The following is a 114,422-nucleotide window of genomic DNA, read 5'->3' on the forward strand; positions in this document are numbered from 1 at the left end:
TATTCATCTCGCCTTCATTCACAGTCACCAAACTACCATTATGTGTATTTGGATCATTTTCAAAATTGATATTGTTTGTATTTAAACATATGTCTCCCTCTTCGTAATTTATATTATTATGTCCAACATTGACCACTACGAGGTCCGCCTTCACATTACTGTCATCTTGTAATACAAGCTCTCCGGATACTTCCAAAGGAACTTCTTCTGTAACCAAAGTAACTTCCTTATTCTCATATTCATTGTCAACATTCGATTCTGTTGTTTCTTTTATAGCAATGTCATTAGTTCCATTTTCTGCATAAATTAAATTATTATCCATCACGAAAGGTAATTGTTGGACAATTACAATCTTTTTCTGTTTTACTTTTTTCTCTTTATCATGGCTTCTGAGATGTTTCGCCAAATAACTTTTCTTTTTGAATTTCTCGTTACAAATAGCGCATTCGTAGGGTTTTTCACCTGCAAAACAAATTATTTGATATACTTACGTGGATTTCATTTAAATATACTTTTTATATGAAAACTTCATTAAAGATCACGAAGATAATGCATATTTTAAAATTATTCACCCGTATGTATGAGATAGTGGTCACGTAGTCGTGCAGCATTGATAAACTTCTTGGGACAAACGAAGCAAGCGAAAGGCCGTTCGCCGGTGTGCTGGCGCATGTGTGTGCGAATATCTGTCCTAGCAAACCTAAAATAAATAATAAGTAATTACATGAAGTAATGGCCTAACGAGATGGCCCAGTAGTAAGAACGCGTGAATCTTAACCGATGATCGTGGGTTCAAACCCGGGCAAGCACCACTGAATTTTCATGTGCTTAATTTGTAATTATAATTCATGTCATGTTTGACGGTGAAGGAAAACATCGTGAGGAAACCTGCATGTGTCTAATTTCACGGAAAATCCGGCAACATGTGTGTTCCACCAACCCGCATTGGAGCAGCGTGGTGGAATAAGGTCCAAACCTTCTCCTCAAAAAGGGAGGAGGCCTTAGCCTGTACTGTACTGTACATGAAGTAGCAGTAATTAAACTCTTTTTATATAATATTTGAACAGTTACAGCTTTTTAATTTTAAAGCTGCCATTGAAATAAACGTGTATTTTGTTACCTTTTTCCGCAAATATGGCAACTGTAGGGTTTCTCCCCGGTGTGCGTGCGACGGTGGCAAGTCAATGAGGAGCCAGAAGTAAACTTCCGCCCGCAAACGTCACACGTGTACGGTCTTTCACCTATAAAAAAAATAACTAAATAAAACATAATAATTTTTTTTCAGATTGTTAATATACAAAGTTTACAAAACAATTATACATTCAAAAACACCATAAAGGTTATGGCACGCCATAAAATATAAATTGCATATATTAAACACTATACCCGTATGAGTGCGCATGTGTAGCTTGAGGTTGGAGCTCTGTATGAATGTCTTGCCGCAAATCGAGCAGATGTAAGGCTTCTCCCCCGTATGGGTGCGGTGGTGTGTGTTTCGTGTCGACTCGTGACGGAATCTGAGCGTTTAATCATTGCTATTATCGACAAGTTTAAATTTCGTCGTAAATATTTAAAATATGATAATATGTTCGATTTCTAATTCTGTTCGTAAAAAAACTCGCCAAGAAATTATTTTGACTTCTTTTTTTATGAAATAGGTAGGCGGACTGTCGAATGGGCAACCTAATGATGGTAACCACTTGGTGACCGCCCATAGACATTGGCGATGTAAGAAATATCAAACATTCCTTACATCACCAATGCGCCATCAACCTTGGGAACTAAGATGTTATGTCCCTTGTGCCTGTAGTTACACTGGCTCACTCTCCCTTCGAACCAGAAAACTACAATACTGAATATTACCATTATTATTATTAGTAGCAGTACCTACCTAAGACAGGCTCGCACAAAGCTCTACCAAGTAAAAACCGCAAAGTGGCCACGGCACTCACCGCTTGTCGCAGTAGTCGCACGCGAAGCGCTTGAGGTCGGAGTGCACGAGGCGGTGCGAGGCCAGCAGGCGGCGCGAGGGGAAGGCCTTCCCGCACTCGCACGCGCACGGCCGCACGCCCGTGTGGCGCGCCGAGTGCGCCGCCAGCTGGCTGCTGTCGCAGAACCTGCGCGAGCGCCGCCGCACTATTACCCGCACCCGTCTATGACGACATCCTTGGGAATGCTTTGCTGGTGGGTTGGTTTTCCGCCACCATACGGTTGGTTGAGTCGCATAAAAGCTCGAAATTTACGGTAATCGGCTCTAACGACACCTGTGGTTGCTCTTCTACTCAGTCAGAACCACACGGTACGACAGCGTTATATGTTTTGCATAATTGCCCATAAAGTTGAGAGCCTATGCATGCCAACATTTACTTATGTTTTTTCCCGCCCGGTGACGCTGTCGAGGCCATTTGGGCCAACGGCAACAAATCAATTAAAAAAAAAATTTGCATTTACTTATGCTGGAGTTTCTTTTGCTCCAAATTAAATTAATGAAATCAAAAAATAGCTCATGCTTGGTCACAGATTCGATTTATGCCACAATGTCGTTAAATTTACCGAATGTAATAAAAAAGAGAGAACCTTTTGTCGCATATATCGCAACGATACTTCTTCTCGACCTTCTCCCCGGTGTGCACGCGCGCGTGGCGACGCAGAGCGCACAGCTCCGAGAACGTTTTGTCGCAGGTCTCGCACGGGTACCGCTTCGTCTCCATGTGACGCCGGATGTGACGTCTGAATCTGTTACGTTCTGAAATGTTCATTGATTATGATATATTACTACAAACGACGAAGATACACAAGTGTGTGTGCTAAGACATGTGCACTCTAATAGTATGATGAGATTACAATGCGATAAAATCGGAAACAGTTCAGTTCGACGGCTTTGTTTGCTTTCCTATTCACGGAGTGTAAAACACGGACAATTTTCAATATTCGGCCTGCCACTGAGAACTCAACAATTGATCTAGTTATAAGATCTACGATCTACTTTATTATAATTGAAAATAGGTAGGCAAGCTAACTAATGAGCCATTTGACAGCACAATAGGGAAAAACATAATTTATATTCACAACTTCTTTATTGAAAATTGAAATTAAAATTTTTAATTATTATTAGTTAATATATTTAAAAGTATATGCTACCTGTAAAGTCCTTAAAACATTTATTGCATGTCCAGTGGTTACCCTTTACATGCAATGCCGAATGTATGTGGAGATCTTCTTGAGAATTAAAGGAATCTTTGCACTGTCCACAAGCAAATGGTGTAATTGTTTTGCTGCTATGACACTGCTGAATGTGTGTTCTCAATGTCTTTGATTTTAGGAAATTCTAAAAAAAAAACAATTTAATTATTAGAAAAAGTAAATTTTAATGCTGTTTTTGAAAACCGTTATTGAAGTTATTTACTTTGATAGTTTTGATTGATTTTGTGGAAAATACTTTTCCACAAATTCTTATTTGAAAATTTAATCAGTTTACTCAAAATTTAACATATACATATTTTTCTCACTGCACTAACAAAATGCTTTATTAGGAAAGATAAAACTTTTATTTATATATATTATTTAATTCAGACTATTGTAGATTACCTTAAAACATTTGTTGCAATTAAATCGTTTCTTTTTTGCTGTAAAGCTTTTTTGATTGACATTTTTTTTTCTATCTGAAATGTACATATTATTTTTTTAGGCCTTTTTATCTTCAAATTAAGTCAATATGTTTCATACAAAATTACTAAAATAACAAACCTGCTAATTCAAGTCTTTCCTCACTTCTGAAAAAAAAGTGTAAATAATTAAAAGTAAAAAAAATTAAAATTAAAATAACTCTTTGTTCATGTTTAATTTGATTTCGGTACCTTCTATCACCTTCATTGTTGTCAGCATCATTATCATAAAATATGTCATCCTCCAAATATTCAATTTCTAAAAAGATTTATTACAGAATTTTGAAATCTGAAGCATCCCTCATTAGCATGATGTATTTTAAAATGTTTACAAAATAAAATATTACTTTGAATCTTAACTATAAATTACCTGTAGTAAGAGTTATAAATAATCAGTGTTCAACAGATAAAAAACACTAAGACATATTACCTATAAAATATGCTGTTAAACTACTAATTAAATAGATTCTTGCCATTTTTAAAATCATTCATAATTAAAAATGTAACCTTCATGGTCCTCATTTATTTCTTTTTTCACATCCTCCTCCTCTTCTTTAAAAAAAGTTTCTTCTTTTATAATTCTAATTTCATTATGTTGCATATGGTTTATTTGTCTAACATCATTAAACATTGCCAGTGTTTTCTGATCCACCTTATCTGAAGGGCTGCAATTGCAAATGATTTTGTATTTGTCTAAATTTAATATAATTATGATTTTGAAAAGAATCTAAGCTTACCCAGTATCGTAGCTACTTATGTTACTATTACATTTTTCTTTTAATAAGGACCTTAAAATGTTATTTGTCTTGTTGCATTTTAACTTGAAGTTATAGCAATGTAAGATATCACCTTGACATGAAGCACATATTTGTAATGGAAGGCTTTCGTCAGAAGAAACCTGAAATTGTGAAGGTTTAATGTAAATGTAAGTAAATGGTGTACAATAAAAAAAATAGTTGTCAATTTAGTAAGAAATTGGATTTGGCATTTTTCAGTAAATAAATAAAATATACATAATTGTTTTACTTCCAAAAATCTACTAAAAGTAAAGAAAAACTTACTTTTATGGAAGAAATAGAAGTGAATATATCAGCTAACAAATCACATCCAACTGTAGACATCAGTGAAATCATATTATTTTCAGCCATTAGGCATATTCGACAAACATATTTCATATCTATAGATAACTCAGGGTTTGTTTTAAATTCATTTTGACACCTATTTTTAGCTGCGATTGTTTTAGTCTGTTCTATATGTTTATTATTTACTATTGCAGTTAGCGGTATTTCATTTTCTAAGTCATTAGTATTTTCATTGGTTTTCTTCTCCATAATGTTCTTTTCAAAAAATTTTGACTCTCTTAAAATTAAAATAGACTTAAGTCATAAGCCATAACTTATTTATTTAGATATTCATATTGCAATTTGTAAAGGCATTGCAAAAAACTGTAATTATCACACTAACAAAATATGTACAATTTACGATTGTTTTGTACAATATCTATCAAAGCTTAATTAATACGCTTAAACAATATTATAAGCAAAATTAATACACTTTATGATCACGAAACAAAATATTATTTGCTATCTAACTAAAAACAATTTAATAAATTCAGAACATTAATTGAATTCCAAAACACAATTGAATTTTTAGATATATCATAATATTACCTATTTTATAATACATTATTTTATACTTACTACTAAATTGTCAATTTGACATACTTGTCACTTGGATGTTTTTTTCTAATTTCTTTTTTTTCTTCAAAATAGCAAAGACTATGCTTCATACAGCAAAGTCATCACTATAATTATAAAGTACATTATTTATGAATGTCTCGCATATTGGAGGATGTTAAGAGTACCTGTGATGAAGTACATATCAGTGATGGAAATTGATATTAGTAGTTATAATATTTTTAACAAATCAAAAATAAAATTACAGAATCCTGTTTGGTACAAGTATCTACCGTTTCTTACAAAGATAATTTTATATTAATAAACTAATATTTAACATCTCAATAGCTAATACCATAGACTTATTATTACTTCAATAATTATTTAGATGGGCTAATGTGTAAAGAAATGAAAAAAATAAATGAACGATAACGTTAGTTCAATTAATTTATCGCAGATAAATTAATTACTTTAAATACATTATGATAAAATACCTACTGAAATAAAATCAAAAACAACAAATAAAATCATGACTACTGCTTCAAACTCATTATTTCACTGATAGAGCTAGCAATGTAGCTAGATAACTGTAGGCGCCAACCTATAAAAATATTTATAATACAACATACTGTATATGAATAATCGACAATGTTTATATACTATATGAGTGATAATAAACTGATTAGGCTTAAAGAATTTATTCCCAAAAAGACAAAGTCTCATGAGAACAACATAATAACATACAGTGAAACATAGAATGTTGTCGGCTGACGATATTATCAGATGAGAAGGCAGATGATATGTTAATTTTAAATATTATATCAAATTTAATCCATCCCCGTATCCGCGTTACTGTTACATACATTATTTTTGATATATTTAATTTTTATTTAAAAGTATAAAAAATCTAATTGCCAACACGCCATTTTAGCAGGTCTATGTCTTTTTCTCCCTTACGTAGATGATAGCAGAGGATAGGCACATCGTCCGTTCGGGCGACAAACTGGTGGTAGAGCTTAATGCAAGCTCGGCTGGGTAGGTACCACCCACTCATCAGATATTCTACCGCAAAACAACAGTACTAAGTATTGTTGTGTTCCGGCACAAGGGACATAACATCTTAGTTCCCAACGTCGGTGTCGCATTGGCGATGTAAGCGATGGTTAGCACTTCGTATGGGGGCGATTGAGAGTCCGCTGCTTCAAACGAGATATAAAAATTTCGGCTTTCTGGGAATTACTCCAGTACTCGCACAATTGTAAAGGCACCGTGGTGAACAACTAGCTTAGCCAAGAGGCCGACATGCCACAGCCCAGGCCCGGTAAAAAACAATATCTATATCGAGATAGACTTTATGATGGGATGCGCTTTGTTGTAAAACTCAACACTTGAAACATAAAAAAATTGCTTCTTTAATTTTTATGCGGTGTAGAATGTTCTCTTAACGTCTATATTTCCCGAATATTATATCTAAGGGAAGAAAAAATAAGTATACAGACAGTAAACATCGAAATATCTTATTTTGTGTTTATAATTCATCTTATACTCAATGTAAAGGAAATATCATGAAAATCTGCATGTGTTGAATGAACGTATGTGTCCACCACATGTGTATCCACCAACCCACATTTGAGGAACTTGGTGGAATAACCTGCAATCAATAAAATAAGGAATACAAAATAAATATGAATAATAAGCAAAGTATCAAATGGTTGCGCTTCGTGACATCTAACAAATACTTTGGTAAGTACGCTACGTAACGCGTCGACGCGCATGATCTCCGTGACCCGCGTTCACACTAGAAACAGCTGATAGTTTTTAGTTATTACTTCTTTTTTTATTTCAACATTCCCTTCATACTTTACCGGCTAAAAACAAAACAACTAACAGTAATAAAACTAAAACTAACAGAATAACAAATATATGTGATCAGCATTCTCCTTATTATGTAAGAACTCTGTATCTTACTTGTGAGATTTTGATGAACAGCATATGTTGATGCGCTATTTTGATACGTATATCCTCTAAATGTTATGATCATGAACTATCATCCGAAAAATTGTATGTTAAGAGGCCGATGGTTCTAAATTCATCATCATATATAAACGTGGCGTCAAACAAAAGGGGTTTGTCCTCTTTCCATTCACACTAGCGTTAATACTTCACTGCCTCGTTGGTCTACTGGCTTGATGTAAGGCCGCAGACCCGAAGGTCTTGGGTTCAAATCCCAAGTCGGGCCAATAAAAAGTTATTGGGTTTTTCTGTCAGAAAATTCTCAATAACAGCCCGGAGTCTGGAAGTTGGAAGTGTGTACACTGCCGTGCCTCGGAAAGCACGTAAAGCCGTTACTGCGCATGAACACTTTCCGGTTGAGTCGGATCGTCCCATCGGATTATGAGAGATAGGGAATAGACAGTGCACCTGTGTTTGCGCACACACTTGGGCACTATAATATCTCCTGCGTAAGAGATATTATAGTGCACAAGTTGGCTAATCTCTCTTGAGATTGGCCGTCGTGGCCGAAATCGGTCTGGAGGACATTATTATTTCTTTGTATATTTTTTAATATCTCCCTTTTAACAGGGGTAACTTACTATCACGCGGGCCATGACCAAGCGTGATAGGTTTTTTAAATATTAAATTGACAATGGTGATGTGAGGAACTTTCGAGTAAGACGTGTGGTGTTCAGTGTGACTGCTTTTTGTATAAGTGCGGGAGTGGAATTGGAATTTGGAGAATATTAAAATTAGTCTTGAGTATTTTTGGGATAACGCCTGTACTGGAGAGTATGATTGGTAAAATTTTCACTGTGTTTATTGACCATTGTTTTTTAATTTCAGTAGCCAATTCTATGTATTTTATTACTTTTTCATTGTGTGTACTAAGTAAGTTGTGTGTGTTACATACTGCAATATCGATTATAAAAACTATTTTGTTGTTTTTGTCTACCACTGTTATATCCGATTTATTATAATGTATGGTTTGGTCGGTGATTATCGTTCTATCCCAGTAAATTTTATAATCATTATTTTCTAGGACTTTACAGGGTTGGTATTTATAGTAAGCTACTTTATTTGTTATGAATTTATATTGATGGGCTAAGTTTTGGTGAACTATTGCTGTCATGCCTGTGCTTATAATCAGTTTGGACTATTGACTTGTAGGCACCGGTTATGTGTTGAATCGTTTCTGAACTACTTTGGCAACGTCTACATAAATCAGTTCGTAAATTCGATGTGCGAATAATATATTTCTGTAATTAGTTTCGGGTGTCTATTACTTGATCTTGTATGACTATCATAAACGTCTCTGTCTCGGTCATTATTATTATTATTAACGTCAGTACATCGGGCATATATTATATCGTTATATACATATTTATGCAATGAATATGATGATTTTACGCTAATTTTAAAGCACAACAGCACATTGAATCAAAAACTAAATATAAGGAAAGATAATACGATTACAGAAATCTTTTTTTATTACTTTTTCTAGTATCCCTGTACATACTTCCAACATGAATAGCGCAATGAGGTTATCTGCTTGCAAAATAATCTCGCATATATAATAATAAATTTGTGGAAGTCAGAAAGTTTATAAAACTTTAGATAATGTTTGCAATAATTAATTCTAGTGCGATCCAATATGTAGCTTTAACGCCTCTACCATAGGAAAAATAGCAACATCTGTGTCGTATACAACAACATTATGTTGATATATTCACAATAACATGACACACACAAGAATTAAAAAGACAAGTTTCCGGTGTCAATAAATCCTTCCTGAGGCAAGGTACTTGTTTCTATAATTAAATTGCTTCAATAAAATTAAATATTTTTTTAAAAACATTAGTATATAAGTCACAACTATTACTCAACACAAGATTATATAGGTGACTAGATGCTCGCCCCGATTTCATATGGGTAAAATAAGGATTTTATCCCGTGCATTTTTAATCAATAAGGTATTAAAATTCGCCAATCGATCGTATCGATATTCGCCCATACTGCAAAGTGCTAGGGACATATAGTAATATATAATATACATAAAGCACCTTCCTGCGTATTTTTTCATGCGTTTATTTATTATTGTTTTCTTAGGTTCCGTCTACGGCTTCTATAACTATGTGAGTGATGGCTCATCGTACATTCGTCCCACATTATGAGACAGACCTTTTGAAAAAGGTGGCCTGTTATTTGTTTTCTTTTTAATATTGGTAAATGGTCACCACTATACTAACACACACACATTGGCACTATATAAACATAAACCATTACTTACCTCGAAAATGCACCACCAATCTTGGGAACTAAATTGTCTCTTGTGCCTGTAGTTACACTGGCTCATTCGTCCTTCAAACCGGTACAACAATACTAATTATTGCTGTTTGACGGTAGAATATGTGATAAACATGGTACATACGAATAGAACATACGAAATTTTTGTGCCACTTACTTCGCCATCGCATCGTTGGCCACCATCATATTATTTTTTCTTGCACGAGAATTTTAATTTTGCCGTAACTCCTAAGATTTTAATAGTTTTATGTTCAAAGTTCGAAAGGGCACCGCGGCCGCTCATTTTTTATATAGCTGCTTAAAGTTTTAAATAATAAAAACATACTATTCAACTACTTTTAGTTTACAAATAATAAAAGGTGTAAATAATAGACTAAAGCGTACTAATGTTAGCTCCCAATATCCGTGGTTCGCTCACACCGAGGCATTTTTCTTACTTTTCGTGTTATTATACCATTCACCATAGTTATATTATATACTTTTAACGAAAGGTCCGATTCGAATAATTTAAAGAGCCTATGTTACTCGCTGATACTTTCTGTAGAAAGAATTTTAAAATCGGCTTAAAAGTTTTTTAAATTATCCATTATATACAAACATACAAAAAAATCCTTTTTTTTCCTCTTTATATTAGGAATATAAAGTCAATTTTTTTTTGTAAAATATATTTAATTAATCAAAGTATGCACCGTTGTTATCTATGCACTTTTGCCATCTCATAGGTAGTTCATTGATCCCTTTACTAAAAAAACCATGGGGGCAAGAATCAATAAACTTTTTGAAGGGGGTTGGATTGCCGCATCGGAGTTGTATATTTTCCTTGTAAGAAGTTGTCCAAATTCCGGAAAAAATGGTAATCTGTTGGAGCAAGGTCCGGGGAGTATGGTGGATGTCGCAGACATTCCAATTGTAGCTCATATAACTTAGTGGTTGTTTGTTGTGCAGTGTGTGGTCTTGCGTTGTCGTGAAGGAGCAGTGGCCTAGAGCGATTGACCAATCTAGGTTTTTTAGCAGTTAGTTCTTGGTTTGCAGTTGCTGATAATAGATATCTGTGTAATCTTATTAATCACATTGTGATTAATAAGATTTTTAATAAATTAATAAGATTTTTAATAAAATAAAATTATTTTCAGTAATAGTAGACAAGACCTACATTATAGAAGATTATTTCAAAACCAGTGATCATGCCTATTCTATAATCCTTCGAGCTGTTTCTGCAGTACTGGTGCCACGATAGAACTCGTACTCGTAAATATACCGATATTTCATGTTTTCCATTGTGAGGTAATAAGCGACGCCAAAGAAAAAAATAATGAAGAAAAAACAAATAAATGACTGTTTTCAAAACTCAAATGTACCAGCTATATTAATTTATAAATTTGAATTTGAAATTCTTAACCAAAGAGGAGATATTTCAGATCAGTGGTCACTATGACAAAACGCTAATTTCATATGTAAGGACCTAATAATATTAGTATATAGAATTGTAAGCTAACCATATATTTAGTAAAAAATATATAAAACTATATTTTAAGTTTTTAATTACGTTTAAATTACCTAGTTACCTAGTAACTACCCCAACTAAATAATTAATTAAATAAACATCTAGGTGATAATAATATTATGTCTACTAAAATAAGAGAAAAACAATCAAACACCATAGAAATCTTAATACTAGGTATATTCTAGTATTTAGTTAATAATTGACCAAATGAAACTCAACAGAAAACTACTACAACATCTAATTATGCACTTACCTTATATGTTGAATGCTTAGTATCTACCTACTAACTTAGTTTAGAAATTATTGAAAAAACCTATAGGAATAAAAAAATTTAAAACATGTATTTAAAAAAATATACGTTGAGATATTGCAATAATATAAAAAATTCAGTTCGCGGAACACAACCGTTTCTTAGAGAGCCGACGACGCGTCTGGGCCGAGCGGTATGCTACCTCGCAATGCGACCGGCTTGACCGGCTTTGCTACCACGCCCTTAACTGTGATATCTCCTAATATTTTCATTGAAATCAAATTATGTAAGGACAATTTTATTAAAAATTAAATACTTGAGATAAATAACATATAAATAAATACGATATGAATTAATACCATGTTTATAAAAACGACTCCTCAAATAATGCTTTATTTTAGAACAATTTTGATAAGATAAAAAACCTTATAGTAAGTCAACCTTAAAAGACATATGCTATCGAGGACTTTTTTTAGAATTTTTTAAGAGATTCAATTCCGCCATACGTTATTGTTGCGTAAATTCAACCGTTTACGCAGCGCACGCAACTGAAACTCTCAAAATGAATAAACGCTTTTGCAACATTTTTCATTGATGCTCCGCTCTTATTGGTCGTAGAGTGATTTTATAAAGCCTCTTCCAATAAATTTTAATTCGACCCAGTAGTTCCTGAGATTAGCGAGATCAACCAAACAAACTTTATAAATTTAGTATAGATAAAAGACGGGAAGTTAGAATCTGTTGACTTTGAAGCAACGTAAGATGTATTTTATGCAAATTTTATTATATTGGATTAACATAACTTATATTTTAAATGTTGGTAAAGATAATTTCTTGTCCGTTCTTCACAGTAGAATATACATTTCAAACCAGTGACAGCTTTACATTTCATATATTACTGCAATTGTTATTTTAACAATTCAAAAGCGCTTATAAAAGTCTACTAGAATAAAATATATTTTGGCTGTTTTTTTTTCAAACAATTAATTTAACAATTTATATAAGTACATAGGCATAGCACTATTGCAGTGTTTTTCTTTTCAATTATGCGATAAAGATTGTGGAGATCAAGAAAGTTCAATCTTTCTTAGTTTCTTACATCGCCGATATCTAAGGGCGGTGGTGACCACTTACCATCAGACGGCTCATTGGCCTATCTATAAGATAAAAAAAATAAATGTTACAAAATAAAAACTAGGTCTATAAATAGTTCATTGGGTAGATAACAACATTTGAATGTTAAATTTTTGTATAACAAAACATAAACTCTTTAACAAAAATACACACATACGGTATTAGTGATGATAAAACTATAAGCGTGATATGTATGCATTTCAATTATATAATTCTAATTTAATAACCTTTGTCTTTCGTATTGAATCAATTATGAACCATATCAAAAGTTACAATATAGGGCATTATATATAGATTTTTCCAATTGTCAGCCTAATAATATATATAGCCTAATAATAACAATAATATGACGTATTTATTACGTAGTTTTCAATTACACAATTTTGCGATTCGTATTTGTGACTATTCGTTTGAACTTGAATTGTCGTTTATCATGTATTCCATGAGAACTTCTTCATCTTTTGGGATAACAAGTCAAACAAATGAGAGCAAGAGCTGGGAATGAGACAATAGAACTGGTGGAGATACCCACTCATCAGATATTCTACCGCAAAACAGAAGTATTTGGTACTGTTGTGTTCCGGTTTGAAGGGTGAGTAAGCCAGTGTAATTACAGACACAAGGGACATAAAATCTTGGTTCCCAAGGTTGGTGGCATTGGCATGCATGTCTATGGACGTTGGTAACCACTTACCAACAGGTGGCCCATATGCTCGTCCGCCTTCGTAATCTATAAAAAAAATACAAACATAGTTACCATAAAGTATATATATAAGCCGTATACGTTTATGTAGGTATACCTGGGATAGCACAATTAATACATATTAATTTTGAAAAGAAAATACATATTTTAAATAAAATACCATTTAATTTATTAAATATAGTAGGTATTTAAAGTAGTATTGAGCCCCTAGAGATAAACATGACCTGCAGCGATAACGAGTGGAAGGGTCTCGAGCGGGCGGGCGCAGGCGATTGCGAGACGGACGGTGACCGGCCGGTGGACTGCTCTGGATAATCGCGCTTCCCATCTAAGAAGCTGAATCTTAGCATTTAACACATACTTCCAACAATATGTTTATTGGTATAACATCTAGTGGAGACAACGTAAATTCACACTACGATTATTTGATTTGAACAACAAATACAAGGTAAGCATTCTTACTTTATTCTTATCAGGGGTCGTTTTCGCCATCTTCCCAACAAGAGTTTATAAATAATAATACAGCTATTGATAGCGAATAATACTGTAAGTTTGCCATACGCCAAGCTTTTGTTTCGACATCGGTACAGCGATATGATACCAGTGGGTACCTTTTTATGATAACCTATTGAAAAAAATAATTCACGTATTTTTTTTAAAAAGTAATCCAATATTTATTCGTACTAAATTAAATTATTTTGTTGCAGATTTCATTCATTTAGGATAATTACTTTTTACCTTTGATAACTTGAAATGGCTCTGGACTTCATAGCTGGATGCATTGGAGGTAATTAACTATTTTATAATCAGCTATTTTAACTTTTAATATACAGATCCGTTATTAAAAAAATTGTTACAATATATGTTTGGTTTAGTCAGAACATTATCATTTATTTACATTATTTCAGGTTGTGCTGGCATAATAGCTGGTCATCCATTAGACACATTAAAGATCCACGTTCAATCAGGTAGAGGTAGCCCACTAGAGTGTGCTAAAGTTCTATTTAAAGGAGGAACACTATCAAATGCTTACCGTGGAGTGGGTGCACCTTTAGGAGGTATAGCAGGAATAAATGCTATAGTTTTCGGAGCATATGGCAATACGAAACGAATGTTGCCAAATCCAGACTCTCTCCTGTCACACGCAATAGCTGGTGGAGCAGCAGGAACGTTACAAAGTTTCGCATGCGCGCCAGTTGAACTTGTCAAAACACGACAACAGCTAGTTACACCTGGACAAGGAATGCCAGCAGGAGCATGGGCTGGCGCGCGCCATATTTTGCGAACTGGAGGATATAGAGCACTTTTTCGAGGCTTATCAATAACGATAGTTCGTGATAGCCTATCATTTGCAATTTACTTCACATCGTACGAAGCCATGACTCGTGGACACCAATCAGCAATGAAAGTTTTTACAGCCGGAGGAATCGCAGGAGTATTATCGTGGGTAATTTTATACCCTGTAGACGTTGTCAAATCCAGAATTCAAGGTGACACAGTAGGAAGATATACAGGAGCATGGGATTGTTTTGTAAAATCGGTGCGAGCAGATGGTTGGCGTTGCATGGGGCGTGGGCTCGGCACTGTTACAATACGTGCCTTTATAAGCAATGGAGCTTGCTTTACAGCCGTAGCGTGGACGGAACGCGCATGGCAAAGAATTTTGTCTGGTGACTCTTCGGCAAAATCTCTAGTTCAAGCGGCTACGCGAAGCGAAGCTGTAAGGTGCGACAGCACAGAGTATCAATATGATATTTAAAACATGCATTTTTTTACAGTCTTGGAAAATGTGATTTAAAAAAAACCAGAAAGTATATGGTAACGCTTCTGATTCCATTGCTAAAAGTCAGTGTATATATTGTAGTGAGTGTACCTTAGTGTAATAGTAAGTCAATTAGTTGCGTAATTTTTAAATGGCACAGACATAATTTACCAGTGATTGTAGAATAATATATTTAATAATTAATGTTGAAAAAAACTATTAATCTCTAAATTAAATAAATGTTATAACACTGTGTGTGGTAATTGTTTAGGCTCGTTTTTTGTTACTTATGTTTCATAAACTTTAAAGTACTTTTTGGCAAAGTTTATAAGTAAGGCCATTAATCATATAATAACGTAAACAACAAAAAGTTAAGTATTTACATTACTTAATACATTTCCGAAAAGGTTTCACTATTATTGTAATTAACAATTATCTATTTAAACGCATTTACTCAATATTAAAGTATTTTTTAATACCGGTAGCAAAATTACTGTTAGGTAAATGTCAAACCAGTAAAAAGTAGTAAATTATCTATAGTTTCATCTTAATCTTTGATTAGTTTAGTACTGACTGCAAGCCATCCGGCATACAGTCAGTACTAGATTATGAGTAGTCTATGTCTGACAACTCTAGTAATGAATACGTATATAGTGATATAAAGATAAACAAGACTAAATACCGATATATGCTAATAATACAACTACAATGACAATATATGTTGAAAAGCTAAGCAGTACCTAACGCTCTAAGAAATATACTATACCTATTGAATATCATAATGTATATTAGAAATTTGACTATAAAAGATTATGTCATTATTTATCTATAACAATATTTAATTATTAAACACTAACATATCAAATGATCTTTGTAATGATGCTCTTGACATTTGCTCACAAGTAGTTACAAGTATGTAGATTAATTAGGAGTGAAATTAGCAAATCAAGTCATTTAATGTGTATTTGGTTTATTTTTGACAAATATAGTTAGAGTAAGTAAGACAAAATAAGAGATAGGTAAAAAGATGTTCGTATATGTCAAATAACATTAAATAAAACAAGAAATTATCAACTTAAAATCGTATACTCGTCCGAAAAATTTAAAACATTTAAAAAAAAATACTCCAAAATACAGAAATGATTCACATTATGAAAAGTCATCATATTAAAATATGCCAAAAGTGCTAAATATGTGTAAATATTTTGTAAATAATAATCTTTAAAATCGTATTAATTCCACATAAATTTGACTTATTGATTTCTAAATAGCTTCATTCCAACGTCTAACTATATAGGTATTTGTTATATCGATACGCTTGGTGTGACCTGTTGAAAAATATAATTATTTAGCATTAATTATAAAAACAAGCATTATTAAATATCATTTTCAATGATTACGTACAGACGCTTAATTTATATTCGAATACACGGAATTGAACTCCTATTATGTTAAATATAGCATATTTAAAATAATTCAGAATTCCAATTTACGGGTAATATTTAATGGCGTATTAATGCCTATCCTGCTCCATGGGCTGAGGTGGTGGCGGCGGTGGTGGAACAGGGACGTTGTTAGCTTGGTTTTCCATCAGACCAAGCTGCTCCAGCATATCATCATTGTCTTCGATCAAATGAACCTTTCAAATAAAATATCTTATTTAATCTCCATCTATCTAATATGATACATTGTTTTTACAATATATTATACTACGCAGGTTTTAATAACTGACTTTGAATAGCAATTATTATCAGTAAAATGTTGGTTTTCATCTGTAAATATTTAGTTTGTTTATCCTCTTATTACTATTATTTTAATGAATTCCACGAGCAGAAAGTAGTAGCAAGATAAAAGATCACGACGAACAATTTGTTATGTTTTGTTCGACCTTTGGAGCAAATTTATCGCTACGCCTTTGTTTAATATTTTGTAAAAACAAATATGATGCGGACAAATTACACATCTTGCTATAATAATATATTTTTTATGTCTGAATGAGTAATAACGAGTAGAAGTTACAGTCTCAATTAGAAGTATTTGCTTCATAGTTGGAAAACGCCCCCTTTATGCATAAGAGTAGGTACAAGTACAAGTACAGTAGGTACAAGTTTTTTTTGTAGTAGTCGTAACGAAAAATACGTACGATAAATTTGTGCCACATTTTTACAAGTAATCATTCATCGTCCAGATGAACCTATATCGTGATTTAGAATAGGGTTATTTTCCTCAAAAGAAAAATATAATCTCTCAGTTTATTCCCATTAAGAAATAATACTCTAAAATGTACAACAGTACAGTAACAGTAACAGCCTGTAAATGTCTCACTGGCTGGGCCAAGGCCTCCTCTCCCTTTTTGAGGAGAAGGTTTTAGAGCTTATTCCACCACGCTGCTCCAATGCGGGTTGGTGGAATACACATGTGGCAGAATTTCGATTAAATTAGACACATGCAGGTTTCCTTACGATGTTTTCCTTCACCGAAAAGCACGAGATGAATTATAAACAGAAATTAAGCACATGAAAATTCAGAGGTGCTTGCCCGGGTTTGAACCCACGTTTATCGGTTAAGATTCACACGTTCTTACCACTGGACCATCTCGACTTTCATTTGCATCGGTGGTTCAGTGGTAGAATGCTCGCCTGCCCTAAAATGTGTTGTTAAGCAATTCTTAAGCCAAAGTGGTATGAGACAACGACTATCCTCTAAACATCAATATATCCATAGTGAATAAACAAGAATTTCTGACGAGAATATTTTTCATTTCGTTTCAAACTTTTAATAGTTTTTTTAAATATTTTTTTATTTACTTAAACAAGGATATGTTATATTGATTATATCAACTTAGCTATTCAATAAAAATAAAATCCTTCCTAACATCAGGTAATGCGGTGCGATGCTGGCCGTGTCGAGCAGTCTCTGACAGCAAGATCTTCTGGCGTTTCTCCTCCATGAGACGCTCGCGATGTTTGTGGATGTAATCATAAACATTTGGAAGTCCCATAATCACACATGCTGATAATGCGGACCGGTAGATATTCATATCAGTTGCTTCGTACCTACCAATTTTTAATATAACATAAATCGAAAAAAGCCACTAGATATAATTATGAAAAGAAGCAAGTTGATGATTGTAAAAAACCTGGCCCATTATACTAATTAATTATTTTTTTTAACCAAAAGTAAACGTAAAGATGTACGTTTTTGATAACTTTGACATTTGGTTCCTTAGGAGTCTCACCATTCATTAGTTCTTTCATCGTAGCACTCGACGTGGTAGATGGTGGTGACTCCATTGAAACCGCCAATAGCGAAAATCATGTCATCAATGACCTCGATGGCAAAGTTGCTTCGTGGGTTGTACATATCAGGAACTGGCGACCATGTGTTCGTGTTAGGGTCGTACACCTCGCCGCTGCACATTCTCGAGATGCCATTGAAACCGCCTATCACGTAAATCTGTTACACGTATACCACTACTATAATAAAATCCCGTAGATCAGTTAATTTTAGTTTAATAAATAAGACAATATTGATTTTTCTGTACAAGATTATTTAGATGATAAAATAGTTTAGGATTAAAATTTATTTAAGTTAATTTATTTTAGTTAAAATATTTACAACAGTAAAGCAGTTTAAAATTTATAGAAAACTAAAACCCAAGTTTTGATGTATGTTATACTTTTGTCAGTCTCACTCTCAACTACTTACTAATTAGTCTAAGATTCACTGTTTCTAACTGACTAAGTAACATACTAAACATAGTTTTAAACCAATATAACTTACCAACCACAAAGAAGTAAGGTAAGTTATATTGTGATACTTTAATGATAATGGTTTTTTTATTGTGCTTAGATACCTTATTGTGGTAAGCTATACAGGAGACGCCAGAGCGGCGCGAGCGCATAGTTGCTAGATTCGTCCATTGATTTGTTTCAGGATCATATACTTCCACACTGTTCATGCACTCTTGGCCATTAAATCCCCCCGTTATATAAATTTTATCTGTAATATTTGTCGTGTTTAAAAGGCGGAGATTTAAATGTTTTTTTGTATTCGAAGATACAAAAAAACATTTAAAGGTCAACATTTGACCAGCCCCGCCTTCGCACGGATGACTTACAAATGAAAAAGAGAAGTGCGATGGTAATCGGTCACCACCACTCATACGCACACTAAGTAGCTTTTTAGGTGGTAGAATATATGATAAGTGGGTGGTACTTACCCAGACGGGCTTGCACAAGGCCTTACCATTATGTTTATACACGCGGCAATTAATTTTTATTTACATATGAAGATATAACCTTTTTTTTGCAAATAACTTGCGCATAATAATGTGATTTAAAGATTTCATAAATAATCACCATGTTTCAAAAGTAACCCTATTGATAACAATAATAAGCAGAAGATATAGTAAAATTGTAATATATTAATGTATATAATATATTAATGTATATATATTCTTCAGTACCGAATACGAGATGAAATAAAAGCACAAATTAAACATATGAATTTCAGTAGCACTTGCTTGGGTTTGAACCCGCACTCTTCGATTATATTCACGCATTCTAACCACTGGGCCATCTCAGTGCAATAATCGCTAATATAATTTCTATAGTCAAATGAATATATTTAATATTTTCAAAACTAAATCGTTGACTTTGTTACTCTCACTATCTAAAGCCGCTGCACTCGCATCTGATCTTTGAGCATTCATAGGCGCTACCAATGACCATTGGTTGGTCCTGTGATTGAACCGTTCTGCTGTATTCTGACGATGGTGACCGTCATAACCACCCATTGCATATATTGTTTCACCCAGCACTGCCACGGACACGTAACAACGACGCGCATTCATAGGTGCTACCTAAAAATAAAATTAACTTTAAATTATAGAAAACAAATAAAAAATGTGGAACCTTATCAGCTGAAGTTAATGTATTTATTTCAGAAAGAAATTTTAAATATAACGTTCTTTTTAAATTTATGTATAATCAATCTCGTTCATATCTTTCTGATTAGCCTAAAGGTCTGCTGGTAGAATATGGCTTCAGAAAAAAAATTCTCCTTTTGTAACGCTATTTTACTTTTAAAGATTTTCTAAATAAATAAATAATTTAATTTTGTTTTTAACCTCTCGCCAGATTTTGGTAACAGCGTCAAAGCAACGACAAGAATTGAAATAATCCATTCCGTCGAATCCGCCTATGACGTAGATACAGTAACCCAAAACAGCAGTGCCGTGGTAAGCACGAGGACCAGCTGGGTCTACTTCTTCTACCTTAAAATATATAAGTGACATGAGATCCAACTTTCCACTAGAGTAGTACAATACGTACTTAAACAAAACTGTCTTCTTAACCTGACTTAATAAAAGAAATACAATAGATAAATAATTAAATAAAGTATTTCAATAATTTCCGTTTTAAATATTAAAATTTTAGTAAAGAATGTATTACACATATATATTTACACATTATTCATTGATTACAAGCCATGCAAAAATATAGTGGTATTAATTAAGTCGATGTAACGTAAACGTGACCTTAATAAAATAGCACTGATTTGATTAAAAATTAGGTAACAAAAGCCCCGCCTACAAAAGAGATTGTCACTTCTGCTTTAAAGAAAAGAAAATGATTTAATATTTTTGTCAATATGAGTAATTTTATTGAATGAAAGGTCGCTCTATCAAATAGTGCATAGCTATTTAATTAAAGACGATCAACCCTAAATTTGCTATAAATGTATTATAGTAAAGAATAATTTAAAGATGGACGATTGTTTTATTTTATTGTAGATTAATTTATAATTGAGTTCTTCTGACCTAAATTCGGCACATACATGTGCTTTCTATGTATTACATCGAGTGATGTAATTGGGACCACATTCATATGTGCCTTAGTCAGATGTAAGATAATCCGCCACAACCACCACGCCATCAATAACCTTAGGACACGAGGTTAGAAGGCCCTTGGGATCTGTAGACTAGTAGAGAATATAAGCTGGCTACTAGAAGAAAAGTTCAATCTACAAGATTATCTTCACCTTAATCCACCGGTCTGCTCGTGTATCATAGGTCTCAATGAAAGCCGTCGGCGACCCACCACTCCATCCACCAATTGCAAACAATACCTGACAATGGTGTATTAGTATTAATTTAATTTAATATAACGAATAAAAAAATAGTTATCTTACACTATAGGAAAGGTAAAAGTAAAATAACCCAAAGTTAGCACGAAACAAAAACTCAAGTAGTTTCGTGAAGTGTATTTCGCGAAGAACTTAAGTATATGCTTCGTGATGCGAAGAACTTGATGGGCGCTTAAATAAGGCTTAAAACCTGTATGAAGTCTTTGTCTTAGCTTGTACAACTCTTTCATAGGTGCTTGCTCAACACTTTTCGAATGAAATCTAAAAATCCTTCCATTTTCTGACAATAGGGAAAAGCAATAGGACAATATTCCGCCATTTATTTATTCAAATATATTTATTAGGTGTTAAGCGTTTCGGCAGCTAATAGAAACATTTTATATTTTCCAAAAATAATGATTAAATATTATTTTAACCTCATGTGGAACTCGTGGTCGCGCAATTTCTGGTGTAGCCACTTCACCGTCGCGCTGAGCAATCATTTCTAAGTCGTAAAGGAACTTAAGAGTTTCAATAATGATGGGGCGCGAGCTTTCGTTTCCTGTTACATATGGATGATCCTTGACATTTTCTAAAAAGAACTGAAATAAATAATTTCCATTACAGTAACAGCCTGTAAATGTCCCACTACTGGGCTAAGGCCTCCTCTCCCTTTTTGAGGAGAAGGTTTGGAGCTTATTCCACCACGCTGCTCCAGTGCGGGTTGGTGGAATACACATGTGGCAGAATTTCGATGAAATTAGACACATGCAGGTTTCCTCACGATGTTTTCCTTCACCGAAAAGCACGAGATGAATTATAAACAGAAATTAAGCACATGTAAATTCAAAGGTGCTTGCCCGGGTTTGAACCCACGTTCATCGGTTAAGATTCACGCGTTCTTACCACTGGGCCATCTCGACTTTTATTTTATTAGTTACATATAAAAGAGTTCGAAATATTTTAAAAAATAACTTCTTACTTGTGTATCCAATAAACCAAGTCTTATGCTGCCCATAAGCTTAACGGTGTGATGCCAACGTATATCACGATTATAGTTGACCCAACGTAAAACAGCTTCCCATACGACCTCCTCGCTCTTAACATTCAATTCATCTTCTAATATGATACTGTTTAGTTCATCAATTGGTAAATGAAGGAACTCATCGCTCTGGGTAGCTACAGTCACAAAGTAACGTAACAAATATCTGCGAGAATCGGCTTCTAATTTATAGCAAAATACCCGTCTGAAATCAAATCATTATTTCCAAAAACTGATATAAAAACATTTTACAATACATAATATATACTAGATATATTTAATTGTAATAATACTTTCGTAACACAAAGTAAGTAATGTAAATGTCCAACTGCATAATGCCTCTTATCCTCTTGAAGAGAAGATTTGAAACTTATTTCACCACGTTTATCCAATGCAGAGTAGTGAATTTACATGTAGCAGGTTTTCATTCGACATATGTAGTTTTACTCATGATCTTGTCCTTCGCCACCAGGCGTGATATGAGTCAACACAAAATAAGCACGTGAAAACTTAGTGCTTGCCTGAGTTTGAACCCGCAACCAACGGTTCAGATCCACGTACTCTAACAACTGGGCCATCTCGGCTTTACATGCTCATGGTTTGGTCATTACATGGTTTTATATGCTCGGTTGAATCATCTGATTTAATAATTAAAAATGATATAAAAGCTGAGCAAGGAGCAAGCAAATTTAATGTAAAATACAAAGCCTATAAAGCATTATACAACGTACATTAAATAAAATCTATAAAATTATCAAACCTGGCAAACATCATGATACCCAGGCAGTTTTTAGGGTTAAGCGAGCCTCTGAGATGATCACAACAAAGCTGAAGTACTCCAAGGAAGGCGAGATAATCTGCTGTCATTAGGAGCTCGTATACGTTGATGTCAGTAACTTCAATACGTCGAAGGTAAGCGTATTCGATTAAAAGAAGAAGAATTTCTGAACCCACGCCCGATATAAGCACATCGCTTTGCTCGCGCGAGTGTAGTGTTGTTGTAAAAAGTGCCCTGTTGGAATTTATATTATTTAAAAATAACGATTTTGTCTTTTTATTGGTAAAGTAAATAATTATGAGAGGTAATTTAATGCTCTCAAGTATTAAAATCACTTTTAATATCTACTGATTTTAGATCAATATATAAATGAGCATTAATAAATCGTTACTTAAGAAATTTTGTGGCAAAAATAAATAAATATATGTAATACAGTATAGTAATTAAAGGAAAATAAGAAAAATCCTAACAAAAAGTATGGACTGCAGGCCGAGAGTATGGCGCGGTGAACTGGAAAAGCGGCACCGTCATCCGCACGCACTATCGCGTCACACAGCAGCCGACACTCGCGCAACCGGTGTAGCGCCTGCATCGCAGCCACCGACATACATCGCCCAGTCTCGCGACCCGCCGTCTTAACATTTACCAATATTGCCAAAAAACACAATACAATGAAAAATATTACACTTTTGCATAAAGCAGCGATTTGTATTTGGGGTATCCCATCTAGGTACCACGTTCTCTCACAAATATTTTTCTAACGAAACAGTTATATGCTAATTATCAATGCTACGTTCCGATGAGCAGAATGAGATAAGTTGTACAATTACATTATAAGTATAAATGAAATAAACAATTTCCAAAACTACATTTATTGGATTAGGTATTTGGTTAATTGGTAAGGACATAAAAATTGTGTTGTCGCACCTCACACCAGTTTCAAGTGATAATTCAGAAATCTTGCAAATTATGCTTAAATCGAACAGTTGGTTTTAGGTAACATTCCCTACTCTAGTACTTACTGTGCTATTCGGGTCGTTTTCCATTTTATTACGACTAACGTAAATTCATCATTAAAATATTGTCGCCCGATAAAAAATCAAAATGTTAAGCGATAGGTGTCACGATACAAACGAGATTTAGCGTAACGAATTTGTAAAATTACCGTAAAAAATAACTAAAAAAACAGCAAATTCAAGTCATTTGATAAAACATTTTAGGTTAGCAAAAAAATGATATATGAATGACAAACATGTCACACCTTTTTCTTCCAGGTGACATTACTGGATAACAATATTTTCATATTAGCGGTTGTCTTGTGGATATCAAAAATATTTCTCATAATAAATGATTGTAAAGGCTTTACTATCCATAGCTAATAAGTTTGTTGTGATATTCAAACTTCTTGATTTCGTTTTTTTATTAAGTTTTAATCACGTGTCACTTACAAATAAAATAGTATATTGTACATTTTTTGTGTAGAATATAATCGTTTACATGTTATAGCCCATTAATTACTTTGATATTTTAATTGAGAAACAGTTTCGTTTATTAAAACCTGTAGTATTTTATAAACAATTTAGAGAAAATAATATTATTATAAAAATGAAAAAAAAAAAACACGTAATTGCTTAACTCACACTTATTTATTTTATATAACAAAATTAATTACAATGTAAATATATAACTTGAAAGGAATTTTTAAAAACACATTCATTAATGTTTTAACTATATTAGCACAGCAGGCATATATATATGTATATATATATATGCCTGCCTGTTTTGGAGAATTCGTTATATGTATTCCTATTTTCCCCTCAAGCTAATGCTTGTATGCATTGCATGCTTGTAATAGTAACGGATATCACAATATCCCAATGGTTTGGGATCGTCGTCCGGCGTCTTATATATTGCTAGGTGGCCCGTTTACTATTGAAGCTATTGAAGCTTTAAGATATTTTTTGTTGCTTGATGGTAAGTGGTCACCACCGGCCATTGCGCCGAAAGAAATAATAACCGTTTCTTGCTTCGCCAATGTGCCATCAACCCTCACTCACTTTCTAACCGGAACACAAGAATTATAATACAAGAATTATAATATTAATATATTAAGTATTGCTGTTTGGCGGTAGAATATGTGATGTGGCTTGCCCAAAACCAAGATACTTACTTAAAACTAATGCAGCTCTGTAGAGCTACATTGTTGCATATCTATTCCAATTCACTTCGCGTATTACCTTACTCGGTACGATGTACTATTATTATGGCCATCTTACCGTACTACGTAATATCTTATACAATATTCGTAATAAATATTAACATAAAAAAGAATATAAGGTATAAGGTTAATTAGCTTCACTATTCAGTCGGTCAACTTATATCAATTAAAAAACATTATGTAAGATTTTAATTCAAAGGCCTGATAACTTCTTTTGCTGTGATACCGTCAGCTCGTAGCCTGGACAGAAGTGATTTGTATACCACAGGAGCAAACGGCAGTACGACACCTCTTTGTTGAATTTCCCCTGAAAGTAATATTTATATTTAAAGATATCATATTATATGAATTTCTTTCTTCTTCTAGTTTTTCCTGATTTCAAAATTGACGATAGACGACGATACAAGTATTATTTATTCTACACTTATATTTTTAAAACATATTATATATTTTTAAGTAGAATTCAAACATTTGGATATCAAATCCATCTTATTGAAATCTAATAAGTATATGGTGTATATCGTAGGTAAGATGGTTTAGGGTTTTTTTAACTTTACCGCTTAAAATCGGTTTTAATTCAGATTATTAATGGAACACAAACCACTCAACAAACCTGAGCAGCCGTGTTTGTAGCAAATGGTATCAACCTACCAAAAAAGCATTTCTAAGGAACGGCGTCCTGCAGGCGAGTTCTGTTTGCCAAACCTTTTACTTAAGAAATCACATACTTCACTAACACAAATAAATCTGAATTTAGACCAAGTGAATGATAATGACATAATACATTTGAGCCTGTTAATAGTTTAATTTTCATTTATGTTTTATAGAAATTGTGTCAACAGCGTCGATCGGTAATATAACGGTCACGGAACCTTAGATGCCTATGAAGCAAAGCCTCGATAGATATGATAGTAAAATCTCACCATCGAGCACCATTTTTGCAGCAATGGCGGTTGGCAGACCCACGGTCCGTGCCATAGCAGTGTGCGAGGCGGGGTCTCCGCGCACCGTCATCGTGACCTCACGCCTTTCCTTCCTGCCGTCGCTCCATGTCACACCGATCTCGTGTCGAAGAACTACGAAGTCAGTTTCGTCTTTTTCTAAAAAGAATAGTGAAAGATGAATATCGTCCTCATTATAATGTTATCTTCGATTTAACACCTGAGACCTGACGTTACGTTACGTTCTGGGTGAATCAAGAAACTCGTCATCGCGATAAAATGACATTATAAAAATGAGGTAAAATATTATTTTTTTCTGTCAAATGTGAGAGAAATTCTTAAAGTCCAGAGCAGTACGGAGTCTGGAAATTGACAATGTTCGATTGATTTCCGAGGCCCCGGAATGTAATCCGGGGCCTCGGAAATCACTCGAAGACGTTGACCTTGCACCTGAATTGTATCCAGTCGTGTAGGATTTGTCGTACTTTTGTTTTTTTGAGGATGCAATTGAGTGTTGCGCACACACATGAGCACTACAATATATCATACATAGCTGGCTAGTTTCACTTGAGAATGGCCGCTGTAAGCGAAATCGGTCTAAATACATCATCATTACACATTTCCAATTCCACATTTCCAATTCCTCTTATAGAGATTTTCTTCTTATGATATTTTTAGCACACTTGTGAAGTCATTAAAATAGTAATACCCAACCTTAAAATTAATAAGCTGTATTTTGCTGTAAAAAACTACAAGAGTACGTAGATCTAATGTTACCTAATTGCAACCGCTTTCCTAAGTAATGTGAGACGGTGTCGAGCGGTGTGCCGCGTTTTACGACTGGCTCGTCGTCAAGAAGACCGAGTGACTCCAGCGCCTGTGCACCCGCGCTTCCTATGCGCTCCGACAAGCGCGTTCTAAGATTCCCGTAGAAGATCGACGAGTCCATTAATCCGAGAAGCTCACAAGCAAATTGCCGCTGATGGAATACATGCACAAACATAAGTATCTTTACAAATCCAAAAAAATATAATAATAATATAAATCTCACCCAAGTTATTTGCGGTCCTTCGGGGTGTAATGTTGGATGAGGATTAGGATCAACGAATCCAAAAAGTTGCATGGCTTTCATCGTTTCGGCGAAACCTAAAATGTTTCAAAATTAGTATTTAGCCTTATAACACATTTATTCCTTCTTAGAAATATCGAAACCAGTAATGATTTCTTCAAATTATTTTTTCAGAGAACACAAAGTATAAGCCACTTGAATTTAAATATTTTAATTAAAATAATAATATAAGATTTGAATTTAGCGAAACAATAGAAAATAAATACGTGTCTTCACAAGAATTGTAAATAAATTATATCGAAACAGACCTTTGTATCGAAGTGTTCCTCTAAACATAGTGTGTGCATCTTCAATGCCATACAGTGATGAATATATGGTACTGTCTCTGTTGGGAAAGCCTTCAAATGCGAAGCCAGGTAGGAAATCAAGATCCCGCGCTACTGACATCAACTCGCCCCCACTGAGAACCTCTACAACCTAAAAAACGATAGATAAAGATATAATAACATTACTTGATCTACCAGAGACATAAAATTATGAAAATAATTTATTTTCAAATCTCAATTACTTATCACAGTTTAAAAATTTTTATATTTGAAATTAGCTATTCAACCTTATACAATTTATTATTAATAACCCTTTCAATTGATAGCATATGTTTTTGACAATTTACATATAAAAAATTAATAAAAATTAAGCGAATAACTATAGGTCACCTGTCCTTTGCTGAGGTACTTCGCTCCAGAAATAGTGTTAAGTAAAACACCACGTGGACTCCAAGAGAATTTGTATCTCAATGCGTTATCACTATATTCTGGTGCAGGTAATCCTTAAGAAAAAATTGAAATTGCCATTTAAAAACAATATAATCCATATTATGTAAATAATGTTAATTTTTGCCCATTATATTCTCAAGTTCTTACCTCCACAATATGATACGAATGAATCGACTCTTCCTCCGTGATTCTGCACGTCATGTATGCATTCCAATGCCAGTAAATGGTCGATACCAGGATCTAAACCAACTTCGTTCAATAATGTCACCCCAGCATCTTTAGCACTGTAGAGCATTGTTATTGATAAATTAGCAAATCTAACAATGAAAAAATGAAGACAATATTTCTTATTTCGGTTGACAAAAAAACTAAAAACTTTGAAATTTAAGTTTAGTAGTAGTTTTATCTCATTATTAACATCGTTGATTATTATAGATACACTTTATGTATCTATATTATCTTAACTAGTGAGAAAGAACTAATGAACTAAATTCATAAACATATAACATATACATAATATATATATAGAACATATATTCCCAACCAAAATAAAGCGGTAGAGAAACTCACGCGTCGTGTAGTTCTTGCACCTCGGGACGCACGTAAGAGGCGGTGACGAGGTGCACCCCGGCACGAACACATGCGCGAGCCACCGCGCCGTGCAGGTCGTACGGCAACAATGACACCACCACGCGCGACTGCGACACCAAGGCACTCAGCGCCGCCTCGTCGTTCGCCTCCAGATACTCCGAACGAATTCCATACCGCTCCGCTAATGCGTCCGCTTCCTCCTTAACTTGTGAAGCTGAAATATGGTTTGTTCGTGTGTATGTGTAATGTTGATACATGAGTGCAATGCTCCAACGTTTTTCTTTTGACAAAATACGAATTTGTTAATCTTCCAAAAACCAATCAATAATATTTATGATTTGTCGTAAATTTATAGTAACCAATATAACTAACCAATAGTTACGGCGACATTCTTGTCTCTAGCAAGGTATTCGACTACAGGCGCGGAGACGAGACCGCTGCCCAAAATGACAACTGGAGATTGCTGGTCATTTCCTTCTACCTTGTGTCGTGAACGACTAGAATAAATAGTTTGGTTAAATTATAAGCCCTCAAAATAGTTCAAGAAATAGAGTATTCGTAAAAAATATAGGTACATATACACAAAATTATACACGACATAGGTACATATATATACACATCTTGTTATTTTTATTAAACTAAAACAATTTTCTTATCTGTAATAATTCTCGACACTTACTTATTAGCCATGCGAAGTTCGTTGATGTATTCAAATGAAGGTGTAAGTTTTCCGTTACTTGTAATGATAGCCTAAAATGATAATAAATGTTGAAAGTAGATTAAATATGTAATATTTAATTTATTAAATCATAAAAATTGGCTAAAGTGCCACCAAACTTATGTACTAATAGTAAGATGTCATGTCTCTTCTATCTGCAGTACGGGCTCACTAACCCTTCAAACTGGAACACAACAATATTACTATGTTATGTGCTTATATTACAATATTATGTGCTGATCAGATACCTTATATTATTACGAAAAAGATCTCGCTGCCTCTTTTTTTTCGTTATCGGGGAAAATAATTACATACAACCCGGTTTATATCTGCCAGGTTCGCGGGTATATTTCTAAAGGTTTCACCAGTGCAAAAAGTTGCTATCTTATAAGACTGCAGATTCCACTGCTTGTGTTCCTGATCCGGCCAATAAAAACATTATTGGGTTTTGGGGGTCAAGTTTTCAGCCTCAGAAAACACGAAAAGAGAAAGCCCTTGCCTAAGCTTTGGTTAGGTACAATTTTAGTTAAAAACTTACTCCTTGAACAACAGGAGAGAAATTATGTTCTTCGAGTGGCCGAGATGCGTCAGAACTCATAATGTCCTCAGCGTATGGGTAGAGCAAGTCTCCGAAAAAGTCCGTCGACTCGCGAGGTAGTTGCGTTGGCATGTTGTCAATAGAACAAACTAGCACACCGGGCCCTTTGAAACTGTGAAATATTTGAATATAAAGTATACTCACGTGTTTTTCTCGAGAAGACATGATATCTTATGTAGATTTTACGAGCTTGAATAAATATCAATATTATTTATAGCACGATTCGCTTTATTTAGAATGTTATTTGTTTTATATTACAGCGAATTGTTTATTATGAATGTAATTATTAGAGTCATATCGCAAGAAGTAACAATTCAATATCAATGTTTATAAATACTAACATTTTGCAGCAAATATTCAATAGCACAAAGATAATATATGCCCTATAAAACTAATATTAATCGGACGATCACCTCACTACTTTACCACTTCACTTATAATCTTTTGATATACTTATTATTAAGTAATCTAAAGTATATCAATCAAGATATCAAAATTGCACTTCACATTAACTCGTATTATATACTTGCAAAATTAAGATATAAAAATTATAATGAATTTCTCTCTAACTTCTGGTCAATAATCTGCTACAAATATTTTAATAAATAAGAATCAAAATAAAACATTTTATATTTTTGGAAAGTTGTTTAAATTTAAAACGTTAAAAAAGGGTCACCTCTTTGTGTCCTTGTTTCTGTCGGCATCGTAGAGACAAAATGGTGTGTCAATAGTGGTGCACTCGTTCATAAACTCAATTGATCCACCGGGGTCTGCCGATATGTCGCAGATTGCCAGCATTCTATGATAACAAATGTAAGAAACGTAATGTAAAGAACCAAAGTACCAAATGTAATGTAAAGAAAAATGTAATTATACAATAATATATCAAAAATGGTTTTGTATAATATGTCAAGATTCACAAGGCTCGAGTAGTACCTTAGGTTCTGGTTTATATCGTTTTTCATAATAGGAAAAAGACTAAAATTACCGCTGTAAGGTAATGATGATGATGATGATGTGTTTTGGCTATGGCAACCATTCACAACGCATGTGTGCAGGAGTTATAATGCACAAGTGGGGTGCGCCAACACGCGATCTTTAAATGTTTTGGTTTTGTAATCAATTCGATGAAATCGCAATGCGATGTGACTGAAGTGTGTTTAGGTTCAAGACCAACGGTCTTAATTGCTCTTCGAGACACTGGAACACATTTGTTGTACGAAAGCGTGATTAACTTTTTTATTGGCTTGTGCTGGAATTTGAACCCATTTGCATTATGAGTTAGCTACTTCATTAAAGAATAATTTAAAAACCAAAGTAAGTAACGTAACGTAAAAAACCATTATAATCATTGACCAACAAAAAAAAGGAATATTTTCAATTAAATATACCATACCTGTGTGGTAGAGCTGGTGCGCCGATACTCTTAGGCAGCCATGGTGTGTGTGATGGCATAAGCAGGTGCTTAGCGTCTGGAATCGTCAGTAGCTTAGGGCTGTCGACGGCCCAGTAGATGCAGTTCACCAGTACCGATGTGTAGGGAGCTATCTATACAAATCATATTGAAATCATATTTATACATTAGAAATAAAATAAATTATCTTTGTTTTTTACGAAATATCTGAGTTGTTACGGATATGGAATTTTTAATCTGGATATAAATACGGATATATAAATAATATTTTACCGGTTTTAGATGCATTTACGAATATTCAAATATTTCGAATTATCCGATTATTACAGATATTAGATTACTTAGGAATTTGGCATTACTTGTATTCTATTATTTGGTATTACAATAAAAAGATATAATAGCATTTAAAAATATTAATCTACTCACTTTAAGTAAGTAACAATTTTTTGTATCGTATTCGGTTACGATTTCGGATAGATTTTTATTCAGGATATTCAATAATCTGGGTTGGTTGGTTTGATTGAAAATATATATCATATATGATTTGGTTTAGCCTATTATCGATATTATCCATTTATAAATCTGTTTCTGCAAACACTGATATAATTGTAAAAAAAGTAAAATAAAATCCTGTATATGTCACAATACTGGGTTAAGCTTGTCTCTTGCCTCTTGAGCTGACGATTTTGGGAACTTTTATTTTTTATGTGCGAACCACTCTGTTTCAATTCTGTTGGTATATTATTCTCTACTGTCACATTTTTGACGTGGCAGTTTTATATCTAATGCATGCAGATTTGCTTAAAATATTTTCCTTCACCACCAAAAACGAGATGAGTTTTAAACTCATTTAAATTCCGTGCCTGTCTAGTGAAATTAGATAAAGGACACAGAGTTTTAGAAGAAAAAGTTTTAATAAGAACAGCTCACTTTTTGTGCAAAAACAGATATGTATCGTTCAGGATGTTCTTCGTACTCCTGGGGATCGTAACCTCCTCCATTTTTCCTGACCAGGTGGTGTCGTCTTCGAACCTCACAACCATAGATTTTATTTGGACCTTAAACAAATAAATAATACGCAACACTTAAAATATTAACTAACACTCAGCGTGCGTTACAATGCCATTTTAAATAATTTTGTAAATAAAAATGAATTAACAAAATGTTTAGAGCATTGTATTGGTTTATATACCGGGTATATATATCGGTATATAGGTGTACCTAAATTCAACGATAATTGAAACGATATTAAAGCTATTTAAAACAACATATTTAACTTAACGGTGACCAAACTACCGAATTACTAATTTTACCCATCCATATATATAGTTTTAATAAGGAAAGGTAATAAAAGTAATGTACCACTATTCTAAATCTACACTAGGCCAACGATACAGTCGACAAGGTTTTTCATCAATCTTTATTTTAACTTACTGCCATGCTCCGCCACCTTCCTTAACATTTCAGGTGGGACGTATTCATGTGGCAACTCGTGAAATATTTCTTGACTGCCCTGAAAAACCAAAACCCATTTCTTCTTAAAATAAAATAATAAATATTGCATATAATTTTAGAGAATAATAAATGTTTGAGTAATATTGTTGCAATGTTATGCATATCTATTTTATTCGGGGTTTTTTTTTACTTAGTATTTCAAAAATGGTTACATAAATTAAATCGACTCACGATACCTAATATCCACTTCACGAGTGGGACAGGGTTTTTCTGGCATACTGTGTATTATTTATTAATATTATTAATTCACAATTTAATGCCGTATAAAGTTGTATCAGTTATAACAAAATAATAACTTTATCTGATATGATTTATAATAAAAACATAAAGAACTAAATTGAATAACAATCAATCATCATTACATGACCACGAACTTGGTTATTTCGTTGAATATTTTCTCTTTCATTAAAAACTTTTATCAAAAATATTACAACTTTTTATTGCCTCTACTGGTGACAGGAGGACTGTTTCATTTTTCGCCCAGAAATTCGGAATTGCGATTTTTTTTACACTTAATAAACGCTGGCCGCGTTTGACCGCTGACTTGTCTGATGGTCAGCATCGATATGGTCTAGGATGTAGCACACTTGCCTAAAAGAAACCTGTTTACTCTGCATTTAAAAACACCAACGTTGTACCTATCAGGAAATACAGCAAATGATTCAAAGGGGATATGCTGCTAGCACTCTTGCCACTATTCCACGCGGTCACGATTTGTACAGTAGCTATTTTTAATTTTTAATTGTATTTATTTAAGGCTTTTATTGTTAATATTTCATATATATAGGACGGAAATGTTTTGTATAGTATGAATAATCTTCACCTGAGAGACGTTTCCTGATCCAGTAAAGACGAAAGTAAGCGGTCCAAGTGATTTAGGCATCATCCCGAGTGCGACTTCGTAACCTGCGTCGCGAATGGCCTGACGTGCCATACTTGAGCTACGGTAATTGTGGGCTGGACCTATATGCTAAGCCAAAAAAGAACAGATTATTAAAGAAATGGTGAACAAAGAAAATCTAAAATAAATCGAACATAAGACAGTAATCTACTCTACTATATACGGTTTTTATATGTACCCTACTTCTTAGATATATCTTAAACGATTACGTCCAAATGAAATCAGTAAAGTATTTATTTTTTTACAAGAACATTAGATTGAAGTTCGTCACGCCAATAATTTATAGCGAGTGAAACTGCAAAGCGCATCTACTTATATTGTATCGTAATATTATGTACTAAAATACGTCCCAAAACGCGCTGCATTTTTGGTATAAGTTTTGTTTATATTCGTTTAGTAGTTTTTATGCAACAGAAAAAAGTGTCATTTATTACTAAAAATAGAATGTTTAAAAACATTTATTTATCTAAGTAGTCCATAAATAAAGATGCATTAGATTCTTAGCTATTTCCTACCAGTAAACCTTTAGGTCAAAAAAATAGTTCGTAGCATTTATTTGATTCGTTTCATGATTGCTATTGTATTGTAGTTTAATATGAGCATGTTACAATCAATTAAACTTTATCTATAGATACGTTATCTTCTTACAGAACTAATTCCAAATCCCGATTAATTTACAATTTTATGGCAATATTTCATAAATATAATATATATAAAAAAATGATCGTAAAATGAGTTATTAAATAGAGTAATCATTTATTATTAAAAAAAGACTTAGATATAGTAGTAATTAATAGTTAATCAAATATATTAAAATAGAGATGAAAGTATATTAGTGTATCTTATGACAATGAAGACGAAAACTTTATCGCTATTCTATTTGAAATCCATAGATATGAATTGCTGGGTCTGCAAAAATCAGTTAACGTTTTACAAGTCTATTTCTGGATAAGGTGATAAAGATGAAAATCGGCATGTGTGACTTCGTAGCCCGCGTCGCGAATCGCCTGATGTGCCATACTCGAGGTACGATAGTTGTACATTTAGTATTTAGATAAACACGATTACAGGACTGTTATCGTGGCGCTATTATTGTAATGAACCAAGAAGTGCCGAAAAACAAACTCGCTCTACCCTGATAATATACTTCGATATAGGATAAGCTGAGTGGGGTATAGGCATAGATAACAGTTGGCCCAATTGATTGATTAGCTTTTTATTTTTTAATACTAGCTTTTTTTTATTCGTACCGATCTAAAGTCATGTCGATGAACATACCATGAAAGGTGTGTGATGTCCTAAAGCCAACAATCGCAATCCAAGTCCGTGCAAGATATTAATCATACCGGCCACTCCAGCGTACTTTCCAAATGCTACAACACGATTACCCGCGTCATCCATTAGCTTCTCATAATCTATTAAACGAATATTCTGTAAGTGAAATAACAAAATTACATAAAACTTTAGTAATATTAAATATAATTAAAAACTAATAGATTGTACAAAATGATAGCTTCGCCATTGTGCTATCATAAAAAAATAGTAACAACTTTATTTGAGGAAAAAATTCTCTATTACTTTATAATTCCATCTTCAGCAAACACCAAACTATGTATGATAGTTTGGTGCTGAATCTTATTATTATTTTTTCAATCTCCTGACGCATTCACTATTACTAATTTAAAAAAGTTACCTTGGCCAATATAGCATCCAACATTGGCATATTTGCTTCTTGTGCCTTGATTGTGTGTGAAAAAAAACAGTAAGTTTTATTTGGAATCAAAAGATCGATTGGTGTTTGTTTAACACCAAATATTACACTGGCTTCGCTGATATCCTCTCGTACTATTGCTCCCGCATTTATGTATGACTAAAAACAGACGTCATAAATCACTAATTAATTAATTAGTATATAGTATTGTACCTACAAATCTATAACAAAATAAACATAGCTACATAAATTATTTAATATTTAAATTCTATAAAATTGCTCGTTGGATGAGTATGGAGATCCAATACTAACATAAATATTCTTCAAATAAACCTATTTCTGTGGCAATTTTTTAAATTATGCTCATTAATTAAGGCTCATTAAAATTATGCAATCAATGGTCCGCCCTTTATGGTTGTTATTAGTACAACCACACAATAAAAAATATTGCTTTTCGCTTTAGTAAAAAAATAGACTTCATTTAAATGTATGAACTACTTGTATTTTGACGAGTTACATATTTTTATTACATAATCTCTATTTAAATAGAATTATTTTTTTTTAACCTGAAACGCATCGCATATCTGATCAAACGTCATAATAATAAACTCAATTATTATTTTAATACATAATAATAGTATTGTCATATAATAGACAATGGTGCAAGTAGGTAGTGGTAGCTATCAACGCAGACATAATTTTTTTTTTTTATTTTTTTTTTTTATAGAATAGGTAGGCGGACGAGCATATGGGCCACCTGATGGTAAGTGGTCACCAACGCTCTTAGACATTGGCATTGTAAGAAATGTCAACCATCGCTTACATATCCAATGCGCCACCAACCTTGGGAACTAAGATTTTATGTCCCTTGTGCCTGTAATTACACTGGCTCACTCACCCTTCAAACCGGAACACAACAATATCAAGTATTGCTGTTTTGCGGTAGAATATCTGATGAGTGGGTGGTACCTACCCAGACGAGCTTGCACAAAGCCCTACCACCAGTACACATAAATACTTATTGTGTATATAGTGAGTATTATTTAATAGAACTAGTAATTATTTTTATGTAATATATTTTTCTTTAAAAGTAGTCATTCTATTTTACTGCATAAAAGACGAAAATAGGGGGTTTTGACTTTATTCAAATTTGATTAAATTTTATAGAATTTATATATAAATATAGGTACTTCCGTAGCAAGTACGTTTACCTATACGTTTTGTTTTTTTTTTTTCTTAAAGATTGTCGTAAATTATAAAAAAACCTTGGACCCTTTTTGTTATAATAAGTATTTATGTGTACAATTAATTATAAGCTACCTGCATAGGATACGCTCTGCGATTGGAAGGCTGCACGATAACTTTAACGCCATTTCGGACAAGACGATTGACATTCGACGGTGAGAACGGAGCTCTTCTCTCCCATACTGATTGATCTTCTCTGCGAATTGCGATTATTCTTCGATGCTATAAAAAAAAAAACAATAAGAATTATTTCATTTTTAATTACAAATAATCATTCATAGCTTCATTTTTTTTATATATGCGCCGGGATGGCATATGACTACTCCACCTGATGGTAAGTGGTAGTAGGTCCAAACACGACGACGACCAGTACAGTCGGGAAGAATGTTCTGCACTAGCCGTCCCCGCCTTGCCGGCCCGCAAGATGCCTCTTCACGCCTCGTTTGAAGGAACCCGGGTTGTAAGGGGAGGAAGGAATTCCATTTTTTGGAAGTGCGACAAAGAAAGGAGTTGCCGAATTTCTTTGTGCGCGATGGAATTGATGTCACAGTTAGGCGGTGACATCGAGAACCAGCTTGCGTGGACTTAAGAAGGAAGGGGGAAGCAGGAATTAGAGAGAATAATTCCTCAGAGCACTCGCCGTGATACAGTCGATAGAAAGCGCTCAGTGAAAATATACTAAATATACATGTTAAATATACAGTATGCACCATAAAATAAATTAATTATATGAGAATATTATTTTAAAAAGCTGTTAATATTGATCGAATAACAATCCTTAAATATTGTTTTAGCAGACTTAAGATCGTAGGATGTATTTTGTTAATAAACTTTTATTGTGAAAGAAAATAAAATCTTTTTTAAAAAGATCTTTTCGTTGGATCCCGTTATAGTACCCTATGTCTGACTTTGTGATTTTCTGTACTCCTGAGAACGTTTGCAAAATTTAAGTGGAAAACGAAAGTTTTTACTCTGCCAGATTTTAATTTATTAATAGGAGTATGTAAAGTTGAAAAGTACAAAATTATATATCTCGGAATAAAAAATGACTGCATAAATAACTGAAATTATTCGTTAACCTGCTTAAGTAGTTTGTAAGCGATTAGGCAACGTATACAATAATTTTTTTTTAATAATTTAATTAATATAGAATACACCTAAATAATGTGCAAGAGCATTATAATAAACAAAGATAATTTCTTATTAAATAAACTATTGTTGCCATCGTAATACGTTTTTTTCCTTCAAGTTAGGTATTTATATTATTAAAAGATAATATGTTTGAAATTATTACTGATTAATTTATTTATCGTCTTATCATTTATCAATCGTAAATAATAAAGTATCCACGTTGTACAGAACAGCTCGTTCATATTTAAAAATATATTATTGGATGTATTTTGTCATTATTGCATAGAAATTGCAACTTGCCATGAAAATCTAAATGCTAATTTATATTAATGAATGGCTATATTTTATATTTTTGCAACAACAAGTAAATCATTTATTAAGTAGTATCTAGGTACTTATCTTTCAGTTCATGACCCACTTTTGTAAATCTAACATTAACATTGCAAAATATAAGCGCTCTTCAATATTGGAAATTATTTCTTATATAATAAATTATAAATCACTAAAATACTTGATACATTAAATTTAACGAATTTATTACATACAAATTTAAAAAAAAATACACATTTTTCGCCGTTTCTTTCGCACGTCACACACAGGTATATTACTTATTAATATTTTAAAAATAGGTTCGTATAATATTTTTTTAAATTATGATATTGTTACAGCATATCAACAATCATAAAATATAAAATAAAACTGGTCTTGCGCACTTTTTTTTAAAAAATCCTATAATTTAATTTAGGAAAATAAAGTTCAAAAAGTAAACTATACATACCCTTGCAGTAGAATAATAGGCGAAGTGCTTTAGCACCTGCCATTTTGATCGCAGAGCTGAAGTTTTATAAAACATTATATTTACATATATTTATAATTTTAGATATGAATGGTACTTAATTATAAGAAAATTGATAACAGTAAGAGACGGCCGTTACACTCGTAATGATGTATATGAGTAATCTATTTGTGTTTTATCATCCCGATATCTTCTCATTCCAGCTTTCTGAAAACAATCGTAGTTTCGTTTATCTGTACACGATTAAACAATTATTATTTACTTCGCATATTATTGATAAAAGAAAAATTAGTATTTACTTATATAATTTTTCACATCCACTTCATATAAATACATAGCTACCAAATTACCTATATTTATTTTAAAATTATATATTTACTACTTACTATCGTGACTTTGTATGGCAATTTAAGATAACATTTTTTCATAACAAATATTTTTTAAATAATATAAAATGTGTTGTCAGAAAAATGTTATTACGTTTATTATCCCAACGAAGGATTCTAACCTGAGACCTCATGATCAGCAGCCAATAGTAGGTACAGGCTACCTAATTGACCTACAAGGAAATTACTACTTTTTAGTAACTTGTATTTTTCCCAAAAACTTTCTCTATTGCACAAGGTACAAACAGAAATCAGGAGTTACAAGTTTATTTTTATTTCTGATATTAATAGTACGTATATCAGCTTTTATGGAATATTTTTGTATAATATTCTTCCGTATAAACTATTATTAAAAATATATTGTGAGGCAACCATCGATAATAATTTCATTTCTTTAATTTTATTTAACGTAATATCCTAGATCTATTATTATTAATCGATTACAGCTCTAGATATAATAAGATTATAATCTATAAATGATTCAGAGGAATCTTTTCTAATACATAAAAAATATACTTGAAATTTCTGTGGCATTACCCCATTACAATATTCCATATGACATAAGGCTATGAAAATTACTAAAAAGCCTAGCATTACTTATGACTACAGTCTGTGAGTTGTGCAATTATTTTGATCGCATAAATTGCACTACTTAGCTGCCCTTTACTTTACTTGCCCTGCTTGCGTAACAAATGGGCATGGCACCGAATCGTGGAATCAAGACACCATTTGGTATCAAAAATAACATACATTTTTGTATTTAGAACTAGATTTTACTGGTGGTAAAATGATGTACGGCGGTGATTGTACGGCTTTGTGCAAGGTCTGGGTAGGTACCAGCCACTCATCAGACATTCTACCGCAAAACAGCAATACTGAGTATTGTTGTGTTCCGGTTTGAAGCCAGTGTGTCAACCAGTGTAACGACAGACAAGAGACCGAATATCTTAGCTCCCAAGGTTGGTGGTGTATTCGCGATATAAGAGATGGTTAACATTTCTTACAGTGCCAATATCTATGGTCGAATAGGGCGGGCCACTTACCGTCAGAAAGCCCATTTATCTTAAACTCTTTAAAAAAATAAAAATTAATAATATTTTATCGGAAGCCCTTTGATTCCATAATACTTAAGTTTTTCTAATAGAATATCATGCCTAACACAATCGAAAGTTTTTGATAAGTCACAAAAAACTCCAAATTTCTGTGACCTCTCCCATTCATCATAAACATGCTAATTAATAGATACACATCAATAGTAGAACGGCCCTAGTAAATTCGAACAAAGATCCCAATACAAAGTGATGTGAGCCGTGAGATGTGGCGGCGTTAGGCGGTAAAACAATAACTAATTCAAACTGTAGATGCTAAAAAAAGTAGACTTTATCACGTCATGTATTCGAGGCAGTCATAGAATAATTCGGTTTTTGACATCTCATACTAATGCTTCCTTACAGCATTTGAGCAGTGTGTTGGAATAAACTGCAAAACTTCTCAAACAAGAGCCTTAGCTTAGCAGTAAGACATTAAGTTGCTGTTACTTTCCTTTTTACTTATAGGTATCAATTATTTAACAAAACTTAATTTTTACACGAAGGTAAGGTACATTTTTCGATTTTATTTTTTATTACTTTCATGTTGAAATATATAATGATTTTATAATTTAAATTAAACAAAAAAGTAAATTTATTGCGTTTTTCGGACTGCCAACAACTACAAAAACTACAATAAATGTAAAAAACTACTAGAACCCTGTCAGTGACATTTGACAGATCAATATGACGGTGACAAATAACTCATCCATGTAAAAAAGCTTTAAACCAAGTAATAACACATGAATAGCAACGTTCAACACAATTAGAACGGATATAGCAAGTAATAACCACTGAATATTCAGTTCTTAGTTCATACTTAACCAAAGTTTATAGTTAAGCAGTTTAAAGTCCAGTCGTATCGGTGGTAATGTCGCTACTTGAAAATGAGTTGTTAATTTATTTGTTGTTACAACATTAACTATATTTATGAAATAAAATCTCTCCGACGATAATTGTCAAATCTGTGTGTTTTTCAAATAATTTATATCTTAATATTTGAAATGGCTCGTTTCCTCTCAAAGGACAAATTGGAGGGTTTTGAAAAGTATAAGGTTGGTTTCTTTTTTGTTACTCTTAGTAACCGGACATATATTTTATACTGTTTTTTATTATTTAAATTTATGCGTTTTAATATGAAAAAGATAAGATAAGCTCAAAGTTATTTAAACCGGCACTTTGAACTCCTAACCATTTTTATTAGTTTTTTTTTTAATACTTCTTTTTTCTATATTACAGTATAATTCAATTGATACAAGTGTATTAAGTAATTATGTGATGCATCCGTTTTGGAACTGGTGTGTTCAGGTAAGCAAAAGCATGAAATGTAAGAAATAAAAAAATATTATATACCACTTTTATTACCTTATTACTCCTATAAAGGTTTATTTTGTATAGATATACAACCAAATATTCCTGATATATAACAATAATTTGTATTAATATTATTCAATTATATAATTTAAAGAAATGACAAAAAATATTGCACATTTTTTTAAAACTAGTAATAATATATTTTAATTAATTAATTAATTATATTTGCACTTCAATTCACAAATATATAAAAAATATATTTATATTATATATTATTTATACTTATTTATTTATTGAATTAGTGTTAATATTATATTTTGTGTTATCAGTACCAGATAAATAAAGGCAATATATCAAGGTCTCTCTTGTTCTAAATACTTATTACATATATATTTTACTTTATACAATATTTTGAAATGTGCTTTTACTGGTTTACCTTTTAACACAAAGTATAAATATTATGAGATGTGAAATACTTGAAATGTAAATGAGACCATCATTACATTTAAACTATCTGTTTAATACATTTTATATTTAGAATACTTAGAAGAGATCATATAATTTTATAAATTATTTAACCTTTTATTTTAGTATTAATTTGCAACAGAAATAATAAAAATACTTATCAATTAAAGTCACATTTAAATTCATAGTAGAATAATTGTAGCAGCATGTGAATGTATTTTAATAATAGTTAACATAAACTGAAATGTTGCAGTTTTGCCCGGTGTGGGTGGCACCAAACCTTTTAACATTTTCTGGCTTCCTACTGACAGTCCTTAACTTTTTATTGTTCTCCTATTATGATTATGGATTCCATGCCCTTACAAAGGAGAATGTCACCAATGATCATATACCTAGCTGGGTTTGGGCAGTGTCAGCAGTTAATTTATTTGTGGCTTATACACTTGGTAAGCATTATAATTTTAGTTATTCATATTCTACCTGCATTTATCTCATTTTCATGAGACTATTTTATATATTTATTACATTGCTAAAAGTATGTTATCAATTTTTATAATTGTGTTTTTTTATTTATTATTTATTAATCCTTTATTGCACACAATTTACAAACATATAATAACAAGTAGTACATATAGTATGCAAAGATGGCCTTATAACTTACAATCTCTTCCAGACATCCTCTGTAAAGAGAAATGTTTGTTTTTTTAGCCAGGATCATTAATCAGGCATAGTGTGTGAACAACTTATACTTAAAATTTATTGAAAATATATTTTTTTTATAAACTTTTAGATAATTTATTATAACTATATACAGTGAAAGTTATCTTGATTGATAATAGAAATCTCATGATGGCATTGTACATATATATTATTTTAAAATTATAATGAACTAAAAAATACAGTCTTTCCTATAAAAATAAACTATATTCAAGGCCTTTACAAGCATTTTTTTAAAACAAGCTTAAATTAAATGTAAACCTGCTACTATGATTCAATAGACAAATTCCTCTGAGAACAACTTATGAAGCAACTCAATAGTTACTTCATAAATTGTTATATTTCAACTAAGTTATATTAATATATTCTTAATAATATTGCTTCAAAATAATTTATTTGACTAATAAGTCATTAATCTTTCATTCTTAGTTGCCCTTTCTTATCAACATTATAATGTCTTACATTGATAATTTTAGTTAACAAAACATTGCATCCTCTTCCATATTAGATAACAAGTGTTACTAATACATATTAAACACAAACTAAAATTGTTCTTTGAAAATTACTTGTTTTATTACATGCATAAAAATCTTTAAAGAGTATTGTTTGTTTCTTTGAACTCTTAATAATATTTAATAGTACAAGATGTGATATAATTTGTAATATAATTATAATAAAAATACAATATAAATTAATAGTACATTTTACGATAATATATTTAAAAAAAAAAAATATTAAGTTCATATACTCTTTACTTATTAACTTATGTTTATTAAAAAAAAAAAAATAGTACAGTGCAAACATGCAGACTTGCAATAATATAATCACATACCTTGTATTTAAAAAATTATAATAGGAATGTAAAAATAGTTTCAGAGAACAATAGATACACTTACATATGGTTAAAAAAGATAACGCAAGGAGGTTCTGAAATATATATATAAACACATTAATTAATGAAAAAAAATATTAATTCATCACATCTTTTTTTTAAATGTTCTTGCCCTTAAGGATAAACCTAAACTAAAAAAATATATAAAAATACACTATATACAAATATATAAAGCGGCCATAATAACACAAGTCTATTTAAGTGAGTAATAAAAAAATATCCTATGGACTGTACAAAATCCAACTTGGTCAATTTAGAGTTGAAATAACACATGTGAATATAAATTTCAGATGGTATTGATGGCAAACAAGCTCGCAGAACAGGCAGCAGTGGTCCTTTGGGTGAACTTTTCGATCATGGTCTTGATTCATACTCTACAGTATTGATACCTACATGTTTATACAGCATATTTGGAAGGTGAGAATATATTCAGAAAGTTCACATTCAATTTGTTTCTCTTATATTATATGTAAATCATAGTGCATACACATATTTATTTTTCCTTGTTACAGGGATGAGCTGAGTCCATTGCGATTTTTCTTTGTAATATGGAATATATTTTTGAATTTCTATCTAACCCACTGGGAAAAGTACAACACTGGAGTTATGTTCTTGCCTTGGGGATATGACTTTACTATGATTGTGAGTTTTCTCTTTTATATTTAAGATATGATTTCTTTTTATATTTTCTTGATCTAATTTAATTGAAAAAATAAAGTATTAATGAATCCTGTTTCATATTCTGACAACTTCATACACATTCTGAATTATTTACTGTTCCATTTCAACAGTAACAGCCTGTTAATGTCCCACTGCTGGGCTAAGGCCTCCTCTCCCTTTTGATGAAAAGGTTTGGAGCTTATACCACCACACTGCTCCAATGCGGGTTGGTAGAATACACATGTGGCAGAATTTTAATGGAATTAGACACATGTAGGTTTCCTCACGATGTTTTCCTTCACCGTCAAGCACGAGATGAATTATAAACACAAATTAAGCACATGAAAATTCAGTGGTGCTTGCCCGGGTTTGAACCCACGATCATCGGTTAAGATTTACGCGTTCTTACCACTAGGCCATCTACAGGCTGAGCCTCCATCCGTAAGTAAATACTTATAATAAATTCAATATTAAATTCTTTTACTATAATAGTGTAATAACACATGTCAGGGCTCCTGCATCCTGTTGCTGGTGACTTCAGTGACTGGCCCGCGTGCATGGCACGTATCATTGCCCGGAGGCATCACTCCCGGTATCGTATTCGAAATTGTCCTCTACTTCTCTGCGATGATTACCAGCCAGACTATCATATTGTGGAATATTTACAAGTATGTATGAAGAATATATTCAATGGTTGAAATTTTTTTTGTGACCGTATAAAGTGCAAAAGAGATGCAAATAGTGTAAGAGTTTGATCGTAATCCCTTGGGCTATTATTGTAGTCCTAATAAACGATTAAGGAAAATATAGATATTAGTAATTATTTGTATTTCTTTTTAAAACAGTTGATAAATCATCATAAATTAAATTCAAACTAAAAGCTTTACATTCCAGATCATACCGCGATGGCACCGGTAAGATGCGACCGTTCATAGAGGCGATACGACCTCTCATACCGCTGGTACTTTTCTTCTGTCTGAGCACTATATGGGCGCTGTACTCGCCCACTGACATTCTCAATAGAAGTCCGAGGCTGTTCTACGTACTCACCGGGACTATTTTCTCTAACATAAACGTGAGTTACATTACAAATATCGATTAAGATTTATTGCCAGTTAACAAAATACAAACTTATACCGATTTGGAGATGTGTAGTATTAGCCAATATAAAACTAAGATATATATCTCATTACGATTATTTCTTACCCTACCACCTATAATATAAATGCAAAATTGTGTTTAAAGAAATTTTGTCTGACTAGATTACCAATCTAAATACTCGTCATATTCTTCCAACTGAAGCTAGATTGTAAACGATTTATTTCTAGTGTCGTCTAATCGTATCCCAAATGAGCGACACCCGCTGCGAAGTGTTCAACGGTCTGCTGGTTCCGTACGCGCTGGTGCTGTGCGCCGTGTTCGGGCTGCGCGTGTCGCCCGCCTCCGAGCTGCTGCTGCTGCTGGCGCTCACGGCCGCCGCCTCTCTCGCTCACATCAACTACGGAACCAAAGTGGTACGACCATTCACTTATACTTATATCGTTATTTATGGTGGCCGCTTTCAGCAACAACCCACATTAGGGCAACGTAGTATAAACAGAAACACTTGACCTCTTCTGCTTTTAAAAAAAGGAAGTCGTGTTTGGATATACTTACTGTGGCTGCTTACTGAATGTTTTTCCTGACGCCATTGCTGTAAATCTTCCGCCATCACGCGGATTGAGATGGGGTGAAACAACATTACGAATAGTTGACGAGAAAAAACATTTAATTTGATATCTGTTCTTTAATCCTGAAATGTGACATAAGTGGAACTAATTTCGCGAAAGCGTGCGAAATGTATAACAGCAACTAGAAGGTTATCGTAATTATATTATTCAACAAATACATAGATGGCGTTAGTGTATCCTATTATATTTTTATTTACAGGCACATTAATATCTTCATTTAGTGATTTATCTCATTTTAAGTTATGTGTTTTACTTTTCCGTTTCAGGTGCAGGAAATGTGCCAACACTTTAAAATCTCCTGTTTCCAAATCAAGCCAAAGATAAAATAAAGTTAAAAATATTATATTTACATATGGAAATATGGTCGTAATTTATTATTAGATTTTTATATCATCTATTATATGACATTTCGATGATTTGTTTTGTTTAAACGGTTAAGTTAAATTGAGGAAATTATTTACCAATGATAATGAAATTCTGCAAGGTAACGAAATTATTTTATTTGTAGACTATACAAATGCTATGTAGTTAAATTGATAAACACACTTTGTATTTGCGGTAAGGTCTGTCTGTGAACTATGGACTTTGAACTACTCCTTACTAATTCGCCAAGTGTTTTAATATTACCGTTTCAAATTATATTAAACATTAAAATTATCTCATACATTCATGATGTACTCTTGTAGATGTTTCATGTGTGTTATAGTAGATTTGATGTAATTCTTAATGTTATACCTCTGATGAGAATCTCTGCATTTAAAAAATCTAAGTGTGAATAGTTATTTAACGGCTAGTCATATGTATATATGTATAACATATCATAGATAAAATTATTGTATATGTTTTTTTTTTAGGAAAATTTGTATTTTAAAACATGAAACCAAATATATAAATGACGCTGGTGATTTGTTATATAATTTGCATATTGTAAACTGTTGTTGCAGTATGAGCACACTCAAATTTATTTATCCCGACAGTAATTTAAAATGAATGGGGACACTATGCACAGCCATTTCTATAGTGATTTAATTCCTTGTACTTAATAATAAGACTTCCAAAATGTTATAGTCTTCAAAAATATATTAAAATGGAATGAGTGGAGGCTACTAATTTTGACAACATTTTAGCTTAGTTTCTTGAAGTTGTTTAGTTTTCATAAGAATCACAACCCACTTAATTGGTCCGCGTTCCACTTTTTTTATATAATTATTTTAACCGTAACGAAATCACTACACTATTTTATTTATCTTTTAAACAATGATTTCATTCAAAACATTTTTTTTTGTAACTTAACATTATAGTTGTACAATCAATTAACAATTTAGCAATTTAAAAAATTGTCAATCTTTTTTAACTTGCATTAAACATTCATATATTGGGTATTCATTTTGAGTGTGCTCATGTCAATGTATTTTTTAGTAATATTAGTAAAATAAGTCAGGGCAAACGGAGTATAGTGTAGATAAACAACTATCCATGGCAGCTTAAATCTTACAACAATGTATAAATATAAGCAACGGTGGGAAACATTAACACATACAGTTATCTGTATTTAGACTTGGGTTCCTACATCTTAGGTCACTATTTACAAATAAAAATTGTGCATCGAAAAAAAAAACCTTTTTTTTTCGAAGTGCAGCAGCACAGAATAATTAATTATTCGTGTTGCATTTTAGTATTTTTTATCGTCAATTATTACGTTTTTATAATCGCTTTTGTTCAAAGTCGCATGTCTTGCCAAGTATATTTAACTAAATGAGAAAGTGGCACGATTTTTTAAGTTTCTCGTACTGGCTGTGAAAGTACGGTATCCAGGGGTCATATCGCTAATTATCTCCTCGAGCGTTATTCTAGTTTTGATATAAAATTGTTTTTAATTGTTATAAACTAACTTATCCAGAGTCTCTTGTTATAAGTTAAAATTATTTGAAAAAGGTGGCTTCGCATCTTGATGAGTGTTTTTTTTGAGCCCCTTGAGCTAAACATATATATAGATATATTGCTGAGCCTATAGGCCTTGATATGATATATTAGTGTGTCGGATATAAGTTAATAGAAATTTCTTTGTTGTTATAGTTTTAATAGCTTTTTAAATACAGTAATTAAAAATGGAAAGAAATTTTAGAACCTCCTAACCTTTATAACGAAATCAGTTAAGAACATTTTCATTGATTCACCACTCCAAGAAAGTTTTGTTATTTTAAAACATTAGAAAATAGCGGATCCCCCATACGCCTAAATAGATTAGAATTTCTTAAAGTAGTTGTATATAGTAAACTACATTATCAGTGTTTGTAGGTCTAAACAGATTTCTTATATTCTTGAAAAGGGTTTTTTTGTATATTTTATAATATCTTATTGGTTTTTTTTTCAATGCTATATATAAATTTTAGGTTTTTAAGAAGTTAGATTCGGATTTTTTATTGCAAATATATTTTAAAATCCTTTAGGGTTATGGAACTTATACTGTTTATTTTGCTGGTATGAGCTGTGCTAGTATTGGTAACCTACCTACGAAAAATAAATTTTGGATAAATGCTAGAAAACCACTTCATATATAGATCTTGACGTCATCGTCTAGGGATTCAAAGTCGGTAGACTAAAATTTATTTAAAAATTTTCAAAAAAACAAATTTCAACAAAAAAAAAAGGTATTTTTTGTTTCTATTTCTTTCAAATGAAATATTTTTATCTTTGTAAGAAACATCTTAAATCTATTTGTAACTTAGCTCAGCTAGTAAGCAGCAAATTGATTAATTAAGTCAAAACTGGCGATTTTAAATGATGACTGCATAAAAATGTCACAGAGGTTTGAGTCTTGTATATTTTTGTTATCCTGGTATGTTATGGTCATATAATAACGATTATGTATAATTGTTTTATAACATTTTCACAGTTACTATTTACAGATATATGGTGAGGTATTTAGTTTACGGTAATTATTATGTGCTCAATATTTAATGTACCTGTTTATTTTTTAAGATTTCTTTAAAATACTAAATGTCAAATGATGAAATTGTGTATTTTATTTGTACTTTTATCGTAAATTGATTTTTTTTCCGTAAATTATTTCCTAATACCTATATAACAAACAGTTATTTACTAATTATGTACACGGTCTTGGATTATTATTGTTTATAAAAGCTATTTTTTTTCAATTTTAAAATAAGTAGACTGGCAAGAGCGCTACCAGATGGTAACTGATGACCGCCATGTCGCCACCAGTAGACATTGGTTAGAAATATTAACCATTGCAAACATGTTGAATGCATCACTAACCTTGGGAACTAAGATGTTGTGTACCTTGTGCCTGTAATTACACTGGCTCACTCTTCAAACAAGAACACAATTAATACTAAATATTGATGTTTGGCGGAAAAATATGTGAAAAGTATACTGGTACTTCACCAGACGGGCTTGCACAAAAACCCTACTACAAAGTAAATTAAAGCATACAATTCAATAATTGTTTTCAACTCTAGCTAAATTTTGTTGTGGAATAGGTGCAATCAAGTTTAATACATTGTGTTATGTACATATACTGATTTTGGTAATAAGTTAATATACATATAATAACATGTTAATCAAATTCTATTCTTTATGCTTCAATGTTATATTTATACTTACTTCTTTGTTAATTATACTATTGATATGAAATTTCTTTCTTATTCCTGAATTTTCTATTCAAACTATTTTATCATTTATTACCTACTTAGTACAATACTAAAACGGTACTATTTTTGTTAGTAATTAACGAGATTTTGTTAAATTTTAAATAATTACTGAATATTAAGTTAGACTATAATCACATGAACTTGTAAAAATAACACAAAATTACGTAAACGTGTGCTGGGTGACAAATTTAAATATACAGAAACAACAATAACCTGCGTGTGTAGCGATGGAGTAGTCGTCAGTAGAAAAAGATTTCATATTTATTCGAAATGATGTTGCTAGGCTATTTTTTTGTTTTAAGTATGTATCGCAATATAAATTTAGCTGTTGCTTTAATCCCTACCTGATCATAGAAATATTTTATATACAAGCTGACGGTCACTTTAGTGATAGTACGAGATCAATTATCGAATATCATTATAAAAATATTAGCCTCATATTGTTATTTGCAACCTTTGACTTTGACGATTTGTATCTCTAGTTAACGCTGTTTCATTTCGAGCTTTAGTAGAAATTCATTGATATTTTTTTGTATTGATGACTTGCACATCACAATATAATACGATATCTAAAAAATATCAGTACCCACAAATTGACTTAAAAACAGCAAAGAGAGAAAGAGAGTAAAAGTAGCAAATGAAAGATAATAACATATTTAATCATTTTATTTTTAAAAATTAAGCATATGGATTAACTTCTAACACATCGAACTAATAGTTTCATTAATTTCGTCTGATAATGACAAAAGTTTCCGCCACATGTCGGGCGTCATACTGATTCCTTTTTTCCCTGGTAATAATTCCCCATTCTTTTCATAAAATTCTCTTATGTCTACATAAACTTTTCCCTTAAATTCACGAATTTTTACTAATTTCTTTCCTTGTAAGACCCAAGTTGGTTCCTTGTCATTTGTTCTTGAACCCATCTTTGCCTTCTTCTCTGGGGGCTGGTTTTTCTATAATAATTACAAACAAAATTAAAAAAAAAAGATGTTTCTAGAAATAATATTTGTATACATAGAAATAATAAAATAATTACTCATATTTTAGGTTACAAAAACTACTTACGTCAACCGGCCCATCATCGCTATCGCTGCTGGAACTTTCTGCTTTCTTCTTATTTTTCGGCATATCGGATGTTAAAAGTAAAAAATACAAATTACTAAATGAATATTAAAATAAATGTTGTGCCATTCACATATTATTTTAAAACACAATTTTAACTTTACACTTTTTAGTTTTTACTGTTGTCACATAAACTAATATCTGAAACTTGAGTCTAGCTTAACTCTTAATCTTAACAAGTTCACATTTGTCAAAGACGACAAAGAGTATTAAGTCACAGAGAACATAACTACGTTTTATTTAAATTGTATAAAATATAATTGCTAGAACAATATCATTGCGCTTGAAAACCGACATGAAATAATATGAATATCGTGAAGATTTGTAGAAATTAATATTAATTATTTTTATGTTTGTATATATACATATTTTTTTATATTGTATTTAGTTTCAATATTTCGAATATATCAAAAAATAGTCATGGCATCCCTGGCTCTACAATGTCAAACTGTCAGTTACATACCACAGAGTGTAGTTACATACCATTGTAATAGATTGTAATTTGTATTGCTGTAATAAATATTTTTAAAGGTATCGACTCGGAATTCTACTCCGAATCAATCACAGTTATCAGCTTGGAAAGCAAATAAAGTGTATAATTGCAAAATTGTTAACGAACAAGATAAGTACTTATAAGACATCTCTCAATAAACATGTAATCCTAATACAGACGAATTTTTAGGCACGGTGTTATGGAAAACATCAGTCATGAAATACTTTTATATAATTATTCTTTTTGTTGTCTCACATGAAAGTCAGTCATTGATTTTTAACAAAACTCATTCATTTTCACTGCTTAAATCAAACTCAACAAAATCTGATCAAAAAGGATGGATCATAAAACTTGATATATATTTCGCCAAAACACTTCCTCCAGTGTTACAAAAATTACCTGGCACCGACGTTCGCTTTAAATGCGAGGCAATAATGAATTTTACCAAAGTTGAAAAATTTACTAAAAACAAGGAGGGTATAGAAACATCTTTAAAAGAATTTCCTCCAGATCATATTCAAGAAACTTTGATGAAGAATGTGAAAGTATATTGGTTGAAAGATAGCAAAGTGTTGTTAGACAATCCCAGGGTCAAAATTCTTACTAAAATAGACAAAACAAATGGCACTATTGGTACATATCTTAGATTAAAAAACTTAAGCACTGATGATACAGGAAATTACACTTGTGTTATCAAACAAAATTATGAGAAAATGTTGTCAACTAGGCTTATAATTGAAAATGATACTGACAGCCAGCTGACATACCCTGCATTTTCTACAAGTGCTGGCAGTGACAATGAGTTGGTGTTGAATATCAGAACAACTCCCAATTTAATATCTGAAGGTATGACAGCAGAAATTGAAAATAATAAGACTAACAATTCAAGTGTTCCACAAAAGTTAGAGCCAATATGTCAAGAGTATATGGGAAATGTCTGTAGCTCTCATTTAAAGGGACATTTTGTTTACATTCCTTATGGCACTTCCCAAGCTGCTCTTGAGAATAAGCTTATGAAAGCTTTTCAAGTCACAAAATATTCAAACGATATAAGCTCCAATTGTGAACGGTATGCTCTTCCTAGTTTATGCTATTCCACTTTTCCAATATGCAGAAACCCTATAAAAACAAATGAAAACTTTTTTAAAGAAGTCAATGATAGTTTCAAATCATATGTTGAATTAAACAAACAACAAATAGATAAGGCTGCTACTCAAAATATACCTAAAACAGCTGATGCACAAACATCTCGATATATACAAGTACCCATAATTTTAAATAATTTGTCTAAAGATTTATTCAATTATCGCTACAATTCCACAATACTACGACGTGTGTGTAAACAAGATTGTGAAATATTAGAAAATGAACTCTGTCAAACAGAATATGCAATTGCTAAAAGACATCCTCACATTGGGCAACAGTTAACATTGGAAGAATGTCAGGATTTGCCGGAGGATGACCCAGACTGTCTCAAGATTGGCATTGGCAGTCTAATGGTTTCAGATGATGAGTGTTACTGGGAAAATGGAAGTGGATATCTTGGTAGAGTGAGTGTAGCAAGCTCTGGTATGTCATGTATTGAGTGGTCTAAACAACTATATTTAAAAGTTTCAGACTATCCTGAATTAGCAGGTAGACATAGTTATTGCAGAAATCCTGGTGGAATCAAAACCCAACCTTGGTGTTTTGTAGATAATGAAGGAAAAACAGATCAATTATGTGATATTCCAAAATGTGCTCATAAAATCTGGATTTACATTGTTGTCATTTTTCTTCTTTTGTTGTTACTGGTTGTCGGTTGTATAATTTGTCTCTTTTATAGACACAAAAATAAAGGAAATGCTGCTACAATTAGAGACATTAATCTTCCTAATGCTGATAAAAACATCTATGGAAATTCAAGATTAAATTCACCTATAGAAATGAATGAATTACTAACTAATCAAAACAGTGGCAGTCAACCACATTTGACAACTTCCACACGAGGAAATGGTATCTTACGTATTCCTCAATACTCATTATCACAAATCAAGTTCTTGGAAGAATTAGGCGAAGGTGCATTTGGTAAGGTTTATAAAGGAGCTTTAAAAAATAATGGTGAAACTCAATATGTGGCCGTAAAAGCTCTTAAAGAAAATGCTTCTGCTAAAACAAAAGCAGATTTTAGGAGGGAAATAGACTTGATTTCTGAATTAACACATGAAAATATTGTATGTATTGTTGGAGTAGCTCTCAGAGAGGAACCATTGTGTATGTTGTTTGAGTTTATGGCCCGTGGAGACTTACATGAATTTCTCATGGGTCGTGCACCTCCATCCGGCAAGGGTTTGCCTTCAATGAGATTACTGAACATTGCCAATAATATTGCATCTGGTATGCAATATCTAGCCTCTCACCATTATGTGCACAGAGATTTGGCTGCAAGAAATTGTCTTGTATCCGATGATTTTATAGTAAAAATATCAGATTTTGGACTTTCTAGGGATATTTATAGTTCTGATTACTATAGAGTGAGTATTTCAATATATTAAATGATTTATTTTCAATTAAATTTTAAAAAATATACCCATAAATCCCTTTTTATGTTTAGGTGCAGTCTAAAAGCCTACTACCAGTGAGGTGGATGCCTCCAGAGTCAATACTCTATGGCAAATTTACTACTGAAAGTGATATTTGGTCCTATGGAGTTGTATTGTGGGAAATCTATAGCTACGGATTGCAACCTTATTATGGGTAAGAATATCATTAGGCTTTGCATAATTTAAAACTAGTTGAATTACTTTATATATTACTACTCTTTGAATATGAACTAACATGCAATCCACAATCGGTATCACTCCAAAATTTATTCTAGATATAGCAATCAGGAAGTGATAGCGATGGTTCGTGCTGGTGAGCTATTGATGGCCCCTTCAGGATGCCCATCAGCCATGTATGCGCTCATGATGGAATGTTGGAAACATACACCTCAGAGGAGACCAAATTTTGAAGAAATTGTTATGAGGTACATATGAGGATTATATTTATTTCATTTTTTTTGTTATACATATTCAAATGAATGTATTTTTGTTAGTCTTGTATGCATATTTGTTGCTTGAAGATCTATGACATTACCATTATGTACAATATCTGATGTGCATGAATCATTTCTAAAATAATAAATACAAAGTGGTCTTGGAAGACATGCAACTTAGATGTTTTATTAATTTAAATTATTGTATTAATGACTGAAACCAAATAATTTATTAGTGGCAAACAATGGCAGTCCCAATAAAGATAAGGATGGCATAATTCTTCCGAAGCTTTTATGATTTCCTAATATATAATAATATTTTATGATTTCCTATTGACCGAATTCGATCATGGTAGCCATTCTCGACAGAACATCGCCAATTGCGCAGGAGGTATTCAAGTGATCCAGTATCATAAGCATTAATAGCGCATGGTTTACGGGCTTACGCTTAGCGATGATGTAAAAGTCGCAAGGCCATCCTGATCTCTTGGGCAATTGTTGTCCCCACTCCTAACACAAGCTGTACGCTTAATTTGAGTGGGTAAATACAAATATTACTAACTCCTTAAAAAAGGCGCATTGCTGTAACTCCGTTGAAAAAAAGTACGCGCAATGCTACTACTTACTATTTCCTCACTCTTATAATGCGGTGGAACTTCTAACTCGACCGGATAGAGTTAAAGGAAGCTTTACTTGCTTCCCGAGACATGGAATTGAACACTACCATCAAAGAATTTCTTGACAGAAAAACTCATCTTTTTATGGACCTAAATAGGGGTTTCTAATTTAGCCACTAGACAAGATAAGTATGGTATTTCGCTAGCTCATAGTTAATTTTCATCCACTATAGAAAATAACAAGAAATTTCGTGTTTTAAAATTATAAGAATTTAAGAAAATATTGGTCAGCAAGAAGCAAAATTATTATACAATTTTTTATGTACCATTTATAGTTTCTGATAATCTCTCGTTTTTCTGTATATATAACTTATAAGCCTTCGTGCCTCATCTCAAATTTCCATACTGTATTTATATAATATTAAATTGTATGATATCTATTATATCTTTTATGACAACCAAAATGATAAAATATGCGACCAAATATGTTTTTGTTTAGATTACAGGAGTGGATACAAATGGGTGGGTGTCCAGACACGGCTCCATCTGAGTCTGGCAGTAGTTGCGGGCATCGGCCCACGACATCTTGTAAGGAGTTCCAAGAGCGAGTCCCGCTGCTACCACCGCACTGCTCCTCCTCGAACGGTTCACTCACTACCGGAAGCCTCAAGAAATTTAGTGCAGCCGGATCCAGTTCTAAAGTGACAGATGATAATTTCTCCACGTGTAGCGAAGTACCACCCCTTGCGCCCAAGACCAAGAAGTACAGTTCGGGATCCCTCATAGATACGGATAAGATTGGTACCAAGGACACTGTCGTTAGAATACCTAACAAACATCACGGCAACGAAATATAACCACTGCTAAGATATTATTAGACCTTTGTTAAGCTTAAAGTCTCCTCTCCTTGGTGAGTATTAAAATAGTTGTAAGTAAATTATTATCACTGCTAGATTAAGTAACGTCATGATAGTATAGATGGCTATGCACACTCCGCCTTATTATTTATTAAAAGACAATACGTTTTATTTATTGGAAGAAATTTTAGTTGGTTTGTTATTTTTGAAGTTGTAAGGGTATGTAAAAAATATTATGAAAGATGTACATATAACATATTTGCTCAAGGTCTTCAGGATGTATTGATACATTATCATACAAATATCATAATTACACGTAGATTTTAGTGAAACCTACATGCAGGAAAAGTTGTTTTTTTTTATGTAGTGCATTGTAACATGTTGTCGTTACTGAAGATTATATTTTATACATTCTTAAACAAAAAATAAAATTTGATATCAATTTTAATGGGTAAAACTTAAATAATGCTTATAAAATATTCTCTTGATTTGTTCAAATCTTGGAATTAGATTTTTCAACATTTATATCGCCCATGATAATTCATATTATAATAATTTCAACTTAGAATATTGATTATTAATTTCTCATTATATACATTTGTGCTTAAAAACTTTATGATGTATGTTGTTACGATTTAAAGTATCACATTAATATTAACTATAATTAGCTTAATTGTAAACATTTTTACTTAACATACATTACATAATTAATTTCACATTTTGATGTAAAATTGTTTTCATGTGTTTAGTTACTTTTATCCTAATTTGCAAGTTATTATACATTTAAGGTTTCCTTAAATATAAGTAAATAATTGATATTTAGGAAACATTTTAGAGCTGTAAAAATACACAAATAAAGTACATTATGAAAGCTGGCTTACTATGTTCTGTCTAATACTTGGGACGTATAAGTTCTAACTATGTTAAAAATTTGGACAATAATAAATATATTTGTTATTTCTAACAAATATAATATTATTTTCTATCTATAATTTCGTTTATTTTTGTCTTATAAACGTGCAATTTTTTTTTTATATTCACAAATATTGAAATTCTTTACCCAATTACAAACTCGCGTATACGGCTTACGTTTTATACAGCATTTATCTTAAGCGATTATTTATCTTAAATATTTTAAATAAGATAATAAGTAGTTTTTTTTTTATATCTGTACCTACGATTTAATATAAAACTAAACTTGCCTAATTTTTTACTAGAATTTGACACTGCCAATGTTAACAATTGTTTTTATTAAAAAAAAATCGGTTTCTAGATAATAACAATAAGATTTTTATCAAATGCCATTAATTATTTATTATTTTCTTAGAATACAACCACGATCACAGGCATAGACATTCAATTTTGACTGTATATGTAACTAAAGATTTTGATACAATTTTTTTTATATTTCAAAATATCTTGTCGTTAGAGAAAAAGTGTTAACTAATTTATTGCTTCTCTGAATGTCCAATGTTTGACACTAATTGTAGTTCTAAGTATCTATGTCTATGATTTAATTACATTATAAGCGGTCGAAGACACGTGTTCTAATTGGTAATCGCGTTTTTTCGACCCTTAACTAATTAAATCGATAAGATTTGTTACCTCATTTCCGAGTGTCAAGTCTCTTTTAACTTTATTATTTTCTAGGATCCTATAGTACATTATTTGTTGTACTTGCCAAAGACTTTTTTGTATGTGATATGTTTATTTACTTTTTTACTTGAATGTATTTCTAAACTGTATTTCTAAATTAAACAATTTAGGTATATTAAAAAGCGTTTTATTTAATAAAATATTTTTTTTTTAATATTTGCAACATTATAGAATCTATAGAAATATTACTACAAAGAATTGAACAAGTACAATACATTGTCCATTAGGTTATTCGCTTTTTGACGGCTCATACAAAATTGACATCGTAACTTTGTCTAGCGACTATTCACTTTCTCATAAATCAGTGAATTATGATTTCGAATTTATTCTTAAATAAAGTAAAATGTTTTGTCCAAAAAACTGTGTATAATAAATCTTAATAGAAATTAAAACACATAACCTCTTTATTATATCCCAATCTCTTAATTATTTGTTTGTTACAACAAACATTTTATCTAAATGTCACTACAAAATAGTGAAGTCAGCAAATCCTTTGCTGTATTCTAATATAAACTGGTTTATATTTAACGACAATAAATCACACCATGGTTTATTCAACTGCAAAAATCTATAATTGATCTTACATATATAGATAGAAATACCATTAATCTCATCGATAATCGTTACTGCAATCACTAGACGTTTCTGTTGAAAAGCGAAGAACTTGATAGACAAAGTACAGTTAAAGGATAATAATCCTTATTTATACTCAATGACCGATACTTAAGATAACTCAGCTTGGAGACGTTTTTGCGGTCGTAGTAGAGTAATACACACAGTGAATAAAACAGAATTAAAACAGCTTGCGCTGGCTACCACGTGCCTTGAACTCTTGCATAAGTAGCGTCAGAAGTAATATCCATATCCAGGACATTTTTCACACACGGCCATCTGATCCCAAATTAAGCTTGTACAAGGCTTGTGCTACGGAAACCAGACAACTGATATACTACATATACTACTTTTCTTTTGTAAATACATACTTATATAGATAATTACACCCAGACTCAGGACAAACAGACATGTTCATGCACACAAATGTATGTCCTGGGTGGGAATCGAACCCACAACCTTCGGCGTGAAAGGCAAGTGTTCTACCAACCACGCCAACCGGCTCGTCAAAAGTGCAATTTTGTTTATTATGTTACTAATTAGTTCATAATAAAGTATATGAGGAAGTGAAAATTTACGTCGCAAAAAAATGTCACAATGATTATGAACATAGCTGTAGATAAATGAAGAAATGTTTGTCTAAATGCTCTTAATGAGGAAAAGTAATTTCATGATAGAGGCGAGGTCTTATATACAATATTAGAACGATTATCGGATGAAAGCGACGGGGGCTTTAATATGTACCGATAAAAATATAAAAATAATTTGTTTATTTATCTGCTGACGGTGCACTACTACAAACGCAAAAACGTCTCCAAACTGATTTCGTTGTAACTTTATTATCAGTACAGAAAAAATAGTGAATCATTTCTTTTACTTCAATTGGTCAGCTCATTATTCGGTTTTTCTAAATCGTATTGATTTTTTTTCTTTATTACATATTCGCCGTGAACACGCATGTGTACTTTGAGATTGTTATTTCCTGTGAAAGCCTTTTGACATATTCTACAAACGTATGGTTTTATACCTGTAATTGAAATATAAATTATATTCAAATCTTGCTTTTGAAGTTTTACGGTTTTACTTATAAACATTATTTAGTTAAATAATGCTAAGTCTTCTTCTTTCGAATGTCAAATCCATATTGACAAAAATCGAGAAATCAGATTGAAGCGAGTCTCGGTTAGTGTGTGCGTGTGGTACCCGTGTGCGTGCGGCGGTGCTTGATGAGCACGGAGGTGGTGTAGAAAGTCTTGGGACAGTACTCGCAGCGCTTGGAGCGCACCCCGTCGTGCCGGTCGCAGTGCGCGCGCAGGGCGTCGCGCGTCTTGTACACGGCAGGGCAGCGCTCGCAGCGGTACCGGCCCGCTGCCTCATGGCACGACATGTGTCTGGTGAGCTACACGCGGGAACACTGCTCGTTACATTTTGAAGTTAAGCAATGATCTAGTGATACTTTTAAATCAAATCGCGATCGCGCTACATAGGTTGGTGAATATATATGTGCGAGAATTACATTCAACAGTCAAAATAATCACTTTCAATGTTTTCTTTAACAACTTTACTAAATCCAAAATTGCAAAACTGTTATTTCAATCAAAATTTATAAAAAATCAATATAATTGAATCAAATTTTATAATTTACCTGCTTGGTCCCTTGAAATGTTTTACCGCATTTAGAGCACACTGACAACTTCTGCACACATTTATGGTTGTCATGGATGAGCTGGTTACCGAAAACTCGATTACATTTATTACAACAAACTCTTTTAGGCGTGTGTTTCCGTAATTTGTGACTCTGAAAGTAAATGTTTTTAATTTTTGTAAAGAACAATTAATACATTCATATTAATAACTCATATTGTCTTCATCTCTCCTAGAATAGAAATCTTCTATAGCTCATATTCTCTCTCTGGTCTGGTTCTTCTAAATAGTAAGCTCTGTACTTAAAATGTTGCCACAATAAAGTGTTCTGCCGAATATCGATACGGAAGCTGGCTTTCACATAGCTGAACTCTAATTAAGTAAATTCTGCATTATAACAAGTAAAGCAATTTTTATTGTTAGATATCATATAATATATTTAATTAAATTTAGACATTTACTTATCACGGTATAACTCACTTACTTTTAGATTTCCAATAAATTTGCATGAAAATTCACACAAATCACATGCAAATGGTTTATTTTCCAAATGTATCACTATGTGTATTCTTATCTGCTGTTTACTTGTGAATCTGTAAAGATAATTTTATGAAATAATTAATCTAATATACCATAACAGTACAGTAACAGCCTGTTAATGTCCCACTGCTGGGCTAAGGTCTCCTCTCCCTTTTGAGGTGAAGGTTTGGAGCTTATTCCACCGCGCTGCTCCAATGCGTTGTGGTAGAATACACATGTGGCATAATTTCAATGAAATTAGACACATGTAGCTTTCCTCACGATGTTTTCTTTCAACGTCAGGCACGAGATGAATTATAATCACAAATTAAGCGCATGAAAATTCAGTGGTGCTTGCCCTGGTTTGAACCCACGATCGTGGGTAAAGATTCATGCGTTCTAACCACTAGGCCATCTCGGCTTAATCTAATACAAGTTATCTCAAATATTTTGTAATATCTCTAAAATAATTAATAAAATACATTTGGTATGTTAAATGGTAAAAAGCTTAAAAAGCATCATTACTTACTCTTTCGAACAGTAGTCACATATAAATTTCTTATTTGAATGACAACCCCAGATGTGTTTTCGTAATTGCCTTGGAGTTTTGTAAATTTTGTAACAATACACACATCTTAACTGAGTTTTCTATAAAATAAACTTAACAGTTATGTTATAATTAAAATGTACAAAATGACATTATAACATAACTTTTAACATCAATTTTATTTATTGTCAAAGGCAAATCAAGAGTTTTCATCAAAGGTATACCTCATTGGGCGAGTGCACATTTTTGTAATGGTGTTCCAAATAGATAGATGATTGAAACCGTTTGGAGCAAAGGTGACATGTTTTGTCTTTCCATGGAACATGATCCAGCCTATGGGAGAGCAGTTGCTGCCAATCACTAAATTTTTCAGAACACAGTAAACATATTTTATCATATTTACTTCTATGTATATCTAAGTGATTCAATAAGATACTTTTATCAGTAAATATTTTAGCACATAAACCTGTAAAATCAATTATTTCTCTGAATTTTTTTGATTAAAACATTTGAAAGAAATTATTTATTGTACTTTTTATTACCACATGGAAAGCCAGGTGCTACAATTACTTCTTTTTTCTGCTTATTAACACTAGCTGAAAAAAAAATACAGATCAATTTTTTTCAGGACTGTTCTCACTGAGTTTTGGTGTAATTATTACAATTACTAAATTTGCATGTAACTTCTAAAACACCACAGCTAGTGGTGTTTGATGCTGGATGGTTGCATCTGATTATTTTAGTTTTATTTAGTTATTTATAAAGTTTACTAATATGCAGACCTTTTATGTCTCCATCTCTACATGTGGCATGCATTTCAACTTTAACATATACAGAAAATCAAGCATTCAAACACCCCAGCAAAAAAATAAAAATTAGATAAGCTATCTACCATTGTACCAATGTCATACTAAGCTGAACCCTCCTCTCTTCGCAAGGAGGAGCTTATTGAATTCAAAACTCAGTATCTAATGTCTAAATTATTATAACTCAGATATATAAAATTGCTTTTTGAATAAATAATCAATGATTATCAATGTAGAGATTTTTGAAATTACATTTACCTTGTATAGTTTCAGTTTTTATGACTGTTTCAAGTAAATCATTTACAAAATGATCTTCTACATCTATAAGATTTTGAAAATGCTCGTCATCAGAGCTTTTATCGTTTTTTACATCTGTTTCTATTTTAATATTCTCATTAGTTATATAATTTATTTCATTGCATTCATCTTTTTGTTCGTTTTTCTGTAATATTTGAAAATAACTTTAACACATCCTATATTATTCTATCCTATATAATATATATCCTATAAAATATTTTTCAAAACTGTAATTAAATATTTTACCATCACAACGTAGTTATCCTGAACTATAGCAGTATGTGCTAGAATGCATTTATTTCTAAAATCCACGAACAAGTTTAACATTTCAAGGCAATATTCACACAATTGCTGTCGCTGCGTATCACAAAGCTGAATCTGTAAACATATAAAATCTTGAAGGAATTTTATTTTATATTTGAGTAACTTCAGTAAGTCGGAAACAGTTAAAAGTTTACCTTTAAATTAGTTAATAAATTAAAGTGCGATACATATTTTTCATTAAAAGGCGTCATTTTTATGTTTTCGCTAGATCTAAGACATATCTTGCATTTCATCATTGTTTTAGAATAATTGTTTCACTAGAAATAAAATTCCATAATATAAACAATAATAAACTAGGCTTGACCAAACGTATCGATATATTATAAAAATTGATGGTTCCTTATAATTATCGATATACGTCCTTATTGTGTCGCAATGTATAAAAAATCGATATTTTTTTAATGCCGCCAGAGTCCAAACCTTAAAATACTATAAAAATATTAAAATAACAGCTAATTGCTTTTTTCACCTAATTTATTTTTAACTGCGCTGGTTTAGTGCGTGCACACTTGGGTATCGCCGCGCGCCCTCTTCAATCAAAGTTAATCTGTAATCGTGATTCATCAATCATTACATTACATTTACAATGTGTAATCATCATTTATTGATTACGGTTTTATTCATTAATCTGAATACATTTTGTCCCAGTCTTATCTTATAACTACTTACTATATTTGTATATAGTAAGTAGTTATAAGATTGTAAATCGCGAAAACCTAGATATAAAACCCGTGTCGGTATATAAAGATGTAATTTATTTTTACTGTTAATCTATTCTAAGGGAATTATAGGGAGTGCACCTGTAAAGTCTTTATATAGAATTCAGAGGTTACAAACTGCCTGACTCTGTATCTCATGCGTAGATCTGCATTTGAGCTAAAACATTAGCTATCTAGTTCTTTGAGATTGGCTGGTGGATTGATGTAAAACTAAAATTACAATTTTAGATTAATTCTATTGTTTTTTATAACAATACTGTATAGTCTGAAATGTAATATATATCGAAATCATTTTTATTTCATATACATACATAGTATACAAAATGTTATATTTCATATCGTACCGTTACATTTTAGATGGCTGACTAATACTGTCGATAAGATGAAGATATTTATTGATGTCATTGTCAAAAAAAACAATTTAATCATTTAACTCCTCAATGTCAATATAATATTATTCGTCATCACATATACATTGTGATGACGACGTTTTTATGACTAACAACTTAACAAGTGCATGACGCATTTTTGTTAGTCTCAACTTTCATAAAAACTGCTTAGTGCTTAGCACAATTTTACAGTGACAGTCTGACTCTGACACATAGAGCTACAGCTATATCTACTAGTCTAACAAGTAACAGCTGACTTGATTGACTGAACAATCCGAACATTACTTAGATATTTTGTTAGATTATTTAAAATAATAAAATTATTAAAATATGTGTAATGTAGAGCAAGTAGCTGATTGTGGTGATATTTTGACATTAGGTAGAGCACTTTTTATTCCAGAAAAAGAAGGCAAGTGTTTGTTATTGTTATTTTGTTAAATCTGAATGATATTTAGGTGTTTTACTTTAATTTTATATCTTATTTACCTTTAGATGAAACTTGGCTGTCCAAATGTTCAGTATCATTGTCATCTTGTGGAAATTTGTTAGCTGTAGGGTATAAGAAACGTCTATGTTTCCTAACTGCTCAATGGATAAGTTCTATTGAAAGTAACACTTACTTAGTATCATGGAGTGGTACTCTTCCGACTGAAGTAACATCAATTCTAGCTTTGTCTATTTGCCCTACACAACAATCATCTCAGGTAACTATTTATATGAATATAAATATTTATATTATTCCTCAACCCCTAATATATATATATATATATATATATAATATATATATATATATATATATATATATATATATATATATATATATATATATATATATATATTCTACATAGAGTAGAAGTATGTTGCTAATAATATATTAATTAAGTAGATTAACTTAATATTTTTGTAAAATTGTTTTCAATCCATTATTTTAGGTTAGAGAAATAGGGCTTAAAAAAATTAATAATACAATTTTGTTAAATAATTGAACTGCATATGAACTGTATATAGGAGGCTGATATCCAACCACATTGCTTTACAGTGTATATAATTTATATAAAGTAAAGATAATATGCTATTACATTAAATGTATTGTTTTGCAGAATGGTCCTGATTGGTTTTGTATTGTTGTTGGGTTTATAAATGGGAGCGTGGGATTTTACACCAATACAGGACATTTATTATTACTTGAAAAGTTAGAAGAGAAGCCTGTTTCTAAATTATCATGCCATACAGGAACTTTTGGAACACTACCTGATGATATACACATAATCTTTCAAAGTGGTGTTTGTGTGCTCTCTGGCTCAAGTTTGTTTCAAACACTTAGAACTGCCAAGGCTCAATTAGCTAAAGGTTAGTAGAAAAAAGAAACAGCAGCATACTTCACTTCAAATTCTAATTGTGAAATAATATTTTGTTTCCAAAGAGTGTTGAATTTTCTTTTATTTAAATAACTTGTAGTGTTAATTTTGTAATAAACAATTGTACTTAATAATAAATAAATAATCGTTTTTAGTTCAAGCTGGTATTTTAGGCGAATATTCTATAGATAGTAAAAGTATCCAAATACGAAAATGGACATTTTCCGAACAAGAACAAATCAATGATGCTGCAGTTGTTGGCCTTGATTTAAAAAATTCTTTTGAACATTTCTTAGCGGCATCAACTTATGGGGGATACGAGACCTGGTATAGAATATGATTATAAGTCCATTTATCTGCAGCTTTCCTCTAAATACTGTATCATCCTATGTGTTCAGCTTTGCCTCACATGATTACGATCTACTTTTTTTATTTCCATCATTCGAGCTATGATTCTTTTGACTTTTTTAAAATTTTCTTTTAAACCAAATTTATTTATATTAATAATACATACATATTGTAAAATTTTAGGTATCGTTCTATTCCTCCTTTAAACACTTTAATTCTTACATCTGGTGTTGTACCATATATTGGATTTCATTATGCTTTGGAGGGTGGAACTACACCCCCACTTCAAGATGTTGCCAGAGCAGTTGCCAATAAAATTAAGTCTGCTTTACCGTGAGTGTTCTTTCCTGCAAACTATGTAGCTAAATAAAGTTTTATGCTTCGTGTTGTTCAAATGGAAAATGTGGAAGGTTCTTCTCATTAAATGCCATACATTAAATAAACTACTATATATTGTTTCAAATGTTTTCATTGTTTTCATGATTATAGGATTTCTTAGTTTTGTGCTGTAATTATATGTTGTAAAACACTTACTTTTTAAAATGAACTCCAATTTATGCTTTTATATCAAAAAAATTAATAATTTAAGGGGTTGGCTTGGTGGATCGACCGAAAGTGCACCATCAAATACTGAACCTGTTATAAGAGCAGAGCAGTTGTCTATGCGGAATGGGGTATTTGACTCTCAGAGACACGGCACTTCAGTTGTGATATCCCCAGATCGTCGCCTTGCAGCTTTCACAGATAATTTAGGAAGAGTGGCTATTTTGGATGTCACTAAAGGCTATATCGTAAGAATGTTCAAAGGCTGCAGAGATGCTCAGTGCGCTTTCATCCAAGTATGTATCTCGTTATTATTCTGTTACTTTGATTATTATATAACTTTCAAAATATTGCTTACTACTTAAGTCCGAATAGTTGTCTTAAATCAACATTATGCCCGAATCTATAGTATGTGTGGTGGTCTCTATCTTCTTATATGTTTTTTAATTATCTAAAGGATAATTTTATATATGTCTTAAATATTTTTAACGTTTTCTTTTATCTTGTATATTCAATTAGCTACACGTGCCATGCTTTGCACGAGTAGAATCTACATAGAACATTTATATTGTAATATATATAACTCTATCCGTTTAAGTGGCGCAAGCCAATAAAGCTCTCAGTAGGCAAGCACATCTTCAACAATCATCGTCATACTTCAGCCAATTTAAACAAAACTAGACTTTTTTATAACAGGTAGTAATTACGATAATGATTGAAGATTCGATAATTGATTAATTTCTCAGTTTTCCTCTTGCTTTGTAACCATCCACATTTGTACCTAACATTTATTACATATCCGGTATGTCCGGATGGTACGGATAACGATTAATTTCTTTTTAAATTTAAAATTTGAACTATTTTAGTCATCGCTCTGTATTAAGTGTCCGAGAAACTTGGAGCTGACATCATGGAGTGTAATTTGATTTGAGAAAAAATGCCCTGAAATCACAAATTGTTTGTTCAGTTTTGGTTTTATTGATTTTCAAACTGCCATTTTCCTGTTTGGATAGCTCGACTTCAACGATAAAACTGACATCGGCTAAAAGCATGCACTCGAGTGTCTTTTCTTGAATATCCGATGTTACAGTATCCATTACCGACAATAATATATAAGAATAGAAGAAAGGCGGCTCTTGGTGCAGATCTACCGCAACATTAAATACCGTTGTAATAGTAAATATTTAACCAAATGCTGACCAAACGTATGTACTGGATCGGCTGTACGTAGCTCGAATTATCTTGACAATATACTCCTGATAATTTATCTTCTATCTCCAACTTCACGATAGCAAGGATCAAACGCCTTTTCCAGATCAAGAAACATCATGTACGTGCACTCCTTATATGTGACACAGTTAACAAAGTTCCCAAAAATTATCCCTCCCGAACGTAAACCAAATTCGTTTTCTGTTATATAACTTTCTTCTCTTATCTAATCAGTACTATTTCATATAATATACTTTTATTCCATGACACAAACTTTATTCGTTTGCAATGTTATACATCAGTTTTGTTTTTAAAATAGGTTTACATTCATTCCATACAATTTATTTTTTTATGTTTTAATTGCCAAAGTTCAACACATTATCATTATTTGAATGCTATATAATTTTTCACATAATACCACTTGATTACCACCAAGCTTAGAGTCATCAATGAGGTATACCTTTCGACTCTACAAGAATGCCGCTCTTAACTGTACACTTTGAGTTTTGAACCGCGTATTTTATTTTAATAGCATCAAACACAGCATTACTTCATTAACTTAAATACTATAAGGAATGATAATAAACTTAAGCAGTTTATCTATATTTTAACAATCACTGTCTTTAATTTTTAGATTTTTGATGCTGAAAATAAGAAACCTCAACTTTCTATGGTTAAAGAAATGCGTAGAGCTATGTTTCTTATCATTTATAATCCAAAAAAGGGTTTAATTGATATAAGATTGATGCAAAGAGGAACTAGAGTAGCAGTTTTCACAGCAACGAAAAATGGGAAACTTTTATATAATACTTGTGGATTAATAGGAGCAGAAAAAAGTTATACTCACAAAAAACTAAACTTGCCTGAGTTCCAATGTGTACTTATTGACCCCGATGGAAAATTAAAGAAATTTAACATTCCATTTTACTATTCGCTGGGAGGTGAACATTTAGAAAGGTCTAAAGATCTCCATGTATTAAGAGGCATTCGTGACATCATAAAAAAGACAACAAAATTATCAGAAGAAGCAAAAGTAGAAATTATAGAAAGTGTTGAGAAATTAAATACACTGGAGATAAAAAAACATTGCTTGGAAATGTTAATGAAATCCTGCGAATCAGATATATTGATTGCTTGTCTAGAACGCTTTTGGAACAACTTTTCTTGTGAAGACGTACTGAACAAACACGATGAAAAAATTAAAAACTATTTTGGCAATTTAGCACTGGTGACACTTTTTCATAGACGTATATGCAATGAAGATGTTGATGATATGCAAGATTTAGTTGTTAAAGTACGCGAGGAGTTTGGAGTTTCAGATAAAATTGATAATGTTACTAACAATCAAGAAGATAATCTCGAATTTAATCTTTTGGAAGATGACAACTGTATATTAGAAAGATTATTCATTTTGGCTCAAGAAAGAGACTTTAAAGAACATCAGGCTAAAGTTACTTTCGCAGATAATCGTATCAGTACGTACAAAGACTTTGTTTCTTGTTTCGAATTAGATCAGAGAAATAAATATATCTCATTGAAACAAGATATACCGACTGAGAAATTCAATAATTTATCTTGCGATATTTTTAAATCAATCGTTAATTTAAAAGATTATTCTAGACTGAGTAATTTTGTCAAGAGTAGCAGAGTCGATCCGAAAGAAATTGTAAAGCTCGTCATTACACACTTGATGAACATGTCACTTGAACAGATAAATGTAGATTTAATTGAAAATATTATAGCAGTTCTTTATTATCTGTGCAGTGCCACAGAGGAAGCAACTGATATAATATACAATGAAATATCTCCATGGTGGGAGAATATTCGCATAATGTTGGTGGAACAGCCTTGTCCTTTGAGAAGCATGATAGTTGCAATGGCATGTAAGGCTGTTGTAAAAATTTTTGAAACTAAACCTTCAGAAAAAGATGATGCATGGGAATCCGTGACCAAGGAGAATGCTAAATGGGGTATATTAATTGGCAAATTAGAAGATATATCTATTTTAAGCATTGTTTTATTGTTTAAAGCAGAATTTAAGGGTGAATCGATACCGAAATTGCCTTTCGAAGACATAAATATTAACTTGAAATACATTTATTCTAGAGGAAAAGGTTCAATAACTGAGTTGATTGCTAAGTGGCTTTGTAGTATGGGTGTGCCGCCGTCTTCAATAGCGACTAATGAGCTAATGGAAAAATATGATCCAGTATTAAATTCGGATCCAAGTTCTTTAGAGGAAGATGATAGAGCAGATATTCTGTATATGGAAAATCAACGCCACTTTATTGATGATAATCCACAAATATTTAAATGGCTGTCACTCCTTCGGCGACAATTTCCTCTTAGCACGACAACTGACTACATAATTGCTAATATGTCGTGGGAATATGCCATGGACTGGCAGAAATGTATGAAAAAAACTGATAATTTAGAAGTGGTTATACATTGCTTGCAAATTATAACAAACGTACGTTTAAGGTTGGGCATGTATTCAATTATTTGGTCAACATACATAAAACACGTTTTTGAAACATGTTGTCGTCTAGTCAATAAAGTAGGGAAATTACCTAAAGATCATTTATGTTTACAAGATGTCGGATTTAAAAGTGAAAGTTTATTAAGTTTCTTAAAAAGTTGTTCTCATTATTTAGACGAGTTCTATTCTTGTTCTACAATGTTTTCTGATGCAGAAAAACAATCTGTACAATTTGAAAAGATATGGGACGAAAGCGTTCCATCTTTAGTTGAAGTAGCACAAGATACTAAAAATGAGAATAGTGAAATACTAAAATTGAACTATCAAATAGCTTGTACACTTTATTATCAATGCCACTTTAAATTAAAGTTTTCAAAGCCTTTGGACATTCTTTACGATATCGATTATCAATATGTTTTGGAAGCCCTAACTGGAAACGTTATACAGCGCGATGTTACCGCGAAATGTTCAGAAAAACTCACGAGTCCTAGAATGAAATTTTTAACGAAACTAATTCGAAATGCTATCGAAACTATATCTTGTGAGGAAAACAATGAAAAGTCGTTATCATATCATGATGAAGAATGTGTACTTTGGATTCAAAAAATATGCTCTCTTGCTGAGCTATGGGACATCGACAATAATTTTGTATTTCGGCAGGAAGTAAGTTTATTCGTTTATATTTGATGTTAACACTTAAATACATGTTTTATACTTATTTTTTAGTTAATTTTAATACAGACGCAGAAAAAAAATTAAAACATTTTTATTACAGGTAATTGGCTTATACCATATGGGCTATGACGAAATAGCAGAGTCTGTACTGAGCATGATTAAAGAACCAGAGTTGCTGTTAGTACCAATAATAGCAATCACAATACAGCGTCTCAAACGAAATTTGGAAAATTCTAAAAATCAGGCAGAATGGATTGTATCAATGCCACCCCAACTTTACAAACGACTACAGAATACGGTTTGGATAAATTAATAAATAAAATTAATTTTATTCTTAATTAGAACATTGTATATATACTTTATGCCAACAGCAGAGAGAGTAAAGATATACATGTTACATGCGATTTACTAAAAGTTCTGCTGTATTATGATGAGAAGGCTGAACTGTTTTACAAACAGTTCTTTATCTATATATCTTTATTTATTATACAACACTATTCCACTAATTTTATTAATTTTTATTCCCTAGATAACAACTTCGATGACATAATTATTATTATTTTATGAATCATAATAATGAATACCATAGATTATTTTTATGATCTCGATCAATGATTTCATGAAAATTTAAGGTCAAAAGTTATTTATTTATCTTTACTCTTCCTGCCATTGGTATAGGCTATAAAATATAAATCAAAATTGACATCATAAGAACAGCTAAAAATACGAGGCGTGCCATAGTTTAAAAATAGTATTTACTCAACATTTACAGATAATGTACTGTGAATTAATGATTCTGTGTATTATTTGTGATTCAAGGAATCACAAATAAATTGATAAAAATCGTAAAATTGGCGACAAGGCTCTGTTGGATGATCTAACTAGATAAGATTAATATTTTAGAAGTGTTTTGTGTATGTGTATTATGTAGCAGTTATAAATAAAAAGATTGAATATTTATATTATTTTTCAATGATTAGAGATTTTATTGTGAATTTTATAACGGTTTATTTTTTCTTTATACATAAAAAAATGTAGGTGGTCTTCTGAAAAAATAAACTTAATTAAGCCTTAAATATATACTAGTAACTTTTTCAAGTCATTATAAATGTATTATTTGTATTACAGGTTTTAGATACATCAATACCGGCTAGCCCGTCATTACCAACAACAGTACTCGTTTTACAAAAAATATTATCTGAAATCGAGAAAAAGTCTTCAGAAACGGAAGATCTGCAGCAAAACGTTAAACTGTCTCGACTTATAATTGAAAGCTGTGAACTATTAATAAGACGTAAATTATAATAAAGTTATATTTATAAAATGGTTAATTATAACATATAATAAGGATGTTCTTGTGTTTATTATCATTTTATATCAGAAAATATTAAAAACTTTGGATTAAAATATAAAGTATAAAGCCATTAGGCATCAAAGTTATACTGTGTATACATCACTTAATATTTGACATGTGATTATATGCATGTTTTCCAAATAATATACAATGATAAGTTTAGATATTTTTTTCTTTTTTATGTATTAACCTCAACATTAACTTAATATTTAATTTCATTCATTTGTTATATTTGTTTTATTAAAATAAATGATTATTAAATATATAGATTTCAATTGTTTATTAATTTTTTTAATTATACGCAGTAAAAAAAGTAATAACGAGGGGCATATAACAGTATGGCCATCGTTATTACTACATTACCTATATGGATATTAGTAATAAGTTAAAAAACATTGATGTTTTTTAATCTTGCCTAACTGTTTCTAAGCCTTTCTGTAATGTGATTCAATTTAAATATCAATATAATTATGTTTATCTTTTTTTATTTAGTTTAGATACAGTGAGTTGAACGAGTAAAACGAGCGTTATCGGAGATTCGAATCGAATAGAATTTGTCAAATCTATATATATATATATATATATATATATATATATATATATATATATATCTATCTAAACATATCCATGTACTTAGTTACCGAATTAAGATGTTTCCTGAGATAGTCCTGTTCGGTGCGGATTGGACTATTAAATTTGATGTTTGTTAATTTTATTATATATTTAATAGAACGATCGAAAACGGCAATCATGTGTGAGGGAAGATACTATACACAAAAATAAGTCTTGATAGAAATTAAAAAATATTTATTTTGTATTAATTTCTTTTCTACCTACATTTTTTTTACATACGGGCTACAACGTCACATCTGCACTTTATAATCTATGTTTGGATGTGTCACTCAAACAAAATTATTTCTTTTTATTTTTTCTATACCTACACAAATATTTTTTTTGTATTCAAATGTGGTATAAGATGCCTTGTTTATTTATTTTATTTATTTAAGCGTCAAAATTAGTGCACTTTTATTATTATTAAGGTGATGACCGACTCAAAAAAGTTCCAATTGGGTCGTTTTTGAGTTTCATATTGCGTGCGCTAGTAACAAATTTGCTTCGTTTTACATATATAATATCATTGATTAGTAGTGGATTTAATGTGTACCTAATATTTATAATTCACCTCGAGCAAAAATTATACATTCTTATATGTACTCCCTGGCTAAGTGCGAGTTTGTATTTTAAACCTCTACGTGCTTAAGTTGTCAAAATCAAACTTCAATTGACAGTTCGACAAAGAGATCGATTTAATTTCCTCCCTACCTAGTATTGTTGACTTTTGTTTACATTTATAAATCATTATTTAAAAATATGAATTAAAATAAAAATAATGCACAAGTTTCTTCGGTAATATTTTACAGCATCTAATAACTATAACTCATATATAAAATTAATTAATTCTGAAAATCTTTCGAAATTTCGCAGTAATATCATAATCAATTCATGATTTTTATATTTCAGATATCTTCCACTGTAAATATATAATCTTCTTTCATTAAAAATGGGATGTTTTCAAAGCAAAAAAGAAGCTACCGATTTACATCCAAATGTGTTTCGTGTTGTTAATATTGATGAAAATGGATCCGATTTGTGTTCAGGACAATTAGAAATCACGGAATCAGATATTATTTTATACCGTGAAGGCAGAGAATCTACTGTGTGGCCCCTTCATTCTTTGCGACGATATGGTTTTGAAGGAGAAATATTCAGCTTCGAATCGGGTATTTCTATTTTTTAAATTTATCGTTATAGGAAAGGAAAGTCTTATTAAGTGCTATCACATGTTTCAAGATCTATTATAAAACGAATGCTACATTTTAAGTATAAATACAGTAAAATATTTATTTGATTATGTTCATAAGATGTGTTTGGCTGCCATAAATAGTTTTTTTTTTTTTTTTTCAGGAAGGAGATGTGAAACAGGTGAAGGTATATATGCATTTAGATGTAGAAGAGCATCTCTGTTATTTCAAACACTGCAGCAACAAATACAATTAAGAAATGTTGTTCATGATACTGTCCCTTATCCTGTAACAAGGCTATCACCATCACCACAAGGGCGACAGACTTTGCAAGCTAGTGTTGTCCATCGTTCTTCAGTCGACAATGGTCAACCAGATGCAGCAGCAGCTTTCAATAACAACCTTTCAAATATTGCTGCAAATGCAAGTGGAATTCCACCTATATTAACACAGTCACCTCGCTCACCTTCCAGTGCCGATATATTAGAAGTTATGCCTCTATATCCACACTCACAATCAACTGATAATCATGTGACTAATGTTTATCAAGTCCGGGATTTTAAACGGGAACATAACAATAATAACCAAGCAGAAATAGGAACTGACAATCGACATGTATATACTAATGATTTTAGTAGAGACTTAGCAATACTTAGAAATAATTTAAGACAAGAAACTGTTTTGAATACCATAAGAGATATAGAGGATGAAACAAATTTTCTTGAGAATAGATATGTAAATGAAAATATTCCAAATAACTCGGCAATCAATGTGCTATCCCCTACAATGAGTAATTCAAGTGAACACTATGCTCAATTAAGTATGGAACAACAGGCATTGTCCAGATTATATGTTAACATTCCTCCCAGCGATGCTAACACTTTTGACGTTAATAAAAATGACACAACACCAACAACACCGATTACACCTAAACAAGTTGAATATTGCAACTTGTCTCTTGGAACAAAACCAGAAGTAAATGTAAATACATATGCAAACCTAATGTTGGGTGATATTGCAGACAGTTTTAAAAATGTTAAGTCAACTTTTAGTACATCTGAACACACTCAAAAGTTTTCCGAATCTGATACTTTTACCTCCATGTCACCCATTGAAGAAATGGAAGTCAATTATGCTATTTTAGATATTGATTCTAATAAGGATACTCATATTAAAGGGGCTAGAAATCTTATATCACCAGAAAGCCAATCAAATAGTTCCAAAAATGAAAGTACTGCATTATGTTCCTCACAACCTCATGGCCGGCTCGTTTCTCAGACCAGTATAGAACAATCCACAGCAGGAAATGCATCCAGTACAATTCCTTGTACTAGTATTGGTTATACAACCATTGATTTTGATAAAACTGTTGCATTGACCTCTGTCGCTGCAGGAGCAGAGCTCAATATGGATAGCTGTAGAAAAAATAGACACAATTCATGTGGAATTTTATGCGGAAGCCCCAGCAGTAGTGAAAAAAATAAAGGAATTAACTGAGGTTTAATATTCCCTATGTTTAAAAGGGGAAACCATTAACAGTATGAACTTTCCAAAGTATCACAAAGACTATTTCATGTTTTAAAACCTCATGTTTAGCTATGTAAGATTGTGCAGTGAACTCTTTATATGTAACATGTTTTAAATGTTTTTAGAAAATGCTAAATGACAATTTTTTAAATATTGTAGTGAAACCAAAACTTGAATATCTAAAGCCAAATGTTTATATAGCCAAAGCTTTTTAATTCCAAATATTTCTTAATGTTGTTGCACCGAAGATTATCTGTAGAATCTTCTATTGAGATACTTGATACTTTATGGGTGGCACCTTTACAAATATGTACAATTATTTATTCATTTCTTTAAAAAAGAGGTAGAGACTGAAATATTGTTTAAGAATACTATGTTTTTATTATTTCAGGTTATGTAACTAACAACATCGAAAAAATTATGTAGGGTATTTTATATTCCTTCCAAAATTATTAAAATATTTGAGATCATTTTTAAGATACGTAGAATTGTACATAATTAACATATATTTTGTCACTGCCTGGTGATTGCCTCTTATTGCCTATTTTTTGTATATTCTAGTTTAATGGTTTTGTTTTACTGTTTTTATAAGTAAATAATCTTGATGTGCTATATATAGTAAATTATTATTTCTGGACTGTACTAGAACACTGTCCATTAGACGAATGTTTTTTCAATATGAATAAGCTTGCGTACATGCCAACAACAAACTTGTTCCAGTGCAAGTTGATATAAGTACTAAATGCTAAATAACGCTTTGTAATAGCGCTACTATATAGGATTTAAGACATAGGCTGACAAAGGATGGTGCAAATTTTCTTTAAAGGCTATGATTATATATAATAGTATAAGATGTAATGTACAGTGTACACTATTAATATACAATATGTTAAGTACTATTAGTTTAAGAAGAATAAAAGTGTAATTAAATTAATGTTAATATTATTACATTGATACAATGAGTAGTTTTATAGTTAAATGTTACATTATAGATTAGATATTAGCCTTAAACTACTTCTATTAAATGTATATAATAGGTAGCTTAAAAAATATTAAATGTAAGCACATAATACCATAAAGTCATATTGTCTCATCAAATATCCTGTTTTCGGCCTGAGTATAGGTATTTTATTACCATAAAGTTCCTAAATTTATTCCATTTTAGATGCATACAAAGTAACATATTTTTCGCCAATCAGATGTAAGCTAATGTAATTATAGTTATAAGCTTTGATTTTAAGAATGTATACCAAAACTTTACATGTAAGACTAATTCACATATTGTTCTATTTATTTCATATTTAAATTAAAAAAAAATGTTTATCTTTTAGCGGCAACATAGCTATCTAAATGATACGAGCTATATTTGTAATAATAAAATTTTCTATGTAATACCCTCTTCGTTCGAGGTCAGGAGCTTATTTCGTCATGATGCTTTACAAACCAGGTTTACAAATGTGGCAGAATTACATCTGATGGTTTCGTCACATTTTCTTTGAGATTAAAAATAAAAATTAAGCACATGAAAATTTAGTCGTCCTTGCCTGGCCTTGAACTCGCAATCTTCGGTCACGTGTTCCAACCACTGAACGATCTGGGCCATTATTTGTAAATACAAGCAAATATAGTTTATAATTTTAATATACAAATATAGAATATAATAAATATTAGGTATTAAAAATATATGACAAAATTAAGATCAAATTTTAATATATCAAGATAAATGTTGTACCGACGTAAATAATAAAAGATACCAAAGAATTTTTCTTTAAGTTGATATAAAAAAAATGATGATTTTTTCGATTATTAACTATTACATTATAAGTTTCTATACTATATTATAACCGCTATTAATAGTTATAATAAAATAGTAATGAAAGTACATGAAATGATCGTTAAGCATGACATAAACAATGCGAGGTAAATTATGTAGGTATTTAAAAAAAATGTTATCTATGCCATTAATGTGAAGTTTGTTTTATTTATAAAATTAATTAAATAATTGGGTTACTTTGATGAATTAATATTTTGTTTTATTTATTCCATTATGTTAAGATTGACTATAAAGTCAGAAAACATAACTTTTCATTCCATGAAAAAACGTATTTATTTATGTAAAATTAAAAAATATATTATAAAATTAGTTTTTTACATTTTTTTGTATTAAAATAGTAGAAATAAACGGAACTTATAAGCAAACTATAGCTTATTCAATAACAAAACAATCATTAACATTAGTTCAAAAAAATCAATGATAAGTAAAAATTAAAGTTAAAAATTCACAAAACGAATGAATTCGAATGTTCTTTTTTCAAAATCGAACAGGCGAGTAAAGTTCTTACAGAATTGTACTGCTGTTCAGGAAAGAAAGAGATTCGTCTCTTAACGAAAAATGAAAAATATGAACAAATTAAAGTTTAATAAGAATATTTTACATTACAATAATAAGTATCACATAGAAAGTTTAGTTTATAGCCAGAAAACGAAACTGAAAGCAGCTATGACTAGACGTAGACACAAGACAGATCCGTGACCGGCTTTACCTGAAATTAATTAAAAATATTAAAATACGTTGATAATATTTCATAGTAAAATTATTATTAATCTATTTTTATATCGGGACATTTTGCTCCAGAGACAAGCTTTGTTAGCTAGAACTATAGCTTTATTAAGAATACATATATACACATAATTATGGATAATATGATTATATAGATCAGTATAATAATTATTGTGATTTACTAAACTTGAAAATAGGAAAAAAGCCATAGCTATTATTTATCAAAAATATTTATACGGATCGTTACAATGTGGCTCACATTTTAAGTAGCTATCTTGCATCTCACACACACAACACAAACTCTATTTTCATAGAGATTGTGTTGTGTGTGATTCGGAATTTTTCCCGAAACTCCGCGCAACCAGAAAGTTACAGCAAAGATTTCAGTCTTGTTAAATTATTATGTAGTTGATTTAACTTAAATTAATTAATATAAATACATATAACAAACATAAAGGTTCAATCTAAAGACCCATCTTTACACTAGACTAAGGATAAATAATTAAGAAACCAATATACATAATAGTATATATTATATAGAAGTTAACACATGAAAAAATCGCCACAATAAACGTATATAGAATATATATCCTAATAGGCCAGACAATAGAACAACAGGGCCAGACATTTTTAGGTTAATTAAGTATCAAATAGCTGGAAGTGGTTTTTTAAAATCTTTAATGAAGTCTGCATCAATATTCTGCTGTTTAAGGATGGTCCAATCCAATTTATTATGATTTTTTCAGTCTTATCAGTTTTAATTTAAGTATAAAAATGAATTTTAAAAGACTTCAGTTTCTGTCAGTCATTAACTTTCATTTATAATGAATTAGTATGATAAGCAGATAATAAATTGACGCAAACTCTTTATATGAAAAATTTAAAACCGTTTTCAGCTCTCTGAGAATTAAATAGCATGCATTTTTGGCTACTGTTGCCTGGCCCTTGAAATAAACTTTTTAATCCTTATTCATAATATTATTAAACTTGAGATTTGGCGTTTGTTGTTTACCCTTCATAAAATTATGTATATAAATGAGCAATGTTATAACGTTAAGGTTAAAACGTCGAATATGACCGAAGTGTTAGTCTGTTTCCGTCATGTCCGTAAATACCTACCTACTTAAATTTATATTTCAGGAATATTTTTTAAAATAAAATACTCTAAACATTTTTACGATTTCTGTTAACCTTTAACCATAGCTAGTAATGAAATATAACGTAACACAAACGTATAAAGAAAAAAATATATATGTAGATATAAAATAATATATATATAAATATATATTTATGAATATATAAGATAGACAGATCCTTATATTTTTACAGTTTGGAAATAAATGCGTTCAAAATATTAATATTGGGAAAAATGTTATTAATGGACGTAGTTTTTATACAAGATTGTGAAGCGTCCTTTTTATTTACGTAAATTGGGAATAATACCGAGGGTAATACCGGGGTCAATAGACTTACTAGTGTATTGTAATGGATCTGAGGTAGCTTCAGTTGTGAAGGCGTGCTCGGCATCCTCCGTCGTGGACAGCGCTGTGCATTGATAACCAACGCTAGTTAGTGCTTACAACACAAGCCAAATTACAAAAGCATGGTGTATAATACCAATACGTTCACATCAAAGAGCGTATTATAATGAGTCTCATTGTAAATATTAAAAAACCCGCTCATTGGCAGTTCGATAAAACCTTAATAATATTAAGTATTAACAGAAAAGAGTTACGCTTGAAGGATTTTCCTATTTCAGTGAGAAATTAATACAAGTTTTAAGTAATATATTTGATCTGTTTTTTGTTGCACATAAAATAAAAAAGCGGTTGAGACCAATTCGTATCTCAATCGTAAATTTTTGGAAGCCGTCTTAGGGTTGTGCCCTATTTTGACTATATTTCGTTTTCGATCGTGTTTTGCGGTGCGTTTCGAGTTTGTTCTTACAGTATAGGTCCACAATTATTTGTTATTTAATTGCAACAACTAGACAGCACAAGCTATACTCAAAGACAACATGTATAGCCTATTCCAACCGCAGTAGTAAACAATTAAACAGCTTGATATTTTATTGACGCAATATCATTGGTCTTGTATAATCTATAATATCTAATATATATTATGGATATGCGAAAAAATAGCGTTTTGACTGTCGGCGAAGTTGTAATCGAAACTTTGGAAGTATAATTAAAGTGGCTAAAGTACCACATAACTATATCATATTCCACATTGTGTTGTATTATAAATAAAGGTATATTCATCAAAAACTGTTTGTAGTGCATAATATAACAGAGCTATTTACAAATCGCAAAGAATATTTAAAGCTAAGGCTTATTTATAAAATATAAGGTTTATATTAACTTTTCGATAGAATAGGCTCCATATTTATTAATTATTAAAATGTAATAAACATATTTTTATAAATATTTTAATCCATAATTTGAGTAGATAACGATGAGACTCATTTGGCTCTTATATATTAAAAAGCGACAGCACAGCGTAGTGTTAAAAGGTTTTATCCATTATACAGGACATAATATATAGGTCAAATATTATGGAAAACCTTTAAGACGATAATGCTGTTAACTTTAAGCGGAAGCAATAATCAGAGCTGAAAGTCCACCTGATACGACAACTTTAAGCGATAGCATGGTATTTAAATTAATCTAGCGCACAAAATATAAATATCACTACCGAATTTTACACATAACAATAAAGTCGACTAATCATGACCTAATTTAAAAAAATAGCATTTTCCTTAACATACGATACGACAAATCTTTGCATATATGTAGGATATCTACCTAGTACTAATCTACAATACAGATTTTTATAATACATTATATGTTTTGAAATAGTAATTTTGTTCAAGTTAACGTTTTCTTGAAACCTTCAGAACTTTAGCGTTCTATATAATATTGGGAAATAATACTATACATATATACACGTGTATATACACGTATTTTATAAATTTAAAGTTATTGTTTTTATAGATATTAAGATACCTAGCTTGCCCCTGACTTTGGGGCACATAGAAAACATCTTTAAAAAGTTTTACTGCGACTAGATGCAACAAAATACGCTTTTTAAATGAACAATTAAATTTAAAAGTTATTTAGATAGTAGTCCATGACACACGTCAGTGCAGCTATACAAAAATACTGACATCTAACTAAAAGATATTTAATTATTATCTTCCTTAGATACATCGATGTGTGCGTGTGAGTGTATTTTTTGAATTAAAAAGTCTTACCTGATTCGTCAATATAGAAGGTCTGGGTGTCAACGTAAGGTGAATGTGTGACGTTGACATCTCTATAGAATAATTCGCAGCTGATATCAACGCCATCCGCTTTGTCTTTGGACAGTACAGTCGACGCGAATATATCGTACGTACTTCCGTTAGACGAAACCGATTCTTGAGTAGCAAGAATCTCCCTGTAATCATAAAACTGTATGTGGATAATTCTGGAAAAAGCAAACTACAATAATATGACGAACTTTTAAATGCGCTGTATATATAACAAGAACATATATTTACGATTGTCAGATCAATTAATTAGTCTAAATTTAAAGCGGTTGAAACTATCCTAATTATACTAAAACCTTCTGCAAAACATGTTGCTTCTTCTGGTTTAAAGTTTACATAAATTGGTTTAGTCGTTTTTTCATGCATTACAATATTAACGTCTCTTAATATATTTGTATAGATCATATGTGGTATCTAACCACCCACTCATCATATGTTTATTCTACCGCCATCAATACTTAGTATTGTTTTGTTCCGGTTTAAAAGATGAGTGAGTTTTTCTAACTAAAAGCACGAGGGACATTAATATTACATTACTTAGTTGCCATGGTTTGTGGGCGGTGGTGACCACTTACTATCAAGTTGAAAGTAGAGTACGGTTTAAACGATCAAAAGTAAAAGTACATTATATGAATATTTCACAATTGCCTCTTTAGACTTAGAAACATGTCAATAATTTTTGGCGTTTATAATATAGCTAAAAAAAGCCGAGATGGCCCAGTGGTAAGAACGCGTGAATCTTAACCGATGATCGTGGGTTCAAACCCGGGCAAACACCACTGAATTTTCATGTGCTTAATTTGTGATTATAATTCATCTCGTGCTTTACGGTGAAGGAAAACATCGTGAGGAAACCTGCATGTGTCTAATTTCACTGAAATTCTGCCACATGTGTATTCCACCAACCCGCATTGGAGCAGCGTGGTGGAATAAGCTCCAAACCTTCTCCTCAAAATGAGGAGAGGAGGCTTTTAGTCCAGCAGTGGGACATTCACAGGCTGTTTCGGTTCGGTTCGGATAATATAGCTATGAACGTTTTCATTCATATTAAATTTGCTTTATTTCTTGTCTGTTTCGTAACTCTCCTTAGGGTTGTAGTTTATGGTTTTTGGTGATGTCGTAGCGGGTCCTACCTTGAAATTACACGATAAGTTTATACAATCTATAACCATTATATTTATAGGTTATAGATGGTCAGCGTATACAAACAAACAAACAGATAAACTAACTATTTAATTATGTATATATATATAATTTTATAATAGTTATAATACGTGTAGTATTTATAGAAAAGTTAAGTTGTATAAAGAACAATTATTTAGTCCACTCTTTCGATTTGCAGTTACAATGATCACAGGAACCAAAATAATATATGCAATATGTAAGTGTGGCAATAATTTACGAAGCGAAGATCTTGCAAATTTTATGATCTACCGTAGATATTGACACCACTGAGTTTGCTGATATTATTTCACGTATCTTACCCATTAGCGATAATGACGAGGTCAGGATAAGGAGCCACGTCTGTGGCTGCGCAAGTTACAAGGACATCATCTTCCTTGTCAGTGTCAGGTCCGTCGTCCACCAGGGTGATGTTCAAGTCCGGACCACTCCCCATTGCTGATAGAATTTATTTTATTAAAATGAGATGACATAAGAGATGCGACATGTGATGCGAGCTGAGATGTATCGATAGGATAGATAACGAAGATTTTTACGTCGTGGCTATTTATTTCACCGCCAAACATGTGATAAATTATAAACTAACTAGCTGCTCGTGTCGTCGAGATTTCAACGTTAAAGATCTCTGTGGGCCGTAGTGTAATTTTGAGTAGCCTATGACCTTCTTTAAAAATGGAGTTATCAAATGCAAAAATAACTTATGAAATCCGATTGGTAGTTACACTTATAGCCAGGTTAACAAACAAATTCTTCAGCTTTTTTACATTATTAGTATAGAGAAGCCTCGTTGGTCTAGTGGCTAGATATTAGGCAGATCTCAAGACCTGGGTTCAAGCCCCAGATCGAAACAGTAAAGAGTTAATGGGTTTTTCTGTCGAAGTATTTCAATACGAGTCTGTATGTTGCAAGCGTGTGCACTCCTGTGCCTTTGAAAGCACGGATTGCCATCCCATCGGAGTATAAGTGTGACGGAATGGATGTGCACACATCTGTGCACTATAATATGTCCTGTGCAGAAGGCTTATCTCTCTTGAGAATGGCTGCCATGGCCGAAATTGGTCAAGTGGATATCATCATCATCATCATTGGTGAAGATCCACAACCTCTATACACTGAAAAATCTTGGTATAATTTAGAAAATGTTTAAATAGATAACTTACTAAATACAAGAAGCTCAGCATGTTTGCGGACCTCGTCTATGTTCGAAACTTCGCATTCGTATGTACCAGAGTCTTCCGGAGTAACGTTTAGAAGTAAGATAGCGTCATTTTCTTCTATTTCTAAAATGGAATTGAAAAGCTATTAGAAAATTAACTTCGGTGATATATTATATATGATTATATATGATATTTCTATGATTATTCCCAATATCTTTCATAAGATAGTATTGACAGTCCGCACCAAGGCTACGTGTGAGTAGAGTCTATTCCGGATAACTCTGTCATTATTAACACGTAAATAGTGGATAGTTAAATAAAAAATAAAAAAGACATAAGTATAGTAATAATAATAATATATAATATCCTGGGACATTTTTCACACAGGGCCATCTAAACCAAAATTAAGCTTGTACAGAGCTCGTACTATGTAAACCAGACAATTGATATACTACCTATACTATTTTTCTTTTGTAAATACATTATTATATAGATAATTATAACCAGACTCAGGACAAACAGACATGTTCATGCACACAAATATCTGTCCTGGGTGGGAATCGAACCTACAACTTTCGGCGTGAAAGGCAAGCATTCACAACCACGCCAACCGGCTCGTCAAAATCAAAAAATAATACATCAACTATAAACATTCAACTACTTCTGTGGTCAATCAAATGTTCTCAGGTCAGTTAAAGTACTCGGATTTAATTATATTTTCACGACGGATTATTTATTATAGATATAAAATAACAAAATGGTTATAAAAAAAATTAGTAATTTAAACTTCGAAAAGTAATAAATGAATTCTTACTAATGTTATTATGTAAGGCTACGGCAGGGTGACCGGCGATTCTCTGATAAAGCTGATTGCGCTCGTCACTGGTACCATTCAGAGGCGTCCACCACCATTTCACGAAGAGTGCTTTATCTGATTCGTCAGAAGTCAGTTCGTATTTGCAATTTAGACGGGCATCCTCACCCGATTCTACTGAGTTTGGTATCGAAAATTCTGTAATGGATAATTGGCGACTACCTGGAAATTTATAAAATAATTTTATGTTCTACTGAAAAACAATGGCTTAGAGCCATTGGATTCATGCGTAGAGTGGAGCAAAACACGCTGTACATACATCCTCATAGTTCTCAAAACGTGACGTAAATTTGAATCAAAAGATGGGACTCATTTCTAAGAAACTTTATAGTAGCAGGCTAAAAATGTCCCACTAAGTAAAGGCTTTTTCTCTTTGTAAAGCTTTTATTTTAACCAACCTATGCTACTTCAGTGTGGATTGGCTACATATGACAGAATTTCATCTGTCATATGCAGGTTTCCTCATGATTTTTCTATGCAGTCACGGTATTCATGTTTTTCTTTGTGAGGACGGAATGAGTTATAAACACAAATTAGGCACATAAAAACCCGGATCCGAACCCACAACCTTTAGTTGGGATCCATGTGTTCTACACTTTGTACTTATAATATATACCCACGTTATTTTTCTAAAAGCGTATCTTCTCTAAAGGAACTAATATGTTCTTTAGTGAGTCATACTGGTATTACGATAGTCCTAGTAGTGTAATAGATCATCATTCTTATATTTAATCCAACAAAAGTATCCCATTTAACTATTTGTAACCATTCTTGAGTCCACCCACAATGCAAATCAAATGAAATATCACTGTGACTCGTCTAAAAAGAATCGTTGTTACATTCAAACTAATGAGTTTAGCGTGTAATTTAATACCTGAAATTGAATAACTGTTAACTCCTAGACATTGAATTTACAAAAATGTTAAAATTTGTATTTAAACTTGAAATATGCGATAAATTTTAATCACCGCATCATTTTAGTATCAATGAGATACCAAACGTAAGGGATCCTATTTATAAATTTAATAGAAAATTAGGTCATATCCGAATGAATAAGCGACTATCTTAGGCAACCTTGAGTTGGTCCGGGAATGTTAAAAATACCTCCGTGATCCACGACGACCTCAAGTGTGGCTCGCACGCGCCGTTTATTCAAATTATTCGATAAATATAATGTCAGTGTTATTATCTACTCCTGTGTAACAGCTCTTCATTCAATATAAGCATCAATGAAATGATATTTCCTAACTTGTAACTACCATTCTAACTTTGACAAAATCAATGTCGATAAATTGATGATACAATAATATACAAATTTATATTTATATTGTTCATCGTATTTGCATTTGTTTTTATACAAATCAACGATCAGTTAGGTATATATGCTACATATATATACAAGTAGATACTCTAGGTTTTTCTAATAAATTGATAAATGACTGAACATAAATACAAAACAAAGCAATCCTCGATACTCTATTATTATTGCAAGTAGTTCAATAATTAAAAGTGCGTAATAAGGATATCCAAGGCGAAGTTATAAAAACAAGTGATTGTAGCAAACGAATACGTGTTTACTGAAATTAAACAAGTTATTGTGAAATTTAGTATTCGCAATCTACTTGACAAACACAGCGGTTATTTGCATGTTTTATTTGCTATTTTGGAACAGTCCCAAAAATCATTAATATAATGACATTAGAATTTGCAACATAAAATTAATGACAGTCGGTCGTGTGTCGAGTAATTTTAAATGTTACTTTACGTTAAAAATACAAATCCAGAATTACGAGTACATATCGATAGGTTCAAATGCGAAATGAAATTAATTTTGAATAAGTGATATTTATGAGGTATAAATATATGTTTATCTAGGTACAATTATAACAAAAAAAAAATTAAAACGATCTTTTAATTTTTGATTTTGTAAAAACGCAATTTTTATGACATTTTCACGAAGATTGCCCAAATTAAAATAACAATAAAGATAAATATCTACCTGCAACGAAGTACAGGAGCAGAACAATGCCCCACATCGCTCCAAACAGCGCGCGTGCGACTGAATGCCGCCCGCCCTTCTACCACAAATTGGCCTTTAGTTACCGCGAGATAATCGCTCTGCACAACTACGGCGTTACAAACATATTTTCAAACAAAATTTAATATTATAATTATTTCACACGTTGACATTCATTATTATTGCTACCATTTTCCTAGCTCTGATGCGACACGTGAGTTTTTGTAACAAAAGTAATACGGTACGGTTAGGTATGATATACGCGACACAATTTTTTAATAGCAGACCGATGTAGCGGCGTAGGGGGCCGCTTCAATACTGAAGAAATATTCTTGTTTACTGGAGCGAAATCGAGTTAAATCTCAGAATAGATCCATAATAAATATTAACACGATTGCAACGGATGCTAAATGGATTCAAATTAAACTTCAAATTTCTGTGATTAATGTTTTTATTTTTTTTTACAATATATTGAAAATAAATACTAAGTTATATAATAGAAATATAATATATTTATTTAAACATCTTTAAATGTAATAAATGTAATTAAAAACATGTATGACATAAATAATACCTTATGAGTTATAGTAGGCGTGATTCGGCCAGGCTTGGCTAGGGTTGCCAGGTAACTGGATTTATTAGGACGTGTTTGATATAAAATTTACGTGTTTTGTATGTCCAGCTTTTATTAAATGAAACGTAGGCAGACACAACGCTTTTTTTTATATATTTGCCGGGAGGGCAAATGACTCTACTCCACCTGATGGTAAGTGGTAGTAGAGTCCAAACGTGACGACGGCCAGTACAGACGGGAAAAACGTTCTGCACTAGCCGCCTTCGCCTTGCCGGCTCGCAAGATGCCTCTTCACGCCTCGTTTGAAGGAACCCGGGTTGTAAGAGGAGGGGAACACGTGAGCTGGTAAGGAATTCCATTTTTTGGAAGTGCGACAAAGAAAGGAGTTGCCAAATTTCTTTTTTCGCGATGGAATTGATGTCACAGTTAGGCGGTGACATCGAGAACCAGCTCGCGTGGACTTAAGCAGGGGAAGGAACTACGTGCGGAAGCAGGAAGCAGGCTTCCGCCGCCGCCGCTTATACCGCCCTTTAGGGCTAAATATCCGACTTAATTTAATACCGAGTCTGACGTGATTTTAGGGCCTGACAACTCTAGTCCTTACCCGTCATGACGACTCTCCTTTGAATAACGTCTTATTGAGCGACCACAATTATTATAACATGCATATAATTTTGATCATATAAAATTTTATACTTTTAAAATAACATAGGATGTACAAGGTTCATATGTTTCCTAAGCGACGTCAGTCTCCACAGTCTTACAAACATAACATAAAATTATAAAACATCATAATAAGCCATGATATCGCGGAGGCGTGCTAGCTTCGGCAGCCGTTGATGGTCTACAGCGTGAAGTGAGACAGTAGACGGTCGTTGAAGGTGATATTCCGGAAGAGCTGCGGCAGCGCGGGGTGCGGCTGCGCGCGCGGCTGGCGGGCGGCGCGCACGTGCGTCACGGTGTCGCGCACGTGCGCGCGCGGCACGTCCCCGCGCAGCGCCAGCAGCCGCACCAGCTGCTCCTCCGACACGTCCGGGCACTTCTCCAGCAGCCCGTGCAGGTCCAGCGACAGCATCTCGATGTCTTGACACCGCAGCACCTGTGCCGAGACCAGGGTACAGGAGATAGGACCACAGATGCTTAAATTATATTAATTTTTTTATATACAAACAAAGAAGGAATAAAGACAGCAGATAAAACAATTTGACGTTATATCATTGGTCAAGATCTCGAAAAATCTATAATATTCGCTGTGGATTCACGATAAAATGGCGTTTTGAATGTAAACGACGTTGTGTTCAGAATTTGGAAATAAAATTTAATATAATATAAGCAGTTAAGAGAAATGGTATTTCATTATAAATAAAGATACATTAATTAAAATTGTTTCTAGTGGATGTAAAGCAGAGCTATCATCAAACCGCATTTAATACGTAAATCTAAGGTTTGTTTATCTTCCTTTTTTCATTGAAATAGGGTATACAATTAAACTTACGTAAGTACCTTTTACATCCAGAAATTCTAGATTCCTAACTTACATACATTCCGATTTTTACACATTTAGTTTGGTCTGTGAGTAGTCCTAGAGGGACTGGACTAAGCATAAGCTTTTTACTATATAATCTGGAATATGGACACCGAGACCGTATCAAATGGATTAGTCTTATATAAAACCATACCATTTAAATTTATAATGTATTATTTAATGTTTTCTACAATTTTAGTTATAATCTCAATGTTCCGTCATGGGAGTTCTTAGATGAACTACTTTAAGATCTTAAAAAAACAAAGTATAAGACCCGTGAATTTTGAAAACTGCATGATTATGCAATGGCGTAGCGGAAATAATGTCTTCAAGTAGAATTTTTCCAATGTTAGAGAAAATGTTATTCACGTGAATTACTGTCTCAACTGAGTTAGTACAGTATATTAATAATTACTTTCTAGCATTTTATCATCTACAGTGGCCCCGATTTGTTTAGTATTTCTAATATCTCTTAGTTTCTTGTTCCTTTGTCTTATTTAATAGGATTTTTCGAATAGGTATAAGTAATTTTAAGGTCTTAATTTACAGGATCTTATCTATATTATTGGTGTAAATGCAGAAGGCGATTGTTTTCGTTGATCGATCGAACGATGTTACTGTACTTGAAACTTATTCATTAACTTCCACACTTACCTCTGCCAACACGCTGATAACTTCAAACGGCCAATCCACGTTAACACCTTCAGCATTCAACGCGATTCGTCGGAAGAACGATCTTATTTGATTCGCTTCCTTCACGATCTTGGTGGCGGCTTGCTGGGCTTCTTCGACCGTTTTAAACGTTATTTTCTTTGATAACATTGCCGTTATATACTTTTTATAAACGAGATTTTGCGCCTCGTTTATGACGTACTCGAAATTTTTCTCTCTCAAATGGTTGTAGTCCTGGAAATAATCTTCGAGCGTGACACAAATCGTGTCGACCGGTATACTCGAAGTGAGCCACTTCGCGGTGAACAGGTCATCAAAATGTTCTTCCAAATCCAAGAAAGCCTCCTCCAAAAGAAACTTAGCGGCTTCATCTCTCAAACTCTATAAAATAGAACTTTCAGTAATATGACAAATTATAAAAAATATTCAGTCGATGAATTTAACTTTTTATCGTCATGTATGTCGTCGGCGGCGGTACCTGGAAGGTGTCGAGCAGGCGCTGGAAGCTGCGCTCGGCGGGCGGGTGGTGCAGCGCGGGCGGCCAGCGCCGGCTCTGCGTCTGCTGCGCCAGGCGCACCATCTGCTCGCTGTTGTTGACGATGGTGATCATGTGGTGCGTGAAGTACGCCACGCGCGAGCGGTCCGCGAAGTGCGAGTTCTGCGACCACACCACACGGTTACTACGACCATAGCGCAGACCCGGATATACCTTATTTCGAGCCGAGGCCTAATCCTAACATTCCCCTCCCCTCCACCCGCTCCTCTGATGTTTTAAAAAACGTACAAAACAAATATGCTGGTTTTGAATTTTTCTAATACTTAAATTGATTTCGGTCTCGATTGATTTAGTAAAATATGTTTTATGAAAATATAACGGCCCCCGGGTTAGGTCCCGGCTAGTAGATTCGGGGGTACAACATCACAAACGGAACTGGACTACGAACGGGACGACGCCCGGTTGAGATCTCACCTTGAACTGTATGACACCCTCTCTATACATATTTCCGAACCGCGTCACTTGATCAATACTCAGCAGCAGGGCTTTGAAGGTGATCTCCTTGCTTATAGTCTCCGTGACCTAAAAAAGAAGCAAATATAGTCTCTTTGAAGATTTTAGAATCGATACGACACGTCTTTAATAAAATAGATCACGTAGGCTCTATATCGGCATAAGCGTATTTAATGAGATTAGTATCGCTTGTATTGTCGTGTATGATCCTACCTCATTACGCCGTTGGTTGCCTGGAAGAGATCTCTATGTGGCAATAATCTATGTGGCCGCCATAGTTGTATGCTAATTAGATTGTATCCATGTGTTATGTATTGTTTTTTTCTTTTTTAATCTTTGTGGTGTACAATAAAAGTAAAAAGTAAAGTAAGGGAATATATTTTGTTCAATCCCCTCCTTTCACAGTGAATACAGCGGAGAGACCTGCAGGTTCTGGTCGATCATCTGGAAGATGATGACGGGCGCGTGCGTGTGGAAGGCGCTGGTGTGCGGCTCCACGTCCGGCGAGCGCTCGCCCGCCCACTCCGCGAGCTCCGACTCCAGCGTCTTCTCCATCCACTCCATGTAGTTCGATTCCATTTTCTGCAACACTTTTATTATTATACACTCTTACACAAGGAACACGATTCTAAATTCATTTCAAACCACCGATTTATAAGATATCCAAAAAAATATTACAATTTCATTTGTATAAATAACTATACGTAACTGATAGAAATGTTAATATTTTTTTTTTTTATAGAATAGGAAGGTGGACGAGCATTTGGGCCACCTGATGTGAAGTGGACAAACGCCCTTAGACATTGGCATTGTAAGAAATGTCAAACATCGCTTATAGCCGATGCGCCACCAACCTTGGGAACTAAGATTTTATGTCCCTTGTGCCTGTAATTACACTGGCTCACTCACCCTTCAAACCGAAACACAACAATATCAAGTATTGCTGTTTTGCGGTAGAATATCTGATGAGTGGGTGGTACCTACCCAGACGAGCTTGCACAAAGCCCTACCACCAGTGATTCAGTATATAGATGAAAATGATTATAATAAATATAGTGGTTGCAAAAACTCGACCATTATGTCTCGTGATTACCTGCAGGTACTCATCTTGCAACTTTTGCATGATCTCTTCACTCAGAAGCGGAGGTAAAATGGAGACATCTACTTTGACCTCGGGACTGCCCATCAGCTCAGTACCAGGATACGTGTTCAGAATCCAGGACAATAGAGTAACGTATTCATTACCTTCTAAGCCATTCTGAACTATGTCTTGTAACTGCAACAATATATCCATATATAAGGAGAATATTTTTATATAGATGCTCCTATATAAAACAACTACAAAATACATGAACAAAAACTATTGGTATTTATACCATTGCAGATATGACGATGAAAGTTTTGTAGCTTATTTCATCATGCTGCTCAAGAGCCGATTGGTACAATAAGATTCAAATCTAAACCTGCAGCTGGCCTCATTATTAGTTTCTTTACCGCTGACCATAAATATAGCTGACATTTTTTTTTTAAATAAGACATATCCTTTAATATTATAAATAACAGTTCATTGATGAAGTCATTATTTTAAGATAACAGTACGAGTACACTTACACTGGAAGACAAACAGGTATGATACATATTCACATATTTATTGACAATGTCATAGTGCGGCGGGAAACACGGGACGCACAACGTCTTGACGACTCTCAAGTCCTCCAGTATCAGCTGCCTCGTCAACTCGAGGTATCGTATCAACCACAGCTTGTTGTCTTCTCGTTCATCCACACGCGTGCCTTCCACGCGTTGTGCAACAGCACATTCTAATACTTCGAATGATTTAGTACGCCAGTTTTTAGGTCTCCCGGGTGGCATAAAACCAGACTGATCTTGTTGCTAAAATTGGAAATCCCTCATTAAATATAAACTAATATAAGCTTAGTCTCGAACGCACATAGTAGTGCTCTGATGGTGATACATCCAACTTTAATTATTCTAATTTTATATAAGACTTATTTGATGGAAAAAATACACAAATGACAACAGGACATTGCAATAAAAACTCATAGTCATAAGTCATAAATTTTTACATTTAGACTGCTGAAACAAATGAAAACAAAGAGTACCTGAATTGCCATTTGATCTCTTTTTTCTTCTCTCTCAATAATTCTTAGTGCAGTCACAATAACTGTAGGCTCCTTGCGGACGGTGTTCAACGTCCTAGCTAAAATTAACTTAATCTGCTTCTCGAGCAAGTTCGAAACCATCTCGACGTCTTCAAAGTATGCTTTAAGCATGATTTTATCATGGGATGATTGATTGGGTAATCTATGCAGTTCATATAGTAAATCATCCCTTGAATTTTCCAAATCACTTAGGCACTACAATTTACGATAATATCCATATAATATTTGTATTTTATTTAGACATAAAACAGTAAAATGTTATTAGAAGTCTTGGATAAGTTATATAAGTAAAGAAGCAATTGGGGGTGCTACTTAGGGTCCATAAGACTCATATGCCAAAAAGGTTCAACTGATGCTTTCCTATTTTGATGAAAATTAAATCTTTGTTTATTTAATTTTCATCAAAATTTGGGTAATTTTTTTTAAAGACCTACAATTACTACCAATTTTGCAAAAATAATTTGCTATTAGTTACTTATCAATCAATCAATCAATCAACAGCCAATCGTTGTCCACTGCTGAACATAGGCCTCTCCCAAGGTGCGCCAAAGCTCCCTGTCCTCCGCCTTCCGCATCCAGTTGGTGCCCGCCACCTTCTTAAGGTCGTCGGTCCACCTGGCTGGAGGGCGCCCTACGCTGCGCTTGCCGATTCGCGGTCTCCACTCTAGGACTCGTCTGCTCCAACGGCCATCGGTCCTACGACATACGTGACCAGCCCACTGCCACTTCAGCCTGCTAATTTTGCAAGCTATGTCGGTGACTCCGGTTCTTTTCCGGATAATCTCATTTCTGATCTTATCCTTCAAGGATACTCCGAGCATAGCTCGCTCCATAGCACGCTGAGCGACTTTGAATTTGTGGACTAGTCCCGCAGTTAGTGTCCACGTTTCGGCACCGTATGTCATGGCAGGTAAGACGCATTGGTTGAAGACTTTCGTCTTCAAACATTGCGGTATAGACGACTTGAGGACTTGACGAAGGTTGCCAAATGCTGCCCATCCCAAGCGAATTCTTCGATCGGCTTCCTTCTCGAAGTTGTTCCTACCGACTTGTATTATCTGTCCTAGGTATTCACTAACAACTTCGAGAGGTTTCCCCTCGACGTATATCGGTCCCGGCACGACATGCCTATTGAACATGACCTTGGTCTTGTCCAAGTTCATACCGAGACCGACACACCGGGAAGACTCGCCTAGGCTACGCAGCATTTCGGTGAGTTGTTCCAGCGACTCTGCTATGATGACGATATCGTCGGCAAATCGAAGGTGTGAGATGTACTCGCCGTTTACATTGACTCCATACCTAGTCCAATCCAGCGTTTTGAAAACGTCTTCCAACGCGTTGGTGAACAGTTTCGGGGATATTACATCCCCCTGTCTCAACCCTCTGCGCAGTTGGATCGCCTTCGTCTTACAGTCCTGGATGTGGACAGTCATTGTAGCGGCGTTGTACAGACATCTCAGTACCTCGATATATCTCCAATCGATATAACATCTCTGCAATGAGTCGAGCACTGCCCAGGTTTCGATGGAGTCGAAGGCTTTCTCGTAGTCCACAAATGCCATACACAGCGGCTGATTGTACTCTTCGGTCTTCTGCACAATCTGCCGAACAGTATGGATGTGGTCCACGGTGCTGTAGCCTGATCGAAAGCCGGCTTGCTCTGGGGGCTGGAACTCGTCAAGTCGTCTGGCGAGACGGTTCGTGACGACTCTTGAGAACAGCTTATACACGTGACTCAGGAGGGAGATTGGTCTGTAGTTTTTCAAGAGGGTTTTATCACTTTTCTTGAAAAACAGTACCACCTCACTCCCGCTCCACGTTTCCGGGGTCTTGCCATGTTGGATGACGGAATTAAAGAGGCTTGCTAGCTCTTTCAGGACCGGAGTCCCGCCTGCCTTAAGCAACTCTGTTGTGATTCCGTCATCTCCCGGAGCTTTGTTGGTTTTAAGCTGTTCTAGAGCCGCCCTAATCTCTCCTTGGTCAACGACCGGGAGCTCCTCGGAGTAATGGCGCATAAGAGGGGCGCGCTGGTCTTCAATACTGATTCCCACGGGTTTATCCGATCTTGAAGAGAACAACTGCCCATAAAACCTCTCTACTTCTCCGATAATCTCAGGCCTAGAGGTAACGACCCCACCATTTTCAGTTTTAAGTTTTGTCAGACGCGGCCTCCCAAACTTGCGAGCGAACACTTTCGATCCCCGATTTTGCTCAATCGCAGCCTTGATGGCACGGGTATTGGAGCGTCGGAGATCGCGTCGCGTCAGCGTTTTTATTGTTCGGTTTAAGGCCTTATCTGACAAAAACGATGGTAGTTCTCGGCGTTTTTTCATGAGCTCGAGTGTCTCAGCAGAGAGTTTTGATGCGTTGTCTCTTCTCTGTGGCGGAAAACACTTGCGGGATGTGTTTTGCAGTATTTTGACCAGCGTGTCGGTTCTCTCATCAATGCTGCTTATGGTTTCCAACGCGGTGAATTGATTTTGAAGTTCCATTTGGAACTTTTCGGAGCCTTGAGCAGCTTGGAGCATGGTAGGTCGGAGAGTAGACCTCATCATTCTCGATCTTTCGGCTTTTAAGTTGATATTTAGAGTGCCTCGAACCAAGCGGTGATCACTTCCGGTATTAAACCTGTTGATCACACTAAATATGTGCCTTTTATTCGAAATGATAAAGTCTATCTCGTTCCTTGTCACGTTATCGGGGCTTCGCCAGGTCCACCTCCTCTGAGGCTTTTTTTGAAAGAAAGAATTCATCAAAAAAAGCCCCTGCGCTTCGAGAAAGTTTACCAGCATTTGCCCCCTGTGATTTCTGCAGCCCAAGCCGTAAGGTCCGACTTTCGATTCACCGCTATCTTGTACTCCCACTTTAGCATTAAAGTCTCCCATAACAACATTGTAGTGGGCCCGCGAGGTGTCGTTGAGGGCCTTTGCGATGTCCTCGTACATCGCTTCGACCACATCATCAGAGTATGTCGAAGTTTGGTTAATTACTACTCATTAGTTACTTAATGAGTAGTAATTAAAACGAAATATTTAATTTTAATATAAATCCTAACTACCCAAGAAATTTGAACTGTCTAAGACAAGGCCATGCCATAATGAACAATATACCTGATGAGCATGCAACAGTTTTCCTTCTCCAATCCATTGTTTTGTTTTGGCAACACTTTCAGGGACTGTAAAGATATGTTTCAAGCTGTCCATAGCTGTCACATACTGTGAATGACGTGAATCTTCTTCCCTTACTGCTTGTAGGGAGGCTACCAGAGGTGGTACACCCATTAATAGGTCTTCTAATTCATCCATTCTGAAATTATTTACAATGACAATCTTTATCAATTGTAATCACAAGAGTCCAGATGACCCAGTGGATAGAAGACAAAGCTCATGATGTTTCCATGTGTGTGAGTTGTTGTCATTATTCATCTCATGTTCGGCTTAAAGGAAAATAATGTAACAAAACTTTCAGAACATGCCCCATATGTAGCTACCAAACTGTTTAAGAGCAGTGTGGTGGAACAAGCTCCTACATACATATCCTTAATAGGAGAGGTGACCTTTCCTGAGCTTTGATTTGCGTCGCCATTTGAATGTGATATTTTTCATCTCCCAATCAAAATGAGTGTTGTCTATTAAAAAATACTTTAATCCAATTTTTGAATACCAGCTTTACACAAATAACTTTTACAAAAGGAGAGTAATGTTAAGATTGATATATATTATATAATTTATTAAATTAAAAATTTATTTCTCAGTTACAGAATGAGTAATATTGGCTTAAACCAAATCAGGTACTAGATGATATCAAATTTTTCATGTTTTTAATGTTCGGTTGTGTTGGTTTATATAACTATTATTATTTTATGTTTTGTATTGTTTTTAGAGTGTGGCTAAATGGATATGTTACTAGTAGAACTATTTAAATATAGAAATTAGGTTATAGATAAATATGATTTGCATTTAGGACTGTTGATATTTTGAAAAATATGTTAAAAAAAAATCAATACATCAGTTTTATTAAAAAAAACTATTGTGTCAGTTTCAAGTTTAAAAATGATTTACACAGTTTTTAATCTTGTATATTTATTTATTAATCCTATTCTTTATTGTTCAGTCATACTTCCTTTGACAATTGACATTTACAACGATAAATACTGTGCTTTTCTGGATATTAGGTCTAATACCAATATACATATAGATATTGTATCGCCCATGCTTATTCACTTAAATCTATAACCGCCTAACTGTGACATCAATTCCATCGCGCACAAAGAAATTTGGCAACTCCTTTCTTTGTCGCACTACCAAAAACTGGAATTTCTTACCAGCTCACGTGTTTCCCTCCTCTTACAACCCGGGTTCCTTCAAACGAGGCGTGAAGAGGTATCTTGCGGGCCGGCAATGCGGGGACGGCTAGTACAGAACATTCTTCCCGACTGTACTGGCCGTTGTCGCGTTTGGACTCTACTACCACTTACCATCAGGTGGAGTAGAGTCATTTGCCATCCCGGCGCATATAAAAAAAATATATGTATATATATAACTTACTTTAAGCTGATTTGTTGTACATCATCTAAACATTCTTGTAATTGCCTTAAGCCAACTCTAACTCCGTCAAGTTTTCCTTGTACTGCAGATTTCAATTGTGCTTCGATTGATGCTTTTTTGTGAGTTATTCTTTTTTTATATTGTTCAACCTAAAGAGAACATTAACATGTGAAAACATATTAAAACATTTAACTAATAAAGGTTTGTATATTACAGAGGTAGTTTATATGATGCGAAGTTCGCAGTAGCAGAGCCGTTTGAGCAGTTTGTGTCTTATGCAAAACTTATGTTTTCTTGAGATAAATTCATCTGTTTGAAAGTGGGATTCTTACTTTCTCTAATTGCCCTGGTCTTTGCATCATGTTCATAACCATCTTTGCAGCGGCTGCTCTTGATTCTTCTTCAATTTCATCCATTGTGCTCATTGTTTCTATTGATTATTTAGATTTCGTCGATAGATACGTCTATAGCACTAGTATACACCCAAAAAAATATTGTGTATGTATACAGTTTTATGTTGATATTGAGTTTATATATAAGTAGCTGCAGTATATTATTAATATCAACTGCGTATATTTTTAAATAATAATATCATACATTCAATAAAATTATACAAAATTTTATTTACAAAATATTTTATGACATTTAATTTGATTTAGGATTCAGGGCTGCCAGTAGTAATTATCCATTAATTAAATCATAATAATATTATCCATGCTAACAAACCTACGAGCGATATCGATATCTCATAACAAATAAATATATTAATTGTAATTAAATATTTATAAATTATGTGTTTTCTTTTATTTCAATATTTTTGTTTAATATAAAAAATATTTTGTTTCAATTTATAAGCCCAAATATATATTTATTTATCTTTTATGCAACTGCTATTGAAAAATTAAAACGATACAATCACAGAAAACCTGCACTTAAATGTTAACTATAACGAGACGAAGCCTGGCAACCCTTCTACTGCCAGTGACTACTGACGACAAATGTCATAGGTGTGACATGTGATGATAAATTAAAAATTGAATGTCAAATATGACAAAATGTTGCTTTATCGAATTGTTCTTGGTAAAGAAGTATTATTAATAACATTTCTTAAAATGAACGATAAATTATAATGTAAAGAGATTTATGATAAGGAAACCGTGGTCAATAAAATTAATTAATTACATTATATAAGTTTACAGTACTTTTTAAAAATGTGGTCTATCATAATATTAATATTTTTATCTATTGTATCTTACCTTTTAACTGATGAATTAATACCTAAAATGAAAAATCTTTTCATAAATGCTGGATTATTTGGTGTTGATCTTTGTAAGGTATCCAAAGAAAAAATGTACGTATATATTAGTAAATAAGTTTTTACTGCTTATGTTTTCAAAAACACAATGTTTATAAATATAAAAATTACAGACCTGAAGCTATTGGAGTTGTGTCAGGATGTGTTTTTCTGGTGACAATTTTTTTGTTCATACCGATTGTTTTTGGGAATGATTTGATGGATAGAGGAAATTTTCCCCATAATGAGGTAAAGTTTATTGGTGTAAGTTTTGTTTTTATTAAACTTTCATAATAAACATTGTATATTGCTATACAATATTATATTTCAATAAGTAAAAATTGATAATTCACATATTTAAATCTATATTAATATATTTAAGTTTTTCTAGTTTGCAGAGTTATTGGCAGCTTTATTATCAATATGTTGTATGTTACTGCTGGGATTTGCAGATGATGTTTTAAATTTGAAATGGAGATACAAATTACTCCTTCCGACAGTGGCATCTTTACCATTACTTGTTGTTTACTATGTAAATTTTAATTCTACCACTTTTATTGTACCAATCCCTTTGCGGCCTATTTTTGGAATCTCCATCAATATTGGTTTGTATTATTTCTTTAAAATGAAAGTATTCTTTTTAAGTAAGTCAATTTTGGAACATACCTATATTCTTTAACATTTTTTACAGGTTTCTTGTACTATATTTATATGGGTATGTTAGCTGTTTTCTGCACCAATGCTATTAACATATTGGCTGGAATAAATGGTCTTGAAGTGGGTCAATCGGCAGTAATAGCATTATCTATAATAATTTTCGACATAATTGAATTAAGAGGTGATCAGTTCAAAGCTCATAGCTTTTCTCTTCATATTATGATTCCATATCTTGCCACTACACTGGCATTATTAAAACACAATTGGTAAGTTTAGCTAATGTATAATAACAACTACTACAAAATTTATTATTGATATAATCATTGTAATGCATTATGATTAATCTGTCTTTTAACAATAAAATATATATATACACACATATATATTTTATAATAAGCTTCTGTGGTTATCCATAATAAGTTCTATAATTTTATGCTATTATTGATTTCAGGTACCCATCTAGAGTTTTTGTGGGAGATACATTTTGTTATGTATCAGGCATGACGTTTGCTGTAGTTGCCATTCTCAGTCATTTTAGTAAAACTGTTTTATTATTTTTCTTACCTCAAATTATCAATTTTGTGTATTCTGTACCACAACTTTTTCATATCATACCATGCCCAAGACACAGACTTCCGAAGTATAGTGCAGAGACAGATTTACTTTATCCGAGTAAAACAGTAATTTTAAAAAAAGATATGAATATGTTACACAAAAATGTATTACAAATTTTAACATGGTTTCAACTAGTTGACAAGCAGGAAGATAATGACTGTATTATAATTAACAATATGACACTAATAAACTTATTCTTGATAAAATTAGGACCAATGTCGGAAGTTCGATTAACTTCAAGCTTGTTAATATTTCAAATTCTGTGTACATGTATAGCATTTTTAGTAAGATATCCAATGGCCTCATATTTTTATTAATTTTTCCACAATTTTATTTTCTAAAGCTAAATTATATATACCATAAGAGTGAATTTAAAAGCATTTTTATTTAAAACTAGCAATTTACATAAGTGTATTTGCAAAAAGAAAAGTAGGTGAAACTAATCCTAACCAGTCTTAGTATATTATGCATATGTATATATATATTCAATATTTATGCAGTAGATTTCTTTAAAATTAAAATATTGACAGTAACACATGTATATTAGATCATATACCATATATATACATTTATATAGTGTCCATTTTGTATATTAATATGTAAAACCTTTTTTAACTATTCAACTTGTTAGTTGTAATAGTATTTTTTTACATAAAGAAAAGGATGTGGCTGTGACATGGACCGATAAATATGAGAGGATATACTATATACAATTTTTAAATACTATTTCGAACTAAAGTTTTTAGGCTTATTATTAAGTACCTATAAAGTGGATATTGTTGAATAAAATCAATTCAACAAAAAATTTTATTTTTTTATTCTATTATAATAATAAAAACGTTATAATTATTTAACACATTATGGTAAAAATGAACCATTATCTGGTTAGTCTTACAGATTTTGTGTATTAGTACAAATTGTATGCAATATTTTCATTACTTAGCTTTTAATGATAAATATATATCGTCCTGCCCAACTGAACCCTTAATTAGAACCCTAGACCAGCAAGAAAGTTCAATGAATGACCACTAAATATTGATAATGAATGATAATACCAATGGCCAGTCATTATGACTTTAATTATAAAATATAATAATATAAGCGGACTTACATTGCATTTCATAATAATTATTATTTGTCAATTTATTGTAATCTTACTTGGTGATTGGCCTTTGTGCAAGCCCGTCACCACATATCCGACCGCCAAACAGCAATACCTATAATGTTATTGTTGTGTTCCGGATATACTATTCGTATTTCTTACAGCCCCAATGTCCATGGGCAGTGGTGACCAATTACCAACACTCGTTCCGTTCGTTTAACTATTTTATATTAAAAAAACTCCAAAGAGGAGCAATAATAATACTTTATATTCATTATAATATTCATTTTAAAACATGTTACCCTAATAACTTTATGTCGGCCCTACTTAGTAATAAGCTTTGCCACAAAATAATAATAATTTAGTTATAAATATTTGTTTTTTTTTTCACCACTTTATCGCAATAAAGGAAATATACTAGATATTAAAAGAAAAGCATTCAAGCATACACATCTCTGCCTCACTTCATTTAATCTTCTGTTTGCAATTGAGGAATTATAGAAACATAAAATATATTTACAATAAATTTTTAAATAAGCAACATCTGTACATATTTTTTGAAATTAATCTAATATTTAAAGCCTTAGCTTATGAAATAGGGAATGGTAAATAATTTATTTTTCTAATTACATTGAGAGTAAATATAAAATCAAATATTATAAAAATTAAACAGTAAGATTAGTTTATTAAATATGTATATTTTTTATAATAATTAAAAAAAGGTAAGCATCTTGCATTATTTAATATATTTTTCAAATTATATTGATTGTTTTTTTTAATAATAAGACATTTATTTATAATTTTTGATAATTTGTATTTAAAAAGTCAACCCATTTAACTTTCCAGTATAAAATGTAACTATTTTTTAATTCTTTAGTTTAACCAAATGTCATATAATATATTATCATTGTCAGTATCATTATCATTAATTACTCTAAGAGTTTTAAGAGTCTGTAAATAAAAGGTTAACTCGGAGGTAACAACACCATGTTGAGGACTACCATTTGCAACAATATTCATCTTCATCAATTGTTCTCTCAATTTGTCTTTAAAGTTATCATGTACTTTCATATATATATTACTAATTTGTTCTAATGGCAAAATATCAATAAGAGCTTCATGAAGTTTTACTAAATGCTTAGATATATTTCGGAATGTTTGTGAAGGAACCGGTGGTTTGGCTTCCCAGCTTCCCAACTGTGAACCTAGCATATTACTTACAATTATGCATATTTTACTTTCAATTTCCTTTTTATGCCCAGCTATGTCACTTTCTAAGCTAGTAAAACCATTTAAAGAAACTTCTTTTGAGTGCATTTTTTCTAAAAGCTTTATAATTAAAGGTAAAAGCCATAGGATAACTTGTAAAGATCTTGACACTAAAGCCAAATTTGAGGTGGAAATTGTTTTCAAACCAGCACTCTGTATTGCACCAGCACCTAATACTAGCTGACAGCACCGAGAATTAAACATTCTAATAAGTTCTAACATGCAATGTACCATGTATTGAACAATATCTGGTGATTGCTTAGTTGCATCACAGTATTCTAGTAAAATTTTGATCAACAGTTGCACAGTAGAAACTACAGCATAATTTTCTTTATTGATAATTAAATATTTGCCATCAGGTTTCCCACTTTCATAATTTAGTACAAGAGGTATTTCACCAACTTCACATATTTTACTTATAACACTTTGTAGCTCACATGGTACATCAGCAACTTTCCATCTTTCAGCATTCAGAGCAGCAGTAAGGTGCAATCTTCTTTCAGAATGCAAATTTTGAATATATTTCATAGCAAAGCTTTTTAATGCCAGTTTCATTGCACTACTATAATGTCCTGTTATTTTTGCAAATTCCTTGGAAAAGTTATCTATTAAGTCAGATAATTTTGATAATTGTGATAAATCTGTTAATGCATATTCCTTATCAGTCTTTGTGACTATAAGATTGGCACACCTTTCGTTACTGTAGTCAGAAAGAGAAATAATTACTTTCTTTACTTTTTCTTCTATTAAAAGCAATTCTTCTTGATTCCAAATTTCTTCACTGTCATTTCCTACTATATCACCCATTTGGCTTATATCTAGAATTAAATTGCTTATAGATAAAATTCTTTTAAATAAATTTACTAAGTTTGGTGTAACTTTCTGAAGGAAAGTAATCCCCTCATTACAAAGTAACCATGTATCGCTATTTGAACCCCTCAATACAATTTCTGTGCCTCCATCTCTCTCTGACACTATTTCTACCAGACATTGTTTAATAGTAGCCTGAATTGATGTCATTGCTTCTGTTTTAAAAATGTCAAGAAAATCAAACTCCTTTAAACGAAGAATTCCTGATACAATAGACACTACTTTATCTCTTTCTGGTAAATCTGTTTGGTCTTTAAGTGGTCTATTGAGATCTGATACAATAAATCTTAAAAATTCATTGCTTAGCATTTTATGAATTAATCTTTTCATTTCCGTCAATTGTGGAGATAAATGTCGAAAAGCTTGAATACCAGATAAACGTGTTGATAATACTTTTTGTGTAGAACTGATTAGGTCTAGGGCAGCAACATAGTCTGATGTGCTTAGAAGAAGCTGAATCATTGGCTGTGTTTGCTGCACTGTACCCATTAATTTTAATAGATCATGCACATTATTAAGATTATGATTTATCCTTGTCAAACTTATTAACTTCAATGGACTCTCGCTGAGATTTTGTTTTACATCTTTGATATCTTTTCTTGTATTTTGGACAGTTCTAACAGCTCTCGCCATTTGTTCCATAATAGTGTCATGTGAAAGCATTGCATGGAAGAAGGCATCTGATTTCTGTGCAACTTGTTTTGATATTTTCATCTCAACTACATCAAGGTATGTGCTCAATGTTTCTTGTAATGATCTTATGGTGGAGTTAATATCTTGTGTATTTGAAAGTCCAGGAAATACTTTACTAAATAACTTTGGATCATTAAGTGCTAAGGACTGATCATAGAAAATATTTGGTACTTCACAAACGGTTTCTATCACAGGTGTTCTAGTTTTATTCGGCAAATTTTCTTTAAGTTGACAGTGTCTTCTATATCTTCTAGAAATTTTCTTACAATATGACTCGAAATGTAATAAGCATATTTCCGGTAAATATGGACTAGGATAAATTTCTACTTTATCTATAAAACCATCACCCCATGTTTTTGTAAAAAAATTACTTTGTTTGCCTCTATTTGGGTCATTCAGAACTGCAGGCAGATTCTGTGATGATGAGTAAAATGTCCAGTCATCATTAGTATTAGTTTTATAAATGTGGTATTGTCTTACATGATATTTGAACCCAGCTTTTCGTAAATCTCCAAATTGTAATGCTGAACATATGCCATTTTGCCCATATTGGCATAATATGAGAGTTCCCTCTTTAATACTGTGTTTTTCTTGAATATGTCTAAAATATAAATAGTGCGTTAAAACATGAACATATAATAATGATATATTGTTTAATAAATAAGTTAATTAGAAAATATTCGCTGTATAAGTTTTATTTACAAATAATACAGTAATTTTATTTATATAAAATCGGTAGGCAAATAAATGATTTTATGCACAAAATAAATCTTTGTTTTTCTGTATCTAATCATTTAAAATATATAAAATATAAACCTTTCAAATTCCGTGGCAGTATCGAACAGCAGGTTTGGGCAATGTACACAGTTTTGCCATATTGGCGTCTTATTTGAGATGGACTTGTCCTCCATAACATCTTTGTTCTACTTATGAGAGTAAATGTTTTATATGTTTCTAATATCATCTGAATATTAAATTAACAGAAATTAAAGTATACATGGTAAGTTGGTGAAAAGTACATAGGCTGTCAGTACATCTGGTGACATTTAAATTGGCATTTGACATTGATGACAACTTAAAACACAACACTGCAAGTATACAAATAACTTTTAATATTTTACTAAAGAATTTTGGTTTAGTTTTTGAAAAAAATGATGATACAAACACTAAGAGTTAAGATGTCATTAGTTTAATTTGATATTCAATACCTTATATTTTAATTCATTTATATATGTCGTACAAAAGAAATATGGTGAGTCGGGCCAACAAAAGTAAAAAAAATTGAAAGTAATGTAAATTTTGTTTGCGAAATTAGAATAATAAAAAACTTTGTTTATGTGATTGTGATTCCAAATGTGAAAGCAGAAATGCTTAAGATACTTACATAATTTTTTTATTTATTTTAATAAATTCCTAATGGCACTACTACACATGCCGTTTCTTTTCATTAAAGTTTTAATTTAACTTTTGTTTTTGATAATTCAAATAGTTTTCGAGATATTTTATTTTTAAGGCAAGTAATGAAGGGGTCTCCTAATGCTATAAACACTTTACTACAGTCTCACCTGCCTCAAAAATGTCGAATCTAATAGCTAGAAAAACATGTGTCGTGGATTTTTTTTTAAATATAACTTTCCATTTTAACCTAAAACAACAGATAAATAATAAAATAAGTAGATACGTGCATTTTTAGCACTTATCTTTGAATAGTATAAGAGAAAGTAGCTAAATTCCTCGTTCTGTAGGATAGAATTTTCACCAATAGAAAGAGCATTAGACGTGGAAAGGTTATACATATATATATAATTTGTATATATTCTGTCCAAAATGGCTTAACTATGTCGGAGTTTTGTCAAAAAAAAAATAATGCTTACATAGCTAACACCGACAACAAACCTTGGGAGGTACATCAAAGCAATATACTAGAAAATTGTAGGTCTTAAAAAAGGCCTACAAAAAATACCCGATACCATGTGTCTATCTTCAAACGTCTCAATAAACTCACAATAATTATTTTTTTCTATTACAAATTAGTAATAAATTATAGGTTATTTGCGAACTAATTTACTTAAAATAATAATTTATCCTTATCCAAATAAATTTGTTTGTTGCCTAATAATTTAGGAGATAATCTCTGTCTCTCTCTCTCTCTATAATAATTTAGGAGATATTGCGGTTTATAAATTACTACAACGAAAAAAATGCTCGTGTTTGGCCGGCACGCTACCGCTGTTGATGTTTATTCGTTATTATTGTTTTTTATTATCATATATTGTTTATATTATTTTAATTTTACAAGAATTTTTCAAATGTAATTGTTATTGTATTATATTTATTTTAACTAATTTATATTTGTTTTATTTTAGTAGGTAGTTAAGTCAAGGTTTCTTTTTATATTTAATTAATTTTATTGCATACATTTTATCTATATGTATACTAATAGTAAATAGAGAGAGGCGAGAGAGCGAACTTTGTAAGTTTGTTTATATAACGCAAAAAGTAAATTCCAAAACTACGGCACCTATTTGATTTTTTTTTCATTATCTTATGATTCATTCTAATATAAGTAGTTTAACTATTTATCGTCTCAATATTACGTCGGGGTTACTAATGTATCAAATGTAGGTATAATGTATATTATATAATAATAGACATATTTATATTTCGATATGTTTAATTGCAATAAATTGAGGATAAATCACAATGTAATTATATCGTCCAATTGCAAGTTACATTTTGTTCTTATTTACAGTTTCATACAAATATATTAATGCATAATTTACTAAAGTACACGTTTATGTATTATTTATAACGGCAAAATAGTTGAGATTTATTCTTTCTGGCAATGGTAGCAGGCGCAAGTAACAGCAGACTTAAAAATTAAATTTCTTTCTCCATCTAAGCACAATACTTTTACTGGAATCTAGAACATAAATAAAAACATTAACATATATATATATATATATATATATATACAATATATACATTATATATATACAATTATTTTTTGTATATATATATTAAAAAATATAGATACACTTATAAATTAGTTTTACAATTATAAATTTAATTGATAGCATTGTTTTTGGTATTTAATAAAAGACCATGAATTTTCTTGCTGGTTTTTCTCGCTAGAATCTACATTCCGAACCGGTGGTAGACTTACAGAATATTAAGTAGGTTTAAGTAGGTTTATTAGTAAGGTTTGTTTCACTGTTAAGAATATGTCAAATCATTAAAAAGTACTAAATTGTCTATGGTTTCATCTTCATTTCTTTGATTACTTACGTAAGTCATGATTTAGTACGCGTGAATCTTAACCGTGATCGTAGGTTCAAACCCGGCCAAGCATCACTGAATTGTCATGTGCTTAATTTGTGTTTATAATTCATATCGTACTTGACGGTGAAGGAAAACATTGTGAGGAAATTCAGCCACATGTGTATTATATCAACCCGCATTGGAGCAGCGTGGTGGAATAAGCTCCAAACCTTCTCCTCAAAAGGGAGAGAAGGCCTTAGCCCAGCAGTGGGACAATAACAGGCTGTTGACTGTACTATACTTAACGGACGTCGGAAGGCTGTTTACAAGTAGGGTCTATACCAGTTACCTCTGTCATAATTAACACGTAAACAGTAAGTTGTTAGATAAAGAATACTAAAAATTTATAATTACACACTTACATCCTCAGATTCCATAATATTACAACATTGTCCTAAAGAAGTAACCGGATGGCGTTTGAAACCAAACATGATACTTGGCAGGGACCAGGACTCACAGTATCCTCGGCAGGCATTTGTTGTTATCTCGAACTTAACACAATCCGGAATAGTTATATTTTTTTTGTGCCCTGTTATAAATAAAAAAAAATATATTACTATACTCAGTGCGCTTATTTTTAATTTTGACTGAATATTACACATAAGTATATCAAAAGAAAATTTCTATATATGTAAATAGATATAATTAAATCATATAACAATAGTAAAAATAAGTTATACAAACCCCTAATATGGCAGCCGGGCTTTTTCCATGATTCTGATGCTAGTAAATGACTTATAGATAAAAGAAATATTAAGCCTCTAAGAAACATATCTTTATTTTTCTTTTACTTCACTCCAAGGAATGATAGTCTTATAGAATGGATCCCTTTTTATTTCGTTTTTTCTAAGATTATTACAGTGGTTGTTAATATTTGGTATCCGTATAATGTATGATATGTATAATTTTTATATTGCCATACAGCTAACACAGCTCTATCCTAAAAGGTATTTTAAGTCCTATCAATATATATATATATATATAGTTCCTTTCTTCTTGGTTTCTATAAATGTGTTTTTGTATTTCATAGATTGTGGATTGTGTTGAAATAAAACAACTATGCGTTTAAAAAAACTAATTTCACTATTATTTTGCACAATAAATGTATCTTAAATCAGGACAGCTGCCATCGACCTGAGTTAAGAGTTTTTAAAATCCGTATATTAAAATATTCCCAATTTGCGCTGAATTTATCAAGATGGAAAATGTTTACAACCACTGGCAAGTTCTTGTAACAAACTCTATGTAAATGCTACAAAGAATAAACCGTTAACAACGATCCATTAAGTTAAATGGTTAAGTTTTATGAGATGGATGAGGATGTGCAACGGTCTGTAAGAATTCGCTGAATGATAATCTTTGTAGGTAGGTTGTAAGCTTTCTAAATAAGTTTGAAAACGTAAATATAAAAAATAGTCAGGCTAGTGTTTGTTTTTTTACGAACATTCAAGTTACATTTTCCTATGCTTATATGATCGAACGTGTTTTCTTTGTTTCTACTAAATATTTTAATAGACATGTTATTCAAATGGTACGATATTTATATTATAATATGTACTAAAACAATCCAAGGCAGTTTGTCATTTAATTCCGAAGCGGTTAGTGTAAAATTATATTATTTTCAGTTGGAAGGCTACTAGGCCGGGGGCGGGTGGAGCTTCAAAGCTTCTAGGCTTAGGCATAAATTCGGAGCTGTGTATATGATTAGTCTAGTAGTTTTTCAGTTAGGCATTTAATAAAAACGTCACCTCATTTGTTAGTATAGAAGATATCTAACTAACTATGATAAAAGAGACAGTTACCGATACTGGTAGAAAATGGGTTAACTACTACTTGCTTAAACTATTTTGTTATAAAAGTATTGATGATAATTTTGTTTTGAAATAAAAAGATTTAATTCAATGCTATAATATATTTAGTATGTATTTCAAATATAATTTATATTTTCACTTAATATTAATGGTATTCCGTGCTCGCAAGTCTAAGGCCCGTAGAGCTCGACGAGCGGGTCCGTGCTCAGAAATCGAGACGCTCGCCAGGAGACAGCGACGAGCTAGATTCATATCTCCGGTTGACTGAAAAACATTCATAAGTTAATAATTATTAATTACATTAAATATTTTCATGAATATTGTAAACATTTCGTTTTGATTTTGATGTCATAATCATTCATCATTATGTATGTATGTATGTGACAAAAATCGTTTCGAAAGATGTTTATCCATATATATAGAAACCTTTATCTCTAGGTTTTAAGCTTGTTTTGATTGAGGTTTTAGAAAAATAAAAACAAAGAACATACCAATGCTACGTGAGCTAAATTAAACCAAATATTAGAACATGTTTCTGGATTCGCAGCGAAATATAGCGCCTGCCTGAAGCATGGCAGCGTCAGATCCCATTGATTACAGTAAAGACAGCAGAGACCGAGATTATTATATATCTCAGGGCCTGGAGGATTAATTGCTAACAACCTCCTGGAAATAATATTTTCACTTGAATTACTTATATAACTTATATGTTATCTATACTATATGCTTATACAATAATATTATAAATGCTCTGTCTGACTGTTAGGCTTTTACGGTTAAACTAAACTAATTTTGATGAAATTTCGTATGAACTTGGCTTTAGCCCCAAGAAAGGACATAGCCCTCACCCTTTCAAGCAGGCGAAGAGGAAACTAGTATGTGTAAAGATACAGGATATCACTATCTTGTAAAAGAAATGTGTTAAACCGACAGTTCGTCTTTATAACTATTATATAAATCATAATTTTATTGAGGTAGAGGTAAAAACACAAACTATAAGCCTTTATTATAAAAAAAGTAATATTTTAACAAATATAAAATTAATTTACCTGTAATATCTTAATGCTATTTCCGGTTGATCATTATAAAAATTGTGCATAGCGATATTTGCGATCGCCTCGATATTAGAAGGATCTTCAGTCGCTACGATACGGTAATATTTTACTGCAACAGCAAGGTTGCCCATATGTTCGTGTATACGGGCTTGTTCCAATAATAAAGACGTATTCACGTGAAATACTAAGAGACCTTGTTTACAAACTTCTAAGGCTGAAAGAGGCTGATTAAGACTTACATACATAGCCATCAAACGTAAATATATTGTTACATGTTTGTTCTGTTTGAGTGCTTGTCGTAAGCATTCCTCTACATTTCTAAACATTCCTAGAGATTCGTAACATCGAGCGAGAGAAAAGTTCCACCACCAGTCGGTTGTGTCATCTACTTTTACTGCTTGAAACGCCACATCCATGGCCTGAAAATTTATAATTATAGTAAGTAATGAAAACTTTATTAAATAGGTAATGTAATAAATTACATGAAAATCTTGAATACTCTATAATACCTAATTATCAACGAACCTTACGCACGTTGCTCTCACAATAATATATGTATTCAAAAAGAGTTTTCGATGCTGGGATGAATAGCTTGTCATCTCTGTCTATTAATCTTAATGTAACTGGCGCATCGACATCAAAAGAAGTGCCCCCAGCCAGAGCAGTGGCAGCTCGGGAGGCTCGCGATGCCGTTTGGAGTGCGGTGCGATTGCGAGCTGTACCAGCTCTAGGTATCAATGTGGCTGTTAAGGGTGCTCCTTCCTATAATGATTGTTAAACAAAATTCAGCTGCAGGGGGGATGCTAATACCTGTGTAATGTACTTGATTCGTAATATCGTTTAACTTACTGTATGTATACTCTGTGCTGTTTTGACCACTCTTAGAAATGTTGTTCCAGGTCGTGGTGTTTTCGCTACCGAGGTTGTTGCCCAATCATTTAATTGTGGGAAATAGTTCACCTCTTCGTATCCATTACCAGCTATTTTTGCTAGAACAGTCATAGCACGCATTCGAATAAACTCTATCATGCGATTACTTTCGTTCTTTAATGCTGTATTGCATAATATTAAGCATTCATTGTATTGTCTTGTTACGTACAAATTTAAAATTTTATATTCAGCATTTATATCCATTTTGGACTTTTAAATGATGATTATGTTGCTGCGTTAGGATTCTTGTATTGTTTGCTAGTGATTTTATTGTTTATTGTTTGCATTAATTGGTTGCTAAGCAACATAGCGCTATCAAAGCTTACGCTAATCTATCGTAATTAAACGCCAATACCTACTTATTTCAAAATAAATTCGGGGTACTCGTGAAAGTGCGCCAAACATAAAATTTATTTTATAATATTAAGTTACGTTGCTTTCAAAAAATTCTACCTCATATCCTATGAGTTCCTTACGCCGTTGGTTGTCTGGAAGAGATTTCTATGGGCCGCCTAAGGCCGCCAAAGTTATATTATTATTATATATCGATATCGATCGATATATTATTATTATATATTATTATATATCGATATAATATATCGATATAATATATCGATAAGTACCTATGTACCTACAGTTATAGCCTATAGTCATTTTTATACCTAGGTACTATAAATTAATTAAAGAAATGGATAAGTTAGGTATTATTCTAGAATAAATAACATTCAACTGTGCTCCTAATTTAAAAAAAATGGCTATGTAAATAAATAAAATGAAATACTAAAGAAGTACATATATTTAATATGAGTTAGGTACTTCAAACGTTTCTAAAATGTTAACGTAATAAAATTAAGTAATCATCGATGGAGGGATCAAACGATTCCATGTTTCTTAATTCTTCGTATTTAAGGGCTACTAAGGAATCCAATATAGGTTCAGGGTGACTACGCTGGATTGATTTCACTTCTTGTTTTATTTCTGTTTCTGAAGTAATACGAGATAAATGTCGTGCTTTCACCTGAAAAAGTAATCATTTTAGGTTATTTTATCGTTCTCAAGTGGTGAAATATTTTTTATTGATAATTTTAACTTTTAAAAGCAAAATTCTATTGAGTATATTATAAAAGAATATTATTTCTAATAGTAAAACAATATTTCTGTGTTACTTATTTTTTAGGCAAAATATATAAAATTAAGAAGCCACAGTGAAAAACGGCTACTGGTAAAAGCAGTTTTAATACGGTGCTTTCTAAATAATCTAATTTTTCTATATTAAAAATTTACTGGATTTTATTTTTAGAAAGTTTTATATGTACTATAAAACTGACTGAATACGGTGACCATTAAAGTAAGTAAATGAAAGAAAAATAAAGTCTTACGTGATCTAAGGTAGATTCTGGAACACCGATACTCTCCCATGAATCTGACCCTTTGGGTATTATTAAAGGCTTCATATAGTTTGTGTTCTTTTCTTTAAGAGGTACATTATTACCGAATCCAATGGTATAGAACATATCTTTGGCTTTTCTTACTAAATTAGATTCTTTTAAAGAATAAAACAATAAGTTAGCATTGTGAATCAACGCTACACTTCTCATGGTTGTACAAATGATTTTTTTTATTTCACTATCTAAAAATGATAAAAAGTTGATGTTATTGATAAAAGTGTGTAATCTTTAAATTACTATTTTGATTACATGTTAAAATATACCATAATTTTTAAATATGTCGTATTTTCCTCCAATAATTATCAACTCGAGATTATCCGGCGAGTCATTACATTTTTCTTTGACGGCTATTATGCATGTTTCCAACGTATTCCATATTGCTTTAATTTTACTTAAATCTACCATAACGAAATAAAAGAATTTTCCATCTATTGGAATTGATGTCAAAACATTTTTTAACATTTCCAATTTCCCGCCATATTCCCATACGTGACAAATAGTTTTGTCGATACTTTGCTTCTGAGAAGATTTTCTACCAAACGAATACTCTAATACTAATGTTTCTTTCGGTGTTTCAGTTTTGTCAAGGAAGCTGTGCAACAAAATGGTTTTTCCCTAAAAACATTTAAAAATTACCTTTTAAAAAGTTATTTTTAAGATAATATTAGCCATATGTACATTTTAGTTTATACTGATGATATTTTTTATGGTATTGGTAAGCGGACGGGCGATTGGGTCACCTGATGTTAAGTGGTCATTACCTCCCATAGGAATTGGCGATGTAAGAAATAATAACCATTCCTTACATCGCCAATGCGCCACCAACCTTGGGAACGAAGTTGTTATGTCCCTTGTGTCTATAGTTAACCTGGTTCCACAGTGGTTCTTCAAACTGGAACGCAACAATACTTTGTATTGCGGCTTAGCGGAAGAATATCTGATGAGTGAGTGGTACCTACCCAAACGGACTTGCACAAAGCCTTACCACCGAGTGATGTATTTATCACATAGGAAATGCAAACTATATAAGGAACACATAATGAGATTCAAAATTGACTACACTTTGTGGTTCTAGAAACTCGTCACTGGCTGTGTCAATTATGACATGGTCTACATTTCCGCCATTTTTCTATCGCTATTTGCGCTGTAAAGTCTTATTGTACCCACTTAATATCTTTGCCATTATGTAAAGAAAAAAGACTTCCTCGACGGCGCTTTTAAAATTGGTCTTACAATATCTATAGTCTAATCCAACCACAAGAGGAGTAAGGACAGTAGGTACCTCTAAAAGCACAGTCGCAATCTCCAAATCAATTAAATTTTTTAAAAGTTACTCTGAAGTAACATGTTCACTTTTCTAACCTACCGGCTAAACCAAACTTACATGGTATACACCACTAGCAGTATATCTATTTGTTACTGACCTTCCTCGCGCGTCTTATACCAATATTAACATTTCACTAGCGGGAAATTTTAAGTGTAATTTTTAATTTTAAAACATGGTTCAACTCTCCCACCTGAACAAGTCTGCCGGACTTCTTGGTTTATTATTTTATCCAACGTGTACCTATCTATATTTTTGATATGGAGGAAGGCTTAATACAGTTAGTTTCTTCTTAGCTGCCTGTAATTTATTGACTGACTGATATTTAGCAATTTTTTTTATATGACTTGAATAGCAAGCTTGGCATGAATATCGTTTTCATTATAATTATTTTTCCTATTGTTTTAATCTAATTATTAATAAGACACATTATTTTGTCCAATTGGATATTATTATCATTCTATAAATAATAATACTTCGATAAGAATATACGAATATCGAAAATTGGTATAAAAATATAGTTTTACTCCAACTTCCATTTTTTTACTTAAATTATTCGAAAATCTTGTGTTGATCGAACCTGTGTTTTTCACCAGGTGGACCATATAACATTATTGGTAAGCCTATGCTATTGAAACCTTACTACACATGCACAATCACTTATATAGAAAATGTATAACGTTTAATTACCACAGATTTACTTCCTACCAAAATAATAGTACGCGCATTATCCTCGCTTGATTTAGAAGTATTATTTTTCACCATTTGTGCGGCTATATCAGGTATTGACATTTTATAATATTTATACAATAACTTATACAGTAATGTATTTTGTTATCAAGTCGGTTCAACTGCTATGTTATTGTTTTGGTAGCTAGGCAACAATGTTCACAGAACGCTATTACTTTCAATGACAATATTTATACCATTCTGTAGGTATTGGTTGACAGTTAACCCTAGTGACTGTTTACGGAACTAACGGAATAGATACATTCCGTGTTCAAAAAAATATTTTTTTAGATCAATGGTTTTAAAAGTTATAGATATGGCTTACAAAACAAACAAAAACATATATTTATTTTGGCATCATAATAGGTACTGGTTTATTGTCAGTCGTCACGCTCGTCGCCTAGCTTGATAGTCGATAACTTGATACTTCAATTTTTGCGCGATAATAACATATCTGCTTTGTTTACATGTATATAATATTATTGGCGCAATTAGTCCCCGACGATTTGTTAAATTACAGAGCTAACATACACTGACCCCACCGGCACACCCCGACCCCGAGGAGATCTACAATCAATTCGAAACAATATATATATTAGGATCTATGGGGATGCCCTTATTATGTTTAATATATTAGTATATAATTATGTAGCCTATTCCAACAGCAGAAGGAGTATATAAGCAATTAATAAGCAATTTTACAGATGTAAATTTTTCCAGAGCTTTGATTCTGAAAATAAAATAAGGTGAAAAATATTAAAAAAGCTGTAGTTTGTCAAGCCAAGTTCAAGCTAACAGAACGGGCGAACAGCATCGTGTGTAATATAACACGAACCATTTGGAGCCAATTTTGACCCTTCATAACACAAAAACTATTTCACATAAACATTTCAAATTTGGCTCATATATTGAGACTTGCGAGATACATATGTGCTCCAAATTTCATAAACACACCTCAAACAGTTATTTAGATATTAATGTCCAAGAATCGTCATTTTTATCATTGACTAAAACTCTAACCCAGTTTCAGATGACCTAGAAAGTTTAAATTTGGCATCCAGATAGTTTGGTGAATACAAAGGAATAAATCGGAGACTAGTAAATTTTTATCATTTTATTATAATTTTTCAATTAATTGATTCTACTAGGAATACTTACTTACAGTACCTGTAATGTAAGAATCAGTAATCAAAATTGACGACAGCCGGTCTTCATGTGGATTTTAAGGTCTTCACGTGAATGTATAACGAGTGGAACACCACCCATTTTTTTTTTCAATC

General features: G+C 32.2%; 17 protein-coding genes across 23 annotated transcripts in view; 6 read left to right on the forward strand and 11 right to left on the reverse strand.

The window, feature by feature from the left end:
- LOC126771515 (zinc finger protein 436-like) overlaps positions 1 to 5,328 on the reverse strand; it is a 6,774-nt gene extending 1,446 nt beyond the window's left edge. The window contains exons 1-13 of one of the 2 annotated variants that reach the window (XM_050491418.1): positions 4,727 to 5,328; positions 4,403 to 4,563; positions 4,173 to 4,330; positions 3,858 to 3,924; positions 3,748 to 3,773; positions 3,589 to 3,662; positions 3,142 to 3,328; positions 2,578 to 2,746; positions 1,953 to 2,153; positions 1,387 to 1,517; positions 1,121 to 1,241; positions 573 to 700; positions 1 to 462 (exon numbers count right to left, since the gene is read on the reverse strand). The exon at positions 1 to 462 is cut by the window's left edge and continues 1,446 nt beyond it. In XM_050491418.1, the coding sequence (XP_050347375.1) occupies positions 1 to 462; positions 573 to 700; positions 1,121 to 1,241; positions 1,387 to 1,517; positions 1,953 to 2,153; positions 2,578 to 2,746; positions 3,142 to 3,328; positions 3,589 to 3,662; positions 3,748 to 3,773; positions 3,858 to 3,924; positions 4,173 to 4,330; positions 4,403 to 4,563; positions 4,727 to 4,996 (2,155 nt within the window). In that variant the 5' untranslated portion in view covers positions 4,997 to 5,328. The remainder of the gene's footprint in view (positions 463 to 572; positions 701 to 1,120; positions 1,242 to 1,386; positions 1,518 to 1,952; positions 2,154 to 2,577; positions 2,747 to 3,141; positions 3,329 to 3,588; positions 3,663 to 3,747; positions 3,774 to 3,857; positions 3,925 to 4,172; positions 4,331 to 4,402; positions 4,564 to 4,726) is intronic. The other variant, XM_050491419.1, reaches the window with a different exon arrangement.
- An 8,159-nt stretch (positions 5,329 to 13,487) lies between these two features.
- On the forward strand, positions 13,488 to 15,264 carry LOC126771085 (mitochondrial basic amino acids transporter-like). The gene is made up of 3 exons (XM_050490788.1): positions 13,488 to 13,682; positions 13,942 to 14,021; positions 14,143 to 15,264. The coding sequence occupies exons 2-3, from the start codon at positions 13,988 to 13,990 to the stop codon at positions 14,991 to 14,993; spliced, it is 885 nt and encodes a 294-aa protein (XP_050346745.1). The 5' UTR covers positions 13,488 to 13,682; positions 13,942 to 13,987; the 3' UTR covers positions 14,994 to 15,264.
- An 827-nt stretch (positions 15,265 to 16,091) lies between these two features.
- Positions 16,092 to 24,211, reverse strand: LOC126771388 (kelch-like protein 10). 3 transcript variants are annotated; one of them, XR_007669531.1, is made up of 13 exons: positions 23,968 to 24,211; positions 23,416 to 23,579; positions 22,928 to 23,179; positions 22,108 to 22,372; positions 21,563 to 21,727; positions 21,042 to 21,128; positions 20,128 to 20,274; positions 19,668 to 19,860; positions 18,853 to 18,998; positions 18,235 to 18,452; positions 17,872 to 18,052; positions 16,401 to 16,635; positions 16,092 to 16,324 (listed from the first exon to the last, which is right to left on the reverse strand). XR_007669531.1 is itself a non-coding variant. In XM_050491251.1 (13 exons), the coding sequence occupies exons 1-12, from the start codon at positions 23,989 to 23,991 to the stop codon at positions 16,510 to 16,512; spliced, it is 1,968 nt and encodes a 655-aa protein (XP_050347208.1). In that variant the 5' UTR covers positions 23,992 to 24,211; the 3' UTR covers positions 16,092 to 16,324; positions 16,490 to 16,509. The 3 variants fall into 3 exon arrangements, 2 of the variants coding, with proteins under 2 accessions (XP_050347208.1, XP_050347209.1); XM_050491251.1 differs by having other exon boundaries at positions 16,490 to 16,635; XM_050491252.1 differs by lacking the exon at positions 16,092 to 16,324 and having other exon boundaries at positions 16,521 to 16,635; positions 17,838 to 18,052.
- A 385-nt stretch (positions 24,212 to 24,596) lies between these two features.
- LOC126771513 (alpha-aminoadipic semialdehyde synthase, mitochondrial) lies at positions 24,597 to 38,707 on the reverse strand. The gene is made up of 20 exons (XM_050491414.1): positions 38,552 to 38,707; positions 36,718 to 36,864; positions 35,380 to 35,556; positions 34,965 to 35,117; positions 33,609 to 33,755; positions 32,705 to 32,783; positions 32,201 to 32,328; positions 31,253 to 31,404; positions 30,533 to 30,655; positions 29,797 to 29,968; positions 29,220 to 29,290; positions 28,913 to 29,037; positions 28,520 to 28,754; positions 28,097 to 28,233; positions 27,890 to 28,002; positions 27,482 to 27,650; positions 27,156 to 27,250; positions 26,882 to 27,083; positions 26,087 to 26,263; positions 24,597 to 25,470 (listed from the first exon to the last, which is right to left on the reverse strand). The coding sequence occupies exons 1-20, from the start codon at positions 38,624 to 38,626 to the stop codon at positions 25,352 to 25,354; spliced, it is 2,796 nt and encodes a 931-aa protein (XP_050347371.1). The 5' UTR covers positions 38,627 to 38,707; the 3' UTR covers positions 24,597 to 25,351.
- Positions 38,708 to 40,755: 2,048 nt separating this feature from the next.
- On the forward strand, positions 40,756 to 49,383 carry LOC126771088 (ethanolaminephosphotransferase 1). Its single transcript, XM_050490793.1, has 9 exons — positions 40,756 to 41,098; positions 41,283 to 41,351; positions 42,076 to 42,268; positions 43,722 to 43,848; positions 43,944 to 44,073; positions 44,602 to 44,759; positions 44,986 to 45,166; positions 45,420 to 45,605; positions 46,088 to 49,383. The coding sequence occupies exons 1-9, from the start codon at positions 41,048 to 41,050 to the stop codon at positions 46,148 to 46,150; spliced, it is 1,158 nt and encodes a 385-aa protein (XP_050346750.1). The 5' UTR covers positions 40,756 to 41,047; the 3' UTR covers positions 46,151 to 49,383.
- Positions 49,384 to 50,145: 762 nt separating this feature from the next.
- LOC126771089 (RNA polymerase II transcriptional coactivator) lies at positions 50,146 to 50,798 on the reverse strand. Its single transcript, XM_050490794.1, has 2 exons — positions 50,564 to 50,798; positions 50,146 to 50,451 (listed from the first exon to the last, which is right to left on the reverse strand). Exons 1-2 carry the CDS (start codon positions 50,624 to 50,626, stop codon positions 50,194 to 50,196), a joined length of 321 nt encoding a protein of 106 aa, XP_050346751.1. The 5' UTR covers positions 50,627 to 50,798; the 3' UTR covers positions 50,146 to 50,193.
- Positions 50,799 to 51,108: 310 nt separating this feature from the next.
- On the forward strand, positions 51,109 to 56,131 carry LOC126771086 (tyrosine-protein kinase transmembrane receptor Ror). Its single transcript, XM_050490789.1, has 4 exons — positions 51,109 to 53,626; positions 53,707 to 53,849; positions 53,971 to 54,120; positions 55,246 to 56,131. Exons 1-4 carry the CDS (start codon positions 51,329 to 51,331, stop codon positions 55,601 to 55,603), a joined length of 2,949 nt encoding a protein of 982 aa, XP_050346746.1. The 5' UTR covers positions 51,109 to 51,328; the 3' UTR covers positions 55,604 to 56,131.
- A 1,245-nt stretch (positions 56,132 to 57,376) lies between these two features.
- LOC126771087 (zinc finger protein 585B-like) lies at positions 57,377 to 62,532 on the reverse strand. Of its 2 annotated transcripts, XM_050490792.1 has the most exons (11): positions 62,478 to 62,532; positions 62,143 to 62,265; positions 61,931 to 62,062; positions 61,646 to 61,829; positions 61,124 to 61,177; positions 60,806 to 61,047; positions 60,564 to 60,682; positions 60,000 to 60,108; positions 59,517 to 59,669; positions 59,075 to 59,270; positions 57,377 to 58,898 (listed from the first exon to the last, which is right to left on the reverse strand). In XM_050490792.1, exons 2-11 carry the CDS (start codon positions 62,242 to 62,244, stop codon positions 58,750 to 58,752), a joined length of 1,440 nt encoding a protein of 479 aa, XP_050346749.1. In that variant the 5' UTR covers positions 62,245 to 62,265; positions 62,478 to 62,532; the 3' UTR covers positions 57,377 to 58,749. The 2 variants fall into 2 exon arrangements, with proteins under 2 accessions (XP_050346749.1, XP_050346747.1); XM_050490790.1 differs by lacking the exon at positions 62,478 to 62,532 and having other exon boundaries at positions 62,143 to 62,305.
- A 705-nt stretch (positions 62,533 to 63,237) lies between these two features.
- LOC126771425 (rab3 GTPase-activating protein regulatory subunit) lies at positions 63,238 to 71,082 on the forward strand. Of its 2 annotated transcripts, XM_050491293.1 has the most exons (9): positions 63,239 to 63,525; positions 63,609 to 63,820; positions 64,217 to 64,466; positions 64,630 to 64,801; positions 65,006 to 65,155; positions 65,412 to 65,661; positions 67,209 to 69,716; positions 69,829 to 70,026; positions 70,857 to 71,082. In XM_050491293.1, exons 1-9 carry the CDS (start codon positions 63,447 to 63,449, stop codon positions 71,031 to 71,033), a joined length of 3,996 nt encoding a protein of 1,331 aa, XP_050347250.1. In that variant the 5' UTR covers positions 63,239 to 63,446; the 3' UTR covers positions 71,034 to 71,082. The 2 variants fall into 2 exon arrangements, with proteins under 2 accessions (XP_050347252.1, XP_050347250.1); XM_050491295.1 differs by lacking the exon at positions 65,006 to 65,155 and having other exon boundaries at positions 63,238 to 63,525.
- Positions 71,083 to 72,405: 1,323 nt separating this feature from the next.
- Positions 72,406 to 76,388, forward strand: LOC126771517 (uncharacterized). Its single transcript, XM_050491421.1, has 3 exons — positions 72,406 to 72,489; positions 72,604 to 72,863; positions 73,048 to 76,388. The coding sequence occupies exons 2-3, from the start codon at positions 72,644 to 72,646 to the stop codon at positions 74,379 to 74,381; spliced, it is 1,554 nt and encodes a 517-aa protein (XP_050347378.1). The 5' UTR covers positions 72,406 to 72,489; positions 72,604 to 72,643; the 3' UTR covers positions 74,382 to 76,388.
- Positions 76,389 to 76,810: 422 nt separating this feature from the next.
- LOC126771434 (uncharacterized) lies at positions 76,811 to 85,831 on the reverse strand. Of its 2 annotated transcripts, XM_050491301.1 has the most exons (7): positions 85,494 to 85,831; positions 83,435 to 83,656; positions 82,624 to 82,743; positions 81,766 to 81,901; positions 80,225 to 80,409; positions 78,445 to 78,516; positions 76,811 to 76,954 (listed from the first exon to the last, which is right to left on the reverse strand). In XM_050491301.1, the coding sequence occupies exons 1-7, from the start codon at positions 85,528 to 85,530 to the stop codon at positions 76,881 to 76,883; spliced, it is 846 nt and encodes a 281-aa protein (XP_050347258.1). In that variant the 5' UTR covers positions 85,531 to 85,831; the 3' UTR covers positions 76,811 to 76,880. The 2 variants fall into 2 exon arrangements, with proteins under 2 accessions (XP_050347258.1, XP_050347259.1); XM_050491302.1 differs by lacking the exon at positions 78,445 to 78,516 and having other exon boundaries at positions 85,494 to 85,829.
- A 136-nt stretch (positions 85,832 to 85,967) lies between these two features.
- Positions 85,968 to 96,627, reverse strand: LOC126771435 (exocyst complex component 3). Its single transcript, XM_050491303.1, has 11 exons — positions 96,357 to 96,627; positions 96,025 to 96,173; positions 94,588 to 94,783; positions 91,415 to 91,669; positions 90,903 to 91,184; positions 90,385 to 90,567; positions 89,715 to 89,873; positions 89,253 to 89,360; positions 88,761 to 88,940; positions 88,265 to 88,663; positions 85,968 to 87,184 (listed from the first exon to the last, which is right to left on the reverse strand). Exons 1-11 carry the CDS (start codon positions 96,447 to 96,449, stop codon positions 86,930 to 86,932), a joined length of 2,259 nt encoding a protein of 752 aa, XP_050347260.1. The 5' UTR covers positions 96,450 to 96,627; the 3' UTR covers positions 85,968 to 86,929.
- Positions 96,628 to 97,064: 437 nt separating this feature from the next.
- LOC126771428 (UDP-N-acetylglucosamine--dolichyl-phosphate N-acetylglucosaminephosphotransferase) lies at positions 97,065 to 100,152 on the forward strand. Its single transcript, XM_050491297.1, has 5 exons — positions 97,065 to 97,375; positions 97,453 to 97,567; positions 97,710 to 97,923; positions 98,010 to 98,241; positions 98,427 to 100,152. Exons 1-5 carry the CDS (start codon positions 97,236 to 97,238, stop codon positions 98,905 to 98,907), a joined length of 1,182 nt encoding a protein of 393 aa, XP_050347254.1. The 5' UTR covers positions 97,065 to 97,235; the 3' UTR covers positions 98,908 to 100,152.
- LOC126771427 (vacuolar protein sorting-associated protein 54) lies at positions 100,073 to 103,557 on the reverse strand. Its single transcript, XM_050491296.1, has 2 exons — positions 103,341 to 103,557; positions 100,073 to 103,125 (listed from the first exon to the last, which is right to left on the reverse strand). Exons 1-2 carry the CDS (start codon positions 103,433 to 103,435, stop codon positions 100,566 to 100,568), a joined length of 2,655 nt encoding a protein of 884 aa, XP_050347253.1. The 5' UTR covers positions 103,436 to 103,557; the 3' UTR covers positions 100,073 to 100,565.
- Positions 103,558 to 105,262: 1,705 nt separating this feature from the next.
- LOC126771429 (thyrostimulin alpha-2 subunit) lies at positions 105,263 to 106,632 on the reverse strand. The gene is made up of 3 exons (XM_050491298.1): positions 106,530 to 106,632; positions 106,208 to 106,374; positions 105,263 to 105,447 (listed from the first exon to the last, which is right to left on the reverse strand). Exons 1-3 carry the CDS (start codon positions 106,615 to 106,617, stop codon positions 105,355 to 105,357), a joined length of 348 nt encoding a protein of 115 aa, XP_050347255.1. The 5' UTR covers positions 106,618 to 106,632; the 3' UTR covers positions 105,263 to 105,354.
- Positions 106,633 to 107,791: 1,159 nt separating this feature from the next.
- On the reverse strand, positions 107,792 to 109,845 carry LOC126771392 (tetratricopeptide repeat protein 8). Its single transcript, XM_050491257.1, has 5 exons — positions 109,557 to 109,845; positions 109,237 to 109,466; positions 108,706 to 109,130; positions 108,148 to 108,322; positions 107,792 to 107,920 (listed from the first exon to the last, which is right to left on the reverse strand). The coding sequence occupies exons 1-5, from the start codon at positions 109,843 to 109,845 to the stop codon at positions 107,792 to 107,794; spliced, it is 1,248 nt and encodes a 415-aa protein (XP_050347214.1).
- Positions 109,846 to 110,476: 631 nt separating this feature from the next.
- On the reverse strand, positions 110,477 to 113,284 carry LOC126771393 (cytoplasmic dynein 2 light intermediate chain 1). The gene is made up of 4 exons (XM_050491258.1): positions 113,104 to 113,284; positions 111,353 to 111,704; positions 111,021 to 111,271; positions 110,477 to 110,659 (listed from the first exon to the last, which is right to left on the reverse strand). Exons 1-4 carry the CDS (start codon positions 113,203 to 113,205, stop codon positions 110,477 to 110,479), a joined length of 888 nt encoding a protein of 295 aa, XP_050347215.1. The 5' UTR covers positions 113,206 to 113,284.
- Positions 113,285 to 114,422: the final 1,138 nt, after the last annotated feature.

Source organism: Nymphalis io, chromosome 10 (assembly GCF_905147045.1).
Source record: "Nymphalis io chromosome 10, ilAglIoxx1.1, whole genome shotgun sequence".
NCBI classification, from domain to species: Eukaryota; Metazoa; Arthropoda; class Insecta; order Lepidoptera; family Nymphalidae; genus Nymphalis; species Nymphalis io.

Excerpts from the sequence above, each read along its gene's own strand:
- LOC126771388 (XM_050491251.1), bottom strand. The coding sequence starts at position 23,991 with ATGGAAAACGACCCGAATAGCACA. Across the intron at positions 20,275-21,041 it reads GAGCAGACCGGTGGATTAAG|GTAGAAGAAGTAGACCCAGC; the intron begins GTGAAGATAATC and ends ATATATTTTAAG. Across the intron at positions 18,053-18,234 it reads GATGAAAGAACTAATGAATG|GTACGAAGCAACTGATATGA; the intron begins GTGAGACTCCTA and ends AAAAATTGGTAG.
- LOC126771435 (XM_050491303.1), bottom strand. The coding sequence starts at position 96,449 with ATGAGCACAATGGATGAAATTGAAGAAGAATCAAGAGCAGCCGCTGCA. Across the intron at positions 89,874-90,384 it reads TGCAAGATGAGTACCTGCAG|AAAATGGAATCGAACTACAT; the intron begins GTAATCACGAGA and ends AAAGTGTTGCAG. Across the intron at positions 88,664-88,760 it reads GCCTGCTCGACACCTTCCAG|AGTTTGAGAGATGAAGCCGC; the intron begins GTACCGCCGCCG and ends TCTATTTTATAG.
- LOC126771393 (XM_050491258.1), bottom strand. The coding sequence starts at position 113,205 with ATGTCAATACCTGATATAGCCGCACAAATGGTGAAAAATAATACTTCT. Across the intron at positions 111,705-113,103 it reads TGGTAGGAAGTAAATCTGTG|GGAAAAACCATTTTGTTGCA; the intron begins GTAATTAAACGT and ends AAATGTTTTTAG. Across the intron at positions 110,660-111,020 it reads CAGAATCTACCTTAGATCAC|GTGAAAGCACGACATTTATC; the intron begins GTAAGACTTTAT and ends TTACTTTTTCAG.
- LOC126771428 (XM_050491297.1), top strand. The coding sequence starts at position 97,236 with ATGTGGTCTATCATAATATTAATATTTTTATCTATTGTATCTTACCTT. Across the intron at positions 97,568-97,709 it reads GAAATTTTCCCCATAATGAG|TTTGCAGAGTTATTGGCAGC; the intron begins GTAAAGTTTATT and ends AAGTTTTTCTAG. Across the intron at positions 97,924-98,009 it reads TGGAATCTCCATCAATATTG|GTTTCTTGTACTATATTTAT; the intron begins GTTTGTATTATT and ends CATTTTTTACAG.
- LOC126771517 (XM_050491421.1), top strand. The coding sequence starts at position 72,644 with ATGGGATGTTTTCAAAGCAAAAAAGAAGCTACCGATTTACATCCAAAT. Across the intron at positions 72,864-73,047 it reads AATATTCAGCTTCGAATCGG|GAAGGAGATGTGAAACAGGT; the intron begins GTATTTCTATTT and ends TTTTTTTTTCAG.
- LOC126771088 (XM_050490793.1), top strand. The coding sequence starts at position 41,048 with ATGGCTCGTTTCCTCTCAAAGGACAAATTGGAGGGTTTTGAAAAGTAT. Across the intron at positions 44,760-44,985 it reads ATATTGTGGAATATTTACAA|ATCATACCGCGATGGCACCG; the intron begins GTATGTATGAAG and ends TTTACATTCCAG. Across the intron at positions 45,606-46,087 it reads TCAACTACGGAACCAAAGTG|GTGCAGGAAATGTGCCAACA; the intron begins GTACGACCATTC and ends TTTCCGTTTCAG.
- LOC126771392 (XM_050491257.1), bottom strand. The coding sequence starts at position 109,845 with ATGGATATAAATGCTGAATATAAAATTTTAAATTTGTACGTAACAAGA. Across the intron at positions 109,467-109,556 it reads ACAGAGTATACATACAGTAA|CACCCTTAACAGCCACATTG; the intron begins GTTAAACGATAT and ends TATAGGAAGGAG. Across the intron at positions 107,921-108,147 it reads ATTTAGCTCACGTAGCATTG|TCAACCGGAGATATGAATCT; the intron begins GTATGTTCTTTG and ends AATGTTTTTCAG.
- LOC126771513 (XM_050491414.1), bottom strand. The coding sequence starts at position 38,626 with ATGTTTTATAAAACTTCAGCTCTGCGATCAAAATGGCAGGTGCTAAAG. Across the intron at positions 35,118-35,379 it reads TGGATGCTATATTGGCCAAG|AATATTCGTTTAATAGATTA; the intron begins GTAACTTTTTTA and ends TTTCACTTACAG. Across the intron at positions 29,291-29,796 it reads TCTCTCCTGTTGTTCAAGGA|GCTATCATTACAAGTAACGG; the intron begins GTAAGTTTTTAA and ends TTATCATTTTAG.
- LOC126771085 (XM_050490788.1), top strand. The coding sequence starts at position 13,988 with ATGGCTCTGGACTTCATAGCTGGATGCATTGGAG. Across the intron at positions 14,022-14,142 it reads CATAGCTGGATGCATTGGAG|GTTGTGCTGGCATAATAGCT; the intron begins GTAATTAACTAT and ends ACATTATTTCAG.
- LOC126771089 (XM_050490794.1), bottom strand. The coding sequence starts at position 50,626 with ATGCCGAAAAATAAGAAGAAAGCAGAAAGTTCCAGCAGCGATAGCGAT. Across the intron at positions 50,452-50,563 it reads GCGATGATGGGCCGGTTGAC|AAAAACCAGCCCCCAGAGAA; the intron begins GTAAGTAGTTTT and ends TAATTATTATAG.
- LOC126771429 (XM_050491298.1), bottom strand. The coding sequence starts at position 106,617 with ATGTTTCTTAGAGGCTTAATATTTCTTTTATCTATAAGTCATTTACTA. Across the intron at positions 106,375-106,529 it reads GCCCGGCTGCCATATTAGGG|GGCACAAAAAAAATATAACT; the intron begins GTTTGTATAACT and ends TATTTATAACAG. Across the intron at positions 105,448-106,207 it reads ATATTATGGAATCTGAGGAT|ATTCCAGTAAAAGTATTGTG; the intron begins GTAAGTGTGTAA and ends TTTATGTTCTAG.
- LOC126771086 (XM_050490789.1), top strand. The coding sequence starts at position 51,329 with ATGAAATACTTTTATATAATTATTCTTTTTGTTGTCTCACATGAAAGT. Across the intron at positions 53,627-53,706 it reads ATAGTTCTGATTACTATAGA|GTGCAGTCTAAAAGCCTACT; the intron begins GTGAGTATTTCA and ends TTTTATGTTTAG. Across the intron at positions 53,850-53,970 it reads GGATTGCAACCTTATTATGG|ATATAGCAATCAGGAAGTGA; the intron begins GTAAGAATATCA and ends AATTTATTCTAG.
- LOC126771427 (XM_050491296.1), bottom strand. The coding sequence starts at position 103,435 with ATGGAGGACAAGTCCATCTCAAATAAGACGCCAATATGGCAAAACTGT. Across the intron at positions 103,126-103,340 it reads ACTGCCACGGAATTTGAAAG|ACATATTCAAGAAAAACACA; the intron begins GTTTATATTTTA and ends TTTATATTTTAG.
- LOC126771425 (XM_050491293.1), top strand. The coding sequence starts at position 63,447 with ATGTGTAATGTAGAGCAAGTAGCTGATTGTGGTGATATTTTGACATTA. Across the intron at positions 63,526-63,608 it reads TTTTATTCCAGAAAAAGAAG|ATGAAACTTGGCTGTCCAAA; the intron begins GCAAGTGTTTGT and ends ATTTACCTTTAG. Across the intron at positions 64,467-64,629 it reads CAAGGCTCAATTAGCTAAAG|TTCAAGCTGGTATTTTAGGC; the intron begins GTTAGTAGAAAA and ends AATCGTTTTTAG.
- LOC126771434 (XM_050491301.1), bottom strand. The coding sequence starts at position 85,530 with ATGTGGGGCATTGTTCTGCTCCTGTACTTCGTTGCAG. Across the intron at positions 81,902-82,623 it reads TGCTGAGCTTCTTGTATTTA|CAATGGGGAGTGGTCCGGAC; the intron begins GTAAGTTATCTA and ends AAATTCTATCAG. Across the intron at positions 76,955-78,444 it reads AGATCCATTACAATACACTA|GTAAAGCCGGTCACGGATCT; the intron begins GTAAGTCTATTG and ends AATTAATTTCAG.
- LOC126771087 (XM_050490792.1), bottom strand. The coding sequence starts at position 62,244 with ATGATGAAATGCAAGATATGTCTTAGATCTAGCGAAAACATAAAAATG. Across the intron at positions 60,109-60,563 it reads TGTGACTACTGTTCGAAAGA|ATTCACAAGTAAACAGCAGA; the intron begins GTAAGTAATGAT and ends TTATCTTTACAG. Across the intron at positions 59,271-59,516 it reads CATTTCAAGGGACCAAGCAG|CTCACCAGACACATGTCGTG; the intron begins GTAAATTATAAA and ends TCCCGCGTGTAG.